Source organism: Panthera leo, chromosome D4 (assembly GCF_018350215.1).
Source record: "Panthera leo isolate Ple1 chromosome D4, P.leo_Ple1_pat1.1, whole genome shotgun sequence".
In the NCBI taxonomy this organism is placed as follows: domain Eukaryota; kingdom Metazoa; phylum Chordata; class Mammalia; order Carnivora; family Felidae; genus Panthera; species Panthera leo.
This window is the reverse complement of record NC_056691.1, coordinates 30,979,148-31,123,326: the sequence shown is the minus strand read 5'-3', so window position 1 is coordinate 31,123,326 and position 144,179 is coordinate 30,979,148. Positions and strand designations below refer to the sequence as shown.

Below are 144,179 nucleotides of genomic sequence, written 5' to 3'. Positions count from 1 at the left end.
TATTCTTTCCTGCTTTGTCAAAGATTAGTTGACCATATAGTTGTAGATCCATTTCTGGATATTCTGTTCTGTTCCATTGATCAATGTGTCTGTTTTTGTGCCAGTATCATACTGTCTTGATGACTACAGCTTTGTAATATAGCTTGAAAACCAGAATCATGATGCCTCCAGTTTTGTTTTTCTTTTTCAAGATTACTTTGGCTATTTGGGATCTTTCGTGGTTCCATACAAATTTTAGGGTTGTTGGTTCTAGCTCTGCAAAAAATGCTCGTGGTATTTTGATAGGGATTGCACTGAAAGTGTAGATTGCTTTGGGTAGTATAGACATTTTAACAATGTTTATTCTTCCAATCCATGAGCATGGAATTCTTTTCCATTTCCTTGTGTCTTCTTCAGTTTCTTTCATCAGTGTTCTTTAGTTTTCAGAGTGCAGATATTTTACCTCTTTGGTTAGGTTTATTCCTAAGTATCTTATTTTTTTGGTGCAATTGTGAATGGTATCAAGTCCTTGATTTCTTTTTCTACTACTTCATTATTGGTGTATAGAAATGCAACAAATATTTGCTTGTTGATTTTATATCCTGCAAGTTTGCTGAATGCATGTATCGGTTCTAGCAATTTTTTGGTGGAGTCTTTTGGATTTTCTACATAGAATAACAAAATAGTGAAAGAGTCTGCAGATAGTGAAAGTTTGACTTCATCCTCACCGATTTTGATGCTTCTTATTTCTTTCTGTTGTCTGAATGCTGAGGCTAGGACTTCCAATACTATGTTAAATAGTAACCTTGTCTTATTCCTGACCATAGGAGAAGGGCTCTCAGTTTTTCCTTATGAGGAAAATCCACTTATTGAGGATGATATTAACTGTGGGCCTTTCACATATGGCCTTTATCATGTTGAGGTATCTCTATCTCTACTTTGTTGAGGGTTTTTATCAAGAATGATGCTGTATTTCATTAAATCCTTTTTCTGCATCTATTAAGAGAATCATATGGTTCTTATCCTTTCTTTTACAATTTTTTTTAATGTTTATTTATTTTTGAGAGAGAAAGAGTGCAAGCAAGCAGGGGAGTGGCAGAGAGAGAGGAGACAGAGAATCCAAAGCAGGCTCCAGGCTCCAAGCTGTCAGCACAGAGCCCCATCTGGGGCTCAAACTCATGAACCATGAGATCATGACCCCAGCCAAAGTCAGACACTTAACCAACTGAGCCACCCAGGCACCCCTATCCTTTCTTTTATTAATGAGGTGTATCATATTGATTGATTTGTGAATATTGAACCAGCCCTGCAGCCCAGGAGTAAATCCCACTTGATCATGGTGAATAATCCTTCTAATGTACTGTTGAACTCAATTTGCTAGTATTATTGAGAGTTTTTGCATCCATGTTCATGAAGGATATTGACCTGTAATTCTCCTTTTTAGTGGGATCTTTGGATTTGGAATCAAGGTAATGTTGGCTTTGTAGAATGACTTTGAAAGTTTTTCTTCCATTTATATTTTTTGGAACAGTTTGAGAAGAATAGGCTAAAAGTTCTTCATTTGTTTTTATGTCCCTGTTAATCTAAGAAACATTATGAGGAAGATCTCTGGAAAGATGATGGAGTAGGAGGATCTATAGCTCACCTCATCCCATGGACATGCTGAGATAACAGCTACACCTGTGGAACTGACTTTGAAAATGACCCAAAGACTGACAGAACAGACTTTCCACAGTTAACCATAGGGAAAAAGCCACATTGGAAAGGATAAGAGAGACAGAAACAAGGTTGAAAACCAAGCCTCCAACAATACTAACCACAAATAGAAGGGACACCACAAGCACAGAAAAGTGAGAGGATCAGACCCCACACCAGGCACTCCATGCACAGGAGACCTGCACTGAGCAGATAAGTCTCTATAACTTTTAGCTTTGAAAGCCACTGGAGCTTAACTTTGTGAGTCTCTATAATCATTGATGGAAGCCGAGCTATCCCAGCCTGATGGCAAGGCCCAGGCTGTGGACGGATTGATGACTGCAAGGCAGCCCACCAACAGTGAAGCTTCTTGTACTCCCGCTTGTAGGTAATTTGGCCTTAATAAGAGTACCTGGGGTATTGGGGTATTGTCTGTTGGGGAATTGCCCGTGACAGGCCCCCTGAGAAAAGAACCATTAGGAAAGAAAATAAGGTTCCACAAGAAATTGTGCAGCCCTACATTTAGCCCTTACCATCCCCTATGGAGACTCCTCTACTTACAGGAAGGACAGCCTCATACATTTGTCAGCAAAGGAGGCCAATAAAGGAGAGACATATGGATTTGAAAGCCTCACTCCGGCGACTAAGGAGTGTATCTACAGGCACAAGTCACTCTAACCCTTAGGCCCACTTGGCCCCCAGGAGGTATTCCAGATGATGATGACTGAACCTAGTCGGTTAAGGTACAGAATGGTTCATTAGTTCCTAGCTGCATTGTCTCTCTGAGAATGTATGAGGCATGGGTTTCTAAGGCTTTTATGGCCCCTTCTTGGCACCTTGGACCGAGGCAAACACATTGTTCTTCTGGCTTCAAGTGGTTCGGGAAAAACAACTAGGAGGTCATGTCCCTGTAACTGTTCCACTTGAGGTGTTGAAAGATAGATGACCTTTCATGAAAACAGCAAAGCAAATGCTTTATAGATTATAGATAAACATAGATGCATAATGGAATAATGTAAGAAATTAATCAATAATCAAAAGGTATGAGGGAACATTACGAGAAAATTGCCATGTTACTTCTTAAAGGTTGATTACACATAGGAACATTTTCAAAATTAGGTAATGTTAGAAAAACATAGATGACGTATGCTATGAGGAAATCACTAGCAAATACAATGCCACATTTGCTACAATAAATTGGCCAGTTCAACACACTGCTGTTGTCTGTGTCCATTTTTATTTTTTGTTTTTATTTTAGTTTTGTTTTATTTTCACTTTTTCGCCAACGCCGTGCATCCTTCGGGAACCCCTGGTTGCTGGAGCTGGTCTCTGGCAAATCATCAGGGCTTCACTCCAAGCACTTTCAAAATCAGGGGGCTTAGCTCCAGGAAGACCAGTGGACAATAGGAAACTGAGTCCCCTTCCTTAAAGAGCCAGCATAACAAATAAGCCAGCTAAGACACAGCACAGAGGCGGTAGTTTGAAAATTAGCTGGGGTATATATAAAGACTCATGTACTAATCTCAGAGTGTGTGCTGGAAAGGCAAGGATCTTTAAGAGACTATTCCAAAAACAAAAGTGCTAACAGGCACCATTTCTCTTCCCCACCCCAGGCTACATAGTTGGACTTGTGGACCCAGTGTGAACACTCTCCAACCATGTTGCCAGTACTGCATACCTCACCCCCACATTCTCCTAAAGATCCACCCCACTCAAAAGGCATCAGTCCAAAGCAGTTTCTGCCCTGATACATCCTGCAAGTAACCTCAACAGGGACTAGTACCACTCCAAAATGACTTCTGCCCTGGGGAGAAGGGATGATAACCATACACAAAAGTGTACCTACAGTCCCAGCAACCAAAACTTATAGCTGATAGTGCAGAGAGCTTCCTGTCCATCAGTGCAACTGTAGCCCCAGCTGGCAGACTGATGGCAGTCATCTGGTCTGACTGCCAGCCTAACCCACCAACAAAAATCTCTCAGGAGGCAGTGCAGGGAGAGTGCCCTGAAGTTTGGCATGATGTCACCCTGGCAGATGGGCTGAGGGCAGGCATCTGGTTTGACTGCTGACACCACCCAACTATAAGCCCACACAGCTGTGAACAGGTCCCTTAGCGGTGCAGGGACCAAACCCTGCCCCATGCACCAGCCAACAGAACTGAAAGCAAACACAGCTCAGCAATAATAGTAAGGTGCACACAGCCCACATAGGAAACACCCATGGAGTACCTGGTTCTGGTTACCAGGGAGCACCACAGTACAAAGCACCATGGAACCTCTTCTTCATATAACCACTATTTGCAGGATCAGGAGACATAGCTGATCTTCCTAAAATATAAAAACAAACACAGAGAGTTAGGCAAAATGAGGAGACAGGAGAATGTGTTCCAAATGAGAGAACAGGATGAAACAGCATAAAAGCTAAATAGAATAAACAATATGCCTAATAAAGAATTTAAAGTAATGGTCATAAATATACTCAATGGACTTCAGAAAAGAGCACAAGATCTCACTGAGACCCTCAACAAAGAGATAGAAAATATTTTAAAACACCAGCTGGAAATGAACTCAATAACTGAAATTTCAAAAAATACATAATAAGGAATCAATAGCAGATTAGAGGATGAGGAGGAATGGATCAGTGATCTGGAAGAAAATTAATCAAAAGCAACCAAGCTGAACAGCAAAAGTAAAAAAAACAAAAAAACAAAAAAAACAACTTTTTCTTCATACAAAATGAGGATGATCCCATGAAGTTGTTGGTAACTACTTGGCCCAGCCTCTGAACTGTAAATACATGGATATGATCCTAAATATAATTCCACAGGCTTTGAACACTCAACTGCATGGTAGACCAATCCTGGTCTCAGGCTTGTCACTAAAAGTGGTCATGAAACACTAATCCAAATAGGCATGCCAATGTTTTCACAACTGACAATAGAATACAGTTCACTGAAGGAACTTGCAGATTGATTCTGACCTGGATGATTGCTGATCAAACAACAACAACAAAGGCATTATCTTGAGGTTTTTTGTTATGTTTTTTTTTATTAAAAAAAATTTTTTTAACGTTTATTTTTTTTTGAGACAGAGACAGAGCATGAACGAGGGAGGGTCAGAGAGAGGGAGACACAGAATCCGAAACAGGCTCTAGGCTCTGAGCTGTCAGCACAGAGCCTGATGCAGGGCTCGAACTCACGGACCATGAAATCATGACCTGAGCCGAACGCTTAACCGACTGAGCCACCCAGGCGCCCCTCTTGAGGTTTTAAACAAGACCCAGATTCTCATAAAATAATATCTAAAATATCCAGGGTACAAGTAAGAATAAGTCAGCATTTAAAGAATGAGGAAAATCTCCATTAAAATTTTTTTAAAAAGCAGGGGGTGCTGCCTGGGTGGCTCAGTCGGTTAAGCGTCCGACTTCTGCTCAGGTCATGATCTCAGAGTTCACAAGCATTGGGCTCTGTGCTGACTGCTCAGAGCCTGGAGCTTTCTTTGGATTCTGTATCTCCCCCTCTCTCTGACCCTCCCCTGCTCACACTCTGTCTTTCTCTCCCTCAAAATAAATAAACATTAAAAATATTTTTTAAAAAATAAAAAAATAAATAAAGAATGAGGAAAATCTCAGTGTGCAAGGAAAAAAAGAAAAAGACAATGACAGATACCAACCATGAAATAACACAGATATTGGACTTTAAAGCAGCTATTATGACTTTTATTCCTTTATTTCTAACTTATTTATTTACTCATGTACTTATTACTATTTTATTATTAACTTATTAACTATTGTACTATTTATTTCAAGCACCTATTACAACCCAAGTAAGGACAAATATTCTTGAAATGAAAAGAAAGATAGAAAGTATCCACACAAAATAAAAAGATAAAGAGCAACATGGAAATTTTGTAACTAAAACAACCATCACTGAAATAAAAATGCCACAGGATGGGCCCATAGCAGAACAGAGATGACAAAGGATAGAGTCAATGGATCTGAAGGTAGATCAATACAAATTATCCTATATGAACAACAGAGAAAAGGAATTATTAAATGAACAGAACTTCAGGGACCTTTGAACAATACAAAAATATCTAACATTCACATCAGTGGAATACTACAAGGAGAAAAGCACAAGCATGGAGCAGGAAAAAAAAAATTTGAAGAAATAATAAATGAAAACTTCCAAATGTGTCAAAAAAACATAAACTTACAGATCCAGTAAGCTTAGCAAACCCCAAACAAGATAAGAAAAAGTAATAAATAAATAAATAAATAAATAAATAAATAGGCTTAGATAACAAAATTGTTGAAAACTAAAGACCAATAAAAATAAAAATTCCCTGAAGGAGTCAGAGAATCCCCAAGGTACAGACCAACTCCCATGGACCCAGACTTCAGGCTAACTCTCATGTTAAGCCAGCGCCCATAACCCAGCCTTCAGGTTGGCTCCTGTGCACCAAGGCTTCCAGTCTGCTCCAGCTCCACAAAACCAAATACCAGGCCCACACAGTAATCTCTGGCACCTGGTTAGCCTCCACTGACCCAACATCCAAGCAACACATGCTGACCAGATCCTAGGCCTATCATGCGGACTCAAGTACCAAATCCACTTCAGTAAGCCCAGACACCAGACAAGCCCTCATGAACCCAAGCACCAGGACTACCCCCACCTGAGGATTCCAGCAGCAAGCCAACTTCAGATATGACCAGATGACTCACCCAGAATCTCTGAATAAACCAACTGGCAAAGGCCCTTCCTTACCAAAGCTAGTCTATAAAGATTGACAGAGAGGCCTTCTTCTTCAAATGCACAGATACCAGCACAAGGCCATTAGGACCATTAATAATCAAGGAAACATGAAAAAACTAAGGAAAATTAATAAAGCTCTAATGACTGATTCCAAAATTAAATGGAGATCTATGAAATATCTGACAAAGAACTCAGAATAATCCTCTTAAATTCCATAAACTACAAGAAAACACAGCTAGACAACTAAAGATTAGTTGATTAAGGAAATAATGCATAAACAAAATGAGAGGTTCAACAAAAAAATACAAACAATTATAAAACTAAACAAAAACCTTAGAGTTAAAGAATACCATGATTTATCTTCAAAGGCATTCAACCAAGCAGAAGAGAGAATTAGTAAATTAGATGTCAACTATTTGAGATTATCCAGAGGAAAGAGAGAAAGAGAAAGAAAAAGAAAGGAAGGAAGGAAGGCAATAAGGGAGGAAGAAAAGAAAAAAAGAAAGGAAAGGAAAGGAAAGGAAAGGAAAGGAAAGGAAAGGAAAAGAATTTTATGTACTACCAGGAAAAGAGAGGAACGGAGGGAAGAAATCTTATTTAAATAAATAATAGCTGAGAACTTCTCAAACCTGGGGGGAGATCTGGACAACCAAGTTAATGAAGCTACTAGGTCACCTCAAAGTTTCAATCCAAAATGATCTTCTCCAAGACAAAAATCAAAGACAATTTTAAAAATATCATGAGAAAAAAAAGTATCCATCTATAAGAGAACTTCCATAGCTTCAGGGAATTTCTCAACAGAAATCTTGCAGGCCAGTAGAGCATGGGATGATATATTCAAAGTGTTGAAAGAAAAACTGCCAACCAAGAATGCTTTATCCACAAAAATTGTCCTTCAGAAATGAAGTAATGTTAAAAATTTTTCCAAACAAACAAAAGCTGAGGGAGCTTAGCCTTAGGAGAAATGCTAAAAGAAGATCTTCAAGCTGAAATGAAAGGATACTAATTAGCAACATGAAAACATATGAAAATGTAGAATACACTGATAAAATTAAGCATATAGACGGATTCAGAATACTCTAATACTATCAGATGGTATGTGTTAACCACTGGTCTAGTATAAATATTAAAGAAAAAAAGTATTAAAAATAGCTATAGCCACAATAATTGGTTAATAGATACACAGTATAAAAAGATGTAACTGTGATGTTAAAAACATAAAATATGTAAGGAGGGGGTAAAAGGTTAGAGTTTTTAATACAATCAAAGTTATGTTGTTCATCTTCTAAAAATATACTGTTGTATCAATAAGATATTGCAAGTATGCCTCAGCATAACCACAAAACAAAAACCTATGTAGATAAACAGAAGATAAAAACAAGGGAATCAAAGTTTGCAACTACAGAAAACCATCAGTTCACAAAGGAAGACAGTAAAGGGGAAAGAAAGAGAAAAAAAGGCACTACAAAACAGCCAGAAGACAATTAATAAGATGTCAATAGTAAGTCCTTACCTATCAATCAATACTTTAAATGTAAATGGATTAAATTCTCCAATAAAAAGGCAGAGTGGCTGAATGGATAAAATAAAACAAAACTCAACTATATGCTATTTTCAAGAGACTCACTTCAGCTTCAAAGACACACAAAGTGTGTCTCAAAGTGAAAGGAGGGCAAAGTGAAAGGAGGGCAAAAGATATTTCATCCAAATGGAAACCAAAAAAGACCAGCAGTAGCTATACTTATATCAAACAATACAGACTTTATTTTTATTTATTTATTTATTTATTTATTTATTTAACTTTTTTAATGCTTATTTATTTTTTGAGAGAAGAGACAGAAAAGAGCAAGCATGAGTGGGGGTGGAACAGAGAGAGAGGGAGACAGAGAGAGAGAGAGAGAGAGAGAGAGAGAGAATGCCAAGCAGGTTCCACGCTGTCAGCACAGAGCCCAGTGCAGTGCTCAAACCCATGAACTATGAGATCATGACCTGAGCTGAAATCGAGTTGGGTGCTCAACTGACTGAGCCACCCAGGCATCCCAAAAAATGCAGACTTTGATTGAAAAGTTTTAACAAGAAATTTAAAAGTTCATTACATAATGATAAAGGGATCAATTCCCTTTATCCTCAAGAAGATATAACCATAGTAGATATATATGCACCCAACATTGTAACATTTAAATATATTAGGAAAATTCTAGCAGATCTGAAGGGAGTAATAGACAACATTATAGTAAGTAAGGGACTTCAATGCCCCACTTTCAGCAATGGATAGATCATCCAGATAAAAAATCAATAAGGAAACATCACTTGAAATATACTTTAGAACATATGGGTCTAAGAGATATATACAGAACATTCCACTCAATAGCAACAGAATACACATTCTTCTCAAGCCCACATGGAACATTCTCCAGTATAGGTCATATATGTTAGGTCACAAAACCATTTTCAGCATATTATAAAAAGATTGCAAAGATAGTAATTATCTCTTCTCTTTTTTTAAGTTTATTTATTTATTTGTGTGGGGGAGAGGCAGACAGAGGGGGAGAGAGAGAATCCCAAGCAGGCTTTGAGCTGTCAGTGCAGAAAAAAATGGAAAATACATAAATATGTAGAAATTAAACAACACACTCCTAAACAGCCAATGGGTCAAACATGAAATCAGAAGAGAAATAAAAAATATCTTGAGACAAACAAAAATGGAAACACAATATACCAAAACTACTGTGATGCAGCAAAAGCATTTCCAGAAGGGAAATTTATTGCAGTAAGTCCCAACATTAAGAAAAAATAAAGTTCTCACATAAGCCATCTAACTTTATACCTCAAGAAACTAGAAAAATAAAACAAAATAAGCCCCAAATAAGCAATGGCAGGAGATAGCAAACATCAGAGCAGAAATATATCAAATAGAGAATAGAAAAACAATGAAAAGAACAATGAAACAAGGTTATTTTTTGAAAAGATAAATAGACATTTAGCTAGACTTACCAAGAAAAAAAAGAGAACTCAAATAAATAAAATTACTTGTGAAAGAGAGACTTTACAATGATACTACAGAAATACAAATGATCATAAGAGACTGCTATGAACAATTATATGCCAGCAAATTGGACAAATTTAGAAAAAATGAATAAATTCCTAGAAACATACAATATACTAAAACTGAATTATGAAAAAATAGAAAATTTGAACGGACCAATAATGAGTAATGAATTAAACCAATAATCAAAAAGTTCTCAACAAAGAAAAGCCCAGGACTGAACATTTACCAAATTCTACCAAACATTTAAAAAATAATTAACTTTCAGGGGTGCCTGGATGGCTCAGTTGGTTTAACCATGTGACTCTTGATCTCAGCTCAGGTCATGATCTCATGGTTCATGAGTTTGAGCCCTGTCTGCCTGCCTCTCTCTCTCTCTCTCCCTCTCTCTCTCAAAATAAATAAAGTTAAAAAAAAAAAGAATTAATTCCAATCCTTCTCAACTATTCCAAATGACTGAAGAGAAGGAAACACTCCCAAATTCATATTATAAGCCCAGCATTACCGTAATACCAAAGCCAGATAAGAATACCTCAAGGAAAAAAAAAAAAAAAAAAAACTACACGCCAATACCCCTGATGAATACAAATGCAAAAATTCTGGACAAAGCACTAGCAAACCAGACTCCTGAGTGCATTCGAGGATCATATACCATGATCAAGTGGGATTTATTCCTGAGATGCAAGGATGGTTCAACACCCACAAATCAATATGTGTGATACACCACATTAATAAAATGAAAGATAAAAATCATATGACCATCTCAACAGATGCAAAAAAAGCATTTGAAAAAATTCAATATTCTTTCATGATTACAAATACTCTCAAGAAACAGTAGAGAATGAACATGCATCAAACATAATAAAGATTATACATGACAGCTAACACCACACTCAATGGTGAAAAATTAAAAGCTTTCTATCTATGATCAAGAAACAGATGGGGCACCTGGGTGGCTCTGTCTGTTGAGCGCCCAACTTTTGTACAGGTCATGAGTTCAAGCCCCACGTCAGGTTCTGTGCTGACAGATCAGAGCCTAGAGACTGCTTTGAGTTCTGTGTCTCCCTCTCTCTCTGCCCCTCCCCTGCTCATGCTCTCTCTCTCTCTCTCTCTCTCTCTCTCTAAAACAAACATTAAAAAATAAATTAAAAAAAAGAAACAGACAAAGATGCCCACTGTTACCACTCCTATTCAACATAGTATTGGAAGTGCCAACCAGAGAAATTAGGCAAAAAAAGAATTAAAAGTCATCTAACTTGCAATGTACAAAGTAAAATTATCTGTTTACTGATAACATGATATAGAAAATCCTAGATATTCCACGAAAAATTATTAGACCTAATAAATGAATTCAGTAAAGTTCCAGGATACATCAAAATACAAAAACCAGTTATGTTTCCATATACTAACAATGAACTATCTAGAAGGAAAAAAACATTTTTAAACCATTTTCATTTACACTAGCAACAAAAATACTTAGGAATAAATTTTACCTGAAAGTGAAACCAAAAACTGTAGGAAAATGATGAAAGAAATTAAAGAAGACATAAATAAATGGAAAGGTATCTCACATTCACGGAGTGGTAGAATTAATATTCTTAAATGTCCATACCACCCAAAGCCATCTATAGATTAAATGTAATCCTTATCAAAATTCTAATGGTGTTGTCACATAAGTAGAAAAAAATTCTGAAATTCATATGGAACCACAAAAGACCCAAAACTGCAAAAGCAATCTTAAAAAAGAACAAAGGTGAAAATGTCACACTTCCTGATTTCAGACTTTATTACCAAGCTATAACAATCAAAACAGTATGTTACTAACATAAAAATAGACACTTAAGCCAGTGGAACAGAAGTGAGAGCCCAGTAATAAACTCATGCATATATAGTCAACTAATACATACATAAGTATGTGTTTATGTATATAGGTATCTATGTATGTATGTGTATGTGTATATAATGGAAGACCATTCAGCCATTAAGAAAAAGGAAATTCTGCCATTTGTGACAACAGTCTATTTTTTCCTGCCTTTTCTTCCTACAGATACCTTATACTCCAATCTCCCCACCCTTTAAACACACAATGTGCTTCCAATTCTGTCACTGTGTCAGTGGTCCCCAAGACCACTCCCAGATTCTATAATTTGCTATGAATACACAGGACTCAGCATACAATATACTCATTTATTTATTACAGTGAAAGGATACAAAACACAATCATCAAGACCAAATTCTGGAGGAAACTAGGCACAAACTTCCAAGAGGCCCCAGTGGAGTACACAGGATCCACTAATTCACACAGCAATAAATGTGACAGCATGTGTGAAATGTTTTTTACCAGGAAAACTCATTAGAGATTCAGTGTCCAAGATTTGTACTGGGAGCTGGTACTCTCTGCCTAACACATACCAAAATTCCAGATTCTCAGAAAGAAAGTAGGTATTCAGCATAAACCATATTGTTTGCACACTCTAGGCATGATGAGCCATTCCTACCATTTAGGAAAAGTTTCATATTAATGCAGAGAACTGTTTACCAGTTCATTCCCCAGACACTAGCCAAGCACCAGCCTTGTCAGCCTTCCTAAGGAGGGCAGTCTCAACACTACTTCATTAATTCTGCACACTCACCTTTGTATATACTGTTTCCACAGCTTGAATGGTCTTTCCAATCTTCAAGATTTATCTCAAATACCACATTTTCCATCAAACTTTTCTTTTTCTCCTAACAGGAAATAACTCTTTCCCCCTTCAATCCCAATGGCATTTGAACATCGCTCACAGTAATGCCTCACTTTATTTTGTACAATAGTTATTATTTTCATTCCTGGTGTCTTTCCACGATAGCAGAGTATAATATGACTTTATGGGGCCCAAAGACCAGGTTCTCTGCGATGATTTCCTAGGTGAACTCTAGTTATGGGGAGTTGATGGGTAGCTTCTCTCTTTCTGGGTTTGAATTCTAATTTCATGTAAAGCCATGTAATCTTGGTCATATTTCTTAGCTTCTCTGAACCCCAGTTATCTCACTTGAAAATATGTTAGAATTATGCAAAATACTGTATGAAAAATATAGCTTGGAAATAGTCGCCCAATAATTCCCTTCTCTCTCCTTTCTACTTTAGAAGGTCACTAGGCACACAGATTGTTCTTCTAATTTTGAATTTATCTTCTTGCAATTCAGCAGTGTCAACCACGTCCCATCTTGTCACCATTTCCCTCTGCTGCTATGCAATCAACTCACATTTGTTGAGATGGGTATCAGAGATCAGGAATATTGGAGAAAGTTTATCTGATCAGCCCAGCCTGAAAGCTTTCAAAGCTAAATTGCAAAGATATGAAATACCTCCAGATTCTACAAAGTATATTCAACAAACCAGAAATGATGAGGTGAAGACCGGTGGATGTTGGCACAGCCACAGAGGCATCAGAGAAATGGTGCAGGCTGAGGTCCAGCCTAATGGATGAAGGGAGATTTGGGTAAGTAAACCAGACCAAAGAGGACTCTAGGCAAGGGAACTTACAGAAGCAAAGACCTGTAGGGGTGAAATAACCTATGATCTGTGAGGATTAAAAAAAAAAATCTGTTGGTTAGAACAGATAGTTTGTGATGAAGGGCTATGAACAAAATTTGAGTAGATGATTTGAGGACAAATGCCCAAAGGGAAAAGAAACATTTTCTTCCATTAAACACATTAAATATTAAATAATTTTATTCAAGTGCATCTTCCTGTAACAATCGAATTTTAAAAGTAATTGTGTGCAAATGAGCACAAGGGATCTTTTGGGGATGATGAAAATATTCCAAAACTATTGTTATGATAATTTAATTACACACTTAAACCAGGTAAATTTTATGATATGTAAATTACCACAGTAAAGCTGGGGGTTATTTTTTAAAACAGATAATTGGACAAAAGAGTACATGTAGTTATTAGCTCTGATTGTCAATTCATGCTAGGTCTATGATGATTTCTTATAATCTCAGTTGCTCAAAGTAGACCCTGGATCCATATTTACTGAGTGAATAAATGTTTTATAGAGTGCCAACTAAATATTTATTTTCTTCCTCATCTGTTTTATACTTAGGCCATTGAGGAAAATTTCCTTTTTAAATATGACTTTTAAATTCCTGTTAAAATTTTTGGAAAAATGATTTTGTAAAAAAAATATTATTTTCTGAGAAAAGAGCTTTAAAGGTATAGTCATGGCATCTATCTTCGCCGTATCTCAGAGAAGGGCTGACATCTGAACTAACAGGCAGGTGTATCTAGGCAAGGAAACTATCAAAAATCTTCCAGCCCAACCATGATGTTCTTACTCATGGGAGAAAGGAAGTAAGAAAACATAAGAAGAAACTATACTGAAATAATTACTGTATGCAAGATAACAAGCCCCATGAGAAAAAAAATCACAAAACCCTTATTTAAAAAATAAAATGTATCCTCCCAGACTAGCAACGAATTGCAGGGCTTGCCAAGTTCAGATACCATATAAGAGCACAGTGCTGGGCTGTCATCTAGTGGCTGAATTGCAAATGGTAGATACGAATGTTAAGAAATTGAAACTGAATATTTCTTACCAGAATCTACTCTAGAATACACTGGTCTTAAATCACTTTGTTTCTTTATGCATTGCAGATCCTCTCATGATTGCTGGTTATTTTTCTAGTGCTACAAACCCTGCAGGTCAACTATCCAAATAAACTAAGTTTATCTTTGTCAGGGTCTTATAGTCCTTTTTTAAAAAATGTTTTTGTTTGAGTATAGTTGACACACAGTATTACATTAGTTTCAGGTATACAATTTAGTGATTTGACAAGTTTATAAATTATGCTATGTTCATCACAAGTGTGGCTACCATCTGTTCCATTGCATTGTTATTACAATATCGTTTGCTGTATTATGCTGTACCTTTTATTCCTGTGACTTATTCATTGCATAAATGGAAGCCTATATCTCCCCCTCCCCTTCACCCATCTTGCCCAATCCCTCACCACCCTCCCCTCTGGCAGCTATCATTTTGTTCTCTGTATATACAATTGTAATTCTGCTTTTTGTTTGTTTATTCCTTTGTTTGTTTTTCAGATTCCACTTATGAGTGGAATCATATGGTATTTATCTTTCTTAGTCTGACTTATTTCACTTAGCATAATACCCTCTAGGTCCATCCATGTTGTCACAAATGGCATGATTTTTTCTTTTTTATGGCTGCATAATATTGTATCTTCTTTATCCATTCATTTATTTATGGATACTTGAATTGTTTTCATATCTTGACTATTATAAATAATGCTGCAATAAACATAGGGGTGTATATATCTTTTGGGATTAGTATTTTTGTTTTTTGTGGGTAAATGCCCAATAGTGGAATTATTAGATCATATAGTATTTCTATTTTTAATTTTTTTTTAATTTTTTAAATTTACATCCAAGTTAGTTAGCATATAGTGCAACAATGATTTCAGGGGTAGATTCCTTAAAGCCCCTTACCTTTTTAGCCCATCCCCTCTCCCACAATCCCTCCAGTAAACCTCTGTTTCTGCTCCATATTTAAGAGTTTCTTATGTTTTGTACCCCTCCCTGTATTTATATTATTTTTGCTTCCCATCTATTTTTAATTTTTTGAGGAACCTCCATACTATTTTCCACAGTCGCTGCACCAGTTTACATTCTCACTAACAGTGCATGAGGGGTCTTTTTTCTCCACATCCTTGCCAACATTTGTTATTTCTTGTTGTTGTTTAAGTTTCTTTTTTTATTTTGAGAGACAGAGAGAGAGAGCACAAGTGGGAAAGGGGCAGAAAGAGAGAGAATCCCAAGCAGGCTCTGCACCACCAGTGCAGAGGCCTGGTGCAGGACTCAAACTCATGAACCATGAGATCATGACCTGAGCCAAAGTCAGACACTTAACCAACCCAGCCACCCAAGCGCCCCTTCCTTGTCATTTTGATTTCAGATCTTCTTTTCCGCCTTGCTTTATCTTCACACACTGACACCCTATCTCCTGATCCTTCCATGCAGCAAACGCTGCCCTCCTCCACCCATTAATCCCACACATATTTGTCCCCTTATATGCCCATAGTTCAACCCTAGCTTAGTGAGGTGTTCAGAGGAAAGCCTGCAGACCACAACAAAGTGGGTGTGGCTGCTGGTTATAAGTTAATTGTGCCAGTTAATCAAATAAATCCCTAATCAGAAGTTGACACACAATGACAAAGTGAAGAATTTCAGGGGAAATATTCAGAGGCAACAATTACTTCTAAGAGCTCCTTCAAGCCTGGCTCTGCCCCAAGAGTGTGTTTAAGGAGAGATAGGAGGGGAAGTCAAACCTTCCTTTTCAACTTTGAAAAATAGGCCCACAGAAGCATATACCCACACTCAGTGCAGAGGCAAAGTCCATTCTCACCATAACAGCCCAGAGGTTGAACAAGGTAGGAGCAGGTCATTGACATCCATGAAAGATCTAAAATCTAGGTGAGATCCAGGACAGCCATCCTGTGACACAACAGACCTCATTATTATTTTTTTTGTTTGTTTCTGCTCTTCCTCTAACAGCCCTCATCCCCTCAGTTCTTCTAAACAATAGAAATTATATCATCAGCCCAGAGGATTAGCCTGCATATCATGGCCTGTCAATCATGCATGTAGAGTCTTGTTCTGACCAAATAGCCTACACCAGGAACAAGCCAAACATTTCATTTCTTTCCCTTTTTGTTGTTGTTCTAAGTGCACATTCCTAAGGCAGAGGAATGAGCAATAACAAACATGTCTGAGAGACAAATTTATGGTTGACTCAGTAGCATAGTATTATATTGGCAAAAGGAATGAAATGCACAGATAATCCAAAATTTTAGAATTGTAAGAAACTCTAGAAATCTAGACTCTAGATGAAAGAGTCTAGAGAAATGAGACTCTCTCAGGGAAGAATCAACCCAAAGAGTTTAACTGACCCAAAGTCACACAACAGTGTCAGGGACCACAGCAAAACTGGGGCCAGAGCTCTGGCTCCACCACAGTCTTCATTTCAGTAGATACATGTGTGCTTTTAGCCAACCCTACCTGTTCTTTATAGGAAAATATTATATCTAAAATTATCTTAATAGGGAAATTTCTTTTCCAATTTGGTATATTGTTAATAGAAACATACTTGACACAGCCACTTCCATTATATTCTCTCATGATCTAACATTCTGAGTACTTTCAGGCGAACTGTGTGCAGCAATCACTGCTCTGAATATTAAAATGTAAATGTACATGCATTTTTGCATCAAAGTTGAGCTTCAGATCTGTGTTTTTCCACAAAGTTCTACTTTAAGCAGACTGACTTAGATGAATGTATAAAAATAGAAGTGTCTATTAAATGGCCTCAATTGTAATAGCTTTATTTTTTATAAGTGTATTACTTGAAATCATATGAAATGGCTATTGTTTCTGGCCAGTAATAATAATAATGGAATATTGGCAGATTTAAAGTTTCAACCTAATACATTGGGTAAAGAGTAAAAATTTAGAGAATTTATCTTGTGAAAGAATTGTTTACATTGGCTTAACATTTTTTAGCAGAATTTTTTTGCTTTTATTCACAAAATTTTGCTCTTATTCTGGTATTCAGGAAGTTCTACAGGTGTTACCAGAATACAAGAGTTTTATTTTGGCAGAAAATAAGATACAATATAAATAGTTCCAAATAATCTATACATATTCTTTTTTTTTCTTCCAAAGGAAAATAATGTCTTAAAGAGATTATACAATTGTCTTACCATCACTTTGAGGCAAACATCAACAAATTAAGGAGATGAGAGAAGAAATCTATTATTATATCACAAGTCAAATGATACCAAATGTAGTTCCAGTTGAGTCTGCTGACCCTGTCAAGTTGGTGTTAGTTTTTACCTATTTATTCTTATAAAAGTCATGGCTCTTCTACTTTTTCAACCTTTCTGCAATCTGACTGGGATACTCATAATACCTAATGTAAATCCAAGAGAAAAAGTTCTAAAATTCTTACAATGAAAAGAGGCAAAAATATATCCATATATGTTCTTTGGGTAAGTCTAGCATTTTCTGTTCCATGTTCTAGATAAAAAACATGGGCAGTTTCTTTTCATACAAGTGTGCATGTAACTATGTGCATACAATTCATTAAATTTTTTCATCATTCTGTCAAAGAGATAATTATTTCATGGGCATCCATCCATACCAAAATATGACTTAAAGGTTTATGGATTTGGATGTAGTGACATGGAAGGTAGTCTGTGATATGAGTAAAAACTCAAGCTGCAGAAAATACATGTATTATGATACCATTTTTATAAAACAAAGACTGCACATAACCAAAAACATATATAGGTGTATAATGAAAAATGTTAGCGTCCAACTCTGAGTGTGGAACTGGGGGGTCATGACTTAAAATACTTTGAAGTATTGCTTGCATTTTTTAAATGGGCACATATTCTTTTTATGTTTAAGTTCATATGTTTCCATGTTTCAGTTCCATGGCCTTGAATACTTCTCTGTTCTCTGGACTGATGAAATTCTGTACATCTCAGAAGAGCCGAGTCAAATGTCTCCTTAATGTCTCATCAGTAAAAAGCAATTGCTTCTTGCACTGATTTGGTAGCACCATGTATTCATTTACCTCTATTCTGACATTTAATGAAAGCAGCTGTTAGATTTTAATTTTGATATCTCTGCATCCCCTGTCCTTAGCACACTGCCTTGTCTTTAGTAGAGCTTAATAGATATTAAATGAAAGTTTACATGAATAGTAGGTAGCCGGATGAAATTCAAATTCAATTCATTTAGACTGTCAGACAATTATTAGGCACTGGCCTGTGACACCTGCCATACTACATGCTCCCTGGGGGTACAATAATAAAAAATGCTATCCCTGCCCTGCAGAGACTCAAGATTTATCTAGGGAGATGATCACAACAGACTATTGCGACACATTTTAAAGACCTATGATAGAGGTGAGCACATATTTGGGCAGCTAGGCCAGAAAGATGAGAAAAGATGGGGCACCTGGGTGGCTCAGTTGGTTGAGCGTCCGGACGACTTTGGCTCAGGTCATGATCTCGCGGTCCAAGAGTTCGAGCCCCGCATCGGGCTCTGCGCTGACAGCTCAGAGCCTGGAGCCTGCTTCAGATTCTGTGTCTCCCTCTCTCCCTGCCCCTCCCCTGTTCATGCTCTGTCTCTCTCTGTCTCAAAAATAAATAAAAACATTTAAAAAAATTTTTCTTAAATAATAAAAAAAAAGAAAGATGAGGAAAGAGAAAGGTTTGAGAGGGAAGAAATGAAACTGAAACTATATCACAAAAGGTAAGCAGAAGTTCAACAAAGGAAGATGAGGTAAGAAAAGCATTCTAGGCAGAAAAAGCCTGAGAACACACATTCATTCCAAGGGCTCACTGCCCTGGCTGCAATGAAGGGACCTGCTGGGGAATTGGTTTGAGCCAGGATCAGAGAGGCAGGAGGGATCAAATCAAGGTGAGCCTCGTTTGTCACTCTATAGAGTCTGGATGTGATGCTGTTATCAGTGAAGAGGGTGTGATATGCATAATTTACAAATTATGGAAAGCATATTTGACCCCAAACCATTACCTATGTTTGCTGTTATTGGATAGTATTGTACAAGGAAAAAGAAACAATCTGTATTAATAAACATGATTTTTCTCTTAAACCTGTGAACATGTTTGCTTCATCACCAATAAGCACATGTTTATATAAACTGCTTCCAAAACAAATGTAAGCATATGGCTACCTGGCTCTTAAAAGATAAGTACCTGCTATCGATTTAAATTGTAAATAACCTTAACATTTTAAACATGTTTATGTAAAATATAATTTATTAGTAATATTTCTTGTTTATACACTGGTTTACAAGGAGAATGAAGATACCAAATGGAATGATGTAAACTTTAAACAATAGAGTAGGGTATGTTAAAAAATAATTGGGTTCCATTACTACCTCGACATAATAAAAGTCATATATGAAAAACACAAAGCAAACATAATACCCAATGGTGAAAGATGAAACTTTTCCTTCAAGGTCAGAAACAATGAAAGAATACCCACTTTCCCTACTTACATTCAATATATTACTGGAATATGGCAAGGAAAAGAAATACATACAAGAAATACATACAAAAGAAAGGCATACAAATTGGAAAGGAAAAATTATCTGTTTGAAGAGGATATGCTCTTAGAAGTAGAAATCCTAAGAATGAAAAATAACTATTAGAACTAATAAATGAATACAGCAAAGTAGGAACATATAAAATCAATATACAAAGATCACTTGCATTTCTATACACCAAAATAAAAAATATTTAAAATAAATTTAGAAAATAATTCCATTTAGGGGTGCCTGGGTGGCTCAGTCAGTTGAGCATCCAACTTCGGCTCAGGTCATATTCTCACAGTTTGTGAGTTCTAGGCTTGTGTCAGGCTCTGTGCTGACAGCTCAGAGCCTGGAGCCTGCTTCAGATTCTGTGTCTCCCTCTCTCTCTGCCCCTCCCCTGCTCACACTCTGTCTCTCTACCTCTCCCAAAAATAAAATAAAAACATTAAATAAATAATTCCATTTATAATAGCATTTTAAAAAATTAAAAACTTGGCCAAGGATATGGTAAAAACTACAAATGATTGCCGAAATTAAAAAAGATATAAATAAATGGAAAGACATACCCCATTTACAGATTGGAAGCCCCAATATTGTTAAGATGTCAACACAATCTAATAGGTCTACAGATTCAGTGTAACCTGTATCAAATTCCTAGTGGCAATTTTGGGGGAGCAGAAGGGAAAATCCTCCTAAAGTTCATATGGAATCTCGGGGAATCCCAAATAACCATAACAATCTTAAAAGAACAAAGTTGGTGGTCTCGCATTAGATCTCAAACTAACTATAAATCTACAATAATCAAAACAGTGTGATATTGGCATAAAGACAAACATATAGGTCACTGGAATAAAATAAAGAGCCCAGAAATAAACCCTCACATATATGATCAATATTTTTTTATATGGGCATCAAGACCATTTAATGGGGAAAAACAAACAGTCTTTTCAACAAATGGTCTGGGAAAACTGGATATACCCATATGAAAGAATGAAGTTGGACCCTTATATAATATGATATACACAAACTAATTCAAATGAATCAAAGACCCAGGCATAAAATTTATAGTTTGAAAACTGTTCAATGAAAACATAGAGTAAAATTTTCATAACACTATATTTAGCAATGATTTCTTTGCTATAATACCAAAGACACAGGAAACAAAAGAAAAACAAATTGAACTTCACCAAAATTAAAAACTTTTCTTCATTAAAAAAAAAATTATCACCAGAGTAACACAAAACCCATCAAGTGGGAGAAAATATTTGGAAATCATATATCTGATACAGAATTTATATCCAAAATATATAGACAGCTTCTAAAACTCAACAACAACAACAACAAAACAACTTAATTAAAAAATGGGTAAGACCAGGGGCACTTGGATGGCTCAGTTGGTTAAGTGTCTGACTTAGGCTCAGGTCATGATCTCATGGTTCATGGGTTTGAGCCCCACATTGGGCTCTGCGCTGACAGCTCAGAGCCTGGAGCCTGCTTCAGATTCTGTCTCTCTCTCTCTCTCTCTCTCTCTCTCTCTCTCTCTCCTTCAAGGATAAATAAACATTAATTTTTAAAAAATGGGTAAGACTTGAATAAACATTTCTCCAATGACAAAAGGTCAATAAGCATATGAAAAGATGTTGAACACCACTCATCAAAACCACATTGAAAAACCACATCACACCCATTACAATGGCTACTATCAAAAAAACAGAAAATAACAAATCATGGTGAAGATGTGTAAAAATTGGAATCCTTGTGCACTATTGGTGAGAATGTAAATGGTACAGCCATTATGGAAAACGGTTCCTCAAGAAATTAAAAATAGAAATACCATATGATCCAGCATTCCCACTTCTGGATATATATCCAAAATAATTAAAAGCAAGATCTCAAAAGAGATATTTACACACCCATGTTCACTGTAGCATTATTCACAATAGCCAAGAGGAGAAAGCAACTCAAATGGTCATTGATGGACAAACATTTTTTAAAAATGTATATACATACAATGGAATATTATTTGACCTTAAAAAAAGAAGAAAATTCTGTTACATGCTACAACATGGATAAACTTTGAGGACATTATATTAAGTGAAATATGCCATTCACAAAAAGACAAATACTGTGTGATTCCACGTATATGAATTATATAAAGCTGTCAACTTCATAGAAACAAAAATTAGAATGTTGGTGGCTAAGGACTGGGGTAGGGAGAAATAAAGAGTTGTTCAATGATTATAGAATTTCAGTTTTATAAAATGAAAAAGTTCTGGAGATCTGTTGAACAACAATGTGAATACATTAATATTACTAATATGTACACTTCGAATGGTTTAAATGGTAAATCCTGTTATCTTTTTTTAATACAATTTAAAAAAATAAAGGAAGGTTATTGTGAAACATACTAGAACATGGGTGAACCCTGAGGATCTTACACTGAATGAAATAAGTGAAATAAGCCAGTCACAAATGGCAAATATTGTATGATTCCACGTATATGAAGTACCTGAAGTAGTCAAATTCATAGATACAGAAACTAGAAGGTGATTGCTGGGAGCTAGGGAAGAAGAGGGTATTTTTTTCAACAGCTATAGAGTTTTAGTTTTTCAAGATGAAAAGAGTTCTGAGCATGGATGGTAATGATGGTTATACAACAACATGAATATACTTAATACCACTTCGCTTTATGCTTAAAAATTGCTAAGATGGTAAATTTATGTTATGCATATCTTACTATAATAAAAAATTGGGAGGGAAAAGGTACAACAAGACCATGCCCACTATGCAGTATGACATTTCATAGCATCATATTATTTTCTTTTGCTCTTTACTATAACATAAAATGCCTTTAAAATAATCTTTTGTTTAGTATGTCTGGCAGAAACACAAGAGCTTTACAATGAACAATCTCTCCCTCCCTCTCTCTCTCTGTCTGTCTGTCTGTCTCTCTCTCTCTCTCACACACACACACACACACACACACACAAACACAAACGACTGAGATACTATTTAACATAAGGCATTCAGTGTAAAGGATAATGAGGAGGGGATGAGGTGTTTGTTTATATTTCCAAGGTAGAACTTACATAATTTGCTGATGATTTTTAAAGTCAGGATAATTTCAATTAACTATTTAAAGTTTGCTAATTATTTCTTCTACAATCTTAAATCTTCTGTTGAACCCATCTGCTAAATTTCATGTCACTTATTTTACTTTTCATCTTAAACTTTCTTTAGGTATTTTTATACGTCTATTTCTCTATTGAAAATCCATATTTGTTGAATCTTTGTCATATTATTTTCCTGTAATTCTTTAAACATGCTTTCCTTTTATCATTTTTAAAATATTTTTTATTGAGGTGAAATTTACATAACATAAAATTAACCATTCTAAAGTGAACAATTCAGTGTCACCTATTAGTATATTCACAAAATTGTGCAACCACAACTTCTATCTAATTCCAAAACATTTTCATCACCACCCAAGGAAACCCTGTTTGGAAAAAAAAAAAAAAAGGAAATCCTGTACACATTAAACAATTGATGATGACTCTCCTCTACCCCTAGTCCCTGGGAACTGCCAATCTGTTTTCTGTCTCTATGGATTTACCTATTCTGGATCTTACTCTGGTCCAAAAGTTTGTGTCTCTCCAAAATTCATATGTTGAAGTCCTAACCCCCAAAGATGATGGTATTAGGAGGTGGGCTCTTTGGAATTCCTAGCCCCCTCCTCTATGTGAGAACACAGAGAGAAGGCACAATCTATGAACCAGGAAATGGGCCTTCACCAGCCACCTCACTGAATCTGCTGGTGCCATGATCTTGGACTTCCCAGATTTCAGAGCTGTGAGAAATTAATTTCTGTTTTTTATAAGCTATCTAGTCTGTGGTATTTTGATTTAACAGCCTGATTGGACTAAGATAAGTGGCATCATAAAATACGTGAGCTTTCTGGGTCTGGCTTATTTTATTTAGCAGAATGTTTTCAAGGTTCATCCACATTGCACCATGTATCAGTACTCTACTTTTCTAAGGCTGAATAATATTCCATTGTACCAATATACCATGATTTCTTTATCTACAAATCAGTTGGTAGACATTTGGGTTGTTTCCACCTTTGGCTATTGCAAATAATGCTGCTATCAACATGTGTGTACATGTATTTGTTGGAGTGTGTGCTTTTAATTCTTTTGGGTATGTACCTACAAGTAGAATTCTATGTTTAACTTTTTGACCAACCACCAAACTGTTCTCCACAGCAACTGCACCATTTTACATTCCCACAATGTACAAGATGTCTTCCAATTTCTCCACATCCTCACCATCACTTGTTATTTTCCATTTTTTTATTAGTGCCATTCTAATAAGTGTGAAATGGGATCTCACTGTGGTTTTGATGTGTATTTCCCTAATGGCAACTGATGAACATCTTTCCATGCACTTATGGGTCATTTATATATCTTCTTTGGAAAAATTTATTTAAGTCCTTAGTCCATTTTTAAATGGCTTGTTTGTCTTTTAGTTGTTGAGTTGTAAGACTTCTTTATATATTCTGAATATTAAACCCGTATCAGATAAATTATTTTGCCAACATTTTCTCCCATTCAGTGGGGGTCTGTGGTTTTCTTGTTTGGGCTGCTCCTATTACCTACTTCCAGTACAGCAGAAGGAACTGTTGCCTTCCCAAGGGATATGGTGAAGTCAGGATCCAGTCAGGAGAAGGAAACCACACAGTAACTTGAACAGGAAAAAATATAAAGAATTCTTAGCTATAAGAAAATATTGGAGTAATAATGTATTGGCTAATAAAAAATAAAGATAACTTTAAAAATATCAGAACATACAAGGAGCAACTATTACCCTTAGGACTGAGACAGAGCACCTAATGAAGACCTCTTTCCCAGGCCTCAGGCTGAGATCCAGACTCTGTTGGAGAGAGCACAGCTATAACTTTTTAAATGGCTGAGAAGTTGTAGTGGTGTCATACTCATGGAATATGCTGGAAAAAGAAATCTGCCCTCTCGAATTTTCAAAAAAATTGCCATCTAAAGAGTTCATGGAGAGGCATCTCCCTGGAAGTACCCACTACAAATCTACAGGGGAAGCTACTGGCTGCTAGGTCCTACTGTCACTGTATACCACAGGACCTGGATGCTGGATGCCAGAGAAGCCACACACACTGCAGAACTCTGGCACTGTGGAAAATGGATGCATTGCAGGAGTGGATGCTGGAGAAGCCACAAGTGTTTTAGGAGCTGCGCACCAGTGGCCTGCCAACTAAGCAGGAGGAGACTGGAAGAAAAACCTCTTCTTCCTGTAATGTGTCTCTGGCCCCCTTTATTGGCAAAGCTTAAACATCATGCCAAATAGCAAAGGAAAACTTTTAAAGGGCCCATATCTATTTTTACAGATCACACAATACAGAATGAATTTGGAATGAAGAGGTAATACATTGATAATGTATGGGGCCAGCCATAAAACCCAGCAAATTTTCTGGTAGAAGGAGCAGACATGATTTTGTGCTGAAAGCAAAACCCCACACAGACAGATTTGTCAGTAAAAGTAGAAAAATTTACATGGAAAAAAAAAGAGAAAACCCATAGCTCTACTAGCCTGATGGGGCAAATGGTGAAACAGAAATTTCATGGAAATATTCTGGAAATGAGGGAGTTATAGGAGGGCCACATCCATGAACACATTTGCTTGGGGAGAGCCAAAAGAGCTGAATATAAAGTAAAAGTCAATGCAGATTTGGGAACTGGCTGAACTTTGAATATACTCCTTAAACTACAGACAAACCATGAGCACAGGGTCGGAGCCTGATGAGCTTATGGTATAAAACCACAACTTTTACCCAAATCACTGGCTGGCGACTGAGTCAGTTACCTATACAAATTCAAGTACGCCACACCAAAAGATAAAAATAAAACTTTAAAAGATGAATAGAGGCATCAGCAGCCACACATTGCCAGGCAAATAGATCCTGTAGTTTAAGTCCAAGCTAAAGAGAAATAAAAGCAAAAATCAGGAGAAAAGTGAAAATACAGAAGTACTATGAAATATTATCTAAATTATTCAGCTTTCAACAACAAAATTGTAAGACATGAAAAGAAACAGGGAAGTATACCTCAAACTAAGGGGTAAAAAGCAATCAACAGAAATGACACTGAGTGGATTCAAATGTTGAATTTAGCAAACAATGACTTCAAAAAACTTTTATAATATGCTCAAAGAATTAAAGGATCATTCGTTAAAATGGCAGAGTAGGTAGCTCCAAGGGCCTGTCGTTCCGTGAAAACACTAAAATACCAAGAAAAAAAACTGTCAGAGTCAACTTTATCAGAACTCTGAAAAACAATAAGAGGTTTACAAGCAACCCAGAAAAAAATTGCTGAATCAAGAAAAAGGCAAATTAAAAACAGTAGGAAAGGTCTGTGGCCCTTTTACCTGCCCTTGTTCCACCCCCTTCCCTGGCTCAGTGACAATTGTAAAGACCATGATCCCAGTGAGTAACTCTGGACTTTGGTTATGGGGGCCAGAGCAGACTTTATTCTCAAAGTAATCTGTCTGGGGGCAACCTGAAGGGCTGTTGAAAGGTACTTGTCTCTCTTTTACCTAACTCAGAACTCTCTCAGGATGGCAAAGTTGTGGGCAATCCTTGAGAATGTTGTAAGGCAAATGAATAAACAGCAGCTGCCTGGGGATGCAGTAGAGGCAAAAATAGAGTGCTGAAAACCTGAGAAGAAAATCTGGGGAGTTTCTTTGGGAAATTAGGACATTGAAAAGTGCCAGTATATACCTGGGGGATTTAGAAAGCTACTAGCAGGCATGGGACATGATACATGCTCAGAAAAAGACCTGAAAACATCCTAAGTTTTTACCTCTAGCTAAACATTAGGCTCAAGCAGGAAGTAAAGAAGAAGGCAGCGTTGCAAATGGCCTAGCTAAGCACTGCAGGAAAATCCCAGCATAGAGCCAATCTGCAAAGACTGGGAATGACTCTCTCTCTGTCTCTCTCTCATCACTTACCTCTCTTTATATCTACCTACTTCCTGGTGTCCAAGAAAACCTGTCCAAACACTAGCTGAACATAAGCTAAAGGAATAGAGACTTCAGAAACCAAACATGACAAAGAACATAGACTTCACCAAAACAGTTTAGAAAAGTCATTAAGCAAACAGCTACAGCCTAAGGCAAGCAACAAAAACAAATTCTGAAGAGGGAGAACAATCAGATTTCTGGTGTCACCAAGTTATAATATCCAAAATGCCTAAGTTTCAACAAAAAAGTATAAAGCATGCAAAGAAACACTAGCAATGAACAACCTGAAGAAGAAATTTAAATAGCATCCACAAGTATAAAACACCTAGTAACAAATTTAACCATGTAGCTCACGTGAAAGACTTATACCCTAAGAACTACAACATGATGCTAAAAGAAATTACAGAAGACACAAATAAATGAAAAATACACATTGTGCTCATGGATTGAAAGATATAATTATTTATTTATTTGTTTATTTATTTATTTATAGAAAGAGCATGTGACACACATACATGTGGGGGAAGGGGCAGAGAAAGAGGGAGAGAGAATCCCAAGCAGGCTCTGTGCTCTCAACACAGAGCCCAGCATGGGGGCTTGATCTCACAAACCATGAGATCATGACCTGAGCTGAAATTAAGAGTCGGATGCTTAACTGACTAAGCCACCCAGGCACCTGAAAAGATCTAATATTAATAACATGGTAATATTAGCCAAAGTGATCTACAGATTCAGTGCAATATTTATCAAAACCTCAATGGCCTTTTGTTTTCCTTTCTCAGAAATGGAAAACTTGATCTCAAATTCACAGAAGTCTAATGGGTCCCAAGTAGCCAAAACACTCTTGAAAAAGAACAAAGTTGGCGAACTTAACCTTCTTGATTTCAAAACTTACTACAAAGCTACAGTAAACAAAACAGTGCATACTAGATAAAGATACACATATATCAGACCAATAGAATAGACTGGAGAGTCTAGAAATAAACCCATATGTGTGACCAATTAATTTTTGGCAAGGATGTTAAGACCTTTCAATGAGGAAAGAATATTCTCTTCAACAAATGGTACTGGGAAAAGTGAATATCCATATGGAAAAAAATGAAGTTGAGTCCTTACTTCACACCATAGGCAAAATTTAACTCAAAATGGGTCAATGGTTTAAAATAATAGCTAAGACACCTGTTGGAATGAGCACTGGGTGTCGTATAGAAACTAAATTGACAATAAATTTCATATTAAAAAAAAATAAAAAGAAAATAATAGCTAAGATCATAAAACTTTTAAAGAAAACATAGGGTAAATCATCCTGATCTTGGATTCAGCATTGGATTCTTAAATATGGTACCAAAAGCATGAGCAACAAGAGAGCAAATTAGGTAAATGGTGCTTCATCAAAATTAAAAATGTTTATGCATCAAAAGACACCATCAACAGAGTAAAAAGAACTTGCTCAAAAATATATTTCTAAGGGTGTCTGGGTGGCTCAGTCGGTTAAGTATCCACCTCTTGATTTCAGCTCAGGTCATGATCTTACCATTCATGAGATAGAGCCCCACAGTGGGGAGTCTGCTTAAGATTCTCTCCCTCTCCCTCAACCTCTCCCTCTACTACTACTCCACTTGCACATGCTCTCTCTCTCTCTCTCTCCCAACAAATAAACATATATGTATATGTATACATATATATATATGTATAGCTATTGATGACAATAAAAATAATCAGATTGAATATAATAAACCTCTGTGTATATGTCTCTATGTTCAACATGATTAGCCTGTTGAGGGATTCAACAAAGACTTGAATAAGTGGAGACACCATATTGTTCTTCTCAGAAAGATGTCATTTCTCACCAATTAATTCATATTAATTTAATAGATTGCTAAGCTGAATCTCAACACAATTATTTTATAGGTTGAATGCTAAAACTTATTCTAAAGTTTATCTTGATAGATAGTATGAGAGAATAGCCAGGAAAAATTCTGAAAATAAATAAATGGTTCAATGATAAACAGACAAATCAAGGGAACAGAATAGAGTCCACAAATAGATCCAAGTCCATATGGACTTTAATACATACAAAAGTGGGTTTTCAAATTAATTTAAAAAATAATAATGGATTATTAAATAAATTATGGTACACTCTATCAACATTAATTTGGGAGGAAAAATCTGTATCACTCTTTCAATTCTTATTCCAAAATAAGTTAAATGCATACAAAGATTTAAAGAAAACACATAAAATATTAGAAGAGACAATGGGTAAATATTTATATATCTAGAATTTGGATAGCATGATAATAATGAAAAAGAAAAAGACTTTGTAAAAACTTAACACTTTCCCTGGCCAACCACAACCATAATAAGAAGTTTTAAGTAATTACCAAAGACAATGCCCAACACAGACTGCAGAACACTTGGAACACATATGAGGAAGAGCTCATTTATAAAGTGTTTTACCCATCAAAGAGAAAAATTATACAAACACAATAAAAATGTGAATATACAAAATAAATTCTTCTCACCTCTGTAATAATATCCAGTGTTGGAAAGTGTGTGCGGAAACAACATAAACTGGCAATCTCTGGAAGACTATGTGTTAACATCTTTCAAATTTTTACATGGGTACACATTTCAATGGAAAAATTCTATATTTTTGGCATCTGCACAGCAGAAGTCACACAAATATGCAAAGACATATGGACAAAGATATTCACTGCACATAATTTATGATAATGGTAACTGGAAAGAAATTAAATACCAAAAAAGTATTTAAATAAATACAATACACCTGCATAGAATAATATGCAACTAGGAAAAAGACCAAGATATGGTCATCCACAAAGCATGACCAGACAACTGGACCACAAAACAATGTTAACTATAAAAATAAGTGAATAAGCAAACATAGAGGTTTTAAAAAAAAAAAAAACAAAACAAAACAACTTGTGTTTATTTTTGTCTGCACTGAATAAAGTCCAGTTAACATGGGTTATGTTTGGAAAGTGGAGTTGAGAGTGAGAGGAAATTTCCTTTATCCCACTGCGCATTGAATTTTGATCAATTGCACATACATTTGTAACTTTTAAATAAATGTTTAAACAAAGAAGTGTTTAAGGAATAACAGGTTTATTTAACAGACTTGTTCAGCATAGAACTTAAGGAGGATGAAAAAAAAAAACAATTTGCAAAGTGTTGGTGCTCAGGACAAGACACCCAAGATAATGCTATTGTGAAATATTGATTATTTAAAATTAAAATTACTTAAGAAACAGCCAGTGCAAGAATGAATGACACTCTGACCCTGCTTTGTCTCCAGAAAGCAGGATAAATCTCCCAAGTGAAGGCACCCTCCCACCCTCCTGGCCACAGAAGATAGAAAGACATTCTTATCACCAAAGATAGGGCATTCAAAACCAGGAAGTCTATATACACAAATTCTGCCTGGATTCCTCACTAATTTAATACCCAAACCTGTTTGTCTTGTCAATTCCTCACAAATTTATTATTTATTTTTCTAAAAAGTATAAAAGCTGCTTATCTCGGTCACCTCTTAGGTCCCATAGCTATGAAACTTCTAGATGTATGGAATTAATTTTTTTTCCTCCTGTTAATCTTTTGGCAATTTAATTAGATCAGCCAAAAGAACTCAAGAAGTAGAGGAATTTCCCCCTCCCCACAAAAGCTTACTCTTAATTTTCTAAGACAACATAAAAACGAAGAACAACCTGTTTGCATGAAATGAATAAACACTTGGTGGATCGACACTTTATTAAACTGTCTCTACTACTGCATTTACCTTCTGCATTAAAGGTTCATGGTTTTGCGTTTTCTGCCTTTCCCCAAGGAAGCCACATGATACCAAATAAGGTCCATTTTTGCAAAATACGGAAAATTCAGTCCGCTTAACAGAGCACATCCACGACGGACACAGAGGACTCGGTTCCCAGCCTGATAGACCGAGTCCGCTTCACAGTGGCCGGGGAACAGCCGCGGAGGCACACCAACCCCACTCCCCACCCCCGCGCCCAGGTCTGCACGAGAGCCTGCCGCACCGCTGGGGAACTCTACCAGTCCCAGCAGAGCGAGGTAGCAAGACGCGCCCGGGAGCTCCGATCTGAACACAAGTCCAGTCCCCCACCCCCACCCCCGACGCCCCCGCCTTCCCCTGACCTCTCCCGTCCCCTGGCGTGCACTCCCTTCGCCCCGGCTCCCACCCTCTCCCCCGCCCGCGTCCCTCACTCCTGACCTTGCGGGAGGCGGAGGTGGCTGAACGGGCCCTTCCAGACCTGACGCTTGGGCGCTGAGCGAGGCTTGGGGCGGGTACCCAAGTGCAGTTTTCTAGAAAAGCTGCTGAGTATTAAAGCTTTACGCTTGTGTTCACAAAGATTGCACTAACTTCTTGATGACTATTCACTTCTTCCTCCGATTTGAATAGGATCCATTTTTTAAAAATCTGCCCTTGTCATAGAAGTAATAATTAATGTAAAATAATATTAATATTGAGCAAGAACATGTTCAATATGTGTAATGAATAAAAAACAAAAGATGTTCCTATAATATGCCCATCTCTGAAAGATGCACGATTATATAATAACCATGTTCTAACTTTCTTTGTATTTTCACGTATTACTTCTGTGTTTTTGAAAAGCTATCTTGCTTTTTTTTTTCTTTTCCGAGGTAAAGATGTTGGGTCACAGATGGTATTATTTTATCATAATGCTGTTCTATGTTCTACCCTTATTTCTACATTTCACACCTTTATTCCCAAGAAATGTGTCCCTTGGCTTCTTTTGACGGTTTTGAGTTTAAATGGCACACTAGTAGAGGAAATTGTATTTTTGAAGTTTTATTTCAAAGAAAATTTTGTACTACAAAATTTTTCAAACAAAATTAAAACAGGGAAACAAGCATACATATATATTTTCTCATTTTATAAGATTTTAAAACTTTGTTCTGTTTTATGTGCCTAATTGTTTGAGAATTGTAAAATTACAGGTTTCACTCCTAAATACTTCAGTTGGCATAACTCTTAAAAATAAGCAAATTTTCCTACATAACCTAACATTATTTTCATAATTAATAAGAATGATAAAAATAAAATGAAGTAAACATTGTTGCATCACCTAAAATAGAAGGACTTTGAGGAAATGGGATCTATGCAAGCCTCCTGTCTCGAGTCTCAGAAGAATGATGAATTTGGCTTGTAAAATTGCAAAAATCCTGAATGAATATCAGCAGCATGCAAGAATGGATTTAAATGTACTTTGCGCCTAGCACTAATCTTACCAACCAGTTATATACAAAAAAGTGTTACTGGAATCTTGCCAGTATCAACCATTAAAAAAAAAAAACAAAAAAACTTATGTAATGTGCCTAAAATTCCTCCTTTGCCTTTAAAAACTGTAAGTCCCTCAGAACACAATTGAAGTTTCTGCCTGAATTTTTATCTCCCCAATTGCAATTCCTAAGACCCCAAATAAGCACTTTCTTTTACAGCTTTGCTTTATTGTTTTACAGCCTTGTCTTTTCTTATTTGGCAAAAGATAACTGTAATTTTCCTTAATATCTCCAATGTCCAGACTATATTCAAGTTTCACAGACATCTTCTAAACTTTTTTTTGTTTATGTATTTATTTTGAGAGTGGGGGAAGGGTCAGGGAGAGAGGGAGAGAGAATCCTAAGCAGGCTCCATACTGTGCTTGTAGGAGGCAACCATGAGATCATGACCTGAATGGAAACCAAGAGTCAGTTGCCTAACCGACTGAGCCACCCAGGTGCCCCTCAAATGTTTTTAAAATGCAGAAAAGCCATAGAAATCACCTCAACCTCAGGGGATGAGGTTTGAATGTAGGAGTAGTAGCCTTGAATCCCATTGACTCAAGTACATACTTCTGGGACCATTCTCTTTGGCTTCTTTTGCATTTGTGCATCCCTCATTCCACCTCCCTCTTCTGGTATTCACTGGCAGGGCATCTCTGAGCTTTGCTGTGTTTGCTCCTGTGCCGGGTGAGCACCAGGAGGTACCCCTAGGACCTTTTGGGGTCTGCAGCAAGGGGAATGACCCCAGCCCTTTCAGCTCTGTCTGGACACAAGTGGATCCAGACTCTTCCTCTGGAGCAGATGTCCTTGAGGGCTGGATGTGTGGACCCTGTGCTTGAATTCCACCTCTGTCACCTTTAAGCCAGGTGACAAATCCACAATGACAGAAGGAACCTGGGTAAGTCTTATCTGAAATTTCTTATCTGGGTTTCTTATCTGAAAATGAGGACATTTATAATGACTGTCTCTTCACTATTAGAGGAATGTCACCTGAAAACCACATAGCCAAGTATCTTCACTAAGAATAGTGATAACTGCTATTGTTTTTGTTGAGTGGTTATTAGATCTCACAACTATTTTGTGAGGTAGGTATAATTATCTGCATTTTTAAAAATTAGTGTATTATTTATTTTTTTTTATTAAATTATTTTTAATGCTTATTTATTTTTGAGACAGAGACAGAGTGTGAGTGGGGGAGGTGCAGAGAGAGAGGGAGACACAGAATCTGAAGCAGGCTCCAGGTGCCCCCAAAATAATGCACTATTTAAAAAACGAACTGTGGGGACCCTGGGTGGCTCAATCGGTTGAGTGACTGACTGACTTTGGCTCAGCTCATGATCTCAAAGTTCATGGGTAGGGCTCTGTGCTGACAGCTCAGAGCCTGGAGTCTGCTTAGGATTCTGTGTCTCCCTCTCTCTCTCTGCCCCTCCCCTGCTTGCACTCTGTCTCTCTCTCTCTCTCTCTGTCTCAAAAATAAATAAACATAAAAAAAAAAAAAAAAACCACTGAGGTCCAGATTGGTGAAATTATATGCTTAGGTCACAAGCTAGCCAGTGATAAAGCTTACATTCAGAGAGTAATGTCTTTTACACCCAGTCTCATAACTCTTCCTTATATCACAGCATCCAGAAGACTCAACTGTCCCTAAATCCCCAGCGGTAAAATTCTAAGTAAATATGGCTGGGATCTCACCATGTGACAAATATATTTTCAGATTTCTAATGTCACTTCAGATCCCTTCGTCCTATCCTGGTCCCTTCTGCTCTGCAGGCAGTTTATGTTTTAAGTCTGATATTCCAGGAGAGTCAGGCTTGTGATCCTAAAATTAATTTGATTCCAAGGCCCAGGTCCCAGCTCCCTTGGAACAAAGCCACTCTTGTAGGAAACCCGGGACCTCTGATAACAAGAACACCATTTTGACCTCAGATCTCTCTTCAAAGCTTCAGAGCAGAGGCAGAAGAGCCCAGAAGGGAGCAGACACTAGATTTTCATGGCCAGAAGCAGCTGTTGATCCCCCTACCCAAAATGAGCCAATTTTGGTGATGATGCCACCTCCATAAGTCACCACACAGTGTGCCAGTGAGCAGACTTGGACCTCCCTTGAGATGAGTGAGGTGAGCAGGGATGGCCCAGGGACAAGCTGCTTAGGAAAGGCCACTTCACTGGGAAGCTTGTGAGGGTGGGGTCTTAGGGTAAGAAATAACCAGGCAAAGGGAAGAAATTCTGTCTTCACTAACCCCTGAAAGGCCCCTAGTCCCTCCTTTCTCCACTCTTTATAAATGCTGTGCTGCACTCACGCATGTATACTAGTGACTTTATCCTGACCTCACAGAATCCCAGAATGATAGTTCATGAAGGATTTCCTTAGTCATCTCTATCTCATTTAAAAGCTTTAAAGAAATTGGGCCTCAAAACATCAGTGAATTGTCCAGGGACACGTACTTTGTTTGTGACAAAGCGAGGAGGTAAAAACAGTGCTCTTCTTTCCCTTTTCACAGGTAAGTCACCAAAAACATCACAAGAGCCTTTTGAGAAACTTCAACCAATTTAAAAGTTTAAAAAAAACCCTTAGGGGGCACCTGGGTGGCTCAGTCGATTGAGCGTCCGACTTCGGCTCAGGTCATGATCTCGCGGTCTGTGAGTTCGAGCCCCGCGTCGGGCTCTGTGCTGACAGCTCAGAGCCTGGAGCCTGTTTCAGATTCTGTGTCTCCCTCTTTCTCTGACCGTCCCCTGTTCATGCTCTCTCTCTCTCTGTCTCAAAAATAAATAAAATGTTAAAAAAAAAATTTTTTTTTTAAATAATAAAAAAGAAAAAAAACCCTTAGCTTAAAGCACCCATATCAATTTTAATGAAAGAGTAAGTAGCCTCCCACCAGTTGCTATTTTCATAGATTTGGTGTTAATCATGGATATGCATTGAGTTATATTGAATACTTTTCTGTATCTATTGCATTAAAGGTTTAGCTTATCTTTTCATGTACTTTAATTTTAATAATTCTCTGTTTCTTAGTTTTTCTATTAATCATAAGAACACATTAATTATTAAGTCAATAGAAAAAGAGTTTTTCCCCAACCAATGAAACGCTACGGGTTTAAGTTCCCTTGATCACTTCACATCCACACATGGACGAGGGGTGCCATCTTTACATGGTTCCTTCCCATGGTTTTTCAAGTTCCAAAGGGCCTTTTCCTATGGGGCAACTGCCCCCCAGAAGGGGTGCTGAGACTTGGGGAGGTGAATGTATCAGTTGCAAGACAGGCCAGATCTCATGGTACCCTCCTCTTTCTGTCTCCTCAGCTGGACCACAGTTCTCTACACTCTCTCGAGACTCAGAAAAAGAACACATCTCAGGTGAGCCTTAAACTTTGTATTTTAATGGACTTATGAAGTTTGAAGGATCCATGTAGTAAATGGAAAAGTAAGAATAGAAATAGATCAAGTAAACACTGAGGGGAAAATATACACAATTTCCCCCATTAACTCTGATGTTTGCTGTTGGCTCTTGGTAGCTAGCCTTTGCCAGGCTACCTAGGTTCCCTCCAGTTTGCTTATATTTCAACTTAGTCATAAATGTGCAATGAGTTACACTGAGTGCTTTTTCTGTATCTGTTGATGGAAAAGCATAATCTTCTTTCATTAAGATATGTATCTATAAAGGTATTTATAGCACGTGGGAACAGCCCTCTGCTTAACACTCTGACACTACACTAGGTATACACCATTTGCCAAGTAACATCTTTTTTTATTAAGAAAGAACTGTTTGTAAGGAATGTGTAGAAGCATATGGAAATGGCCCTGTGCTTAACTCATTGAATTTACACTGTGTAGAAACCTTCTTTCAAGTAATTCTATTACGATATAAATGTTTATAAATGTGTGTGTAGATGCAAATGGAAATAGCTATATGCTTAATTCATTGAAAGTATATCATGTGTAAACCTTCTTTCAAGTAGTATCTCCTGTCATTAAGGTACAAGGGTTTGTAAAAGCATGTGTAGAAGCATATGGGACACACTGTATGCTTTAGTCATGGACACTACACTGTGTATAAATCATCTTTCAAGTAACAAACATCTTGTTTCATTAAAATATAAGTGTTTTTAAAGTTAAGTATAGAAGTATATGGGAATAGCCATATGCTTACCTCTTTGAAACTACACTACATATAATGCATCTTTCAACTGACCTCTTCATTAAGACATTGTTTGCAAACGTGTGTATAGAAGCTAATGGAAATAGCTATATGCTTAACTCATTAAAAGTACATTGTGTTTTAAAAAATGAAGGAAAGGTATAATGTATTTTCTTTATAAATATTGTGAACATATGATAGATTTTCTAACATAAACTTATTCTGAATCACTGCATAGACCTTACTAGCAATCAAGTGTGATATATATGTATATGTGTATGTATATGTATATGTGTATTTATATATATATACACTGTGGAGATCTTTTCCCTAATACTATTTTTGGAATTTGTATTTCTATATCACAAGTTAGTTCATCCTATAATTTTCTAATATGTCTGCCCAATTACAGTATCATGCTTTTAGGCTCATAAAAGGAACTGGGATACATTTCCCTGCTCTTTCTCTACTTTGTTTTTTCTAATAATTTATATGAGACTTTTTGGAGACTTTTCTGAAACTCACTTACAATGAGGGTCTTGTGGGGGCTACAATATCTATCACACAAAAGTGAAGATTTTGATTATTGAACTACTTTATTAAGTGATCATGGGTTTATCTTTCATTTCTACATTTTAATATTTGTCATTAGTTTCATAAAAATTATAGTTTTATGTTTTAATGTGTTTTCTTAACCCAGTTTATAGTATTCTCATGATTTTAAAGTTATTTTCTGTGTTATATCAGCAATTCCTATTTGCGTTATTTTTGAAATTTCATTTTAATGCAGAGACTGTTAATTAAAAAGAACAAAATATGTTCTAGTTGGCCTAATGAAAAATCCAGAATTTCCGTATTTGTGCATGGTCTTGGAATTTTCTGCCAGCAGCATTGTCTAACTGCTGAAAGTAGAGAGGACTCACACTCACCATTTTAGTGCTTTGCAACTCCACCCCCAGCTGTCAGCATTTTTGTTCTATTTTGCATAAATAGCCTATTCATAAGGTTATAAAATCTAAAAAGGCATTGCAGTTTGAAAGGTCCACAAGACCACCTACAAGTTCAACCATTTGCTAGGACTTACGAACTCAGAAAAGTCATTATACTCAAGGGTATGGTTTTTTACACAAAAAAAGATACAGAATAAAATCAACAAACAAAAGACATACATAGTGCAGAATCCAGATCTGAACTTTCAGTTGTCCTTTCCTAGTGGAGTCATGTGGACACTGTATACTTCCAGCAACAATGTGTGGCAACACACATGAAATATTGCTAGCCAGGAAGCCCACTCAAACCTTGATGTCCAGAGATTTAATTGACAATTAGTCACAGAGGCATGGCTGACCTTTGTCTTCAGAGGTCAAACTGATACTGCATGACCCAAGGCCTGCATCATAAATTACATTGTTAGCATAGACTATGGCATATAACACAGTCCTTTAGGCAAAGAGACTCTTATCAGGCAGGATATCCCCAGGGCTTAGAGAGTACCTCTCAGGAGCTGGACAAGAGCCAAACCTTTCTTTGGACAGGGTGGATCCCCTACTGCAAAAGTATACATTAAAAAATCCCACGGCCATCCCTGTCTTCATCTATCCCAGTGTCCTCTGCCTGCTGTAAGAAACCACTTTTGTTCTAAGTTTTTTGTATAACCTTTCAATTTTTAATTATGAAAAGGCAAGCAAAGATGGTTATGCTTATCCTAATTTTTAGCCAACAATTTGTATTCTATATATCCTGTTCCATTCCTTGCTTTTTTTAACATAATATATTCTAGACACTATTCCTATCAGCACTTAGTGAAATTTTTTTTCTTTCTGAAGCTGCATTATATTCCATTTTATGAAAGTACTATTGATATTTCTTTTCAATGTATTTCTTAGTATTCTAGACACTTAATATATAGATAGATAGATAGATAGATAGATAGATATACAGATATACATATATATATGTAGATATATATATGTATATCTATATATATCTATATATATCTATATCTATATCTATGTCTATATCTATATCTATATATATAATTCCATATATGTGTGTCCAAGGCTAGGGGAAAGGGAATTATAGGTTAAATGCTAGAAGTGGGGTTACCTGGTCAGAGGTAAATGCATTTTTAATTTTGATAAATATCGCACTATTGTCTTCCATAGAGATTGTAACATTTTGCATGCAAAGTATTTGTTCATTCATCATTCATTTAATTGAACATTTACTATGCACCAGGCACTGTTCTAGTCACTGGTAAGACAGTAGTGAACACAATAGACAAAAATTTTTCCTCATGTAACATACATTCCAGTGACTAAAAAAACAGATAATAAACTTTTAAAAGTACATCATAGTTGTCACAGACTTTTAGTCTGGAGTTCTCTCTTGTCTAGCAAGAGAGCAGACAAAGAATTAAGTGTGAGAGAGGCTAATGTCTGGGATGAGACAAAAGCCCTGAGTAAGGGTCCTTCCTCCATTTTTATTAGGGTCAGAAGGCTTACAAACATGATGAACGTGCAGAAAGAGACAAGAAACAGTGAACATTAACTCATGTGTGTGAGACAAAAGGTGGGTTTTGAAGATATGCGGTGTTAAGAGGTTTGGGTCAATAGAAAACAAAATCGGGGCACCTGGGTGGCTCAGTCGGTTAGGCATCTGACTTCAGCTCCGGCCATGATCTCAGGCACAGAGCCTGGAGCCTGCTTCGGATTCTGTGTATTCCTGTCTCTCTGCCCCTCCCCCGCTCACACTCTGTTTCTCTGTCTCTCTCAAAAATAAATAATAAACATTAAAAATTTCTTAGAAAAGAAAAGAAAGAAAAAAAAAAAGAAAAGAAAAGAGAAAAGAAAAGAAAAAAGAAAAGAAAAGAAAAGAAAAGGAGAACAAAATCCCGGCACCAGGCAGATGGTTATCTTAGCTAGCCTAGAGGATAAGACGGACACAGCATGCTACCTCAGGGTCAACAAGGCACTTTAATTTTACTCATTAGCTCTGCTCAGAGTAATTTTACCCTGCTGGCCATCTATAGCCCTGTTTACCTGTTTACCTATTCTGGACCTTCTGTCCTGTGAAAGCAGCTTTCTGCTTTTATACTATGTTGGGGTACTTCCGCCCTGTTTACTTAATCTTGGGTGCTTTCATCCTAAGTCTTGTTAACCCATTGGTGCAAGCTCAGGGAATTCCTAAACTTATTCCCCACACATAGTATGTCAGAAGTTGAAGAATTGCTGTGGGAAAAAATTAAGCAGCAGAAGTTGCATGGATGGGGGTTAGAAGGACAGATTATAATTTTAAATAAATAGGCTTCCATGAGAAGGTATTTGAGAGAAACTTTAAGGAAAAGTAAGTAGTAAGCCACTGAGGTATCTAGAGAATGTTTTATCCTGAGAAAGTAATTAGTGCAAATGTCCTGAGACAGTAATGCTGGAGGGGTTCCAAGACATCAGGCAGTCCAGTGTGACTGGAGGTGAATGAGTAACAGGAGAGTAACAGATGAAGAGGGTGGGTTATGTGGGGCCTCAAAGGCCATTGCAAGGAATCTGTCTCCTGCTGGAGCAAAACGTCAAACCAGCCATTGTGAAGGATTCCCCCAGACCCTAAGAGCATGGCTCAAGTGCAGGTGGTATGTTGTAGAACAAACTCCCAGGAAAGAGGTGTAAGGATACAAAGATTAAGACAGGAAAGAGGGAAAGCTAGTCTAAGAGTGTTCACAGTGATCACAGTGGGTCATGGGCTCACTTTCTGTGGGAACACTCCAAGGAAGCACAGGGGATGCCTCTCAGAGGGTTCCTCCCTGGGAAAGGAGGTGGAGCATTTTGTCCCCTGGTTTTTGTTCTTAGTTGAGGGCTGTTCCTAGGTGCACTCAGCCCCCTGCACTCACTGCTGCATTAATCAATACTAGTTCCTTCGGGCTGGTAAACTTACAGAGTAGAATCAGTTACTACTTTTTAATGGCTAATGTCTCCTAAATTTTTGTCTTCATCTTAGACATCCCTTGTGAGCTCCAGAATTATATAAAGTGAAGTGGATAATTCCACCACTTTGTTCATAGATATTTTGAGTACAGTATGAGCACGAATGCCTCACTATGACCCTCTGCCCAATGCCATTCTCCTGTTCTTGCAATCTCAGTTTATGGCATTATTAGCACCCACCCAACTGCTCATGCATCTTTTCTCTGTAGATACCCAAGAAATTAATGACTGGGTTTTGTTTTTCTCTCTTATAGATTTGGTTTCCTTTGCTTCATCCCCATTACTTTGCCTTACGATAGCTGGTCATCCTTTAAGCTGATTTTTTTCTGTTTTAAGATATTCTTCAGGGGCGCCTGGGTGACTCAGTCGGTTGGGCGGCCGACTTCGGCTCAGGTCATGATCTCGCGGTCCGTGAGTTCGAGCCCCGCGTCGGGCTCTGTGCTGACAGCTCAGAGACTGGAGCCTGTTTCAGATTCTGTGTCTCCCTCTCGCTGACCCTCCCCTGTTCATGCTCTGTCTCTCTCTGTCTCAAAAATAAATAAAACGTTAAAAAAAATTTAAAAAAAAAGATATTCTTCACTCCTGTTCTAGAGCATTGTTTCTGAAAGACAAATCTGGTCATACATAATACTCCCGGGGTTTACATGTATCTCTCGGTTGGTTCCCCATTACCCTGGCAGAGAATCTGAATGGGGTAAATGTCCTCTAGAGGAAAACAGGAAACCTATTTATAATTTTATCTTAAAAAAAAATAAAGCACTAAGCTTCATTAGTGTATTAGTTTTCTGTTGCTGCCTTAACAGAACCACAAATTTAGTGGCTTAAAACAACATAAAGTCATTATCTTAGAGGTCTGAGGGTCAGAAGTCTCATACAAGCCTCTCCCGGCTAAAATCAAAGTGCCAGCAGATCTGCATTTCTTTCTGGAGTCTGTAGAGGAGAATCTGTTCCTTTGCATTTTCATTGTTTCCAGAGGCCACCTCCTATTCCTTGCATGATGTGCACCTTCCAACATCTTCCGAGCAAGCAGTGTCACATTCCCTGAGCCATCTTTTGTTGTCAGACCCAGCTCTGACCAAAGCTAGGAAATGTTCTGTTTTTAAGGATGCATGTGATTAGGATGTGCATACCCAGATAATTTAGGATAATATCCTCATTTCAAAGTACTTAAACATTTTTAAAAATGTTTATTTATTTATTTTTGAGAGAGAGGCAGAGTGAGTGAGTGAAGGAGGGGGAGAGAGAGGGAGACAGAGAATCCAAAGCAGGCTCAATGCAGGGCTCGAACTCACAAACTGTGAGATAATGATCTGAGCCAGTCAGACACTTAACCAACTGAACCACCCAGGAACCCCCTCAAAGTACTTAACCTTAATCAAATCTGTAAAGTCCCATTTGCCATGGAAGGTATATATTCACAGGTAGGCCACAAACATCTTTAGGGCATTATTATTCTATGTACCAAAATCAGTATTTTATTAACTGGAATTATACGTATATAATATAAATAAATACAAATTAATTAAGGAATGAGAAAAATATTTGTACAGTGTATGAGTGCTTCAAAATATAAGACAAAGGGCCATAATAATCATCTTTAACAACAGTCAACCGTTGTAACAACTATTACAGGCAGCAGTGTCCTACAAGGACATGACTACAGAGTTTACCCAGGAGGACTGGAAGCAGCTGGACCCTGCTCAGAGGACCAGTATAGAAATGTGATGCTGGAGAACTACAGCCACTGTCCCAGTGGCAAGCACACCTTACCATGTGACTTCCTCAAGAATGTATCTATTTGTTCTTTTTTAATATTAATCGCATTTGTAGAAGTATATTTAACAGCAATTTTTATTGTCCAGTTCACTGAATTTTGAGAAATAAATGCAGTTGATTTCTACCACCAAAATCATAGTGTCCTTGTAACCCTTGCTGTCATTCCCATCCTTCTTCTATTCCCGCCCCTCAGGGCCCTAGCAGCCACTAAAAACCACTCTTCTGCTTTCTATCATAATTGTTTGGACTTTTTTACAATTATATATAATGGAATGATACAGTGTATACTCTCCTTTGGTTTATTTCACTTGGCATAATGCTTTTATAAGGCATGTTGATTGTATATCAGTAGCTTATTCTTTTTATTCCTGAGTCATATTCATTTGTGTACATATACCACAATCTGTTATCCACTTCACAATTGATATATATTTAGGGGTTTTTTTCCAATTTGTGGTCATTATGAATAAAACTTATGAATGTTTGAGTGCAAACCTTTGTGTGAACATGTCATTTCTTATGTGTAAATACTGAAGAGTTGACTTCCTGGGACCTTTTTTTTAGGTTTACTTATTTATTTTGAGAGAGACAGAGACATCACAAGTGGGAGAGGGGGAGGGAGAGAGACAGAGAGAAAGACAGTGAGAGAGAGAGAGAGAGAGAGAGAGAGAGAGAGAGAGAGAGAGAGAATCCCAAGCAGGCTCCATGCTACCAGCGCTGAGACTAGCTACAAGGCTAGAACCCACAAAGCTGCAAGACCCTGACCTGAGCCAAAACCAAGAGTCAGACACTTAACTGACTGAGCCACCTAGGCGCCCCCAAACTTCCTGGGTCTTAAGGTAAGTGTATAAGTAACTTTACTAAAAATCGTCGGTGTTTCCAAGGGGCTATGCCATTTCTTATGCCTATTAACAATGTATGAGAGTCCTAGTTTCTCTGCACCCTTACTAACATTTGGTATTCTAAGTCTTACTATCTTCACCACTCTGTTGGGTGTCTAATTGCAGGTTCTTAGGTTTTAATTTGCATTTCCCTAATAACTAATGAGGCTGTACATGCTTTTTGTGCCCTATTGCAGAGATCTCTGTCTAATGTAGAGTCACTAAGTGCAGTTTGGGAGGCCCCTGCACAAATCACTAGAACAACTCACAGAACTCAGAAAAGCCATTGTACTCATAGTTACGGTTTATTATAGCAAACAGATGCAGACTAAAATCCACAAAGAAAAGAGATACGAGGTATACCTCACTTCCTATTCCAGTGAAGTCATGTGGGAAGTACTCTTTGTCCCCAGCAACAATGTATGGCAGGGCATGCAGAGTATTGCCAACCAGGGAAACTCAACCCAAGCTTTGCTGTCCCAGGTTTTTATAGGGGGTCATAATATGGGCATAGCTGACCACCTGCTTGACAAACCTCAGTCTCCAGCCCCTCCAGAGGTCAGGTGATACCATGTGAACCAAGCCCCACCCACCATAAATCAGATAAACAAAATCTGATCAACTAGGGCATCCCAAGAGCCTAGGGCTTACCTCTCCGGGATCTGGACAAGGGCCAGAACTTTCTCTGGGTAAAGTGAATCCTCTACTGCATACTAAGGTTTTTCTCCTGTTTTCTTTGAAAATTTCATAATTTTAGGTTTAATATGAGGTTTATGATCCATTGCCAGGTAATTTTTCTATAAGATATAAAACTGGAATTGGAGTTCATTTTTCACATTTTGCTATCCAATTGTATCAACAATAATTGATTGCACAGATTATTCTTTCCCCATTGAACTGCCTTGACACCTTTGTCAAAAAAATTAATTGACCATAAAGTGTATGAGGCTGTTTCTGGACTCTATTTTGTTTCATTGATCTATATGTCTATCTTAATGCTAATACTACACTCTTAATTAATGTAGCTTATAATACATTTTAAAATCAGGAAGGCTAAGTCCTCCAACATTGTTCTTTTAAGAACTGTTTTGGAACATATGGATTCTTTGTGTTCCCATATAAATTTTAGAATTATTTGCCATTATCTTCAAAAACCCTCCTGGGATTCTGATTGGGATTGCCTTAAATCTGTGCTCAATTTGGGAATGACTCACATCTTAATAATACCGAGTCATTATGTTCCATGAAATGATGTATTTTATTTTGATCTCCTTTTATGATTCCCTGTGATTTAGGACTTTTCTTTATCTTTGAAATATTTTATAGTTTTCACTGTACCTGTCTGTGTTGGTTTCCTAGTACTCCCATAACAAAATACCACGGACTGAGAGGCTTAACCAACAGAAATTACTTTCTTACAGTTCTGAAGGCTAGCTGTCTAAGATCAAGGTATCATTTGGTTTTTCCAGAGGTTTCTTTCCTTGGCTTACAGATAGCCACCATCTGCCTGTGTCTCCATATGATCTTTTCTCTGTACCCACATCTTTGTTGTCTTCAGATATGTCTAATTTTCTCTTATAATGACAAAATCCAAATTGGATGAGGGTCCACCCTAATAGCCTCATTTTAACTTAATGACCTCTTTATACACAGTCACATTCTTAGGTACTGGGGATAGGGCTTCAACATAAGAATTGAGGAGGGACACAATTCAGTCCATCACACTATTTACACATATGATGTGAAGTCTATTCTTTGTATCTTTATGATGTTTTTAAATTTTGATTTCCAGTTGTTTATTGGAAGTGTCTAGAAATATAATTGATCTATGTATATTTTTCTTCAATGAACTGGTTAGGACTTCCAATAACATTGAATACAAGTTGTGAAGGGGCATCTGGGTGGCTCAGTTGGTTAAGTGACCAACTTTGGCTCAGGTCATGATCTCGTGGTTCGTGGATTTAAGCCCCACATCTAGCTCTGTGTTGACAGCTCAGAGCCTGGACCCTGCTTCAGATTCTGTGTTTCCCTCTCTAACTCTCCTCTGCTCATGCTCTCTCTTTCTCTCTCTCTCAAAAATAAATAAACATTAAAAAAAAAATGTTGTGAGAGGAGGCATCCTTGCTTTGTTCCTCATCTTAGAGGGAAGCTTTTGATCTTTCAGCACAAAATACAATGTTCCTTATAGGTTTTTCACAGTTGTCTTTTGTCAGGTTGAGGAATTTGTTCTTCTCATACTTGGCTCAGATTTTTTTCTTTTTTATATTGTCAATGGGCACTGAATGTTATTAAAAGCTTTTTCTTTATCTTCTGAGATGATTGTATGTTTTTTCTTTTTGATATTATGAATTACATTGATTTTATTATAATAGTTTGAGGTATGTTGTATAGCAGAGAATTCATCCATTTTTAAGTGTATAATTCAGAATTTTTTAGTGTATTCACAGAATTTTACAATCACTTCCATTAATTTTAGCACATTTTCATCACCCAAAAAAAGCCTTGTACCCTTTAACTGTTACACACACACACACACACACACACACACACACACACACAGTTGTTCCCATTCCTCCCAGCCCTGGACAACAACTAATCTATTTTGTGCTTATAGATTTGCCTGTCCTGAACATTTCAGATAAATGAAATCTTACAAAATATGGTCTTTTGTATCTGGCTTCATTTATTTAACATGTGTTGAAGGTAGATCTAGATTATGGAATCTATCAGTGCTTACTTTATTTTTATTGACAAATAATGTTTCATTATATGGATAAACTATATTGTATCTATTCATTCATCAGTTGATGGACACTTAGATTGTTTCTGCTTTTTGGCTATTATGAATAATGCTGCTATGAACATTCATGTATACATTTTTGTATAGACATATTTTCATTTCTTTTGGGTATATACCTAGGAATGGAATCATATGTAACTTTGTGGTGACATTTATGTTTAACCTTTTGAGCAATAGCCAGACTCTTTTTCAGAGGAGCTAGACCACTTTACCTTCCAACCAGAGATGCATAAGCGTTTCAATATCTACACATCTTCACCAACACTTATTTCCTATGTTTTTATTGTGGCCATTTGAGGTGGATGTGAAAAGGTATCTATTATGGTTTTGATTTGCATTTCCATAGTGACTAATAATGTTGACCATCCTTTCATGTGCTTATTGGCCATTTATGTATATTCTTTGGAGACATGTCTATGCAGATCCTTTGCCTATTTTTTAATCAAGTTACTTGTCTTTTTATCATTGCATTAAAAATTTATTTTTTGGGGCCCCTGGGGGGCTCAGTTGGTTAAGCGTCCGACTTCAGCTCAGGTCCTGATCTCACAGTCCGTGAGTTTGAGCCCCGCGTCGGGCTCTGTGCTGACAGCTCAGAGCATGGAGCCTGCTTTGGATTCTGTGTCTCCCTCTCTCTCTGCCCCTCCCCTGCTCATGCTCTGTCTCCTTCTGTGTCAAAAATAAATAAAACATTTAAAAAAAATTATTTTTTTAGGTTTCCTTGAATTTTTATTTTATTTTTATTTTTTAAAATTTATTCACCAAATTCAAGTTAGTTAACATACATGTAGTATTGGTTTCAGGTGTAGAACCCTTACATATAACACCCAGTGCTCATCCCAGCAAGTGGCCTCCTTAATTCCCATCACCCATTTAGCCCATTGTCCCACCCATCTCCCCTCCAGCAACCCTCAGTTTGTTCTTATGGTTTCTTATGGAGCCTCTTATGGTTTGCCTCCCTCTGTTTTCATCTTATTTTTCCTTCTCTTCCCCTACGTTCATCTGTTGTTTCTTAAATTCCACATATGAGTGAAATCTTATGGTGTTTGTTTTTCTCTGACTTATTTTGCTGAGCATAATACACTCTAGTTCCATCCACGCTGTTGCAAATGGCAAAATTTCATTCAGGGGCACCTGGGTGGCTCAGTTGGTTGAGCGTCCAACTCCTGGTTTAGCCTCAAGCCATGATCTCTGGGTCGTGGTGAGCCCTTGAGCCCTGCACCAAGCCTTGCACTGAGCATGGAGCTTATTTAACATTATCTCTCAGGTCACCTGGGTGGCTCAGTGTCTAACTTCAGCTCAAGTCATGATCTCACTGCTCATGATTTCGAGCCCCGCATGGGGCTCTGTGCTGACAGCTCCCAGTTGGGAAACTGAAACCTGCTTCACATTTTGTGTCTGTCTCTCTGCCCCTCCCCTTGCCAAATATAAATAAACATTAAAAAAATTTTTTTTCTCCTTCTTTCAAAAAAAAAAAAAAACACTAAAAGTTCCTTTGTAGGGGTGCCTGGTTGGCTCAGTTGGTAGAGCATGCAACTCTTAATCTCAGGGTCATGAGTTCAAGCTCTATTTTGGGCATTGAGCCTACTTAGAATTAAAAATAATAATAAAATAAAGAATAAAATAAAATTTCTTTATATATTCTAGTGGTCAGAAGTGGAAGTCCTCATGCAGTGTCTTTTTTAAAACCCAGTACACATAGATGTTTCCAGATTTAATGTTATTTAGGCTTATGATTCAGGGGTTTAAGGATATTGATAATTTTGAGCATCAGAATATTTTTTTTTACTATCCCCAAAAGGGATCACATAAAGCTGGACCTTCTTTAACATTCAGAAATATTGAAACCTATGCAATTGACCAAAAATTTACATTATTTGCCTTTTACAGGGTATCATTTCACAAACCTAAAAGTGATCTTCAAGTTAGAGAAAAGAAAAAATCCATGGTTATTACATGGATTATTACAGGAAGAATTTCTAAGCAGAAGATCCTCAGATGAGTTACTGAGTACTAACAGATGGTATCTAAGGGAAATTAGATGCAAAGTAGACAGAGATGAGCATCTTCACAACCTTTATCTTTGGAAAAATTGAAAACTAGATCCAAAAAAACAGTGGAAGGGAAAGAGTGTGACATAAGGGATGCAATATAAGCATGTTCATTTTTTCATCTTTATAACTGGGAGCCCAGTTATCTCATTTATAGCTGACAAATTAAATAATGCAGTTATATTTAATAGAAAAAAAAAACTAAGGTTATAAAAGCAATTAAAATTTGTATAAAATATAGAGGTGGGGGAAGATGACGGCACAGTAAGAGGATCCTAGGCTTGCCTTGACCCATGAATACAACTAGATAAATACCAAATCATCCTAAATATCCCAGAAATCGATCTGAAGACTAGCAGAAAACTCCACAACTAAAGGGAGAGAAGAGGCCACATCAACGAAGGTAGGAAGTACAGAGACTGGGCTTGGGAGAGAAACAGTTCTTGGCAGCTGTGCTGGGGAGGGTGTCATGGTCATGGAGAAGTATAAGAGACATACTAGCACACATGGGAGCACACGGGGAAAACAGACCCCCGTAGTAATTGGCTGACAGAGTGAGAGGGCCTGAATTTCATGAGTTCTTGCAACCAGTGGGACTTAAAGCCTAGAGTTTTAAAGGTCAGCATGCTCTGAGAGAACACAGAGGACATTGGAGCTGCTCATGAAGACAAGGGAGGGCAAACATCCTACAGACATACAGTGTGAAATAGTGATCAGAAGAGCAACTGGGGCACACAGTGGGGAGGTTAATTGCTCATCTTAGAGCATGTCCCACAGAGGCAGCGTTCATGGTTCATGGAGAGACCCTCCAGAAATAAAGGAACTAGCCATTCCTCTCCCTTGCTCCTCAGCATAAGCACAGGGCCACCTGCAGGAACCAGTCACTTCCTAATTGCTTACACCAAGCCCTGCTTTCCAGTGCTTTGGTGGAACCATCATTCCCAGTCATGCTTGTCTCAATCACAGCATAGGAGACCTCTTCACCAAAGACCAGACTAAACCCCTCCAAATGCTGCATCTTCCAACCTGGGAATTTTGTGAGGCCTTGCTTCCAATGGCAGAGGTGACAGATCTCATTTCACAAGCAGACCAGAGCACACGCAGTTGAAAGGTACCACATTCAGGCCAGGGACAAAACACTGCCCAGAACAGGTAAAGACAGCCTCTGCAGATGACTGGCCTAAAGGATAAAACAGCCAGAACACAACAGCAAAGTGCATGCAACATGAATTGGAGACATTCCCAGAAGTTCCAGGCCCTGGGGAACAGAGGACACTACACGGCAGGACTCTACAGGACAAATAAGATAAATGAGAAGACAGAGGGCCAGAGATCTAAGCAAAACACATATAAGTACATGCCTGGTGGAGAATTTAAAGCAATGATAATAAGAATACCCACTGGACTTGAGAAAAGAGTGGAGTACATCAGTGAGACTATCAATACAAAAATAAGAAAAACATAGCATAGCAGGGATAAAGGGTTAGTAAACAAAATGAGAAATATGCTTGATGGCATGAATAGCAGGCTGGAAGAAAAAGATGAATAAATCAATGACCTAGAAGACAGAGCAACAGAAAGTAATAAGGTGAACAAAAGAGAAAAAAAATTTTTCTTGAAAAACAAGAATAGACTTAGGGAACTCAGTGACTCCATCGAATGTAATAACATTTGTATTGTAGGAATCCCAGAAGAAGGAGAGAGAGAAAAGGAGGCAGAGAGTTTATTTTAAGAAATAATACCTGGGGAACCTGGGTGGCTCAATCTGTTAAGTGTCCAACATGAGCTCAGCTCATGCATGATCTGGCAGTTGAAGCCCCATATTGGGCTCTGAGCTGTCAGCACAGAGCTGACATACTCTGACATAAGAGTCTGACATGGAGTCTGCTTCAGATTCTGTGTCTCCCTCTCTCTGTCCCTCTCCTGCTCACTCTGTCTCTCTCTCTCTCTCTCTCTCTCTCTCAAAAATAAATAAACATTAAGAAAAAAGAGAAATGAATAATACCTGAAAACTTCCCTAATCTAGGAAAAGAAACAGATATCCAGATCCAGGAGGCCCAGAGAAACCCTAACAAAATTGACAAAAGCAGATTCATACTAACTTATATTGTAATTAAAATGTAAAAATCTAGTGATAAAGAAAAAATTTTTAAAGAAATACAAAAGAAAACAGTTACAAACAAAAGAAACTCCATAAGTCTACCAGCAGATTTTACAGCAGAAATTTTCCAAGCCAGAAGGGAGTGACATGATATATTCAAAGTGCTCAATGAGAAAAACCTGTTAGCCAAGTATACTCTATCCAGCAAAGCTATCATTCAGAATAGAAGGAGACATACAGAGTTTCTCAGTAAAACAAAAACTGAAAGAATTCATGACCACTAAGCACCCTACAAGAAATATTAAAAGGGACTCTTAGTAGAAAGGTAAGACCATAAGCAAGAGTATAAAAAAAAACACAAAAGAAGTAAAAATAAGTATACTTGTAAAAATCAGTAAAGGTATTCACAAAATAAAAGGATGTAGAATATACCATATACCTAAAATCTGGAGAAGAGAGGGGTAAAGAATGAGTTCAAGCTTAAGTTCAATCAATATAGGCTACTATATGCAGAAAATGTTAAATACAAACCTAATGGTAACCACAAATTAAAAAAACACTAATAAATATGCAAAGAAGAAATAAATCTAAATATATCACTAAAAAAACCCAGCAAACCATGGAAGAGAAAAAGACAAGAAAGGATCAGAGAAAATCTTCAGAAACAACCACAAAACAAGTAGCAAATGGCAATAAGTCCATGTCTATAAATAATTACTTTGAATGTAAAAGGACTAAATGCTACAATCAAAAGACAAAGAGTATCAGAATGGATAAAAAACCAAAACCTATCTATATGCTACCTACAAGAGACTCATTGCAAACCTAAAGACACCTACAAATTGAAATTGAGAGGATCTATTACCATCTATCATGCTAATGGATGTCAAAAGAAAGCTGGATTACCAATACTTGTATCAGACAAAATAAACTTTAAAACAAAGACTGTAACAAGAGACAAAGAAGGACACTACATAATTTAAAGGAGACACCTAACAAGAAGATATAACAATTTTAAATATTTGTGCACCCAACATGAAAGCACCCAAATATTTAAAAGAGTTTATAACAAACATAAAGGAACTAATCAATAATAATACAATAATAGTAGGGGACTTTAAAACCCAACTTACATCAATGGACACATCATCTAAACAGAAAATCAATAAGGAAGCAATATCTTTGAATGACACACTGGACCAGATGGATGTAAGAGATACATTAAAGCATTCCATCCTAACACAACATAATACACATTCTTTGCAAGTGCACATGAAACGTTCTCCAGAATAGATCACATATCAGCCCAAAAAACAAGCCTCAACAAATACAAAAGGATCAAAATCATACCATGCAACCTCTCTGATGACAATGCTATGAAACTAGAAGTCAACCACAAGAAGAAAATATGGAAAGACCACAACTACATGGAGGTGAAATAACATGTTACTAAACAATGACTGGGTCACCCAGAAAATAAAAGAAAAAATATTTTAAGTATATGCAAACAAAAATGAAAACACAATGGTTCAAAATCTTTGGGATGTAGCAAAGTGGTTTGAAGACAGAAGCTTATAGCAATACAGGTCTACATCAAAAAGCAAGAAAATTCTCAAATACACAACCTACCCTTACACCTAAAGGAGTTACAAAAAGAACAACAAACAAAACCTAAAACCAGCAGAAGAAAGGACATAATAAAAATTACAACAGAAATAAATGCTATAGAAACTAAAAAACAATAGAACAGATCAATGAAACCAGGAGCTGGTTCTTTAAAAAAATTAATAAACCTCTAGAGAGATTTATAAAAAAGAAAAGAGAAAGGACCCAAATATATAAAATCACAAATAAAAGGTGGTGGGGGTTGAGGGAGGGGCAGACTCAAAGCCAATTTCCAATGAACTAAAGTCTTACCAGCTGGGAGGTCTTGTAGCAAATGCAAAAGGAATCGTCCTCCAGCCTTGTAGGCCTCAGACCTCCTAAGGATACCTGAACCTCTAACACCCAACCTGGGGTGTGTTGGTTAGGTGTTCATGTGCTAATCTGTCCTACTATGTGCATGGCATTAAGAAGTCAAATGGCCTCTGTTAGTCTCTGAGATTAGATGGTCCACTGAGGGAGTCTTCTGGTGACAGAGTCTTTAACGTGTTTTTTATTAGCCCATTCACCCTTGCAATTAAGCCTGCAGCAGTGGGGCTGTATGGCAGGTGGAAAGTCCATAATATGTCCCAGGCCTCTGTGCATTCTTGGACTTCATGGCTGGTAAAATGTGTACCTCAATCTGAGTCAGCATTCCCTACATATTCTCTAGTCCTGTGGTAGTGTCCACAAAGATTAGTGCATACTTGGGCCCTTCTGATACCGGCAAACAGCCTATGTAATCTATTTGCCATCAAGAAACAGGGCATATAGTCCACCCAATATGACCCGAGGTATAGCACAATGGCTCTCATCTGAGGTGGCACTGGAGGTACTACTTGTCAGCAGCTTGTAGATCAGAATATTTTAAAGGCAAATATAATCTCTTTACTATTTCCTAAGTAGTTTTGGGATCTCGGTGTCCTGATTTATCATGGACCCATTTTGCTACATCAGACAGAGTCAGCATTTCCTCCAGCAGAAGGGTGTGTGCCTGAGCTAGAGTGGCTGCTTCATAATTGCCGGGTAGTATGGATGGGGAGTACGCAGACATGTGCCATACTTGGACAGCTGCATCCAGTTTAGTGCATACTTCCCCAATACCTTTCCATAGTTCTGCTCCCCACAAGGGAATATTTAATACAGACCAGACTTTTCTATGCCATTGTGGCATCCATGTTGTTAATCCTTTCCACTCTTCCCAGCTATCAGTGGTCAAATCAATGGGCATGGTTTCATGTGTCAACACAATTAATATTGCTCTTAATTCTGTGCACCAGACTACTTTTAGTTCCTTCTTCAAACCAAAGTACATCATAGTCCAGGAAGACAGCAGAGGAAGACCAAGTAGGGGAGTTTCCCAGGCAACTGCCATAAGTGCACCACTACCCCTTTCTTTACTTGAGTGAGGGGAGGCACAAAGTCAATGACTGGAAGTTGGGTGGGGTCAACCTAAGTGACCAGCCCTAGTAACAAGTGCAGTTCATGAGATGGGGGGTACGGTGGGGGGGGGGGGGAGGGGGAGGATTGTAAGTGCTCCACTGCTGTAGATAAGTGTGCCATTTGTGTAAGTTGTTTACGTGAGCACCAGCAATCTTAGGTTTGCTGAACATGTATTTAACCTGTACTCTTACTGAGAAGGAGGTTCATACTGTCACAGGCAGGTGGCTGTCAGTCCTTCCATCTGTTGCAGGGCAAGATAAACAGCTAATAATTGTTTCCGGGGGGAGGTGAGGTCTATGCCTGGTTTCTCTTCCATAATTAAGGCCACAATTCTAATGGGATTCATTTCCATTTTGTCATTGCCACAGACCACAGCCAAACCTTTCTGGATATGAACTCACATCTAATACACAATTCACATCTATCATCAATACCTATAGGGCCTGTACTCATCTTACTGCCATTTTTGCCTTTTAGAAAGCCTCTTGTTGGTTAACACCCCAATCCCATCAGCTTCCTTTCTTAAGTAAGGTATACAAAAGTCTAAAGATCTGCCTAGATGAGGACTAAAAAGTCTCCAGTGATCCAATAAGCCAACAAAAGCCTGTAATTCCTTTACTGGTTCAGGGATTGGGAAGGCTTGTATTTTATCAGTGACTGCCTCTGGCACCACTTTTGTCTTACCTGCCCAGATGACACCCAGGACACTTGTCCTGCCCTTGGATCTGGTCAGTATTTACTTCTCATCCTTGTGACTTCAAGCGCACCTGTAATGACGCAGCTGCTTGAGACAGGGAGGATTAATCTTCACAAGTTAACATTACATCATCCATATAGTGATAAAGCGCCATCTCCTCTGGCAATACCCAGTTTTCCTCTGGCTACCATCCTATGACAAATTGCAGGACTATGGAGGCACTCTTGGGGCAATGCCTGAAAGAACTATCGTCTCCTATTGCATGTAAAGGTGAACTGGTCTTGGGATTCAAGTTCTAATGGAATGCTGACGAGGGGGTTAGATAGGTCCAGTACATAATGATATGTCTTAATAGATGCTGTGATTTTTTTTTCTAACAATAAGGCTATATTAGGCACCATGGCATGGCTACATGGAGTAACTTTACTGAGTTCCCTATAATCTATTGTCATTCACCAGGTTCCATTAGATTTCTTTATAGGCCGAAGTGGACAATTTTTTTTAACTTTTATTTAATAACATTTTTTTTTTTTTTTTTTTAGAGAGAGAGAGAAAGTTCTTGAAAGGTGGAGAGGGACAGGGAGAGAGAGAATCTTAAGCAGGCTCCACACTGAGCATGGGGCTTGATCCCACAACCCTGGGATCATGACCTGAGCTGAAATCAAGAGTCAGATGCCCAACCCACTGAGCCACCCAAGTACCTCCAAAATGGATTAGTGAATGGGATTGTTCAGTAGGCCTTATTACACCCACCTTTTCTAACTCTCTAATATTGGCAGTGATTTCTTTATGCCCCCCAGGTAACTTATATTGTTTTATAGTTATTACTTTCCAGGGAACTGGCAGCTGTATAGGTTCTCATTTTGCAGGACCCACATAATGGGTTTCACTACTAAACTTGTCTGTAGTTGTAGTTTGATTCAGATCTTGTATAGATGTTTATCTATACCCAAAATATATTCTGGAATAGGGGAAATATGCACTAAAACAATAGCAAGGAGGAAGACTGACAGTCTGTAGATAAAGATTAGTTTCTCTGACCTTGATAATTTGTCTCCCATAAATATCAATTGCCTTTATTTCTCCCTGAAATATTGAAGGGCTTCCATAGATAAGTGTGCATTGAGCTCCAGTGTGTATTAAAGGTAGTACAGTCTGTTAGTGGAAGACTAATAAATGGTTAATGCAAAATGGGGCCTCCAGTCACCTCCTCTTGCACACACTAGAGGGCAATGTTGGTCTAACCCCTAGTCTTTAGGGGTAGGGGTATCCGCCCTGAAATTCCTCCACTAGTGGAAGTGCATTTGGTGACATATCTGGCTTTTTTGAGTCTTCCTTCCAGGAAGTAAACTGCTTTCTCTTAGGCTTAGCAAGACCAAACTGGGTTGTTTGCTATATTTTCTTCTGGGATCCCAGATAATATTAGATCTTGCCACAATTGCTTATAAGAGACCTTGATGGGCCCCTTTCTGCCATTTTATGGTGGGCAAGATCCTTTGTTTTTCCATTTCAACCCATCTGTTTCCTTTATCATGGATTCTTTTGAGGTCACATTAAGTCAACAACCATAGCACTTACTATAGCAATGGGCTGATTAACCATAGGGGAAGAGACAGATACTGAAGTTCCATTCCATACCCCTGTGGCTGACTCTAAGATATGGTCTTTCATATCAGAGGAATATAATTCATCTGGGCCTCTAAAATGTTGGGCGTAAATGGTATGTTTGATTCCAAATTCACATACAATTTCTTTATAGTTCTTCCATAGAGGTCTAGCACAACAGAGCTGGAGAAACATTCCCCTCATTAGGCTAAGTCATCTTAATGCTACCATTTATCCAATCAACCAAATTAGCTAAGCACCTGCAATTCTCACCCATGCAGGCGGCACAAACCTTTGTTGCAGCGTGAGTTGTGCAGTAGCTGACCAAGTGGCCAAATCTCCCCACATGGCAGTAGCTGACCAGCTTGAGATTTCTCCCACAGACAACAGGTTTTTTTCACATGGCCTTTTTTACCCATGCTTGTTTCATTTTCCATCTCTTGGCTGGCTCAATAATTGTTAGAAGGTTGAAGAGGGTCAGGAAAGTATCCTACAGACTGAGAAGGCACTTTAAGACTGAAAAACAAAAGTAAGCCACTATATGACTATTTACACAGAGTTTTATTCAGGGCAACTTACTGACAGAGGGGATCAGGTGGAAGGACAATACAGACAGCATACAGCCATTCTTTACCCCCATTCTCTACCAAAACTGGACCTTAATCCCAAACTTTTCTAGAATGATGGTGCGGTCACAGGGAAATTATCTAAAGTGGTGTCATAATGAGGATCTCTACTCATTATCTAAGTGGGGCATTCATGTACCACTCATCTCTACTATTTACCTAAAGTGGAGCCTACTGTGTGACACTTTAGGGAAGACCAGAACAAGCCCTTCCATATTCTGGTCAGGGCATACAGTAACCTCCATGGGGCCTGGAATACATAATGTGGAGAAGGTCTTTGCATGGGCATAAACAAGATGGAGGGCCAAAGATGGAGTCAGTGTTATCAGCACTCCTACAGTAGGATAATTAAATAGACCCATGGAATAATAAAGAGCACAAAAACAAATATGCCTTAATCAGTTTTTTCCTGAGAAAGTATGGCAGAATGCATGGGAGAGCTATTCATATGAAAAATGACACTGTACCCATGCAATTTTCCATATAACATATGTCAATTTGGGGGGATTAAAGGCTGGCTCATATAAAGCAAAACTATAAATATTTTTGAACATAATATAGGAGATATAACCTTTATTACTCTGGATAGGGAAAGATTTGACACTAGAAAACACTAACTATACAAGAAAAGATTGATAAACTTAACTATATTAAAGTTCAGAATTGTAGACATCTAAAGACACCATAGAAAGAGAAAGAAGATTAGGTACAGAATAGCAGAATCTATTTTAGTACACGGAACCAAGACAGGACTAGTATCCAGATTATATAAAGCACTTCTACAAATCTTTGAAGAAGAAGGAAAGCAACCTAGCAGAAAAATGGGCAAACGACTTAATTAGGAACTTTTACAAAGAGGAAATCTGCGTGCCCAGTAAACATGGAGAAAGATATTTAACCTCATCAGTTATGGGAGAAATACAAAATGAAACTGCACCATGGTACCACTACAAATTTATAAAATTGGCATAAATTAAGAGTCTGACAATATCAGGAGTGGATGAGGACATGAAGTATCAGACTTCATCCACTGCTAGTGGAGTTAACTAATATGATTGCTTTTGAAATCAGTGGGCATTCTGTAGTAAATTAAAGATATATATACCTGTGGTAAACAGCAGTCTTAGTTCTAAAATTTTTCAATTACTTGGTAGAGCGATTAAGATTGCTAATCAATGACCTTAAAATAGGGAGATTATCCTGGATTATCCAAATGGGTCCAAGGTAATAACACGGGCATTTAAAAGTGGAAGAAGAAAGCAGAAGAGTCAGAAAGATGCCAAAGGGAAGTGGAGAGATTTGAAGCCTGGAGGGACTTGATCACCATTGCTGACTTGAAAAACAGAGAAAGGGAGCCATAAGCCAAAAAAATGTGGGTATCCTCTATGAACTGACTGACAGTGAACAGAAAAGAAAACTTTAGTCCTCCAACCACTAGAAATTGAATTCTTTTAAACAACAGAAATAAGCAAGGAAAGAGATTGGCCCCCAAGTATCTCCAGAAAGGAATACATCTGTGGCAGCACCTTGATTTTAGCCTAGTGAGAGCAGTGCTGTACTTCTGACCTGCAGAGCTGTAAAATAAGAAGTTTGTGTTGTTGAAGCCACTATGTTTGTGTTAGTTTGTAGATAACCTCACAGCCAGGCTATTCTGCTCCTGACATAGTCTATGGAGTATCATTGTAGCAAAGGGAATGGACCAACTTATTGCTACAAACAAGATCATGGATAAATCTCGCCATGTTAAGCAAAATAACCAAGACAAACATGATTATAATAAACTGTAATTCAATTCATATAAAGCAACTTATAAAACCAAGCTGTATTTTTGTAGGCATATATACGTGGGTTGTAAAACTTAAAGAAAAGGTAGGAAGTGATTACAAAATTCATGAAAGATGGGACCCGGAAGCATGAAAAACTTGTGCTCAAGAAAGTCACAAATCTAATCACTTTATATTTCTTCACCTGGATGGTGATCCCTTAAATGTCCATTTTATGCTACTTGGTAACCTGCACAGAGTAGTCTTTGCACATTTGTTAGGTTTCATGTTTGTAAAAAGGCAAAATGAGATAAACCAATGAATGGGAGATGTCATCTGTTACAGGTACAACCCACACATGGTTTGCTTTTATAAAAGACAAAGAGGGGCGCCTGGGTGGCGCAGTCGGTTAAACGTCCAACTTCAGCCAGGTCACGATCTCGCGGTCCGTGAGTTCGAGCCCCGCGTCAGGCTCTGGGCTGATGGCTCGGAGCCTGGAGCCTGTTTCCGATTCTGTGTCTCCCTCTCTCTCTGCCCCTCCCCAGTTCATGCTCTGTCTCTCTCTGTCCCAAAAATAAATAAAAAATGTTGAAAAAAAAAATTTAAAAAAAAAAATAAATAAATAAATAAATAAAAGACAAAGAATTCAGACCTCATTTTCTCAGTATTGCCTTCTATGACCACTCTATTTAAAATCCCTCACTTCAGTCTACTTTTCCCTTCCTTGTATTTATTCTCTGAAACATTCATCACCTCTTACTACCCCTGAAATCATGTATTTCAGAATTTTCAATTATCTGCCAAAATTGAAAATTTTCTGTGGCACCACTTCTCTCCCACATAACTGTTCTGCTTCATTTGATGGTGCTTATCATGCTTCTTAAAATCCATCCAATTTGGGGTTAGACATGCTTGCCTAAATGCTTATTCTAATCTAGTCTGCCTTGTTTAAAGTTGTATTTCAGTGCCTAGAACAAAATAAAGTGCCCAATAGGGTGTGGTAGGCTGAAGAATATCCCCAAGAGTTACCCAGGTTCTAATCCCTGGAAACTGTGAATATTACTTTATCTAGCAAAAGAGACTTTGCAGCTGTGATTAGGTTTAAAATCTTGAAATAAAGAGATTATTCTAGATTATCCAGGTGAGCCCTAAATGCAAGTGCATACATATATTCCACTGCCAGTTTCCTTTTTAAATAATTGTTTCTAAAGAATCAGAATGCAGGCATTATGCATTTGGTATTACTTTATTGTTGGAAAACTGGACCAGAAACCAGAGTCAAATAAAATAATACATAATAATATGTATATAAGCTACATTCCAAAAGAAAAATGTTAAATTTCACACAGTGTTTCCAATTTTCTTATTTTTAAAAGATTGTCAACTTGATAACCTTTTCAAGAAGTGTCCAGAAAATTAGGACAAATGTTTGTAGGAAATTTCATTTACCAACGACAACACATTGAGAAGGCAAGCCTACAGTAAGTACATTGAGAGTTCCCAAAGGGGAGAAATCCTATAAATGTAATGAATGCTCACGTTCAGTATGACTAAAATTTTCAGCCATAAATCAAGCTTCACAAATTATCAGAGTATTCACACAGGGGAGAAACCTTACAAATATAAAGAATGTAAGAAAACTTTTAGAGATAAATCAACCCTCATATACATCATAGAACACACACGCAAGGGAAACCTTAAAAATATAATGAATGTGGAAAAACTTTCAGCCACAAATCAAGCCTCAGAGATTATCAGAAAAATCCACACAGGGGAGAAATTCTATGAATGAAATAAATGTGGGGAAGCTTTCAGCATAACAACAGGTCTAAGAACTCATTTAAAAAACTTTATGAACGCAATGGATGTAGGAAATTTTTCAGTCAGAAGTCATACTTAAGAGAATACAAGAAGACTAACACAGGGGATTAAGCATATGACTGAAATCATTAGGTCAGAAATCAAGCTTCAAAAGGTATCAGATACACACATAGACACACACCTATGGGTGGATGAGTGTGAGAAAGATTTCAGCCAGAGGTCTGGGCTAGAAAATCGAAGAAGTTACACACAGAAGCAATCTTATGAACTTAATGTACATAGAAAAATCTTCTATAAGAAATCACTATATATCAGATAACTTACATAGAAGATAAAATCTTGAAATCTACTGTGGATGGGTGATTTTTAAGCCAGAGCACAATCCTCATTGGGTATCTGAGCCTTCTCCCAGGAAAGGTCCCTTGAAGGCAATGGGAAAGGAAATAATTCTGTATGAACTCAATCCTCAACAAACTGACACTGTGAAGAAAGTTGTAGTAATCTACAAACTTTCTGACAGTGACTAAACTTTGTTGAACACCACATAAATCACACAATGAAGGAAAGTAATAAATATGTTGGCTAAAAGCCAATTTGTAGTATAAAAGAAATACATAGATGGGAGAGACCTCATAGTATATCAAAACACAGGAAAGAATACAACATTTCAATATCTAGAGAGAAGACTTTATCAATAAATTATTTCTCTTTTTTTATTATTTTTTTAATGTTTATTTTTGAGAGAGAGACAGAGACACAGCGCTAGCAGGGGAAGGGCAGAGAGAGAGAGGGAGACACAGAATCCAAAGCAGGCTCCACGCTCTTAGCTGTCAGCACAGAGCCCAACACAGGGCTCGAACTCATGGACCACAAGATCATGACCTGAGCTGAAGTTCGGACACTTAACTGACTGAGCCACCCAGGCGCCCCAAGAAATTATTTTCCAATGAAAGATCACTAAAATGTAAATGTTTTGGATGTATGAAAGTTCTCAACAAACCTTCAGACTTTATTATCTATCAGTGATTGTACTGGGGGGGAAACTATAAATTTGTGAAAAATAAGTAAAAGGCTTTATCTAAAATTGTTCGTTCAGAACTCTTGTTTCATGTGTAATATAAAAACATTCAATATACAACAAAACATTCATAGATATTCACTAGAACAGGCAACTTCAAAAGGCCAGAAAAAAGTTGCATAATTAGAACTGCATCAGATAAAATGTGAATATTCTCTGGTTCCTCAGCATTTGTGAGGACATACATGTGTACATGCCACTTAGTTATTTGTTGTTTATATATTAGAATCCAACATCATTGTAGAAATTTAAAACTTTTACCTTCTTATTATTGTAACAAAACTATGACTTTCTACATATACATTAATGACAAATTACCCTTATGGAAAATACTTGAAAATGTCAACCATATCATGTCCTATTGTCGTCTGACATGTCTATATAGGGAAAGTTAGTGTTGCTCAGCTGTCTCTTCTACAAAGACAATGTCTTCTATATAGTACAAGCAGTGCATTTAGTATAAACAGTATTGATATAAAATATTAAAAAGTTGCACAATTATTGAAAGAACAAGCCTTATTAATTTTTAGAGCAGCTGTGAACAGTGATGTTCAGTAAGACAAAATATCCCTATCTTCCATATTTGATATGAAACCAGTGAGGTGCTTATAAATGTGGGATTGTGTAAATCTTAATTCTCTGTAGCCCCTGCAGTTTCTGTGTTTGTACTTAGTTATATAGTGACCTCTGTGAGTTTCTTTCTGGTGTTGACATGACACAGTAGTTGAGAACCTGTACTTGGAACCACAATACCTATACTGAGTTCCCAGATCCCTGTGAAACATTGAGTAGGTTATGTAAACTTGGTATCTTAGTTTTCTTAGCTGCAAAATGGAGACATCACATCATCAGATCATTAGGAGGCTTAAAGAAGTTAATCTAGCTAAATTAAATGGAAGAACACATAGCATGTGGCTACAGTTATGCACATGTTAAGTATTGTCACTGTCACTACCATCATCATCATGGCCAATATTTCTTCAATTTACTTGAAAAAAAAAAAGGAGATGTTTTAATAGATTTAATTGAATAGATATCTACAAATCATTCCCTCCTTCTTCCTCACTGCTGAGCACACTCCCTCAAAGATAATAAGAATAAGCCCTTATTTTGAACTAAGTGTGGAAATTCACCTTCCTTATATCTGTTGCATAGTGTTTCTCCACTTTTTTTCTCATTATTACTTCCCCCATGGAGGCCTTTTAGATTTTTTTTTCCTAATTGTCCTATCCCAATAATAAGATCAGGTCAAAGATGTGTTGTATATCTATTTATGTACTGTATATTTATGCTTTATACATAAAATGTAAGATTTTTTAAATCCCCACCCTACCTCCCTTACCCCAAAACCAATTTTCTGACTCCTTGACAATACAATTCCTGTTGGGAATACTTGGTTTAGAGTGATTATGACTCAGTTATCTCCAGAGAAACCTCTAAGAATGTAGGGGTTTCTTCAATGATTATATAAGTTATTCATAATATTACTGTGTAAAATAAGCATTTCTGTTTCATAGCTGCTGTTCCAGCACAAGAGGTTTCCTTAGTGAACTTACATGGTGTCAAGTTCCATGTAAAAGATATACAACACATTAAATTGAGTTATCCTTTACACTGTATGTTATGGCTTTTTTGATGGGGCATGAGTAGGCATCAACAGATATTTTCTTTGGGTGAATAGTTAGTTGTCCTTATACCATTAAATTATTCCATACCATTCCCACTGACTTGGAATACTTTATTTCTTATGATGAATTATCAGCTGTAGTGGTATAACAAATGTCTGCTAAGTACTTCCCCACTGTCTGCTAATAATAGATCCTGCAACAGGGCAGCAGACAACCCAGATGGGCCAAAAATCATATCTCATCCTTCTGCTTCCTCATTAATTCCAGACAAGGAATTTAATCCAAGATGTGCCAATGAGCATCCCCCTTGGACTTCTGAAATGAAATAGGAGGAAATAAAGTTTTATGTAGTGAGAAGCAGATACACCAGGCAGTGTTTGACTCCCTGAGGACTGCAACATCCATGGTCTTTCTGTGGTTTTCTTATATAGCCAATGAACTCTGATAACTTATATATACCTTGATCCATTTCTGAGTTATTTTTTCTCTCTGATTAAAAAAAATATATGATTTATAGAAAAGTTGGAAGAATACAAAGTATGACTTTCACCTTGACTTCCCAAAATGTTTACATTTTACTACATTTGCTTTACGCACACTCCCATAGAGAGATGAATGGATGAATAAATGGAGTTTATAAGTTTTCCTGAAATGTTGAAGTGCAAGTGGCAGACAGGAGGCCCCTTAAATACTTCAGTGTGTATAACCTAAAAACAATTAATTTTCTTAAATAATCCCAGCACATTTCTCAAAATCAAAATTGATATTAGTAAAATAGTATTATTATGTAATCTATAAACATTATTCACATTTTACCAGTTCTTTTAATAATGTCCTTTACAGAAAAAAAAATAAATCTAAGATTATGCATTGCATTCTGTAGTCATGTATCTAGTCTTCCTTCAACAGTCCCTCAGCCTTTCTTTGTATTTCACAACACTGGTATATTTGAAGAGGTCAGAATGTGTTCTGCTGAATGCTGTTCAGTTTAGCTTTGTCAGATATTCCTTTGTGACTAGATTTAGGCTATGCCCCTCTGGGAGCAATGCCACAGAGTGCTGCTGGGTTTTCTCTACTGGTGAAGGTATGTGCCATCAGTTAAATTACTGGTGATATTAATTGATTAATTTTTTTTTAATGTTTAATGTTTATTTATTTTTTGAGACAGAGACAGAGCAGGAGCGGGGCAGGGGCACACAGAGGGGGAGACACAGAATCCGAAGCAGGCTCCAGGCTGTGAGCTGTCAGCCCAGAGCCTGATGCGGGGCTCGAACTCACAAACCGTGAGATCATGACCTGAGCCGAAGTTGGACGCCCAACCGACTGAGCCACCCAGGTGCCCCACTGGTGATATTAACTTAGAACATGTTGTTAAAGGGGTATCTTCTAAGATTCTCCACAATGAAGTTACCCTTTTATTCTTTGTATTAATAAATAGGAGGAGAGAATTTTAGGCTAAATATGTCCTCTTACTTCTCAAACATTCACCCATTAGTTTTAGCATTTATTTATGATCCCTGCTGAAATCAATTTTGATAATTGCCAAAAAGTGATCTTTTTTTAAAGATTTTTTAAAAATGTTTATTTATTTTTGAGAGAGAGAGTACACATGCATAAGAGAGAGGGAGGGGCAGAGAGAGAGGGAGACAGAGGATCTGAAGCAGGCTCTGCACTGTCAGAGCAGAGCTGACTTAGGGCTCGAAGCCACAAACCACAAGATCATGACTTAAACTGAATTCAGACATTTAATTGATGGAGCCACCCAGGCACCCCAAAAATGATTTTTTTTAATTCCATCATTCCTTCTGCATTTATGATGACAGGAAAGTTTTCTTCCCCATTTCTTTATTTATATATGTCTCTATAAAAATATATATATATATATTTATATATATATGTATATATATATATTAATATATATATAAATATATATATATGTAGGCTTAGAGAATTTTTACTTTATTTATTTACTTTTAAATTTTTTAAAGTTTATTTATTTATTTTGAGAGACAGAGAGCGCAGAAGCGGGGCAAGTTCACAGAGAAGGAGAGACAGAATCCCAAGCAGACTCTGCAACATCAGTGCAGAGCCCAATGTGGAGCTCGAACCCACAAACCGTGAGATCATGACCTGACCCAAGATCAAGAATCGGAGGCTAAACCGACTGCGCCACCCAGGTGCCCTTTACTTTATTTAATAAGTTATAATCTTTGGAGCATCTGGGTGGCGCAGTCGGTTGGGCACCCAACTTCGGCTCAGGTCATGACCTCATGATTCGTGAGGTCCAGCCCGGTGGGCTCTGTGCTGACAGCTCAGAGTCTGAAACCTGCTTCAGTTTCTGTGGCTCCCTCTCTCTCTGCCCCTCCCCCACTCATGTTCTGTCTCTCTTTCTCTCTCAAAAATAAACATTAAAAAAAAAATCTCCCAACAAATAAAAGTCCTGGGCCTGGGCCAGATAGCTTTCCAGGGACATTCTACCAGACATTTAAAGAAGAGTTAATACCTCTTCATCTCAAACTGTTCCAAAAAATAGAAATGGAAATCTTTCAGATTCATTCTATGAAGTCAGCATTACCTTGATTTCAAAACCAGATAAAGACCCCACTAAAAAGGAAAGAATTACTGGCCAATATCCCTGATAAGTCTGTATGTAAAAATTATCAACAAGATACTAGCATATCAAATTCAACAGTACATTAAAAGAATTATTCACTATGATCAATTGGAATTTATTCCTGGGCTACAGGGCTGGTTCAATATGCACAAATAAATCAACATAATATACCACATTAATAAAAGAAAAGGTAAAAACCATATGATACTTTCAATAGATGCAGAAAAAGCATTTGACAAATACAGCATGCTTTCTCGATAACAATCCTTAAGAAAGTAGGGATAGAAGGAACATACCTCAACATCATAAAGGCCATATATGAAAGACCCACTGCTAAAATCATCCTCAATGGGGAAAAACTGAGAGCTTTCCCCTTAAGGTCAGGAACATGACAGGGATACCCATTCTTACCACTCTTATTTAACTTAGTACTGGAAGTCCTAGTCCCAGCCATCAGACAACAAAAAGAAATAAAGATGTACAAAGTGACAAGGAAGAAGTCAAGCTTTCACTCTTCACAGATGACATGATACTTTATGTGAAAACCTCAAAGACTCCACCAAAAACTGCTGGAACTGATACATGAATTCAGCAAAGTCACAGGATATAAAATCAGCATACAAAAATCGGTTGCATTTCTATATGTCAATAATGAAGCAACAAAAAGAGAAATTAAGGTATCAATCCCATTTACAATTGCACCAAAAACCATAAGATACCTAGGAATAAACCTAACCAAAGATGTAAAAGATCTATACATTGGAAACTATAGAAAACTTATGAAAGAAATTGAAGAAGACACAGAGAAATGGAAAAACATTCCATGCTCATGGATTGGAAGAAGAAATATTGTTAAAATGTTGACACTACCCAAAGCAATCTACATATTCAATGCAATCCCTGTCAAAATAACACCAGCATTCTTCACAGAGCTAGAACAAACAATTTTAAAATGTGTTTGGAACCAGAGAAAATGCCAAATAGCCAAAGTAAGGTTGAAAAAGAAAACCAAAGCTGGAGGCATCACAATTCTGGACTTCAAGCTGTATTACAAAGCTATAATCATCAAGACAGTATGGTACTGGCACAAAAACAGACACACAGATCAAGGAACAGAATAGAAAATCCAGAAATGGACCCACAAATGTATGGCCAACTAATCTTCGACAAGGCAGGAAAGAATATCCAATGGAAAAGAGACATTCTCTTCAGCCAATGGTTCTGGGAAAACTGGACAGTGACATGCTAAAAATGAAACTGGACCACTTTCCTACCCCATACACAAAAATACATTCAAAATGGGTGAAAGACCTAAATGTGAGACAGGAAATCATCAAAAGACTAGAGGAGAAGACAGGCAGCAACCTCTTCGACACAGGCCACAGCAAATTCTTACTAGACATATCTCTGGAGACAAAAAAAAAAATAAAAGCAAAAACGAACTATTGAGAACTTATCAAGATATAAAGCTTCTGCACAGCAAAGGAGAAATAATCAGCCAAACTAAAACCAACCAACAGAATGAAGGAAGATATTTGCAAATGACATATAGGATAAAGGGTTAGTAACCAAAAGCAATAAAGAACTTATCAAACTCAACACCCAAAAAAACAAGTAATCCAGTGAAGAAATGGGCAGAAGGCATGAATAGACACTTTTCCAAAAAAGACATCCAGATAGCTAACAGACACATGAAAAGATGCTCAACAGGAGCACTTGGGTGGCTCAGTCTGTTAAGTGTCTGACTTTGGTTCAGGTCATGATCTCACGATTTGTGGGTTTGAGCCCCGTCGGGCTCTGTGCTGAGAGCTCAGAGCCTGCAGCCTGCTTCAGATTCTGTCTCTGGCTCTCTCTGCCCCTCCCCCGCTTGTGTTCTCTCTGTCTCTAAAATAAATAAACATTGAAAATTAAAAAAAAAAAAAAAGATGCTCAACATCACATCATCAGAGAAATACAAATCAAAGCCACAATTACATGCCACCTCACACCTGTCAGAATGGCTAAAATTAGCAATGCAGGAAGCAACATATGCTGGTGAGGATGTGGAGAAAGGGAACCCTTTTGCAGTGCTGGTGGGAATGGAGACTGGTGTAGCCACTCTGGAAAACAGTAGGGTAGTTCTTCAAAAAATTAGAAATAGAACTACCCTACGGCCCAGCAATTACACTGCTAGGCATTTATCCAAAGGATACAAAAATGCTGATTCGAAGGGGCACATGCACCCCAATGTTTATAGCAGCGCTATCAACAATAGCAAAAGTATGGAAAAAGCCCAAATGTCCATCAACTGATGAATAGATAAGGAAGATGTGGTTTATATATATACAATGGAATACTACTTGGCAATCAAAAGAATGAAATTTTGCCATTTGCAACAGCGTGGATGGAACTAGAGTGTATTATGCTCAGCACAATAAGTCAGAGAAAGACAAATGTCATATGGTTTCACTCATATGTGGAATTTGAGAAACACAACAGATGAATATAGGGGAAGGGAAGGAAAAATAAGGTAAAAACAGAGGGGGAGGCAAACCATAAGAAGATAAGGAAAAAGAAAAGAATAAAAAAAGTCTTATCCAAAAGAAAAAGAGAGAGAGAGAGAGAGAGAAGAAGAAGAAATAAAAAAGACAAACAAGAAACTATGAGCCTGACTCCAAGAGAAAAAAAAGAAGAAAGAAGAAGAAGAAGAAGAAACAGAAGAAGAAGAAGAAGGAGGAGGAGGAGGAGGAGGAGGAGGAAAGTAAGCTTGGTCCTATTTCCACCAGAACTGCATGTGGCACTTGAAAGCATTCAATTTTCAATATACATGGTTCATGTGGGGTGGTTGCCATGATGGTTTTCTGGAGTAGAGGTTCGCTGTGCTGGCTCAGAGGAGTCTTGCCCTAGTAAATAAGCAGTTGCCAGGCACAGGGGGGTGGGGCTTGGTGTCAGTGGGTCTTGCCTGCATGGAGGGCCACTATACTGCTCTCTAAAGTCTCACTGTATTGGTGTTTAGGGGAAAACACCCAATCTGTCCTCCCCAGAGTGGGGATCTCACACCCTCCTCTGTCCACAACTCCTGAACTTAGTGGGGGCAAGTAAGCTCACCCTGCGCCACAACTCTCCTGCATTTTTCTTTGGCGCTCAGCTGGGATTCAAAATCCAAAGTGTTAAAGGAGCCTGCACTGCATGGATCCACCCCCCTCCTCCACAGTAGAGCCTCTCCATGCTGTATGAAGTCCTCTGTCCCCGAGAAACAGTCTCACGCCTGCACAGTGCACGGAATCTATGATGTAGCACTGCTAAAAGCATCAAAGGTTATATGCCTCCTTCCTCTGCTGATGAAAGGCCTTTTGCTGGCACCTGCAGGGTCTTTTGACCTTGGGAGGCAATAAACCCTCTTCCAAAAGTACTCTAGGAAGAGGACTGTTTCCCAGTGCACCCCGGAGATCACTACACCAGGCTATGCACTCAGGGGCCAGCTCCCTCCTTCTCAGGAGATCATACCACAGCCCCCTCCAGAGAAAGTTGCACACTTCCAAAAACTCAGAGTTTGAGCACCAAATACTGCTTGCAAAAAAAAGTCTGTGACACTCAGTACTTTTCACTCCCCAGTCCATGGTCCAGAGAGGTTTTCCTCTGGTGCGAATTCGATGCCACACTCTCTCAACCTCTCTCTCTCCCTTTCATCTCTCCACAGAAAGGGTTCTCTCTCCTCCATGGCACTACAGTTATTCTCTCACACAATTCACTTCCTTGCACCTTACACCTGCCACGCTGTCTCCCTCCAACCGTGGAGATCCTTCTGCCACTCCACAGATAGATTTCCTGGGCATTCCAAGTGATATGACCTCAATATAGCTGTGTTTGAGGGACAAGAAAAGCCCAGGGTCCCCTACTTCTCCACCATCTTAACTCCTCCCCCCAAAACTTTTCAATGATCTGTGAACATTACAGAATTTCATATATTTCTCAAAAAAAAAAAAAACAAAAACAAAACAAAAAAAAAAAAAAAAAACAGGTTTAGAGCAAGACCTCTGTGTCAGATTTCCAGATCACCCCCAGGCTTGATGATTCACTTGAAGGACTCACAGGACCCAGAAATTGTTATACCACATAATTAATGTTTATTATAGCAAAAGACACAGAGGAAAATCAGCAAAGGGAAAAGGCACATGGAAAAAAGTCCAGAGGAATCTAGTCACAAGCTTCTGAACATTCTCTCCAAGTGGACTTGCATAGAACAGGCTTAATTCCTCCTGCACTGATATATGACAACAGGTGCAGAGTGTTGCCAACCAGCGTAGCTTATTCACGACAGAGCTCAGGTGAGGGGCCGGTCACATATATACCCTCTGCCTACTATATACTAAAATTCCAGATCCCCAGCAAGAAAGGACGTGTTTAGCATATACCACATTGTTTGTACAAAGTTTAGGCAAAATGAGCCACACTTATCAGTTAGAGTTTATGAGAGCTGATGCAAAATCCAAGTTCTAAGATACCAATCAAGGGCCGTCCTTGCGAGCAGGCCTTTCTAAGGATGATATCCCAGGCCTGCTATGGTAATTCTTTTCAGTAAAGTCCATCCCTTGGCCCTTGGCCAAACCGTCTTTATAGCAAAATAATTATCAGTAGGACTCCGTGCAGCAGGGTGAGATCACTTATTATTATTGATCTCAGTTATGCCCCTTGAGGTTTAACACAAATCCCATTAGTTATAAAGCTCTATCTTAGAAAGGCATGTGGCTTCCTCCACAAGTTTCTGTATGAATCTTTTTTATGTGACCTAAGGCACGAGTTCAGGCACAGAATCATCCTGGCTATAGGTTGAAGCTAATCTAAATGGCTGCCAGCTGAGGCAGTGTCATAAATGCCTCTCAGGGCGTACTTTAACTGTTAGTGCAACCCAAGCAGGCCACATGTGGGCCCCAGGTTAACAGAACACTCAGTGGGTCCCCACTGAGGCCTCCAGCCCCAGGATTTTCAGTTCAGTTGGAAAAATTTAGTCGAGTCCTTGGTTTTAGAGGGACTGCAAGAAGGCACTCAGTTACAGTTTTGTTTAGCTGTGACACCAGCTCACCCACCCCCTGAGTGTGTTTTGCACTAAAAGTCCAAGAGCTGGGGCCACCCAAGCTGTCCCATAGCCAGCACTGTTGGATGTGATCTAGCTTCCTCAGTCTGACTCAGAACTTTCTCAGCAGTTTGGAAAGGCAGCACAACTAGTTTCCTTGTTTCCTTCCGGAGAAGGGGAAAGCTTCCAGAACAGTTTTGAAAAACAAAGGTCATTAATGCTGCCCCCAGCTCCACTGACATCCAGATTTTGGTTTTGGTTTTTCTCACTGTTGCAAAATCAATGTGTCCTTTTCAGCAATCATAAATTTATGTTTTTTAATCATCCCTTACTCTTATCCAGACATTTCATCAAGAAGAGTTGTATGCAAAAGTAATAAATGTATTTTCACAGGAAAAATATTTTTATACAACTCGAATAGAAAGACAGGTCGTGTCCAGGAATCCATCAGGAGAAAATCTTGAATTTTTAAAAATTTCAAAGTGGGTTTTCATAACCTCCCACCCCTTCCATCCTGATGATATATCCAGTAAACACCTCGAAAAAATTGATCCTTTTTGAGGGATTGCTGCACTTAATGATCTGTTTGCTGTACTAAAGTGTGTGTACTAGGAGAAAAACAAGGAAAATTGGGTCAGCTTAACAGTACTGCTGCTGATCCACAAAGCCAAATATAATCATCAACAGGGAGCTGCCCCTGAGAGGGGGTCAAGAGTCCACTCCACCAGGAGTAGGCAGAAAGTTCACAGTCCCTGCAATGCATCCTCCACAAACTTATACGTAGTTCTTGGAAGAAATCAAAGGTTGGAATGCAATTCATTTTGTGTCAGAAATATAAAGCCGATCAGCAGCCTGATTCCAAATGGTCCAAGTAGGGAACAAGCCCTTTCCTGTAGACACTTGCATGTGACCCAGGCAGTCCAGACAGCGTCCATGGTGTTTTCCGTTTGTGGCCCCACACAGGGTGTTCTGAATCTGCAACGATCCCTCAGCCTGAGAGATGTCTGCTTTTCATCCAGCACACTTTGTGCTGAGGCTGAAATAGCCCACAGCGGATGGTTTCAAGTTTCAGTTTACAGTCAGGCTCAGGCAATTAGAATCTGTGAGTTAGAATTCCAGGAAAAACCCATCAGCTTTTGTTCTGCAGCAGCAAAAAAAAACCCTGCACAGATAGCAGCTGGGTTCTAAATCCAAGTGACAACTAAGGCTTTCCTAAACCCTGTTAATCTTGTTTTCTTAGAATCCAAACTGATCCATTCAAAGATATGCACAAAGGCCAGAAAATTATCAGCCTCTATCAGAGGTCTGATTTTGTAAGAGCTCCTTAGCAAGTAAAAACTGCTTTTTTTTTTTAATTCTAAAAATACATCTCCATTTAGAGACTATCTCTCTCTTTTTTTTTTTTTTTTAATGTTTATTTATTTTTGAGAGACAGAGCATGAGCAGGAGGGACAAAGAAAGAGAGGGCAACACAGAATCCGAAGCAGGCTCCAGGCTCTGAGCTATCAGCACAGAGCCCGAAGTGGGGCTCGAACTCACAAGCCATGAGATCATGACCTGAGCCAAAGTCAGGTGCTTAATGGACTGAGCCACCCAGGTGCCCCAAGACTACCTCTCTTTTCAGGTTACTTTCCCTCTTTTCTTTATAGCACATACCACACATGGTACACAAAAATTAAACCAAAATGGATCATAAAAACATTATCCTAAGTGAAAGAACCCAGAGACAAAGGGCCAAATTTATATTTAATTTGTATAAAATATCCAGAGTAGGCAAATTCTATGTAGACAGAAAGTAGATTAGTGGTTATCACTAGGTGGGATGAGGTGTGGCAGCTAACAGGTACTGCGTTTCTTTGGGGAAGAATAAAAATGTTCTTGATGGTCCCACAACTTTTTTGCATATAATAAAAACTGAATTGCACACTATGGTATGTGAATACTCAATTTTTAAATACTTAGTACTTTAAAAAAGTTCTCAAGGCAGTGTTTTTAAGTAGAGAAAATTAGGAAGTAATCTCCAGATAGGAAACTTGTAATAAATTTTGCCAGGTTAACATGACAGCATATTTTTCAGATGTTAAAATTACGTTTAAAAAGACCTTTTGTACAACACTAAAGGTGCAATTCATTTTTTAAAAAAGGACTTGATAAGCCGGACTTCATTAATTAAATATGTCTTCTCTATATCAAGAGAATGAGAAGACAAGCCACAGACTGGGAGAAAATATTTGTAAAAGACATACCTGATAGAGGACAGTTTTCCAAAATATACAAAGAACTTAACAATAAGGAAACTAACAACTCAATTAAAAAATGGGCCAGGGCGCTTGGGTGGCTCAGTCCATTAAGCACCCGACTTCGGCTCAGGTCACGATATCGCAGTTCGTGAGTTCAAGCCCCATGTCAGGCCTGGAGCCTGCCTCGGATTCTGTTTCCCTCTCTCTCCGCCCCTCCCCTGCTCACTCGCTCTCTCTCTCTCTCTGTCAAAAATAAATAAACATTAAAAAAAAAAAAAATGGGCCACTAAGACCTTAACAGAGACCTCAACAAAGAAGATATACAGATGGCAAGTAAGCATATCAAAAGACACTCTACATCATATGTCACGGAAACGCAATTAAAGCAACAATGAGATACCACTGTACATCCATTAGAATGGCCAAAATTCATAATATTGACACCATCAAAAACTAGTGAAGATGCGGAGCAATAGGAACTCTCATTCATTGTGATGTCACCAGCTAGAACCCAAGATCTGACCTTTATTGCCCACCTGCTTGTACTCACCCACCCTTGTTCCACATTTTTCCCTAAGCTCTTTCCAGTTTATCTCTCAACTCAGGCAGATGCAAAGTGAAACCACCCCTCCAGCGATAGCCACTGCTCTGACAAGACCTCCAGCCAGACCAGACCACTGAGACCAGTTTGAGCTTAACCCCTGACTCACATCTGCACAGATGGATGATGGAGTGACTTCTAGAATGAGTGACAACTACTTTTACTTCCTTATAATACTAAAATCTCCACCTAAGGAGGAGCACAAGCCTCATATACATAACATACAATGTGTGTATAGGAATGTTTCCTTAAAATGCATGCACAACCTTATGCCCACCTCTACACACAACAAGACTTCTCTATCTAAATATTCATCCCATCCCTGAATAAAAAGAACGTATCCATCCTTGCTTGAGCCGTTATGGCTTTGGAAGCCATTCCTGTGATCTCCTTATTTGCTGCAAATTAAGTTTTCTTTGTGTAACAACTCAGCCTAGTGCAGTTTCTGACTCACCAAGGAGCGAACTCATGTTGGCTCAGTTACACTGGTAGGAATACAAACTGGTACAGACACTTTGAAAGACAATTTGGCAGTTTTTGACAAAACTAAATATATTCTTACCATAGAATCTGGCAATTGAGTTGTTTGGCATTTACACAATAATTTGAAAACTTATGTCCACACAAAAACCTGCACATGGACACTTATGGCAGTTTTATTCATAATGCCAAAACTTGGAAGCAACCAAGATGTTATTTAGTAGGCAAATGAATAAGTTGTGGTACATCTAGACAATGGAATATTATTCAGCACTAAAAATAAATGAGCTATCAAGCCATGGAAAGACATGGAGGAATCTTAAATTCCTATTACTAAGTGAAAAAAAAAAAAATCTAAAAAGGCTCTGGAAGTGTATGATCTCAACTATGTGACATTCTGGAAAAGACAAAACTATGGAGACAGTAAAAAAGATCAGTGGTTGCCAGGGGGTTGGAGGAAGAGAGGGATGAATAAATAGAGCACAGAGGAATTTTAAGTCAGTGAAACTATTCTGTATGATACTACAATGGTAAATACATGTCATTACCTTTTTTTCAAAACCCATAGAATATACAACACCAAGAATGAACCTTAAGGTAAACTATGGACTTTGGCTGATAATGATGTATCAATGTAGGGCCATGGATTGTAACAAAAGTACCACACTGGTGCAGGATGTTGATAGCGGGGAAGGCTTACATGTGTGGGGGTGGGGTTATATGGGAACTCTATAACTTCTGCTCAACTTTGTGGTAAACCTAAAACTGCTCTAAAAAATAAAGTGTGATCAGCGTATATTGTCCTTTTTATGTATTTCTGGATTCCACTTACTAATATCTCACTGAGGATTCCTGTATATATTCGCAAGGAATTTTGGTGAATTAATGAATTGATGATTTAATGATTTGGTGATTTTAGTTTTATTTTCTTGAAATATCTTTGTCTGGGTTTGTTATTAGGATAATGCTGGCCTCCTAAGTGAATAAAATATACAACCATATAAAGGAGTAGCATGTAGCAATGAAAAGGAGCTACTAATACACATAACGGTATTGATAAATCTTAAAAGATCATGTTGAGTGAAAAAGGCCAGACACAAGTGAGTACAACTCTGTAAGTCTGATTATACAAAAATTCTAGTAAAGATGAATCTAATCTAGAAGGATAGAAAACAGATTAGCAGTTGCCTGGGGGTAGAGGTGGGAATTGACTAGGTAGGGAAACAGGGGACATTTTAGGATGATGGAAAGGTCTAAATATAGATCGTGGTGGTGATTACACAGCTGTATAAATTTTCAAAACTCATCCAAGTATATGGAAAATTATATACATTATGGTATGTAAATTATACATTGACTGATTTAAAAAATGATATAGGGGGGCGCCTGGGTGGCGCAGTCGGTTAAGCGTCCGACTTCAGCCAGGTCACGATCTCGCGGTCCGTGAGTTCGAGCCCCGCGTCAGGCTCTGGGCTGATGGCTCGGAGCCTGGAGCCTGTTTCCGATTCTGTGTCTCCCTCTCTCTCTGCCCCTCCCCCGTTCATGCTCTGTCTCTCTCTGTCCCAAAAATAAATAAAAAAAAAAATGTTGGAAAAAAAAAAAAAAATTAAAAAATGATATAGGCGAGTCATTTTGTGGGGAGATATTCAATTCTGAACTAACCAATGAACTAACCAAATTGCTTGGTTATTATTCCCTGCCCCTTCCAGATGGCTACTTGATCTTGGGCAAGTCATGTTTCATCCAAAAAACTCAGTTTATTCCTCTGTGAAATGGTAATGATTACTATTAACCACATTCTTTTAAGGAATATGTTCTGAGGTCATCTACACCAATCACTGAAAACAATGCCTGACATAGAGTAAGTGATCAGAAAGTAAGAATTCTCACTGTTACCTATTTTATTAGTGTTATTAAAAATCAGAGTAATGATCTGTCTTCTTTAAAGGAGTTTGACATAACATCATAGCTCATATAAAAGAAGAGGGTAAAGTTAGGGCTAAAAAAAGATACTCTCGAAGGTGACAACTGTGCAGGAGGTCCTCATGCCATGGGAACATCAGTTTTTTTAGAGTACTCTTTACCTGATGATACTCATTCCTGAAATCTTGAAACATTAGGCTTTATGTATTTCTGTCAACAGGCTGACATGATTCACCTCAAAATACTTTCAACAGATATAGTTCTCTGGAAACTTATTTTCCATAAAGGTAAGAAAAGCTCCCTCTCTATAGGGCACTGTTCCCCTGGAAACTTTTAGACACCACAGGGAGCCGGGTGGGCCATAAGTCAGTCCTGGGTTCTCTGTGATAGTCTGTGGTAACAACTACAAACCAGATTAAAAGATTTTAGAGGGAAAATGCACTTGAGGGTAGTGCTTATATCAATCACACACATACATCTTAAATGCCCTAACCTGTAATGGAGGTGATTTTGTTTCCTGTGGTTCCATTTAACCCATGAATTTTGTCCAGCATTCTCTTGGGCTAGTGGAATGACAGTACAGTGCCCTCTCTGTTGAAAGAAAATTCAGTGACTGGTCACTGCTTTGGCTCTGACTCACTGTCAAAAGTTGTAAAACTTCATGACTTTAGTAGTTACCTATTGCTACATAACAAATTACCACAAACCTAGCGGCTCAAAACACACATTCCTTATCTCACAGTTTTTCCCGGAAGGAGTCTAGACACAGCTAAGCAGTTCCTCTGCTCCAGGGTCCCCCCTAAGGCTGTAATTCTGTTGTCTGACAGGCTTGGCCAGGAAAGAATTCGCTTTCATGCTCACATGGTTGTTGGCAGAATCTCAGTTCCACAAGGGCTGAGGGGACTTGGGGCTTCTGTTCCTGGTGACTGTTGACCTGAGGCTGCCCTTAGCTCCCTGCCAAATGGGGGTGTGAAATTTCTCAGTCCTGTGCAATGTAGGAGAGGGCATGTGCACAGATAGCACCTGAGAGCTTTATAGAGGTAATCCTGGGGAAGGAAGCACTGGCTGTCTAAGTGTGAAACTATCTATCTAAATGGAACAAAATCGGTACTGAGAGGGCAAACTCATTATCTACTGATAAATACTTCTTTGCCTAAAATAACTATTTTGCCTTAATTTTTTAATTATTGCTTATTTCCCCAACTGTTGGATGTGGACCGCCCATCTTTGTGAATGAAAATGTGTAAGGCCTTCCTATAACTGTAATTCTGTCCCAGCTAAGGCCCTGCATTTCTCATTTGTTTTAATTTCAAAGGAATACATTGAAAAAAATATATAATACGTCAAAATACAAAATAATATAAAAAGAATCTCCTAATCCTCCTATCATTACTAGAGATAGTTTGCTACCTATTTTCATGGACCAGAGTTTCTCAACCTCACTATTCACTTTTTGAGTCAGTTAATTTTTTGTTGTAGGAACCGCCCTATGCACTGTAAGGTGTTTAGTAGCATCCTGGCCTCTACCTACTAGATGCCAGTAGCACCCTTCCTCAGTCATGAAATTCAAAAACATTTGCAGACATTGTCAAATGTCCCCTGGGAGGGCAGGGCAAATCTCTTCAGGATGAGTACCACTGTTCCAGATTTTATGCATATACCTACATCTACATGTCAAAGTACACACACACACACACACACACACACACACACACACACACAGTTATCTTATTTTGTTTTTTTAATAGAATCATATTGTGAAGTGTTCTAAAGTTTGTTTTTTGCACTTAGAGTTATATCATATCCTTGATACATTTCTATTACACACAGATATAGTTCTTTCTTTTATTTATTTTTTTAAAGTTTATTATTTATTTTTGAGAGAGAGAGAGAGAGAGAGAGAGAGAGAGAGAGACAGAGCAGGAGTGGGGAGGGACAGAGAAAGAGGGAGATACAGAATCTGAAGCAGGCTCCAGGCTCTGAGCTGTCAGCACAGAGTCCAATGTGAGGCTCAAACTCACAAACTGTGAGATCGTGATCTGAGCAAAAGTCAGATACTTAACTGAGCCACCCGGGCATCCCCCGTTCCTTCTTTTAAACCATCATTTGTAGGGGCACCTGGGTGGCTCAGTCAGTTAAGCGTCTGACTTCGGCTCAAGTCATAATCTCATGGTACATGAGTTCAAGCCCCACTGCACTGACAACGTGGAGCCTGCTTGGGATTCTCTCTCTCTCTCTCTCTCTCTCTCTCTCTCTCTCTCTCTCTCTCTCCTCCCCCACTCTCTCTCTCTCAAGATAAATAAATAAAACCTTTAAAAAAATTTTTAAATAAACCATCATATGTAACCATAATTAAATACTTCCCTACTGATGAACATTTAGTTTATTTGCAGGTTTTTTGTGTTTTGTTGTTTCCGTTTTTTTGGGGGGGGGGGCTTTTTTGCTATTACAAACTGTGCTACAATTAAAGTCTTTGAAAATGTTAAATATGTAATCTCCATATTTATGTGACTATTTTGTAGGATAAAAGTGGATTTGCTAAGGCAAATAGTATGTACATTTTTAAAATTATAAACATTTCCATTTTTTTGGTGAAAAATTGCATCAATTACCAGCAAATTTCCATTTCTCCACACTCTCCCCAACCCTAAATATCATCAATCTTTTTACTTTTGCAAAACCGAAAGGTTAAAAATAGAAAGATAGTTTATTTCAATTTGCCCTTCTTTGATTATGAGAGGGTAATCATCCTCTGCTATTTTTGTCTCCTTTTGCTCATACTCAGAACAAGACAGGCCATGATGTGGAATCCATGGTGGGAACAGGGTTTACCCTCTAATTCCTTGACTCAGAATGTTTTCATCAGAGTAGCAAAAGCAAGGAGACATCAATGTCATCTAAGATAGCTGCAAATTGAAATGTTTTGGAGGACCCTGCAGGAAAATGCAAATAAATGCTGAAGGGGAATCAGTAGAGTTTGGTGAGGGTTTTGATAACTGGAGAGTGGTGACGTTTTCACATTTGTAAAGTGTTAATGATTATTCAAACTGAATAACACCTGTCTATGAGCCAGATTCGGCCAGGAATTTGCAACCCCTGATCTAAAATGATGAGCCTGATTGTCCAAAGAAATACATCTAAGTACTAGATTTTGGCTTCTGTAGAAAAAAAAAAAAAAAAAAAATCCCTTATGTTCAAAATTCTAATATTTAACTACACTTTTTGTTTTACATTTTAAGTTAAGGTTATGACTTAATTTTTGTTCAAAAATTAAGAAAAAACTTAATTTTTTAGAAAACATGAGTACTTTTTTTTTTGGCCTCACCTACACGCATAAAAGATTAACTGAAACTAATTATGAATTTGCCAGGAAGCAAGTATTAGGAATTTGCTTCTTTAGTATTTATCTATGTTTTTATAGATACATTCCAATTAAAAGAATTCTTGGGGCGCCTAGGTGGCTCAGTTGGTTAAGCTTTCAACTTAAGCTCAGGTCATGATCTCACGGTCTGTGAGTTTGAGGTCCACATCGGGCTCTGTGCTGACAGCTCAGAGCCTGGAGCCTGCTTCGGGTTCTGTATCTCCCTCTCTCTCTCTGTCCCTCCCTGACTCATGCTCTGTCTGTCTCTCTCTCACACAAATAAATAAACATTAAAAACTTTTTTTAAAATACACTGGATGGAATGAATGGTAGACTAGAGACTGAAGTGCTAATACTCATATGAATTAGTTTATTTATTTTTATTAGCTGATTCAAACTTCTTGCTTCATCTTTTTGTTTGATTGCCAACTCATGCGGGAGCCAGGTTTTGGTCGACCCTGCACCAAAGGAAACAGCAGTATCTCTTTAAGGTTTGCTTACAGAGTCAATGTCATTCAAAAGTTCTTCTCTCTCCCAAGATGCCTTTTTGGCTCTGACTAGAAATAGTAACACTGGCAGGCAAAATGTTTTGTGTTGCTCTGAGGTATGAAACATTACCTGTTCGGTGAAGCAACATTACATAACTGCTGTGCCAGGCCTCTTCCACCAAATGATTCATCAGTTTCATGGAGTCATTTGTCAACATCATTATCCTGATCACTACCAATTAGCATTTGTAGAGCATCCACACAGAGATGACACTATACTTGGTGCTTGACAGATTACAAGGAAGACAAAGAGTACAATTTATAAAGTATACTGTTGGAACTGTGCATCTGAATATGAAACATAACACAAACATACCTGTAAGTCCAAGCCTACCTGGGTCACAGATAGTGGAATAAACTCATTGAAACTCACCACTGAGCTTCACAGTAGCTATTTGTGTTGCATCAGAGGACGGAGCATATGGTCCTTTCACAGGAAAGATCTGGAGAAAGGTTCCCAGTCTCCTTGGGGATCCCAGAATCAGACTAAAGATTTGGGAGGGCTTTTGCTGAAAAGTTGAAATCTCCAGAATCCTTTTACAATGCCTCTGGCCAGTGAGTGACCACCAAGTCTCTAAAGATTTGGGGAATTTGAAGATTCCAAAGAAGATTCAGTAGGTAAGCCATGGGAATTTCAAAGAGCTCTACAAAAAACTCTGGAACACAAACACACTTGAAATTATCAGAGGAGAACTGTTGTACAAACGTTTTCAGTTAATAGCTTTAATTAGAGACAAAGTAGGCACTAGAGTTGAACCAAGACTATTTTTCACCATTGTCACCATTCTCATTTTAAATTATCCTTGCTGCTTGTATATCCTCTTGTGCTAGATAGAGACAAAATAAAAAAGCAGAAGAACAAAATCTAGTAGTGCCTATCTGAGAAGCTCACTGAAAGCTTACTAGGGGAGTAAACAGGGTAACCCCAATTGACAAGCAGGTTGTATGCCCTTAGTGGGTGTCCAATGGGATGTTTGGCAAACAAGATGCATTTTCCCCAGGGACTGAGTGCTTGGTGCTTAGGCACCGAGGCTGGTACAGGATAGCTCACTTGCCAGGAAGTGTATCTGAAGTCACCCAACAGAAGTCACCCACACAATGTCACCCAACAGACCCTAACCCCTATGGGCTACATGATCTCTCTGGGAAGCTGGGCACACAACCGTCCCAGTGCAGTTGGTCAAGGCTTGCCCTTCTTCTAGCTGCCCAGAGTGGGACCGTGGGAGATGTGGGTTCTTCCCAGCACCCCAACAAGATGGGGCAACCTGGGAAAGAGGAGAGATAGGGGTGGCATCCAGGTGGCCTCTGGGGCTGGAGTGACCTTGTCTATCCCAGTGGATTTCCCATCACCCTTTGCTCTCCCAGCCCCACAGAACTGCACAGGGTTCCCTTTACACTAAGGATTTCGAAGTGGCCACTTGGGAGAATGCCCTGCCCTGTGAAGGTTTCCTGAGTGTTTGTGGTGGGTAATGAAGCAGAAGGGGATAAGAGGACAGTCCCTCTCCCACTCCTTGGTACATCCTAGTGCACAGGACTAAAAGGAGGCTTGGCTGCAAGTTCAAACAAATCCAGGTTTTGGTCATGCAGGGTCTCTGGTCCTAGGGCTGGGAGCACAGGTTCAGGGACCACAAGCAGGGCTGGGCTGTCCCTCTGCAGCCAGGAACCACCCACTCCAAGATGGATGCCAAGGAGCAGGGGTATAAGCAGGTGCTCTGTGCTCTCCTTTTCCTCCCAAGACCCCGCTTCCCCACTGGGCACTGTGAGAAACAGGCCAGCCTTTGCATGTCCTCAGCAAGCTGGCAGGTGGAAAGGAGACAGCGCCTCCAGGGGGCAGACAGAGAAAGAATGGCAAGCATCAGTGGCCATCAGTTTCAAGTGGGCCATTTGGTAGGAGAAAACACTCAAGCAGTTTTAGAAAAAATAAACTTCCAAATTATTCACTGAGTTTTTAAAAATATACTTCTATACATTTATAAGGAAAAGATCAATGACCCAATAGAAAATGGGCAAAGGACATAAACAGTTTTTTCAGAAAAAATACAAATAACAATATGAAATTATAACAAAATGCACTGATAATCAAAGATATAAATCTCAAAAGCATTGTGCTAAGTGAAAAAAGCCAGACACAAAAGAATACAGACTGTATGAGTCCATTTATATGAAATTCCAATAAAGGCAAAGCTATAGTGGCAGAAAGCAGTGAATGCCAAGCACCGAGCTTGGGGGAGGGGATGGATGGCAAGGGCAGGAAAGGAACTTTGTGGGATGATGTGGTGGTTATACTACTGGGTTCATTTGTTAAAAGTCGTCCATCTGTTCACTTAAAATTGACAAAATCTGGGGTGCCTGGATGGCTCAGTCAGTTGAGTGTCTAACTCTCAGTTTCAGCTCAGGTCATGATCTCACAATTTCAAGGTTCAAGCCCCACATCAGGCTATGTGCTGACAGTGCAGAGCCTGCTTGGGATTCTCTCTCTCTCCCTCTCTCTCTGCCCTTCCCCCACTCACACGTTTCTGTCTCTCTCAAAATAAAAAAATAAACTTTAAAAAATGTTTTTAATTAACAAATTTTACTGTTTATAAATGATATCTTAAAGCCGACATTAAAAAAAATATTTTAAAGCCTAATTATGGATATAAAGCAAACTCATAATTCTAGACTTTTTTGCCTTGAAATAGTCTTTAGAGACCATCTGGTATAACTTCTTCCCTTTATGTCAAATAAGTGAGGAAATGAAGGTCCGCAGAGAGATTATGTCGCTTATTCAAAATGATACATCCTGCTGGTTGTGGAACCACATCCCATCACCCAGTCTTTTCAGATTTATCTCTATCCTGCCATCCTCCCCCAGCACATTTAAACTGTAATTGTATCATGACATCACACAATTCATAGGTACCCATAAAATACCTTTCAGCTATATAGTACTTTTCATTTTTAACACACCATCATTGTGTCCAACCAGAGAGGCAGAACCAGTAAGAGGTAAATATAGTAAGTTTTATTGGAAGGAATTAGTTCATGTGATTACGGGGCTGGTTAGGCAAGTCCAAAATCTGTGGGGCAGACCATCAGGGAAAACATGCTAGAACTCTCAGGCACAACTAAGTCCACAGATGGGATATCTTTTTTCTTAAGAAGGACTCAGCTCTGCTCTTAAGATCTTGCATCTGGACCAACCAGACTATCTAGGGTAATCTCCCTCACTTAAAGTCAACTGATATGAACTTTCTTCAGCATAGCAATATCTAGATTAGTGTTCAGTTGAATAGCTGGGGACTAGAGCCTAAACTGGCACATAAAACTGACCATCACATTCATGTAATAGATAAAAACAATATTACCACCTCCATTTTTCTACTATGGGAATGGAAGCACAGAATGTTTGAATCATTTGCCTAAGGGCACACAGCTATCTCACATTTTGTGGTGTTTTTTGTTTTTAAGTGTGTATTTATTTATTTTGGGGGGGGGGGCAGAGAGAGAGACACAGAGAGAGAATCCCAAGAAGGTAATGCACCATCAGCATAGAACCCCACATGGGGCTCGAACTCACACACCATGATACCACAACCTGAGCCGAAATCAACAGTGGGACACTTAACTGGCTGAGCCACCCAGGCACCCCTCATATTTCGTTTTTCAATTGTAAAATGGTTAGCAATTCTTACCTCACATGATTGTTGTGAGGAATAAATTAAATCACTTCCAACTGTGTATGTAAAGTCTCTGCACACTGAGTTCTCAATGTTGTAAAACAGCAATTAGATGACATTTTGCTTATAAATGAGATGGTTTACAAATTCTGAGGAAATGGAAATTTTCATTTGCTACAGGAGGGAATACACATTGGAATCACTTTTTTCAGCAAGTAGTTCCATTTTCAGAAGTTAGTTTTTGGTTTTTGGGGTTTTGGGGTTTTTTTGTTTGTTTGTTTTTTTGAGAGAGAAAGAGGGAGGGAGAGCACATGTCCACGCAAGCAGGGGAGGGAGAGAGAGAATCTTAAGCAGGGTCCACGCCCAGCCTGGAGCCCTACTTGGGATTCGGTTCAATCTCATGATACTGAGATCAAGACCTGAGCCGAAATCAAGAGTCAGACACTTCACTGACTGAGTCACACAGGCGCCCCCAGAAGTTAGTTTTATAATATTTACACACATCTATACAGATACATGTGCGAGGATATTCATTGCAGTAGTGTCTGTAAATGAAAGAAACAAATTCTAAATGCTCATAAATAAGAGAAAAGGAGAGTGTTTAGGTCATTATAGTATGGGTGAACACTGGAATGCTCTATGTGTTATCAAGGTAAGGTATCTATGCTATAGTATTAAATCTAAAATAGAAGAGTTTGTATTATTTGATGCCATAGACATTTTGCCAATTGCTTTGGTGGTGGACAGGAGATGGATTTTGTGCCCATTCTGTTCAGGTGAACATTTTGCCTCCTGAGAAAGAACTCTAAGGTAGTGACAGTGTTTTGGTTAAAACTTCAAAGGCTGCACCAAATGCTACTGACTGACTGTCCTCTCAGATCAGAATATCAGCTCTTGTTTTCTCTGTGTACACAGGAGGACCTACAAAGGTTAATAGTGAGGTCACCAGAGGGAGTCTTTGGGAGGGCAGCCTTAGGGTCAATGGTGCAATGAGGTGACTCCTTCAAAACTGAGACCAGGCAGCAGGTCACAGTCAAATGAGCTAGAGCTGAACCAGGTGACAAACAATGGATCCTATGGTTAGGGCAGAAATACCTGAATCAACCAGACACATCTGATCCATGATAGAGGGCACTGTGTAGCCTTGGTTGCAATGTCTTTTATTTCATGTTGTTCAGAACTCTTTTTCCTGATGAGATCTGGAGAAGAGGAGGCTGCTATATTTTCTTAGTCTCCCTCTATCAAGAGGATGGGATGATTACATGGGAACCTCACTACTTGGGGTCCCACAAAATGAGAAACTGCCAAGACTTTTAGGTCAATGGCAAAGAAAGAAAGCACAAGTCCACATATTACCCAACAGGAATATTTGCTTCATACCTACTACTTCATTGGATGTAAGCTCCTCCATCACAGGGAATATATCAGTGTTTGTGCATCCTTGATTCCTCAGAACAGGACCTGACATAAAGGGACTCCATAAAGATTCATAGAGTGAATGCCAAAACATCATTTCCTGAATCCAGCCATCGTACTGTCATCCCAAGCTACCCTGCCCTTCCCATTCCAACACCTTATACAGTACCCTAGGAGGAAGAGAGTGCAGGTCATTTGCAAAGGAAGAAATAGAGAGGACACCCAATCTCACAGGCCTGGCTAGAGAGCTAGCAGTAAGGGCAAGGGCCAGTCTTTCATGTCACTCTTGGCTCAGGCCTGGCGCTCTCAGCCAATGCTGAGCCTCAATTCCTCAAGACCTTCATCTCACACCTACCACTTTTCTTCAAATAAAATATATTTTACAATTCTATCGTTGTTCTTAGAGGATTTCAAATGCATTCATAAGTCCAAGTGAATCCCTGGAGGGGAGAGCTTCCAAGGACAAGGATCATCCGGAGGATCTCCTCTGACAGAGGATCATCCAGAATAGGAAGGATGCCAGCTCCCATGGTTTTATGATTCCCTGACTCAAGTTACAAACTTCTCTAATGCTTTACAAGAGGATTCTAGATATGTAAGAATGGCCAAAGCTATAAGCACGATCAGTATACAATATCTCAATAAGAATAGTTTTTGCTGCAATTGGATTGAATGTTACTTCTCAAAGATATTGCAATTTGTAAAGCAGAAATTCTATAAATGGCTGCTTATATCAACACTCATATTATCTCATTTAGTTTTTAATACAACCTCATGATGTCATTAGTATTATCCACATTTTATAATAGGTGAAACCAAGGCTTGGAGAGGGTAAATTATTTGTGCAAGGTTTATGCCTATCAAAGGTAAGATTGGAGTTATCTGCAGTACAAAGACAGGGCAATCAGGTAGTAAATTGTGTCCAGAAGTACTGGAAATTGTTGCTTTTATTGGTCTGTCATTTTTCCATTGACTGTTTTAATACAGATATGGTTGTAACATCAAAAGGTTTTAAAATAGAAGCTCTGGGATATTCTTTATTTTTAGTTATTAAAGTTTAGTATTTCCAGCAAACATCCTTATTTATCAGCTCTCTCCTCTACCTCAACCAAAATAATAAAGAAAAAAACATTAATGGTTTTTCATTGCTTTTCCAAATCCAAAAAGATAAAACAGAAATGAAATTCAGTTAATTCCACAACTTTCTCCCCTTTCATAAATTGGGCAAAATGACCAAATCATCCGTTTTTAGATGTCAAGTCCCCATTGTGCTTACAGAAAGGTTTCATTGCCTGTTAAGTGCAATGTCTAGATCTTCTAAGTTCTCAATAGGGGGAAATGCAACAATATTACACCAAATGACTTTATTATTATTCTCATATTCTTGGAAATCAATAAACAATTAATATGATTCTTCCCTTCATGCTTATTTTTACCATTTCTCTCATGCACCCCAAACTACTTATTTTTCTCCTCAGTGTCCCACTAGGTTTCACCAAGGAAAGAAACAGCAGAAAAGGGTCTCCACTCCCCAGGATCAGGCAGGCCATGGTAGCCACTTGGCTACATCACAAGAAGTCACCCACAGGGACCTCTTGCACTACCCTGGTGGACTCCAACAGAGTTCTAGAATCCACCCTAAGGATGGAGTGTTGAGGCCTTAAGAGACTTTTGATGGCCAGTTTCTGTCTTGGGAACTCTCTAAGGATTGAGGTAGTTCTAAGCTCCTTGTGGCATTTCTAAGCATCTCAAGGACAGTGAGGAGGATCTAGGATTCTGTGTCCTGGGAGCAAGAGAAGTTTCCTAAGTACACCTAAGACCCACTAAACTCTGGGTCAAGTGCAATAGTCCCCAGGGAGCTAAGCCAAATTGGCAACAATTCTTCTCTTGGCCCACAGATTGCCATTTTGCAGTGATATTTACATTTGCAGTGATATCTATCACACTCTGGGGACATCAACTATAAAACAAAGTCTCTGTCCCTTGAGACACTTTTGTTGGGGAGACAAGACGTGTAACTTAGTTTTGCTTGTCCTCCTGATATAACTAAAACACTTTCTCATGTCATTCAAATTTTCATTTAGTTCCATTTCCCTCTTTGAACTTGGAGGAAAAACTCTTCTTTTACCACTTCCCAATTTTTTTTCAGTCAAATTCCACTTACTTTCCACAGTCATGCAAACCATCACTTGACACATCAAGTGTCACTTCTACACTGAGCCCATGGAAATGTACAAACTAGGCAAATGCAAGAGGGTACTGTGAAAAGGAGTGAGTGGATTTATAAAACACACATGCCATATCCACAATGTAGATGCTAATTCGCTTTGGAATGGCCACCTTGTGTGATCTTGCTCCCTGGATGAGAAACCTGGGATGATGGGCAAGGAAACATTCAATCAGTCAGGACACCAGACTCCAAGCCTTACAATTCAAAGTGCATGGGAGCTACAACCTGAGGAGACTTGTGCATTCTGCAATGTGCCTGATTTATCCTCCTAGAGTGGAAGAACACCATCTGGGCACAGGATTCTATTAATAATAAAATGCATTTAAAAGGAGTAGTTGTAAAAAATAATAATAAAATAAAATAAAGAAAATAACATAACATAACATAACAACATAACATAACATAACATAACATAACATAACATAACATAACATAACATAACATAACATAAGTAGTTGTTAGGGTGTCTGGGTGGCTCAGTCGTTTAAGCATCCGGCTCTTGATTTTGGCTCAGTACACGATCTCACAGTTCATGGGATCGAAACTCATGTTGGGCTCTGTGCTGACAGCTTGGAGCTGGCTTAGGATTCTCTCTCTCACTCTCTCTCTGCCCCTCCCCTGCTTGTGCTCGCTCGCTCTCTCTCGAAATAAATAAATTTTTAAAAAAGAAGCAGTAGTGCTTTGTTGAATCAGAACCATCTATTCTATACTGAACTCTTACATGCTATTTCATCTGACCATGTTAGCAGCAATCTTGAAGAAAAATCAGATTCCTTATTCAAAGGGTTAGTTCTCAAAAATGAAATCTGGGTTCTTCAGTGGATGCTATGGATTTGAGGATAAAGTTTAGATGTACTTGAGACCATAGTTATAGGTCTGCTTTGAGGACAATGAAATCAAGATAGGGAGGCAGCAATCATTGGGTGGTAGGTGGTTGATAAGCAAGGGCAGAGAGGGAACACAAGACAAAAGAGAAAATAAACATAAACCACCAGAGTGGAGTCAGTGACTCAGCAAAATTACCAAAGCTTCTGGTTTTGGTTTTTGGTTTTTGACAGGATCATATAGGGAATTGGGGATGCTTGATTGTATAGTTTTATTTCCTTTTTATGGTCTCAAATCTTTTTTAAAGAAAGCTTTATGTATGTGTTTTTAGGATTGGTGAATGAATGAACCTCACTTTTTTAATACCTGAGCTTCCCAAAACCATGAGTCATCAGCATTGTCATCAGAAGTAGGCTTAAAATCTGCTAATGAATTGACCATAGCTAAGGTACAGTTTTTGTCTCCAAGAAATGATCAAGCAAGGAAACACCTAGGAGGCACAGGGCAAAACACCTTCCTGGAAGTTGGTGGAGCAGGAAGATGTGGGGGCCCAGCCCAATAAGGGCAGCAATGCCTTCTGCATGGCTCACCTGTCTCCCCTCCTCTCAGCCTGATGCAAGGTAAGCCTACATTGAAGTCCAAGTGGAGAGCCTGGCCCTGGGGAGCTTTAGCACTGTATCTCGCTATGGCCTTGGTGTGCACATTTCATTTCTCTTGCTGCATCTGGAACCCAGAGTCCAGTTTGCCAAATAGGTAATGGGGACTGGGGCTTAGGGAGGAGGGCAAAGTCCCCAAAGCCCAGCTTCCTTTTCTAAGCCCTGGTGACCTAAAGTACATTTAAGTTCTTTCTTCACTCCAGAGAGGAACCCACGCCACCCTTGATTTTGTATACCCCCTGCCATGACCATCCCCATCTATAAAATGGGGTGTACAATAGCACCTATCTCCTCAGGCAGGGGTTCTCAGAGTGGGTCCCCTAACCAGTAGCATCAGCATTGCTTGGGAACTTGTTAGAAAAGCAAATTCTCAAACCCCACTGCAGACTCACTGCATCAGAAACTCGGGGGTTGGAGGTCACCAATCAGTTCTCACAAGCCCCCAGGTAATTCAGATGGTCTCTCAAGTTTGAGAACTGCTATAACAGGGTTGTTGTGACGAGTAAATGATGGAGAAGCTAGAAGATGCTCGGTATGATGCCTGGCACCTAAGTGTTATCTAGCTGTTAGTATCCTCATCGTGGTTACCATCATCATTATCATCATCACAATCATCATCATCGCAAGACCTTTCTAATAATGCTTTAATTTCCAGGAGTAATGAGTCCTCTCATATGAAGATGCTTTTCCTGTGGAACAAACCCCTGGCACATGCATGTGCAAGCTGACTCTTAACAGTACAGAGGTCTTTTCTGTCTTGACCACTTACCATAATGATGTAGGGTGTCAGGGGGAAAAATGCAAGAATGTACATTTGTAAGGAAAGACTTTATTAATGGGGACAATTGCCATAGGAATATGCTCAAAGTCTAAAACCAGAAATGTCTTCAGGAAGGGATGGATAAGCAATGCTTTTATATGCAGAGACCCTGAAATGATGGGTGGCTGTGGAACGAGTAAGGAGGGATGGGGCAAGGAAGAGGTAATAAAAACTGTGTGGGAGTCTTGAAATTTAAAAAGCTATGTCAAACATTGATTGCACTAACAGTCAAGGCAGGAAATGTCTGTAGTCAGGGACATCAGCAAAGTTACAGAGTGGGAAGTTCGCATAGAGTTTAGGGCCTGATTGTCCTAGTCAAGTAAGCCTAAAGATGTTAAACACAAGTTGTGATCAGCCTTGTCAAGAAAATTAGTATGTATGTATGTATGTATGTATGTACTTATTTATTTATTTTTAGAGAGACAGCACAAGCTGGGGAGAGGGGCAAAGGAAGAGAGAGAGAGAATCTTAAGCAGTCTTCATGCTCAGCACAGAGCCTAAAGTGGGGCTTGATCCCACAACTCTGGTATCATGACTTGAGCCAAAATCAAAAGCTGAATGCCCAACTGATGTGGCAACTGAGCCACCAAGCACCCCAAGAAATTAGTTTTTATTTATGCCATGTTGCAGTTGACTAAATAATGGTCCCCCAAAGACATCAGATCTTAATTCTTGGAACCCATCAATGCTACCTCACATGGCAAAGAGTTTGCAAATGTGATTAAGGATTTGGGGAGGGATATCCTGGATTATCTGGATGAGCTCTAAATGTAATCACAAGGGTTCTTATAAGAGGGAAGGGGAGGGAAATTTGACACAGACAAAAGAGGAGAAAGCAATGTGACCACAGAGGCAGAGATTGGGGTGATGTGCCACAAACCAAGGAGTGACTAAAGCCACCAAAAGCTGGAAGAGAAGAACATGTTTTCCCTAAAGCCTCAAGAGGAAGCACAGCTCTATGATACCTGGTTTTCAGCCCAAGTGATACTGATTTTGGACTTCTGTCCTCCACTAACTGTGAGAGAACAAATTCCTATTGTTTTAAGCCACGAAGTTTGTGGGAATTTGTTACAGAAGCTGTAAGAAACTAATACATCTTGTTTCATGAAAAGACTCTTCAGATTTGAGGAAGAGATCCTCTGGGAGCCAAAGGAGAGTTTGTGGATTATAGTTTTGGCAATAGGGAAAATCCCACAAGCCAGCTCTTTTGGTACCTACTGGACCAAGAAGTTTCGCCATGTTATTTAAATGATAGTAGGCTATGCTCATATGTTGTAAAATCAAGATTACTGTAGTTAGGGGAACCTGGGTGGCTCAATCAGTTAAGCGTCTGATTCTTGGCTTCTGCTCATGTCATGATCTCAAGGTTCGTGAGATCAAGCCCCGTGACAGGCTGCATGCCGAGAGTGGAGCCTGCTTAGGATTCTCTCTCTCCCTCTCTCTCTCTCTCTCTCTCTCTCTCTCTCTCTCTCCCCCTCCCCCACTCACGTGTGTGTTCTCTCTCAAAATAAATAAATAAACTTAAAGAAAAGATTACTGTAGTTAATCTCAGATTTTAAAATGGAAAGGCTGAGTTTCAGTAAAGCTGTTAGTGAAGTTACATGTAGAACGTATCTAAGTAAATGCATAAACTACACCAGAAGACAATGAGCACCAACTAAGAGTTTAATTAATTCTTGTTAATTGATTTATTTAACAAATTGGCTGACTGTTTAACCTTATAGGAAAAGCAAGGTTATAGTAGCTCAAAAAAATAATTTCATAAGTCGCTTCATATAAACATCCAATCATAAACAGGCTTTTTTCCATAAAATTATTAATTATAATAAACCACTTTACAAATTAACAGTTGCCTGTTACGTAATGTGTTTAAAAGTAAGTCTTGGCTCATTGAAATTTAAACAAATTGGAGAGGTTGTTATTTTGGGGAGAGGTGTTAAGTGGCCTCAGGGTCTTGAATACCCTCACATTGGATTTATTTATTCCTCTATGGTTTAAAACTTCCAGAGATGAGGTATAGAATTATACCTTGTTTTACCAGTGAGCAAAAGAAATCTGGACATGCACATGAGAATATACTTTCACAGAGAATGAATTTTAAATAGGAATTGGAAAATTCTGCCAACTGAATTTTATTAAAGGCAGAGCTAAGTCTTGGTTGCTTGACTAAAATGTAACTATTTTAATACTAGTACTCATCTAAGTTATTTGGCAAAGGAATAGCAATAGAATATGAAGAAAAAGAACACAATGGTTAGTAATACACATTCCTGCGATACTTTATTTTACAGATTATGTATATGTAGATGTCATGAGTTGGAGCAATAATATCTTCTACTCTCTTGGTTAAAAGATTTTCTCCTATATTTCTCCTAAATATATACATTTTTTATTTAAGTTTAGGTTTTGAGCATATTTGCTAGAGAGACGATTTCCCCTACAATGTGAGGTTGTATCACATTCCAAGAAACAAAGGTGATGTCATTCTTTGGAGCAGCACCTGCCAGGCAGCCTCCCATTCAGGCTATTGCCTAAGGTGCAGGAGGAAGTCAAGCAGTAGCAGGTTTTTCCACCTGTGCAATCCTTTGGAGCTGTGACCCCCAAGGCAACTGTAAAACCCACGTGTTAGAATAATTTAGATCTCTTGTGATAGACTGAGTAAACAAGCAAACAAAGGCCAAACTTTACATGACAAAGAACTCTAACCCACAAAAGAAACTTCTCCAGCAACCATTTTGGAATAGTCAGGCCTTACTTGCTCAATGGCTATCAATCTATTTTTGCCTCCACTTCCAACCCAGGACAAACCAAAAAAATCCAAATATTCTCCCCAAACCAACCACATAAGATGTTCCATTTCTAGTTATTCCTTTTCCGGCTTCCTCTTACAGAAGTCTCCCTGTTTTGTCCTTGTAAAGCTTTTCCTCACCCTGGCTTCTTTTGAATGGTCTCCTTTTTGTAGCAAGTTATCATGTGGGTGGTCTTCCTTTACTTCCACATGTGGATGCTTGTGTTGACCACCATGATTAATTTTTTTTTTTTAAGCATAAAACAAAATGAAAGTTCAGCCATATGCAATACACTTTTGTAACCATGTGAGAACTTTGGACTCCCAGCTGTGTGCAAGAGGAAAACGATTCTACTTCAAAGGATATAAAATGAAATCTTCAATAAGTTGACTTTTAGAAATACTTGTCTGATTGTGTTTCTATCAAAGTTATCAATTTAATTTTAACTAAGTACAAATCGACATGCACTATGACTCCATAAAACATATAGATAGATCTATAGATCTATAGATAGATCTATACCTATATATAGATAGATCTATCTATATATATCTATATACATATCTATCTATCTATATAGATATAGATATAGAAAGAGAGAGAGAGAGGAAGGAGTTATGGGGAAAAGGACAAGGGTGTTCATTTTCTAAAATATGTTTTCTTGGGGCACCAGGGGGGGTCAGTCAGCTAAGTGTCTGACTTCTGCTCAGGTCATGATCTCACTGTGAGATAAAGGCCCGCAACCAGCTCTGTGCTGACAGCTCAGAGTGTAGAGCCTGCTTCAGATTCTGTGACTCCCTTTCTCTCTGCCCCTCCCCCACTTGTGCTCTAAAAATAAATAAAAATTTAAAAAAAAATTTAATATATTTTCTACAATAAATATGCTCCTTCTGCAATTAAAAAAGAAACTCTTAGAAACATTTCTGATTTCCTTAAATCTCTATATACAGTTAACCCTTGACAGGGTTTGAAATGTGTTCACTTACACCCAAATTTCTTTTGATTAATACATTACAGTACTATAAATGTATTTTCTCTTCCTTGTGATTTTCTTAGTAACATTTTCTTTTTTCTAGCTTACTATAAGAATACATAATATATAACACATACAACATACAATATATGTGTTAGTCAACTTTCATAATACTGGTAAGGCTTCTGGTAACCGGCAGCTAATTAGTAGCTAAGGTTTTGGCTGTTGAAAAGTTATAATGCAGATTTTCACCTGCAAGGGGAGTTGTTGCCCCTAACAACCATGGTGTTCAAGAGTCTGTATATATACACACACATATACACACACACACACAAATATATTTATATCTATTTGTTCTCCAACGGAAACACTTCTTCAAAGTGCATAACCACGTTAAGTGTTACTAAAGTATGTATATTGCTTATATCTCAAGAGAAGCACTTTGGATACTGAGTAAGACCTAACAATCAATCCCTAATGCAGAGTTTAAGTAAATAAGTTTCCACCCTTCTCAACCACTTTTCCCCTTTTTATGAAACCATTTTTTTTTTCCTGTAAGTAATTCCTTTCTATTGGTTTTGTGAATGGCTCGAGAGGTAAGGGAGCGGGGGGGGGGGGGGGGGGGGGGCGGGAACAGAAGAGAAGCATTACGAAATGGCCATACCTCTGTACACCCATCCAGTCCATCCCCTTTCCTTCCAAGGACTAGGTCTTGCCCACTGCGTCCCATATTTTGGGGATTTCCAGTCCGCTCCAGATTCTTCCAAAACCCAGAGGCATCCCATCCTGAAACACTGATAACAAATCTGTCTGTGGGCTCTGCATCCTCCACCCGCCCCATTTTTGCCTGGAATAAACAGGAACCACTGGACTAGAATATCCCGTTCTCAGTCCTCCGAGAGATTTTAACCAAAAACTTCAGCACCTAAGGACCCGCAAAGCGACGCGCTAGGGGCTCCAGTACGACCACCCGCCGATCTCATGAATTCGGGGTAGTAAGTTGATCCGGGTCCCCAGTGAGGTGCCTCACCCCCTCCTCAGCGATGTCCGGAGCGCACAGACGCAGGGCCCAGCAGTCCTGGGACAAGTTGAGACTGAGCCGCGTCACGCTCTGGGAGTCCCAAGCCTGGAGGCCCCGCCCACAGGCCGGCGCAGCCAATCGCGGCGCGAGCAGACCGTAAGTAAGGGCGGGTCGGGCGTGCAGAATTCCCGAGGCCTTAAAGGCTGAGTCAGGAGCAGCTGGGCCACAATCCCCGGCCTCGGCGATCTGGGAAGGGTTGTGTGTGTCTGTGGAGTGCGCCTGCGCAGCTGTGGACGCCGTAGGTCAGCTTCTTGGTCTGGGGACCGGTACTGGAGGAGGGGATTCACCCCAGGGCACGGGCAAGTGTCGGGCGCGACCCGCGGGAATAAAAACATCTGCTTGCCTGGAGTTGGTGAGGCTGAGCCGACGCTGCCTGTATCCTGTAAGCCTTGAAGATGGGAAGTGGGGGCAGGGCGGTTCGGGGAACCCAGGGCGACACTGAGACCACGGAGAGGTCCTAGGCTGTGCAGGAGTCGGTCCGTCTCAGGGCCGTTGCGGGCACAGGTCTGGCAGCCGGGCCCCCACGGGACTGGGCCTGGCCAGGAGGTACAGGGCAGGCTGACCTCCGCAAGGGCTGCGGGGCCCGGCGCTCCCTCTACCTGGGTCTGTGAACATCGTCTGGAAGCTGAGGGAGGCGAGCGGGGCGGAGAGCCTTCGGCCTGGCCCCGCCTGCAGTGTCCCTTTGGGCCAGGCCCGAGAAGGTTCTCTGAACTCCGGGAGATCGTGGCCCTGTCCCGGTCGGGAACTGGGGCTCTGGATGCCCTCGTGCCTCGTAATTTCTTCCTCAGTTTGGGGGTAGTTAATGGCGGTGCTGGCGGCAGAGACCAAATGTGGGGACAGCAGAGCACTGGTGCAATCCTGCCCACCTTCTGGGAAGGTCTTTCAGAAAGCTTTCAATTCAAGAAGCATGTCTCACCCCTTGCTGTATATTTGTCAAAAGAAAGATGTGAGGTGGCTACCTAACCCCTGGGGATCCCTGTCCCTACTTGGGATCAGGTGTTCTGATAAATAAGATTTCCTGGGTCACCTCGGTATTTTCAGTAAAGAACTTGGACCAACAGCTTCTTAGTTGCCTTAAGATTCTGAAACTCTGATCAAAACCTAAATTATCATTGCACAATTACAATGAAGTCTGTTTCAATTCCTATAGCACTTGTCAGCCTGTTTTTAATTTTGATGGTTGAATCATATACCTCCAAGTCCTTGGCCTGTTTTTCTCCACCCACATCCTTAGCCTTCTTCCAGGAACCTGTAAATATTTGCGAAGGCACTTTAAATGTTTTTACTCTACAACATCTCAGGAGAAAATAGGATGGCTTTTTTAAAGGATTGGTCTCATCAAATACTGACCTCATTTTCCTTTCTAGGTTTTTGAAACATGAATCCTTCACTCTTCCTGACTGCCCTTTGCTTGGGAATAGCCTCAGCTGCTTCAAAATTCGATCAGAGTTTAAATGCACAATGGTACGAGTGGAAGGCAACACACAAGAGATTATATGGCATGGTAGGTAACATATGAAACTGTCCAAAGGGACCCCCAAAGAGAAAGAGTCCCTTGCCGTTGGGAGTTTATAGCCAGAGAGTAGCATGTAGAAGTCAGCTTTCACCAAGGCAATAACTTCATGGCACCCATTATTGAGCACAATATGGGGCATAATTCCTGTTGTGTGGTTGCTAGAGAACAGCTCCCAGAAATATAAGCCATCCTGGGCGATGGCTTTTTTCCCTGTCTGCAAATCCACTAGGTGAAGATGGGCTGGTTTTAAGTAGGAATAAAGATGGTAAGTTATATATTTGCCTCTAGAATGAAGAAGGATGGAGGAGAGCAGTGTGGGAGAAGAATATAAAAATGATTGAACTGCATAACCGAGAATATAGCCAAGGGAAACATGGCTTCACAATGGCAATGAATGCTTTTGGTGACATGGTGAGTGTCAGCGTGGATTGCTGTGCTTTTTGTGCTTCCTGTCCTCTGTACTTTATCAAAATAACCTCTTGCCTTTTCAACATTTTACTTACTTTTCCTTAAAGACCAATGAAGAATTCAGGCAGGTGATGAATGGCTTTCAAAACCAGAAGCACAAGAAAGGGAAAGTGTTCCAAGAACCTGTATTTGCTGAGATCCCCAAATCTGTGGATTGGAGAGAGAAAGGCTATGTAACTCCTGTGAAGAATCAGGTATGATAATATTTAGCAGATCTCCTTCCAAGAATAAAGCCAAAAAGGAATTAGTGTCCTTGCTTTGGTAGACAGTGGAGTTTGTTTGTTTTGTTTTGTTTTGTTTTAAGAATATTCGGGTATATGGGTTATTGTGAATCTTTGTATTTATCTTATAAACTGATAACTTTTTTATTTTCAGGGTCAGTGTGGTTCTTGTTGGGCTTTTAGTGCAACTGGTGCTCTTGAAGGACAGATGTTCCAGAAAACTGGCAAACTTGTTTCATTGAGTGAGCAGAACCTGGTGGACTGCTCTCAGCCTCAAGGCAATGAGGGCTGCAATGGTGGCCTAATGGATAATGCCTTCCAGTATGTTAAGGACAACGGAGGCCTGGACACAGAGGAGTCTTATCCGTATCTTGGAAGGGTAAATGGAGCTCCTTATCTTGTTATTCCAGCTCAGCTTTTGAAAGCTGAACATTTTCAAAGATAACAGACACTTTACTCAGCATTCACATTTTAGATGCAAACTGACAGAACTGTCACTATAAATTATCAGCCTTAGCACACGTTCTCTGATTAGATGGTTAGCACATAGCTGTCCTTAATTCTGTGTAACTTGGAGGCTTTTTATACACCATTCTGCACATAATTTCTGCATAGTGAAAAATTTCTTATGGACAAGTAGGCCTAAGGGGTTTCACTGAAGATAACATCTGCTAAGTTTTCAATTTCAAATCAGAAACATTTGGCTATTAACTCACAACAAAGCTGACTTGGAAATCATTAAGCTGCAAACTGCTGAGTCTTGAGGTCCTAGAACTGGAGGTGTGGATGGTAGTGATCAAGTTTCTTTCCCATTTACCTTTAAAAGGACTCAGAGCCCTGTAACTACAAGCCTGAGTGTTCTGCTGCCAATGACACCGGCTTTGTGGACATCCCTCAGTGGGAGAAGGCCCTGATGAAGGCAGTGGCAACTGTGGGGCCCATCTCTGTTGCTATTGATGCAGGCCATCAGTCGTTCCAGTTCTATAAATCAGGTAGGTGTTTGTATTTTTATTATAGAAGTTCAGGCAGGCAAAATTGGAAAACACAACCATAATTGTTTGGTGTTAGGTTTGGAGTCCTGCTTTCCAAGACTAGAATTTTGAGTGTGTGCATTTAATATAGTGATGTTTCCATTTGACATATTTTAGACATTTTCTCATGACAAGCTCTCCTTAAGTGTTTTTAAATGGCTGTGTAATTTTGCAAATACAAATAATTGATGTAAGTATTCTCCAGTTGTTGGACCTTTTTTCCAAATAATGTTTACTATTGAACTGTAAAGAACCCTGTGGCTCAAGTGTTATTTTATAATGTGCTGTTTCCTTAGTTGGCATTTTAGAAGTAGAAAGGATTATGCTAAGTAATATTAGTAGAAGTAGCTAAATCGTCTTAGCCTTGATAACTAGATCTTATTATTGGAAATCCTTTTCGAATAGAAAATATTTTGGGTTTAGTGGAATTTTGTTGATTTCTAGTGAGTTGAGTTTATTAGTTACCATAACTATTTTTGGTAAATATTTAAGCTTTATATGTAATTTACTAATGGCATTTCATTGAATTTTGAGATGTCTCTTAACCGTGGTAGATAGGGTGAGTTACTGTCATGTGTCAATTGAAGCTTCTCACCCCAAATTTTACTCCTCTAGGCATTTATTATGATCCAGACTGCAGCAGCGAAAACCTGGATCATGGTGTTCTTGTAGTTGGCTATGGCTTTGAAGAAACGGATTCAAGTAAAAAATTTTGGATTGTCAAGAACAGGTATAAAACTCCAAATGTTATATATTAAATTGAAAAGGGAGTGCTTGTTTGGAATCAGTATTTGATTTCAAATCCAAAACTCATTTTGAAATCCCAGAACTTAGAGTGAACACTCTTGACATTTTTTATAAGGGTAAAATGTACTGATGTTTGATTACAGGATTCTGTAGCAAGCTTGTTGGACTTATTATTACATATTTATAACATTGCATTTCCAAATTTTGAAAACTTTATTCAGAAACACATCTGGCCCCAAGAGTTTAGATAAAGGATTTTGCACCTGTAAGGTTAAAGGCTGGTTTCCTTTTTTGTGTCCAGTTTTTCAACAAGGTATACTGAGCAGAAACAACTGCTGACTCTTTTAACTCTGAAGGATTTTCTAAGAGTCCAGTGGGCTCTGTATGTCCTTCCTGTTACCATTTGTTGCCCTGCCATTTTATTCTACTTCCCAATTCCCAGAGGCTTTGAGGTCATCTGGATCCATTTTCACTGCTAAAGTTCTTTGAGAGGGGGTATAAGATAGCCTGCAGAAACAAACTGCTACATTGGAATCCTAGCCCTGCCTCAGTTTCCTATCTTAAAAAGTTAAGGACCTGTGGGAATTGATATACTTACCAATATATGTAATAGCACTTAGAATAGTGCTTGATAGCACCTGATATGTGGAAAGCCCTATTTTAAGTATTAGCTATTACTAATGAAGCTAATATGTACTTGATACTTTGTATAAAACAAAAAACTTCTTCTTTTTTTCAGTTGGGGTCCAGAATGGGGCTGGAGTGGCTATGTAAAAATGGCCAAAGACCAGAACAACCACTGTGGAATTGCTACGGCAGCCAGCTATCCCACTGTGTAAGCTGGTGGATGGGGTATCAGAGGACTTAAGGACAGCATATCTGGAGGAATTTTTATCTTAAAACTGACCAAACCCTTATGTAACATAAGACACTTGAATCATTGAAGATCCAAGTTGTGATTTGAATTCTGTGACATTTTTATAAGGGTAAAACTTTACCACTACCTTAATTGCTGTTATAAATAGCTTTATAATGTTGAAGACTCATTACTTAATTCTAAGACTTTTGAATTTTCATTTTTTCAAAGGATATATAAAACTTTACCTTTTAAAATAAATTTTAACTCAACATGTAGAGGTGGAACTTCTCTGTTTTCAATGCATTAACTTTTTGTGTAGTTATAAAATCTAATTGGGCTATAAAGATATAACTGGATATGCCAGTGGTGCATTAGAAGGATGCTGGGTGGTTCTCAAGATTTTCTAATTAACAAATATGCAGATTTTATGTCAGCTGCCTATTGGCTGTGTTGACCCAACCCTGAATCTAGCAAAACATAACAATCTGGAAGGGCAAAGGTAAATTGTTTTAATAATTTAACAATTCACTCTTTAGGAAAGTGAGAAGACATTAAGATCTTAGGTTTTAGACACTAGAAAAGGAGATCCTCTTCCTTTGACTCAAGATGGTTAAAACCTAGTAAGGTTATGGGAAAAAAGTCTCAGAGCCAGTTACTGAAGCATCTCCTTGAATTGCTGGTAAAGACCATGTGACTACTTTGCAGTTGAATAAGGACCAGATTCTGGATTACCAAGTCTTTTATCTTTGTTCTGCCAAGTCTCTGATGGCTTTCACATAACTCTTCTAGGAAAAGCCTCATTTGTTGCCTAGTGTTAGTAAAAGTATATTTAATGTCTATGATGAACAAGTCTCTCATGTTTGATAGTAACTGGAAAAATGTGTTAAAGATCCACAAGAGATGAGTGTAGACTACAAAAATAGGCTTCTGGCCTAGGAAGATCACTGGGTCAAAATTGGGGGCTTAGCTAGCTACGTAATCTCTGAATTAAAACTAAACTTGGAAGGGAAAAAAACAGCCTAAGCATATGGTTGTACAGGTAGTAAATACAAATAAGACAATATATTTGTATATTTAAAAGATGGAAAGAAAATATGCCAAACTTTTGGGTGGGTTATGGATGATTATTTTCTTTAACCTGTTCCACAGAAGACATGTATTTTTATTAGTAGGGGGAAAATTGTGAAAATATACCTACATTCTGCAGGCCAAAGAAGCAGGTATACGTGTGTTTAAAAATCTCATGCTCCCAATCAATAAGAAAACACAAGGACTAAGCTGGTGAAATATTTAATATAGCCATACTCAATTATGAAGGGAATGAGAGATCGAGGACAACTAGAACCTTATAGCCCACAAAACCTTCAATAATTTTTGTCCATACATCAATATAATGTACCATTTTCAATCTGAGTTTTCTCTAAGAAAGGATTCCTTCATCTTGCTTTGCAACAGCAGGCTAACTCAGTGGTGTCCACAGAATCCTGGAACAACTCAAGACTCTAAGGAAACATCTGGGTGCTAAACTGAAGGGAAGCATGATGGCTTTGTATTTTAAAAAGTTTCAAGTCTGTCAAAGCAGAGGACACCTCAGATGTCTAAAGTATTTGTTTTTGTAACTTCCAAAGACCTTTATATTTTAAGTTGTGAAAAGTTCCAAACCACATCTATCATCTAAAAGAATTTCAAAGGAGCCAATAGACTTGAAATAAAGAGAGCTGGAAACAAATGTTATCACTACAAAATCTAATCTGAAGAACAGGCTACCAGTATTTCCTATAGTCCAGACATCCAAATAGTTACTTATCCTAGTTAATATTTCAGAGGAAGTAAGGAAAAGTGAGACAATTTGGCAAGTTATGAGGGAGGAATTGGCTTACGTGGATTTGTAGCTATAACACATGGACATCTTGTTAGGGGAGAGAATGGTCTCAGTATAGTAGTCCCTCCTTAATTGCAGTTTTGCTTTCCATGGTTTTAGTCAACCACAGTCCAGAAGCAAATGATCCTCCTTTTGACAGGTGAGTAGGAGGTCAATAGTAGACTGATGCTATATCACAGCGCCTGTCATTCACGTCACTTCATCTCATCACATATTTTATATATATGTGTATATATATATATATATATATATATATATATATATATGATCACCTCTCACATCACAAGAAGGATGAGTATGTACAATAAGATATTTTGACAGAGACCACATTCACATAACTTATTACAATATACTATAATTCCATTTTCATGTTGATTTTATCCTATGCCTAATTTACAAATTAAATTTTATCATATATGTATAGGAAAAAACAGTGCAGTTGATCCTTGAATAACGTGGGGCCTAGGGGTGCCAACCCTATCCCCATCTCATGCAGTTGAAAATCTGTATAACTTTTGAATTCCCGAAGTCTCTTTTTGACTCCCCAAACCTTAACTAATAGCTTACTGTTGGCCAGAAACTTTACCAATAATACAATTAACATGTATTTTAGATGTTATACGTATTATCTACAGTATTTTTACAGTAGAGAAAAATGTTAAGAAAATCATTAGGAAAATAGATTTACATTACTGTAAAAGAATCCACATGTAAGTGGGCCTACATGCACAGGATAAGCCGTATGCTTAAACCATTGATACCACATTGCATATATATAACTTCAGATAACATTTTTGAGATATAAGTCTGTAAACTTATATGTAGAAGCATATTGGAATATTCCTGTGCTTAACTCACTGAAAGTACACTTCGTACAATGTATCTTTCAAGTGACATTTTCATTAAAATACAAGGGTTTGTAAACTCTTGTGTAGAAGCATGAGAGTAGCATCATGTTTAACTGATTAAAACGATACTGTATAAAAAAAGAAGTGGGCCTACACAATTCAAACCTGTGTTGTTCAAAGGTCAAACGAGTGTGAGTTTGGTACTATCTGCAGTTTCAGGCATCCACTGGGAGGCTGGGAATGTATTACCCACAAATAAGGGGAAACTACTGTAATTAGAAAACTCATTTTTTGCACTTAATTTTCATCACCATCTCCAAGGTATACTTACAAAATCTTAAGCAAGTATAGACTTCCCTATTTCTGTTAGTGATTTATGATTGATGAAAGTTACAGTTAAGTTACAGTTAAGACCACATTTATATGTTTTGCCTATAAAATTTGAAATTGGCTGTTTCCTAAACTCAGTTACCTTTTGGCTGATATAAAAATCTAAAACAAAAAACTTGTGGGAGTTTAAAGAAGCAAGTATTAGTGTATATATACATGTTTACATACATATATATGTATGTATGTGTGTTTATCTCCCATCACTTTACAGAAATTCAGAAATGTTCATGGTCATCACTATTTTTAAATAACTTAATAAGAAACTATTACCAAGAGCTGCTCCATGGTCTCTTTTCTCAGTACTACATATTAAAACTTTTGTAGTTAATATATTTCCTCATTCAACTGTGCTGTCGGTTCTGGGGTATAGAACAAAGGTAGTCACAGTCTGTCTCTTGTGGAGCTCACATTCTCATGTTGCTGAGCCCATGCATAACCTCCATCTTTTACCGTAGCCACCATTCATGAGCCCATTTGCAATGACAGGAGTGGCTGAGGAAAGAATGACTGGTAGTCACAGAACAGGTCATTTTATTCACTTGATTTACTGAGGTTACCTTTGGTGAGCATTTGCATGGGACGAAAATATAGTCATGCTTTTTGCCCATTCAGAGAGCTCTATTCACACACCTCTTCTCTAGGTCTCTTTGTCAGCAATTTTCCAACCAGGTTTCTTCCAAGACCCTGATAATCCAGCCAAACCATGGTTACAGCTCATGAATTAGTATATAATAGCACTTCTGGCCATTTTTCCTTCCAAGCAAAATGAACAACCAGATGTTCAACATTCTGCTCACGGGGAGGATTTCCCTTCACCACTGCCCTTTAGGGATGTCCCCAAAAGGGGTCATAGTGTGCTACAGTTGTCCACTTCAGTTAGTGTCTGCATATCACATAGAACCATCTATAAACCAGCCCAAGCTTTCTCTTCCTCAATCAACTGATTTTAGAGAATGCCCTGTGAGACCATAGGTTGAGGCTGGGAGCGAGAAGGCAGGAGTGGGGGCCATGAGCATTTGGCCCCTTCCTAATGTAACTTCTGCTTTGAGGGCCTGCTTAGACCCAATCCCATATATACCACTTCTACTTAATGATGGAGTGCTGCAATGCACATTTGGCTTTGTGGCTTGGTGGGTCAGATAATACACAGTTCATGATGAGCAGCTCATGAAATTGGTGGCCCATTTTTAAGCATTTATTCTCTAATACCCAGTAGCCAAGCTAAAAGCTGTTTTTCGGAAGGAGAATAGTTATCTGCAGAGGATAGCGTGACTTCACTCCCCAAATCCTTAAGGGTCTGCATTACTATTTGTCTATTGGAGCCTATCAGTGGCTCCAAACAGCATTTCTACTACTGACACTTCAAGCGTCATTGAATCTACTGAATCATATGGTCCAAGGGGCCCAGCAGCTTGCATAGATAGCAGCCTGGACCTGTTGCAGCCTTATCTTGTTCTCAGCCCCACTCAAAATTTAACAGTGTTTTTGGGTTACTCAGTAAATGGACCAGAGTAGCATACTCAAATGAGGAATGTGTTGCCTTCAAAATCCAAAGAGGCTCACTAAGCATTCTCTTTTTTGGTTATAGTGGAGCCAGATGCAACAATTTATGCTTCATCTTAGAAGGGATATCTTGACATGCTCAACATCACTGAACACCTAGAAATTTTACTGAGATGGGAAGCCCTTAAGTTTTTGTAGGATTTATTTCCCACCCTCTGACATGCAGATGTCTTACCAATAAGACCAGTAAGTCTAAAATAGTTCCTACTTCCTGCTCACTAGTTCTATTTAGCATAATGTCATCAATGTAATGGACCACTATGATGTGAGGAAAAAAGATAATCAAGATCCCTGAGAACTAAATTATGATGTACAGCTGGAGAGCTGATATGCCCCTAAGGTGAAGGTGTATTGTTGGCCTTGCCAACTGAAAACAAACTGCTTCTGGTGGTCTTTACTCATAGGTGTGGAGGGGAAAAAAGCATTTACCAGATCAATACCTGCATACCAGGTAGTAAGGGATACGTTAATTTGCTGAAGCTATGTAACCAGATCTGGAATAGCAATTGGAGTTAAGTTTATGGTTAGTTTATGATAATTCACGGGTTAAGTTTATGATAATTCACTGTCATTCTTCAAGATCCGTGTGTTTTTTTCACAGGCCAAATAGATGAGTTGAATGAGGTGAAAATCACGATCCCTGAATCTTTCAAGTCCTTGATGGTGGCCCTAATTTCTGAAATCCCTCCAGAAATGTGTCACTGCTTTTGGCTTACTATTTTGCAAGGTAGAAGCAGTTCTGGTGAATTCCACTTGGTCTTTCCTACTATAATACCCCTAACTCCACAGATCTGGGAACCAGTGTGGGAATTCTGCCCGTTGCTGAGAATGTCAATTCCATTTATCCATTCTGGAACTGGGGGGAAAAAAACTATACTGAACCCACTGAGATGGACCTGAGCAAAAACTCCATTGATCACCCTTTCTCCATAAACCCCTACTCTGATGTGTGAGGTTTGGGTCTCCTAGAATTAGTGTCAGTTCAGAGGCAGTATTGAGTAGTTCCCAAAATGTCTGATTGTCTTATTTTTTTCCAAAACATATCACCTTTATAAAAGGCTATCAGCCTCTTTGGAACAGCCTGGGAGAAAAAATGAACAGTAAAAAGAGTATAAACAGAATAAAAATCAACAGTATAGTGGGGACACAGTTTCCCTTTCAGTTAAGGGTTTGGAGTCTGTAAACTGTCTCAAGTTCTGGAATTAATTGAGGGGCTGTAACTCTTTTTTTTTTTTCAAGTTAGACTTCTGCTGTTCAAGTTAGACCTAGAACTCATCTGCTTTTACAGATGATATAAGAATTTAGTAGACTGCCCACCTGCTTCTCTTCTAGGGACACTATTATCAGCTAGCCAGTGCCATAGGTCCTTGCAAGTCAGACTGTTCTAACTACTGCAGCAACTCTGCTGTCCACTTTGGTAACCATGTCCACTGTGGTGTGTTCCAGTTGGGTGGGGGCCAGTGGCACTGGCAGTGAAAGAATTCACCCGAGCCAGAACAAAGGAGATAGAAATTTATTGAACACACTGCAGTGGAGCACTGGGCAGGACAGCAAAGGAGAAACTATCTGCCACAGTGGTGAGGGACTATAGTTATAGAGTGGAGTGAGGAAACATGGGAACTTATGGAATTTTCCCTTTTTTGGTACCTGTGCCTGGTTGTAAGTAGCTCATTGGTCAGTTAGGGCCTATGACTAGGTCGAGGTGGGTCACTCAGTGAGTCTGTTTACGTCCACTCGGTAGTCACTGTGGGCCCTTTTGTCTTGCTCAAGTTTCTATTGCTCAAGCACGTCACCTAAAAGTGGCCTCTACATCCACCTTATCTTTGGTGATTAAGTGCCACCATTTGGCTCCTGCCACCCAGGATCCACTTACCCCATTGCATTTAAGAATCTCAATTCAGTGGCAGCATTTTCCACTGTAATTTCTAATCTGTTGAGAAGAGTGACCACAGAGCTTTTCAAAGATACTAGGATTTCCCTCACAAATTTATTTCTTACAGTCATAGTGGAAGAAGTTGTGTCCTCTATACCCTTCTGTGGTGAGTGAGCATTGTTACATGACAAATCCACTCTAACATTTGAAACTCCCAAACCTTTGGATACCTTTTCTTCTACAATATACCAAAAGCATCTAGACTACATTTAGTGTAGGTGTAGGAGAGCAGACTGATTCTTTGGCCTTCCATCTTGTTCCTGTCCCTGCAATGATCTCCCTCAGGGATACTTGTTCCAGGTCCTTGGAGGTTTATGTATCCCCTAACCAGAATGCAAGAAGGCTTAATCTGATCATCCCTAAGGTTGTTTAGATAACTAGTAGAGATAATATCGTTTCTTCCCTTCCCCCACTCTGGTGCACAGATGATCTGTTAAATGTTAAACAGTTTGACCCTACAATGGCCTCTGCATACCCCCTTGCTCTATAAAATCTGTGGATTAAGCTCCAGACCTTGCAGACAACAGCTGCAAAGCACCTGGATCGTCATCCACCCAATCCCCATATCAGTAAAACTGTGTGTAAATGGTATGGAGTGGCTTACTTCATTTTTTGGTTTCAAAGTATCTCAAAGGATACCTTACTGTTCCTCTTCGATCTTCTAACAATTGGTGAGCTAAGCTAGAGACCTAAAACAAAACAAGCAGAGATAAAGGGGCTCTGTCAGGGGAAAGCCCATAGTCCGTGGGGGAAATCCCATTGTCGGTGGGGGAAATCCCAAGCTGGCCAGCCACTGTCATGTGGGAAGACTCAGCTAGGTTTTTTGAGCATTTTGGAGCAGTGCATGAATAGGGGGATACCCTGAAATGGCCCAAAGGATTGTTAGATATCCTATCTAGAATGGTAGGGAAAAGGGAAGGGAAAGTGAACAAGCTATTGTGGCAGTAGCTTGGCCAGAGATATGTGCATTATGAGACACTGCAGAATTATAAGTAAGGAGAGAATTAGAACAGACTAGAGAAGCATTGACTTTGGAAAAGGATGTACAAGCCACATCTAATATGGATATCTTGTCCACAAGAATACAACAGCAGGAGAAATGCTTAGGAAGTATGACATGTACAATGGCAAAGATGCATGGGTGCAGGCTACCATACACTAAAGTGAGAATTATTATATTTCAAGAGAATTGGGACCCTAAAGCTTAGGATCCCTGGAATAATGACTCCGCTTATGGGGAGGATATTATAATAGACAAGGAAAATGACTTACAGTCATACCCTTTGATTCAAACAAAGACCCAGGCCCCTCATGAGCCTTGAGATAACCAAGAATAAATTCCAACAAGTCAGAAAATGACTATGAGGTGAATTAGTGGAGCTAATGAGGCATTTTAAGCAAAAAGGCCAAGAAGGGATGCATCTTGTATGTTACAACTGTGGAATATTGGGACAGATGGTATTGTGTTAGAGGGTCTGAGATGTCAAAAATGGCCTCAGTCACTGCTCAACCTGCCTTGGAACAAAGGTTATATACCATGCCGCAGGCATGGGTAAGTGCTTAGCTAATTTGATTGATTTGATAAACTCTAGCATTAAAATGACCTGGCCTACAAAGTATGGACAAAGCCCAAATGTCCATTGATGAATGAATGGATAAAGAAGATGTGAGATATATATATATATATATATATATATATATATATATATATATATACAGTGGAGTATTACTCGGAAGTCAAAAAGAATGAAATCTTGCCATTCACAACTACGTGGATGGAACTAGAGCGAAATTATGCTAAGCGAAATTAGTCAGTCAGAGAAAGACAAATATATGACTTCACTCATATGAGGACTTTAAGATACAAAACAGATGAACATCAGGGAAGGGAAGCAAAAATAATATAAAAACAGGGAGCGGGACAAAACATAACAGACTCTTTAAATATGGAGAACAAACAGGGTTACTGGAGGGGTTGTGGGAGGGGGATGGGCTAAATGGGTAAGGGGCATTAAGGAATCTACTCCTGAAATCATTGTTTGCACTATATGCTAACTTGGATGTAAATGAAAAAAAAAAAAAGATGACTTGGCCTAATGAAGGGGATTTTTCCCTACCCTCCATTACACTGGACCTCTATGGAAGAACTACAAGAAATTATATGAGAACTGGGAATGAAACATGCCATTTACATTCAGCATTTTAGAGGACCAAATAATTATTTTCCTCTTATATGAAAGACCATGCCTCAGGGGCATGTTATGAGACTTTAGCATCTGTCCTTGCACCTATGGTTAATCAGTCCATTGCTACAGTAGTGGCTATGGTGGCTGACTTACATGAAACCAAAAGAATCTGGCATAGGGGAAATAGATGGGTTGAAAAATGGAAAAACAAAGGATCCTGCCAATAATAAAATGGCAGAAAGGGGGTCCATCAGAGTCTCTAGTAAACAACTAGATTTACTAGTTGTAAACTCTAATATTATCTAGGACCCTAAGAGGAAATATAGACAAGCAATCCAATGGTTCCTGCTAAGCCTATGGAAGGCATTGACTAGAGGAAAGCAGTTTATTCCCTTGAAAGAAGGCTCAAAAAAGCCAGATGTGTTCCTGAGTGCCCCTCTGCTAACAAGCGAATTTAGAGTATGGGTACTCCTTACTCCTAGAGATTAGAAGTTAGATCAACATTGCCCTCTGGTGAGTACAATAGGGGTGACCAGAGGCCCCATGTTGAATTAATCATTTATTAGTTTCACACTAACAGACAGACTGTACTAGCTCTAATGTACACTGGAGCTGAATGCACACTAATCTATGGAAACTCCTTGATATCTCAGGGAGAAATAGAAGCAATTGATACTATGGGAGACAAATTATCAAGGTCAGACAAACTAGTCTCTACCTACAGATTGGCAGGCTCCCACCCTGCTGTTTTCTAGTGCATGTATCACCCATTCTTCAGTATGTTTTGGGTGTAGATGTTTTACAGGATCTAGATCTAACTACCATGACAGGCAAATTCAAGTTGCACATTGGAGTCGTAAAACCCATCACTGTGGGTTCTGCAAAATGGGAATCTATACAGCTGCCAGTTCCTCTGAAGAGTATTAAGCATAAAACAATATAAAGTACGGGGGGTGGGGAGCATAACAAGTTTACTGCCACCATTAAAGAATTAGGAAAGGCAGAGGTAATCAGGCCTGCTCAAAGCCCATCCAATAGTCTAGTTTGGCCTGTAAAGAAATCTAGGGGCGCCTGGATGGCTCAGTCGGTTAAGTGTCCAACTTTGGCTCAGGTCATGATCTCATGGTTCATGGGTTCGAGCCCCACATTGGGCTCTGTGCTGACAGCTCACAGCCTGCAGCCTACGTCAGATTCTGTCTCTGGCTCTTTCTGCCCCTCCCCAGCTTGTGCTCTCTCTGTCTCTAAAATAAACATTAAAAAAAAAAAAAAAAAGAAATCTAATTGGACCTGGTGAATGACAATAGATTATAGGGAACTCAGTAAAGTTACTCCATGCAGCCATGCCATGTTGCCTAATATAGCCTCATTGTTAGAAAAAAAAAAAAAATCACAGCATCCATTAAGACATATCATTACGTACTAGACCTATCTAACCCCCTCGTCAGCATTCTATTAGAATTTGAATCCCAAGGCCAGTTCACCTTTACATGCAACAGGAGACAATGGCTCTTCCAGGCATTGCCCCAAGAGTGCCTCCATAGTCCCGCAATTTGTCATAGGATGGTAGCCAGAGATCTGGAAAACTGGGTATTGCCAGAGGAGATGGTGCTTTATCACTACATAGATGATGTAATGTTAAGTTGTGATGATTTATCCTCCCTGTCTCAAGCAGCTGCGTCATTACAGGTGCACTTGAAGTCACAAGGATGGGAAGTAAATACTGACCAGATCCTTCCTGGGTGTCATCTGGGCAGTGTCCTGGGTGTCATCTGGGCAGGTAAGACAAAAGTGGTGCCAGAGGCAGTCACTGATAAAATACAAGCCTTCCCAATCCCTGAACCAGTAAAGGAATTACAGGCTTTTGTTGGTTTATTGGATTACTGGAGACCTTCTTGTCCCCATCTAACCCAGATATTAAGACCTTTCCATGCCTTGCTTAAGAAGGGAAACTGATGGGATCAGGAGGCTTTCTTACAGGCAAAAATTGTAGTAAATATGTTGCTTAGGGTCTTAGGGTATCCCATTTTGTAACTATGAGTTGGAATTCCCTTCTGGTGTGATAAGGAAGCTCAAAATTTTTCTTCCTTACTTTATTTTTTCTGCTCATCCCTTAGTAAAGAAATGGCTAAGTACAATTCCTCAAGCAGATTATTACTTAAGCACTCTTTAAAACCAGCCTTGGGGGGCGCCTGGGTGGCTTAGTCGGTTGAGCGTCCGACTTCAGCTCAGGTCACGATCTTGCGGTCCGTGAGTTCGAGCCCCGCGTCAGGCTGTGGGCTGGAGCCTGCTTCCGATTCTGTGTCTCCCTCTCTCTCTGCCCCTCCCCCGTTCATGCTCTGTCTCTCTCTGTCTCAAAAATAAATAAATGTTAAAAAAAATTAAAAAAAAAAAACAGCCTTGGGAGAAGGGGTTCTCCTTAAAAATGTTCAAAAATCAGTGGATGGAAAATTGTGAGTTCCTAAATTGTTTTCTTGGCCAACCATGTCATTTTGTAACCAAAGTTTTACTTGAGACACTTAAATTAATCCACATGACTTTGAAAAGAATAAACCCAATAAAACAAAAATAAAATAAAATAAAGTAAAATAAATAAAATAAAACTCTCAGGTTGTTTTGTGAGTCATTTTCTCGAAGTCAGTAGATCTTACAGCAGAAGAAGCACATAGTAATGCCTGTGAAATATACATCTCAGGTAAAAAAGCAAGTTGTAGATCAGTATGAATAATTTGTTACAATTTTTTTAAAATACAGAGACAAGGGCATGTGGGTGGCTCAGTCAGTTAAGCATCGGACTTTCGCTCAGGTCATGATCTCACAGTTCGTGAGATCCAGCTCTGCTTCCGGTGAGCTCAAGCCCCGCTTCAGGTGAGCCCCGCTTCTGTCCCTCTCTCCCTCTCTCTCTGCCCCTCATTCACATGAGCCCTCTCAAAAAAAAAAAAAAAAAAAAAAAAAAAAAAGCACAGAGAGACATACACATTTTTGTATGTATTTTTAAAAGTCTTCTAAAGTTATAAACCAGGTATGCTTCCTGGAGCATAAAAAGAGATACTTTCTCTTTCTGCTGTATTATTCCAATTAAAAAAAAATAATATACATTCTTCTCATGAGGTAACAGATTCAGAAGTATACAGTTCAATTTAAAAAACGTAAGAATTGGTAAAGGAAAAGGAGGAGGAGAAAGAGGGGAAAACAGACTGTCTTTAGATAGGTTAAATCAAGGCAAGTCTCCTATTTGGAGGATTTATCTTTCCGAGATTTGCACTGTCATTGCTCAGCCAGTCCATTCACACAACATTCACATGAGGAACTGCCACTGGCCAGTCATTAGCCATGCAGTCTCAATAACACAGAACTTCTCTGAGAGGCGTGGGCTGTTGGCTCAAAGTCATTGGGCTCAGCCCAAGGGGCTAGAGAGGGATTTTGCTAAGAGCCAAAGAGAAGTGGACAATAAGGGAATATACCAAGAGACAATTCTGATTAGACTGCTTTAGTGAATTTCAGAATACATATTCTCTTTACTTCCACCTGCATCCCATATCCCAACATTGGGACAGAAGTGTCCTTTCCTCAGCTTTCTGTACCCTCTCCTCTTCCTCCACATCCAGGAACAGCACTAGATTGCTAATCACACAACACTCAGAGGGAGGGCCAATATAGGTAGAAGCAAAAAAACAAATCCTCACTTGTGGATTCTCTATTCTGCTTTTAAAAATTATATCAGGGGCGCCTGGGTGGCTCAGTCTGTTAAACATCCAACTTCAGCTCAGGTCATGATCTCACAGTCTGTGAGTTCAAGCCCCGCATCCGGCTCTGTGCTGACAGCTCAGAGCCTGGAGCCTGCTTCAGATTATGTGTCTGCCTCTCTCTCTGGCCCTCCCCTGCTCATGCTCTGTCTCTCTCTGTCTTAAAAATAAATAAAAACATTTTAAAAAATTATATCAGAGCAGGACACCTGGGTGGCTCAGTCAATTAAGTGTCTACTCTTGCTTTTGGATCAGGTCATGATCTCAGAGTTCTTGGATTCAAGCCCTGCCTCAGGCTCTACACTGACATTGTGGAACCTGCTTGGGATTCTCTTCCTCTCCCCCCCACTCCCTTTTTCTCTGCCCTTCCCCCACTCGTTCATGCGCGCGCGCTTGCGCGTGCGCGCGAGCTCGCTCTCTCTCTCTCTCTCTCTCTCTCTCTCTCAAATAAATAAACTTTAAAAAATTATATCAGATCCTGTCAATCGATGCAGAAAAGGCCTTTGACAAAATCCAGCACCCTTTCTTAATAAAAACCCTTGAGAAAGTCGGGATAGAAGGAACATACTTAAAGATCATAAAGGCCATTTATGAAAAGCCCACAGCTAACATCATCCTCAACGGGGAAAAACTGAGAGCTTTTTCCCTGAGATCAGGAACACGACAGGGATGCCCACTGTCACCGCTGCTCTTTAATATAGTGCTGGAAGTTCTAGCATCAGCAATCAGACAACAAAAGGAAATCAAAGGCATCAAAATTGGCAAAGATGAAGTCAAGCTTTCGCTTTTTGCAGATGACATGATATTATACATGGAAAATCCGATAGACTCCACCAAAAGTCTGCTAGAACTGATACATGAATTCAGCAAAGTTGCAGGATACAAAATCAATGTGCAGAAATCAGTTGCATTCTTATACACTAACAATGAAGCAACAGAAAGACAAATGAAGAAACTGATCCCATTCACAATTGCACCAAGAAGCATAAAATACCTAGGAATAAATCTAACCAAAGATGTAAAAGATCTGTATGCTGAAAACTATAGAAAGCTTATGCAGGTAATTGAAGAAGATATAAAGAAATGGAAAGACATTCCCTGCTCATGGATTGGAAGAATAAATATTGTCAAAATGTCAATACTACCCAAAGCTATCTACACATTCAATGCAATCCCAATCAAAATTGCACCAGCATTCTTCTCGAAACTAGAACAAGCAATCCTAAAATTCATATGGAACCACAAAAGGCCCCGAATAGCCAAAGTCATTTTGAAGAAGAAGACCAAAGCAGGAGGCATCACAATCCCAGACTTTAGCCTCTACTACAAAGCTGTCATCATCAAGACAGCATGGTATTGGCATAAAAACAGACACATAGACCAATGGAATAGAATAGAAACCCCAGAACTAGACCCACAAACGTATGGCCAACTCATCTTTGACAAAGCAGGAAAGAACATCCAATGGAAAAAAGACAGTCTCTTTAACAAATGGTGCTGGGAGAACTGGACAGCAACATGCAGAAGGTTGAAACTAGACCACTTTCTCACACCATTCACAATAATAAACTCAAAATGGATAAAGGACCTGAATGTGAGACAGGAAACTATCAAAACCTTAGAGGAGAAAGCAGGAAAAGACCTCTCTGACCTCAGCCGTAGCAATCTCTTACTCGGCACATCCCCAAAGGCAAGGGAATTAAAAGCAAAAGTGAATTACTGGGACCTTATGAAGATAAAAAGCTTCTGCACAGCAAAGGAAACAACCAACAAAACTAAAAGGCAACCAACGGAATGGGAAAAGATATTTGCAAATGACACATCGGACAAAGGGCTAGTATCCAAAATCTATAAAGAGCTCATCAAACTCCACACCCGAAAAACAAATAACCCAGTGAAGAAATGGGCAGAAAACATGAATAGACACTTCTCTAAAGAAGACATCTGGATGGCCAACAGGCACATGAAAAGATGTTCAACGTCGCTCCTTATCAGGGAAATACAAATCAAAACCACACTCAGATATCACCTCACGCCAGTCAGAGTGGCCAAAATGAAGAAATCAGGAGACTATAGATGCTGGCGAGGATGTGGAGAAACGGGAACCCTCTTGCACTGTTGGTGGGAATGCAAATTGGTGCAGCCGCTCTGGAAAGCAGTGTGGAGGTTCCTCAGAAAATTAAAAATAGACCTACCCTATGACCCAGCAATAGCACTGCTAGGAATTTATCCAAGGGATACAGGAGTACTGATGCATAGGGGCACCTGTACCCCAATGTTTATAGCGGCACTCTCAACAATAGCCAAATTATGGAAAGAGCCTAAATGTCCATCAACTGATGAATGGATAAAGAAACTGTGGTTTATATACACAATGGAATACTACGTGGCAATGAGAAAAAATGAAATATGGCCTTTTGTAGCAACATGGATGGAACTGGAGAGTGTGATGCTAAGTGAAATAAGCCATACAGAGAAAGACAGATACCATATGGTTTCACTCTTATGTGGATCCTGAGAAACATAACAGAAACCCATGGGGGAGGGGAAGGAAAAAAAAAAAAAAAAAAAAAAAAAAGAGGTTAGAGTGGGAGAGAGCCAAAGCATTAGAGACTGTTAAAAAACTGAGAACAAACTGAGGGTTGATGGGGGGGGGTGGGAGGGAGGGCAGGGTGGGAGGGAGGACAGGGTGGGTGATGGGTATTGAGGAGGGCACCTTTTGGGATGAGCACTGGGTGTTGTATGGAAACCAATTTGACAGTAAATTTCATATATTAAAAAATAAAAAAATAAAAAAATAAAAAAATAAAAAAAAAAAAATTATATCAGAGCATTTCACAGGGAAGGTCATGAAGGAACTTCCAAAGTGATGATAATATTCTGTATCTTAATAAGAATTTGGGTTATATAGGTGTATGCATTTGTTAAAACTCAAAGATTTGTGCAGTTCAGGGGCGCCTGGGTGGTTCAGTTGGTTGAACATCCAACTATTAATTTCAGCTCAGGTAGTGATCTCAAAGTCATGGAATTGAGCCTATGTCAGGTTCTGTACTGGGCGTGGTGCCTGCTTGAGATTCTCTATCTCCCTCTCTTTCTGCCCCTCCCCCACTTGTGCTCCCCCTACTTTTTCTCTCTCTCTCAAAAAAAAAAAAAGATTCGTGCAGTTCCTTACATGTAAATTTTACATAAAAAGAAAAATATTGTAAACAAATATTGACTGCTCATCCATGATATGCATACTAAATCAGAGGAAGCACTAATGTCTGCAGGTTGTATTTTTTCATTTTGGTGATAAAATATGCATAATATAAAATTCATCATTTTAACCACGTACAATTCAGTGGCATTAAGTATATCCACAATGTTGTACACACATCACCACTTTTCGCTTCCAGAACTTTCTTATCATCCCAATCAGGAGCTCTGTACCCATTAAACAATAACTCCCCATCCTCCCCTCCTCCCAGCCCCTGGTAATCTCTACTACTTTCTGTCTCCGTAAGTGTGCCTATTCTAAGTACCTCATATAAGTTAAATCATACAATATTTATCCTTTTGTGTCTGGTTTATTTCACTTAGCATGGTGTTTTCAAGGTTCATCCATATTTCACATGTATCACAATTTTATTACTCTTAAAGACTGAACAAAATTCTGTTGGATGTATATACCATATTTTATCCATTCAGGTGTTGATAGACATTGGGATTGTGTCCACCTGTTGGCTACTGAAGAATGCTGCTATGAACATTGTTATACAAGTATCTGAGTGGAATTGTGGGATCAAATGGTAATCCTGTATTTAACTTTTTAAGGAACTGCCTGCCAAGCTGTTTTCCACAGCAGCTATCATTTTACATTCACACCAGCAATATGACCTGGATTTAAAAAAAACTAAACCATGGTACCCAAATAGTGTTAGTTACTGTCAATTTTCACTTGGTTTCTGGTGGCAAAAAGCCAGGCTTTATCCTCGACCTGATCTCCCTCATTGACCTTTATCAGATATTTAAACAAACACAGTGGCAGCCCTGATAAGACACTTGACAGAATTTCTTACACACACACACACACACACACACACACACACACACCCATCCTACCCCACTAAACCACCCTAAACACACGTAAAATACAAATAAAAACTATGTTTCCTATGGAAATGCAGCTCCAAAACAAATCTGAGCCACCAGCACCTCCTATGAGAATATGATTGTCCAAGTGACACAATTTTCAGGGATGGTCTATTAAACAAGATTCTTGGCTGAAGTGACAGAAATCATTTTTTTTTATTTTTTAATGTTTATTTATTTTTGAGAGACAGAGAGAGAGACAGAGCATGAGTGGGGAAGGGACAGAGAGCAAGGGAGACACAGAATCCAAAGCAGGCTCAAGACTGAGCTGTCAGCACAGAGCACAATGGGGGCTAGAACTCATGAACCATGAGATCATGACCTGAGCCAAAGCCTGACAACTAACCAAGTGAGCCACCCAGGCACCACAAACAGAAATCAGTTTTAAACTTGCTTACACAAGAAGAGGACTTCTTGGCTGCAGACATGCCTGGATCCAGGGCTCAACAAATGTCACAAGCACCCCACTGTTTCCCACCATGTGCGGGATCTTCTACCTCCACATTGGACACACCCCAGTCAGGCTATCACTCTGATTCTCTTTGGAGGAAAGTGTTTTTCCCAGTTGTGGGCAGGGCTGGTGTCACTAGGCCCTGCCTGGGTCACATGCCTTCAACAGGATTTGGAAGGTGGTCCACCCAACTAAACCAAATGGATTGCTTTTGGAAAAGCAGTGCTTCTACAGGAAAACCAGGGCATCATCACTCAGTAGGCAAAAAAGATATATGCCCATGATAGAGACTGTATACTCTAAATAAAAGAATCAAGATTGAAAAGAATAAAGAGAAAAAAAAAAGGATTTCTAAACCCTAGAAAGACTGAATCCAGTAGAATGAAATTCATTGTGCAAAAAGTTCTACATTGAGATTAAATGTTGGTATATGTTAAAATTTAAGAATGTGTGTATATATAACAATTATAGGATGAGGGAAAAGTGGTTTAATAGTACCCCTAAAATTAATTTTTGGTACCAATAATTTTGAAATGACTAAGAACATGATTTGGGTACCCCAGAAGATTGCATAATGGAATTTAAGGGTAGAACAAAGAAGACAGTGATGTTAATTTCATGATGTCACGTCTAGAATATTGTGTTCAGGCCTGGCAGCCACCTTTTAAGAGGGATGCCAGTAATCATCCAGAGAAGGATGAGTATCTACCTAGGAATGGCATGTTTCTGGTGAAGTGACGTGAAGTGCTTATTGCTGTGGAAGTGTAATCCAGAAAGAAGACTGTACGATGGATAACATAGAGAGAATTCCTGCTTTAAATAAAAAGGTTGGTGTCTTCAAATTGGCAGACCATGTATGTCTTGTGGGCCTCCTATAAAACCCATGGCTGCATAAGTCAGGCTGCAAACCTTGAGTGATTTTCTGGAACAGTCCTAGAAAAGGATCTTGAGGATCAGAAGCTTCTGGGATTTCTAGTACCACATGTGTTTGTTTGTTTGTTTGTTTGTTTGTTTGTTTGTTTGTTTGTTTGGACAGCAACAATCCTGGGCAAGCTATGAAGTATCTATGGCCCCCAAGGATTTCAGGGGGTCTGGGAGTCATGGCAGTTGGTTTTGCTGGTCGGCTCCATGCACCACTGAGGCTGTCAAGCAGTGCTTCCCACACACAGGTATCTTCTGCATGGTCTCTGAGAGCAAGAATGGCCCCAGCACCTGTAGGAATGCAAGGCAGCTGTACTGCAGACACAGGGTATGACTTTAAACTCTTGACCACACTCAAGCATGTATTCAGTAAGCTTAGGCACTTCACACTGGCTCAATAAAGATTTACCAAAGGAAGGAGTGCTCTAACAACATTTCTAACAAACACACTGGTTATTTGTTTTCATATTATACAATATATTTTGCATGGGGGAAAAAATGAATACAATTTTTAAAAATTTATTACTATTGGTTCTATCAATTGCTGACAATGACTATTGGAAGACACCAACTATTGTGAATTTCTGTTTCTCCTTTCAGCTCTGTGGGATTTGTTTTGTGTATTTTGAGGCTATGTTGTTGGTGTGTACACATTTGGGTTTATTATGTCTTCCTGGTGAATTGATCCTCTTATCATTATGTAATGTCCCTCTTTGTCTCCAGTAATATTCTTTACCCTGAAGTCTACTTTATCTGATATTGCTAGAACCCTTCTTGTTTAAATTAACAATTTTTTCCTTTTACTTCTAATCTACCCATGAACTTGTATTTGAAGTGAGTTTCTTGTAAAACAGTTTACTGTTAGATCATGTTTGTTGTTAATCCACTTTGCCAATCTTTCTTTTTTTTAAATCCAGTAGAGTTAACATACAGTGTTATAATGATTTCAGGTGTACAATATGGTGATTCAGCAGTTCTGTACATTACTCAGTGCTCATCAAGATAAGTGTACTCTTAATCCCCTTCTTCTATTTCAGCTATCCTCCACTCACCTCTCCTCTGGTAATCATCAGTTTGTTCTCAATAGTTATGAGTCTGTTTTCTTGTTTGTCTCTTTTTTTTTCTTTATTTATTTGTTCTGTTTCTTAAGTTCCACATATGAATGAAATCATATGGTATTTGTCTTTTTCTGACTAACTTATTTCACTTAGCATTATACTATCTATATCCACCCATGTCATTGCAAATGGCAATATTTTATTTTTTATGGCTGAATAATATTCCAATACTCAGTAATGTACAGAACTGTTGAAGTGTCTGTTGGCCATTTGTATATTTTTGGAAAAGTATCTTTTCATGTCTTCTGCCCATTTCTTCACTGCATTATTTGTTTTTTGGGTGTTGAGTTTGATAAGTTCTTTATAGATTTTGGATACTAACCACTTATCAGATATGTCATTTGCAAATATCTTCTCCCATTCAGTAGGTTTTCTTTTAGTTTTGTTTATTTCCTTTGCTGTGCAGAGGTTTTTATTTTGATGTAATCCCAATAGTTTATTTTTGCTTTTATTTCCCTTGTGTCAGGAGACATATCTAGAAATATATTGCTATTGCCAATGTCAAAGAAATTACTACCTCTACACTCTCCTAGGATTTTATGGTTTCAGGTCTCACATTTAGGCCCTTATCCATTTTCAGTTTATTTTTTTGTATGGTGTAAGAAAGTGGTTCTGTTTCATTCTTTTGCATGTAGCTGTCCAGTTATCCCAACACTATTTGTTAGACTATTTTCCCATTGCATATTCTTGCTTCCTCTATCAAAGATTAATTAACCATATAATCATGGGTTTATTTCTGGGCTCTTTATTCTGTTCTATTGATCTATGTGTCTAGTTTTGTACCAGTACCATACTGTTGTGATTACTACAGCTTTGCAGTACTGTTACCCGCTACTGGAATTCCTCAGTTCTTTCTACTTGAAGGAAAGGATTCAGTCAAGAGACCTGATAAAGAGCTAAAGTGGCAAAGTTTTTATTTAGCAAAAAGCAACAGTACACTGCAGCAACAGAGGAGTGGGCTGACCTGAGGATGGGTGGCCACATGCTGTTTTTCATTGTGTTCTTTTATGGGGATTTATTTGGTCTCCTCCCGCCCATCTTGTTATTGTCACTCCACACTTGGACCCACTTTGGTTCCCTCCCTTCAAACCTCTTACACAAATTTGTGTTAGTCATCTCCCCATGATGGCCTAAGCACAACTCACTGGGGGCACCCAAACCGCAATGCAAATATTATAAAGCTTTGGAGTTACTAGCGAACAAGGTCTTTCTTAAGTGTTCATGCTCCAAAGTTGGGGAAGTCCCTGTAACCCATATCTTCTGTTTATCAGTTGGTGCCAAATCAGAAAAGGTGTTTGTCTAAGGGAGATGGGGCAGTCTCTGGTTGGAGACTGGGTGGTCCTTTTTCCCCACCTGCTCATGTCTATCTAACTGCCTACTCTAACAATATAATTTGAAATCTGGGATTGCAATCCCTCCAGTTTTGTTCTTTTCCAACATTGCTTTGGCTATTTGGGGTCTTTTGTGGTTCCATACCAATTTTAGGATTATTTATTCTAGTTCTGCAAAATAATACTGCTGGTATTTTGATAGGGATTGCATTAAATCTGTAGATTGCATTGAGTAGTATGGACATTTTAACAATATTTGTTCTTCCAATCCATGAGCATATAATATCTTTCCATTTGTTTTGGTTATCTTCAATTTTCTTCATCAATGTTGTATACTTTTCAAAGTACAGGCCTTTCACTGTGGTTAAGTTTATTCCTATGTATTTTATTCTTTTTGGTGCAATTGTAAATGGAATTGTTTTCTTATTTTCCTCTCTGCTATTTCATTATTACTGTATAGAAATGTAATGGATTTCTGTACATTGATTTTGTGTCCTGAGACTTTATTGAATTCATCTATTAGTTCTAGTAATGTTTTGGTGGAATTTTTAGGATTTTTGATGTATAGTATCATGTCATTTGCAAATAGTGAAAGTTTTATTCTTCTTTACCAATTAGGATGCCTTTTATTTCTTTTTCTTGTCTGAAGTACAACTTGCTGTGGCTAGGGATCTCAGTACCACGTTGAATAAAAGTAGTGAGATTGGACATTCTTGTCTTGTTCCTGACCTTAGGGGAAAAGCTCTCAGTTTTTCACTATTGAGTATGATGTTCACTGTGAGTTTTTTATATATGGCTTTTGTTATGTTGAGGTATGTTAGCCCTAAACCTACTTTGTTGAGGGTTTTTTGTGATAATGAATATTATACTTTGTCAAATACATTTTCTGAATCTTGAAATGATTATGTGGTTTTTATCCTTTCTCTTCCTGATGTGATGTATCATATTGATTAATTTGCAAATATTGAACCACGCTTGCATTTTGGAACTAAATCCCACTTGATCATGATGAATGATTTTTTAAACGTGTTGTTGGATTCAGTTTGCTAATATTTTGTTGAAGATTTTTGCATCTATGTCCATCGGAGATTTTGGCCAGTAGTACTCTTTTTTTGTAGAGTCTTTATCTGGTTTTGGTATTCTGGTAATGTTGGCCTCATCGAATGAATTTGGAAGCTTTCCTTCCTCTTATATTTTTTTGGAATAGTTTAAGGAAACTAGGTATTAGTTCTTCTTTAAAGGTCTGGTAGAATTCACCAGAATTCTCTAGCTGTAAAGCCATATGGCCCTGGACTTTGGTTTAATAGGAGTTTTTTAATTGCTGATACAATTCCATTGCTGGTAATGGGTGACTTAAAATTTTCTACTTCTTCCTTATTCAGTTTTGGCAAGTTATATATTTCCAGGAATTTATCCATGTCTTCTAGGTTATCCAATTTTTTAGCATATAATTTTTCTTAAAACTCTCTCATAAGCCTTTGTATTTCTGTAGTGTTAGTTGTTATTTCTTCTCTTTTATTTCTGTTTTGTTTATTGGAGTCCTCTATTTTTTTTTATGAATCTGGCTAAAGATTTATCAATGTTGTTGAACTTTTCAAAGAACCAACTCCTGCTTTCATTGATCTGTTCCATTGTTTTATTAGTTTCTATTTAATTTATTTCTTCTGTAATCTTTATTATTTCTTTCCTTCTACTAGTTTGGGGATTTGTTCATTTTTCTCTATCTCCTTTAGATGTAAGATTTGGATGTTTATTTGAGATTTTTCTTTCTTCTGGAAGTAGACCTATATTACTAGAAACTTGCCTCTTAGAACCTTTTGTTGCATCTCAAACATTTTAGATCATTGTGTTTTCATTTTTGTCTCTATGTGTTTTTTGATTTCCTCTTTGACTTCTAGGTTGAGCTATTCATTGTTTAGTAGCATGTTATTTAAGGTCCATGTATTTATGCTCTTTCCAGATCTTTCCTTGTGGTTCATTTGTAGTTTCATAGCATTGTGGTCAGAAAAGATGCATGGTATAACTTCAATATTTTTTAATATTGAGACTTATTTTGGGGCCTAATATGTGATCTATCCTGGAGATTTTTCCATGTGCACTTGAAAAGAATGTGTACTCTTCTTTTTAAGGATAGAATGTTCCAAACATATCTGTCAGATCCATCTAGTCCGATGTGTCATTCAAAGCCAAATGTTTCCTTGTTGGTTTTCTGTTTAGACGATCTATCCATTGATGTAAGAGGTGTGTTACATCCCCTACTATTATTGTATCACTATCAATTACTTCCTCTATGTTATTAGCTTTATGTATTTGGGTGCTTCCATGATGGTTGCATGAGTATTTACAATGATTATATCTCCTTGTTAGATCATTCTCTTTATGATTGTATGGTATCTTCATCTTTTGTTACAGTTTTTGTTTAAAAGTCTATTTTGTCTAGGGGGCCCTGGGAGGCTCGTCAGTTAAGCATCCGACTTTGGCTCAGGTCATGATCTCACAGCCCGCAAGTTCAAGCCCTGTGTTGGGCTCTGTGCTGACAGCTCAGAGCCTGGAACCTGTTTCAGATTCTGTGTCTCCCTCTCTCTCTGCTCCTCCCCCACTCGCTCTCTCTCTCAAAAAGAAATAAACATTAAAAAAAATTTTTTAAGTCTATTTTGTTTCATATAAGTATCGCTACCTAGGCTTTCTTTTGACATCCACTTGCATGATAAATGTTTCTCCATTACTTCACTTTCAATCTGCATGTGTCTTTAGGTCTGAAATGAGTCTCTTGTAGGCAGCATATAGATGGGTCTTGCTTTTTTATCCATTCTGTCACCCTATGTCTTTTGATAGGGACATTTAGCCCATTTACATTCAAAGTAATTAGTTATAGGTATGTATTTATTGCCATTTTGCTACTTACTTTATGATTGTTTTTGTAGTTATTCTCTGTTCCTTTCTTCACTCATTCTCTTCTCTCACAGTTTGCTGGCTTTTTTTAGTGTATACTGGGATTTATTACTCTTTATTTTAGAAATGTCTATGACTGGGCTTTGAGTTGTGCTTAAAATTAGGTTTATATATAACATCTTCTGCATAGAGCAGTCTATATTAAGTTGATGGTCACTTAAAGTTCAAACCCATTCTTTACTCCTCTTCTGCCCACATTTTAAGTATATGGTATCATACTTTACATCCTTTTATTTTGTGAGTCCTTTGACTGATTTTTACAGATATATTCATTTTTAGGGGTGCTTGGGTGGCTCAGTCGGTTAAGCCTCTGACTTCAGCTCAGGTCATGATCTCATGGTTCATGGGTTCAAGCACCGTGTCAGGCTATGTACTGGGACAACTCAGAGGCTGGAGCCTACTTTGGATTCCGTGTCTCCCTCTCTCTCGGACCCTTCCCTGCTCACTCTCTTTCTCTCTCTCAAAAATAAACATTAAAAAAGTAGATACACTTATTTTTACTGCTTTTGTCCTTTCTACATTTCTTTTTTCTTAACATTTTCCCATTTATTTGCTGCTTTCTCTCTTCCCTCCCTCCATTCTTGATCCACCAATTTTTTTTCTTTAAATTTTTACTTAAATCTAGTAAGTTAATGTATAGCATAATTTGTTTTCAGGAATAGAATTTACTGATTCACCACTTACATAAAACACCTAGTGCTCAGCACGACAGGTGCCCTCCTTAGTACCCATTACCCATTTTCCTCCATCAATCCTCAGTTTGTTCTCTGTTGTTAAAAGTCTCTTATGGTTTGTTTCCTTCTACTCTTTTTCTCCCTCTTCCCATATGTTTCTCTGTTTTGTTTCTTAAATTCCAAAAGAGTGAAATCTATGGTATTTGTGTTTCTCTGACTGACTTATTTTGCTTAGCGTAATACACTCTAGCTCCATCCACGTCATTACAAATGGTAATATTTCATTCTTTTTGATGGCTTAATAATAGTCCTTCATATATATAGATAGATATACATGTTAATATAGATAGATATAGATATCACATTTTCTTTATCCATTCATCAACTGATGGCCATTTGGGCTCTTCCCATAGTTTGGCTACTGTTGATAATGCTGCTATAAACATCGGGGTGAATGTATCTCTTTGAATATCTTTTTTTGTATCCTTTGGGTAAATACCTAGTAGTACAATTGCTAGATTGTAGGGTACTGCTATTTTTAACTTTTTGAGGAAAATTCATACTGTTTTCCAGAGTGGCTGCACCAGTTTGCATTCTCACCAACAGTGCAAAAGTGTTCCCCTTTCTCCACATCCTCACCAACACCTATTGTTTCTTGTGTAGGGTTAAAATTAGCCCTTCTGACAGGTGTGAAGTGGTATCTCATAGTTTTGATTTGTATTTTCCTGATGATGAGTGATGTTTAGCATTTTTCCATGTGTCTGTAGTCATCTGGATATCTTCTTTGGAAAAGTGTCTCTTCCTTCTTCACTGGATTATTTGTTTTGGGGGGTGAGTTTGACAAATTCTTTATAGATTTTGAATACTAACCCTTTATCAGATAAATCATTTGCAAATATCTTCTCCCATTCCATAGGCAGCCTTTTACTTTTATTGATTGTTTTCTTTGCTGTGCAGAAACTTTTTATCTTGATGAAGTCCCAACAGTTCATGTTTGCTTTTGTTTCCCTTGCCTCCAGTGACATGCCTAATAAGAAGTTGCTGTGGCTGAGATCAAAGAGTTTGCTGCCTATGTTCTCCTCTAGGATTTTGATGGTTTCCTGTCTCACATTTAGGTCTTTCATCCATTTTGAGTTTATTTTTGTGTATGATGTAAGAAACTGGTCCAGTTTCATTCTTCTGCATGTCGCTGCCTATGTTTTCCCCATTGAGGATGGTGTTAACTGTGGGTCTTTTGTACATGACCTTTATGATGTTAAGGTATGTTCCATCTATCCCTACTTTCTTGAGGTTTTTTATTAAGAAAGGATGCTATATTTTGTCAAATGCTTTTTCGGCATCCATTGAGAGAATCATATCGTTCTTGCCCTTTCTTTTATTAATGTGGTGCATCAAGTTGATTGATTTGTGAGTATTGAACAAGCCCTACAGCCCAGGAATCAATCCCACTTGATCATCATGAATAATTCTTTTAATGTACTGTTGAATTTTATTTGCTAGTATCTTGTTGAGAATTTTTGCATCCATGTTCATTAGGGATATTGGCCTATAATTCTCCTTTTTAGTGGTATTTTTGTCTGGTTTTGGAATCAAGGTGATGCTGGCCTCATGGAATGAGTTTGGAAATTTTCGCTCTATTTCTATTTTTTAGAACAGTTTGAGAAGAATAGATATTAACTCTTCTTTAAATGTCTGGTAGAATTCCCCTGGGAAGCCATCTGGCCCTGGACTTTTGTTTGTTAGATTTTTTATTACTATTTCAATTTCTTTGCTGGCTATGGGTCTGTTCAAATTTTCTATTTCTTCCTGTTTCAGTTTTGTCAGTTTATAGGTTTCTAGAAATTTGTCCATTTCTTCCTGATTGCCCAGATTGTTGGCATACAATTTTTCATAATATTCTCTTATAATTGTTTGTATTTCCTTGGAGTTGGTTGTGATGTCTCTCATTCATGTCTGAGTTTATTTATTTGGGCCCTTTCTTTTTTCTTCTTGTTTAGTCCAGCTAGGGGGTTATCAATTTTATTAACTCTTTCAAAGAACGAGCTCTTAGTCTCATTGATCTGTTCTACTGGTTTTGTTGCTGTTGTTGTTGCTGCTGCTTCTATATCACTTATTTCTGCTCTAGTCTTTATTATTTCTCTTTTCTTGCTAGCTTTAGGCTTTATTTGCTATTCCTCTTCTAGTTCCTTTAGGTGTAAGATTATGTTGTGTATTTAAGACTTTTCTTGATTTTGTTTGTTGTTTTCTTTGTTTTGTTTTGTTTTGTTTTTTGAGAGAGAGAGCACAAGAGCAGTGAGGGTCAAAAGGAGAAGGAGAGAGAGAATCTCAAGCAGCCTCCACGCTCAGCATGGAGCCTGATACAGGGCTTGAGTTCACAACCATGAGATCATGACCTGAGCCTAAATCAAGAGTTGAACACTCAACCAACTGAGCCAACCAAGTGTCCCTGTTTTTCTTTTCTTTTCTTTTCTTTTCTTTCTTTCTTTCTTTCTTTCTTTCTTTCTTTCTTTCTTTTCTTTCTTTTTTTTTTTTTTTAGAGAGAGAGGAGGAGACCACTCTTGTTTCTTGAGGTAGGCCTGTATTGCAATATACTTCCCTCTTAGGACTGCCTTTCCTGCATCTCAAAGGTTTTGGACAGTCAAGTTTCCATTTTCCTTTGCTTCCATGTACTTTTTTATTTCCTCTTTAATTTCCTCATTATTTATTAGGATGTTCTTCAACCTCCAATTATTTGTGGTTTTTCCAAATTATTTCTTGTAGTTGACTTTAAGTTTCATAGTTTTGTGGTCTGAAAATATGCAGGATATGATCTTGATATTTTTTTTACTTGTTGAGGGCTGCTTTGTGACCCAGTATGCGATCTATTCTGGAGAATGTTCCATGTGCACTCAAGAAGAATGTGTATTCTGCTGCTTTAGGATGAAGTGTTCTCAGTATATCGGTTAAATCCAGTCCAGTGTATCACTCGAAACCATTGTTTCCTTGTTGATTTTCTGCTTAGATGATCTGTCCATTGTTGTAAGTGGGATATTAAAGTCTTCTACTTATTGTATTATTCTCAATGAGTTTCTTCATTTTTGTGATTAATTTATTTATATTTTTGGGTGGTTCCAAGTTCGGGGAATAAAATTTACAATTGTTAGATCTTCTTGATGGATATGATATGGTGCCCTTAATTATGATATAATCCCCTTCTTCATCTCTTGTTACAGTCTTTGGTTTAAAATCTAGTTTGTCCGGGTCACCTGGGTGGTTCAGTTTGTTAAGGAACAGACTCTTGGTTTTGGCTCAGGTCATCATCTCACAGTTCATGGGTTCGAGCCCCACATCTGGCTCTTTGGTGACAGTGCAGAGCACCTGCTTAGGATTCTCTCTGTCTTTCCCTCTCTGTCTGCCCCTCCCCTGCTCTCTCTCTCTCTTCTCAAAATAAATAAATAAACGTAAAAAATAAAATCTAGTTTGTCTAATATAAGTATGGCTGCTCTGCATTTCTTTTGGTGTCCATTACCATGATAGATGTTTTTTCGTTCCCTCACTTTTAATATGTTGATGTCTTGATGTCTAAAATGAGTCTCCTGTACTCTTAAAAACTGAAAACAAACTGAGGTTGATGGGGGGTGGGAGGGAGGGGAGGGGAGGTGATGGGCATCGAAGAGGGCATCTTTTGGGATGAGCACTGGGTGTTGTATGGAAACTAATTTGACAATAAATTTCATATAATAAAAAAAATCAATTGTATGTTATCTGTATATTATACATAGATAATTCCAGTACAATTAACATACAGTGTTATATTAGTTTCAGGTGTACAATATAGTGATTCAACAATTCTATATTCAGTGCTCATCATGATAAGTGTACTCTTAATCCCCTTCACCTATTTCACCCATACCCCACCCACATCCCCTCTGGTTACCATCAGTTTGTTCTCAATGGTTAAGAGTCTGTTTTTTGGTTTGGACCTTTCTCTTTGTTTGCTTATTTTGTTACTTAAATTCCACATGTGAGTGAAATCAGATGATATTTGTCTTTCTCTGACTGATTTATTTCACTTGGCTTATACCTTCTAGATCCATCCATGTTTTTGCAAATGGTAAAATTCCATTCTTTTTTATGGGTGAGAAATACTCTATTGGAGATATATATATATATATATATATATATATATATGCCATCTTCTCTATCCATTCATGTATCAATGGACACTTGAGCTACTTCCATATTTTGGCTATTGTAAATAATGCTGCATTAAACAAACATAAGGGTACTTATATCTTTTAAGTTAGTGTTTTTGTATTCTTGGGGTGAATACCCATAGTGGAACTGCTGGAATCACATGGTGGTTCTGTTTTTGATTTTTTGAGGATTCTTTACGCTGTTTTCCATGGTGGCTGCGCCAGTCTGTGTTCCCACCAACAGTGGCCAAGGGTTCCTTTTCCTCCACATCTTCACCAGCATGTATTGTTTCCTGTGTTTTTGATTTTAGCATGGCCCATACTCTTAGCTAATCTGCCTTCTACTTTTCCCAGTATCCAGATATTGACCAGCACTTAACAGATGCTCAGTAAAGTCTTGTTGACTGAAATGTTAAAAAAATAAAAAATAAAATAAAAAAATAAAATGAGTCTCCTGTAGGCAGCATATAGATGGGTCTTGTTTTCTTTTTTTATCCATTCTGATACCCTATGTGTTTTGAATCGATCATTTAGTACATTTACATTCAGGGTGATTATTGAAAGATATGAGTTTAGTTCCATTGTGTTACCTATAAAGTTGGTGTTTCTGGTGATGTTCTCTGTTCCTTCCTAGACTTTGTTGCTTTTGTTTTGTCCACACACACTCAAATGTCCCCCTCAATATTTCTTGCAGGGCTGGTTTAGTGGTCATGAATTCCTTTAGTTTTTGTTTGTCTGGGAAAGTCTTTATCTCTCCTTCTATTCTAATGACAGTCTTGCTGGATAGAGTATCCTTGGCTGCATATTTTTCCCATTCAGCATACTAAATATATCCTGCCAGTCCATTCTGGCCTGCTGAGTTTCTTTGGACAGACTTGCTGTGAACTGACCTGTCTTCCCTTATGGGTTAAGGACTTTTTTCCCTTGCCCTTTTCAGGATTTTTTCCTTGTTTGTGTATTTTGTGAATGTCATTATGATGTGCCTTAGTGATGGCTGGCTTTTGTTAAATTTAATGGGAATTCCCTGTGCTTCCTGTATTTTGATGTTTGTGTCCTTCTCCAGATTAGGGAAGTTTTGAGCTATAATTTGCTCACATAAACCTTCTACTCCTTTTTCTCTCTCTTCATCTTCCTACAATATGAATGTCATTCCATTTTAATAAGTCACTGAGTTTCCTAAGTCTACCTTCGTGATCCAATATCTTTGTTTTCCTCTTCTTTTTAGCATCACTATTTTCCATAATTTTATCTTCTATATCTCTAATTCATTTCTTTGTTTCCTTCCTCCTTACTGTCAATATGTCCATTAGGCTTTGCATCTCAGTTATAGCATCTTGATTTCAGCCTGACTAGAGTTTAGCTCTTTTATCACTGCAGTAAGAGATTCTCTAGTGTCTTACATGCTTTTTTGAAGCCCATCTAGAATTCTTATAATTGTTGTTTTAAATTCTAATTCAGACATCTCACTTATATCTGTATTGATTAGATACCTGGCTGTCATCTCTTCATGTTCTTTCTTTTGGGGTAAATTCCTCTACCTTGTCATTTTAGAGGAAATAATAATAATAAAATTAAATTTAAAAAATTAAAACATCAAATAAAAGAAATAGGTCCTAGGTGTGTTTTGGTCTGCTTGTTAAGAGAAGCTTGATAGAAAGAAGAAAAAAAGAGAAAAGAAAGAGAAAAAATTAAAAATAAATAAATAAAATAAAGTAAATAGAATAAAAATTTGCTCTTTCTGTATCCGAGAAAAAAAAAAAAAAAGAGGCAAAAACAAACAAAAACCCCAAAGGAAGCTAGATCCAGTTTACCCTAGAGCTGAAACTTTGCCGTACCCTATGAGCAGCAGACATAGTATGTGGAAGGGATTTTGCTGATCTTCTGGGGGAGGAGCCTGCTGCTCTAATTCTCAGGCTGACTTGCCCTAGTGGAAATGTGCCTTGAGAGTGCAGATGGTGTGACTTGATGTAACACCTCCATTCTCCACTTGGTGGCAGTTTATTTAGCTCACTGAGGTCCATCAGTGCTGGTGGGCTAATGGTGAAAATGGCTTCACCCCACTCTCTAGTCTGGAGTGGGATGTTCACACCTTCACAGACTCATGATTAATCACCCCTCCTGTGTCCCCAACTTCAGTCAGCTCCCCACATTCACCCTATCTGTTCCAAGCTGTCCACCTGTCAGGCAGTGCCACCCTCTTGAGTTTTATCTCAGGCATGGCTATGCTTCAAAACTCCACACTTCAGAGAACTCCACAGCTCAGATTTGCTCAAATTCTCTGGGGGAGGGTCTCACCATGCTGTGGCCAGTACCAGCTTCTCCCAGAAGATGGTTGTATGACCACTTGCCTCAGAGTTTATGGTAAATTGCAACACAGAGCCAGTGCCAGGTTTTGCTGCCCTTAGCTGGCATCTCTGTTCCTATACCAGTAAATGACACAGATCCATGGTGCCCACAGGGTCTTTTGCCCACAGAGAGGCCTTATTGCCTCTACCAAATACCTTCTAAGCAGGGGAACCACTCCTTCCTACATGACCCAATGGATTTGATTTTCAGGCCCCACCACCTGCTACCAGGGTCCCACCCTGACTCCTTGTTGGAGCACCACCAGGCACTGAGCTCCAAAACTTCAGACCCTGTGCTCCATTGTTTATAAAAACCTGACAGTATTGAACCCTCTCCTTTTTCCCCCATCAATGGTTTTGGGAAACAGATTTTTTCACTCTTTCTCTCTTTCTCTGTAGCTACTGTCAGAGGGAGTGCTTTTCTTGTGGGAACCTGACTTGCTGCTCTCTGTCCCCTTCTCTCTTCTCTCTATGAAAAGGGTTCCCTCCCCCTCTGTAGCACCTCTGCTCTTCTCTCCCCCAACTCACCTGTTCACACCACATACCTTTCCCTTTCTCTGCCTCAAATTTTGCAGATTGTTGTCTTAATCCTCACATCGATTTTCTAGGTATTCAAAATTGGTTTTGTGTTGATATAGCTGTGTTGAGGGACACAACAAGCCCAGGGTCCCCTTACTTTCCCTCAATCTTAACTCCTCCTCCTCTCACCTGTTCACTTTGATTGCTTTCCATTATTAGGTCCTCCAGGTCACTTATCTGGTCTTCTGCTTTCTCCATTCTATTATGTATTGCATGTAGAGTAGTGTATTTTTAATTTGTTACTGCGTTCTTTATCTCTGATTGGTTCTTTTTTATGTTTTCTATCTCTTTGTTAAGGGTCTTACTGAGGTCTTCCACTGTTTTCTCAAGTCCAGTGAGTATCTTTATGACCATTACTTGGAATTCTCTATCAGGCATATTACTTATCTCCATTTTGTTTAGGTCTTTTGCTATGATTTTGTCTTGTTCTCTCATTTGGGACACATTCCTCTGTCTCTTCATCTTGCCTGTTTCTATTTGCATGTGCTAGGAAAGTCCGCTATGTCTCCTACTCTTGAAAATAATGGCTTTATGAAGAAGATGTCCTGGAGTGCCCTGAAGTGCAGCGTCCCCTAGTTGCCAGAACCTGGCATTTCACCTGTGTCTCCTATGTGTGTTGTAGCACTCTGCTCTTGTGGCTGGGTTGCTTTTGCCTTCACTACAGTCATCTGCTATGACTCTTCACTTGTTGTGGGCAGGTTTTGGTCCCTGTGTCATTAGTGGACCAGTCTGGGGCCACCTTTGGCTTGAGTTGAGTCAGACCAGGTGTTTGCCAGGGATGAAGGAGCCTCGCACTGTGCTTGTCTCCTGAGAAGTTTTTATTGGTGGGCAGGGCCTGAAGTCAGACCAAATGTCTGCCCCCAGACTACTGCTTAAGCTGAAGTCTTATTGTTGTGTGTGGTTATCTTTCTCTCTTCTCAAAGCAAACGTCACTTTGGAGGCTGGCCCCTCTAGAGGCTACTACACATTGCTTGTGGTACCACTGTGGATTGACTCCAGCCAAGACCATATTAGAGGGGACAGATTCACTTAAATGGGGGATGGGAGGGGAGATGGACATGGAGGAAGGGCTGCACACTCAGTGGTAGTAAGGTTTATGCAGGTCTGCTGTGGAAGGAGACCTGGAGCTGAAGTCTGGCTGAAGGGGTGTGTCTGCAAGGGAACATGGGGCAGGGTGCACTGTTAGCAAATGAAGTAATGTCAGTACTGCACTGGTTCTTGCAGATGGCTGTGTATTTATGTTGGGGAGCAGGGAAGGAAAATGGTGCCTGCCAGCTACTTTGTTCTGGAAGTCTCCCAATTATCCCTACCCCTCCAGCACACTCTGAGATGAGTAAAGAAATCTCCCTACCATATGTTCCAGGCATTTTTCCAACTGCTGCTTCTAGGCTCTCTCTCCATGGGGTCTTTGTTGTGCTGTCTCTTTAAGGGCAGAGACTCAGTTTCCTCACCCTCCCACCTCTCCCAGGGCCAAGCCCACTGATTTTTAAAGTTCCAAGTTTTAAATCCCACTGATTGTAAGAAATCAGGAAATTCATCTTTCTCATATGGGCTCCGTGGTGTGGGCAACTGTTTCTCTCACTTCTCCGTGTCTTCAGTGTTCCTCCCTCCTGGGGACAGTCTCATCACTCATTTAGCTCCAGGCTGTGTCTCCGCCCTTCCTTCCCTCTTCCATGCAAACTCTTCTCTATATTTAGCTGTGGAGAGTATGCTCTGCCAGTCTTCAGGTTATTTTCTGGGTTATTTACACAGATGTGAATGTTATCTAGTTGTATTCATGGGACAAGGTGAGCTTAGGATCCTCCTACTCTGAGATCTTTCCCAGATGTTGTCTCTGTCTTTTAATTAGTGTATTTAGACTATTTACATTTAACACAATTCTGATATGTTAGGGTTGATGTCTGCCATTTTATTATTTGCTTCTGTTTGTTTCATATGTTTATTGTTCCCATTTCACTTTTCTTACCTTCTGATGGGTTATTTGAACATTTATTAGGATTCTACCTTGAGTTACTTAAGGTATTCTGAATATATAGCTTCATGTAACTTTCTTAGCCATTGCTTTAGGTGTTTCAATATATATGTAACTTATTACACTGTACTAATATTGATGTTTACCCTTTCTAGTGAAGTATAGAAACCTTACTTCCAACTAGGTCCCTTTACCCTCCCTACTTTTTTTAATTAATTTTATTTTTTTTTAATTTACATACAAATTAGTTAGTATATAGTGCAACAATGATTTCAGGGGTAGACTCCTTAATGCTCCTTACCCATTTAGCCCATCCCCCCTCCCACAACCCCTCCAGCAACCCTCTGTTTGTTCTCCATATTTAAGAGTCTCTTATGTTTTTGTCCCCCTCCCTGTTTTTATAATATTCTTGCTTCCCTTCCCTTATATTCATCTGTTTTGTATCTTAAAGGCCTCATATGAGTAAAATCATATGATATTTGCCTTTCTCTGACTGACTAATTTCACTTAGCATAATACCCTCTAGTTCCATCCACATAGTTATGAATGGCAAGATTTCATTCTTTTTGATTGCTGAGTAATACTCCATTATATATATATACCACCTCTTCTTTATCCATTCATCCATCGATGGACATTTGGTCTATTTCCATACTTTGGCTACTGTTGATAGTGCTGCTATAAACATGGGGGTGCATGTGCCCTTTTGAAACAGCATCCCTGTATTCCTTGGATAAATACCTAGGAGTGCAATTGCTGGGTCGTACAGTAGTTCTATTTTCAATTTTTTGAGAAACCTCCATACTGTTCCCCAGGGTGGCTGCACAGTTTGCATTCCCACCAGCAATGCAAAAGAGATCCTCTTTCTCCGCATCCTTGCCAACATCTGATGTTGCCTGAGTTGTTAATGTTAGCCATTCTGACAGGTGTGAGGTGGTATCTCATTGTGGTTTTGATTTCTATTTCCCTAATGATGAGTGATGTTGAGCATTTTTTCATGTGTCAGTTGGCCATCTGGATGTCTTCCTTGGAGGAGTGTCTATTCATGTCTTTTGCCCATTTCTTCACTGGATTATTTGTTTTTTGGGTGTTGAGTTTGCTAAGTTCTTTATAGATTTTGGATACTAACCCTTTCTCTGATATGTCATTGCAAATATCTTCTCCCATTCTGTCGGTTGCCTTTTAGTTTTGCTGATGGTTTCCTTCGCTGTGCAGAAGATTTTTATTTTGATGAGGTCCCAGTAATTCATTTTTGCTTTTGTTTCCTTTGCCTCCGGAGACGTGTTGAGTAAGAAGTTGCTGTGGCCAAGATCAAAGAGGTTTTTGCCTGCTTTCTTCTCTAGGATTTTGATGGCTTCCTGTCTTACATTGAGGTCTTTCATCCACTTTGAGTTTATTTTTGTGTATGATGTAAGAAAGTGGTCCAGGTTCATTCGTCTGCATGTCGCTGTCCAGTTTTCCCAGCACTACTTGCTGAAGAGACTGTCTTTATTCCATTGGATATTCTTTCCTGCTTTGTCAAAGATTAGGTGCCCATACGTTTGTGGGTCCATTTCTGGGTTCTCTATTCTGTTCCATTGATCTGAGTGCCTGTTCTTCTGCCAGTACCATACTGTCTTGATGATTACAGCTTTGTAGTATAGCTTGAAGTCCTGGATTGTGATGCCTCCTGCTTTGGTTTTCTTTTTCAAGATTGCTTTCAAGATTCAGGGTCTTTTCTGGTTCCATACAAATTTTAGGATTATTTTTTCTAGCTCTGGGAAGAATGCTGGTGTTATTTTGATAGGGATTGCATTGAATATGTAGATTGCTTTTACCCTCCCCACTTTTTAAACATAATTGTCATCTTTCCTACTTACATTTCAAACACCCCATGAAATGGTATTATAACTTGCTCTTGCTTCAACAATCAAATATGATATAAAAAACTCATAAAATTTTTAATAATCTTGTGTATTTACCCCTATTTTTACCTATTTTGATGTTCTTTCCTTTCTAAATGTCTAAGCCTTTCTTTTGGAGAACTTTCTTCAGCCATTTTTTAAAGAGTAGGTTTGCTACCCTTAAAATTCTCTTTGGTTTACTTCATCTGATAGTGTTGTGATTTTTACCTTCATTCTTGGAGGATATTTTCACAAGACATAGAGTTCTGGTTTGAAGTTTTTTCCTTCAGTACTTTCTTTGTACACAGGATTACAGATGAGAAATATGCTGTTATTCAAATTGTTGTTCCCCTATGAGTAATGTGCTGTTTCTCTCTGGATGTTTTCAAGATTTTTTCTCTTAGTATTCAGACATTTAATGATGATGTATCTTGGCATGGATTTCTATGAATTTATCCTGTTTTATCCTGAATTATCCTGATTATTTACCTTCTTGAATCAGTAGATTTGTCTTTTTCCAAACTTGAGAAGTTTCAGACATTATTTTTTTAAATACTTTTTCAGTCCCACTCCCTCTTCTCTCTTTCTGGGTTTCTGTTAACACCAATGTTAGCCCTTTTTTGCCCTAAGGGTCCTTGTCCCTGAGAAGCCGTCTTTTTTTTTTCCCCCTGTCACTCACATTGGGTAAATGCTATTGATCTGTCTTCAAATTTTCTGAATCTATCCTCTGTTATGTCTACTCTACTATTTAACTTATACAGCAAATTTTTCATTTTGGTTATTATATTTTTTGGTTCTCTGATTTGCATTTGCTGTCTTTTTATAATTTGTATTTCTTTCATTAGATTTTCTATATTTCATTTGTTTCAAAAAAGTTTATAGTTGCTTGCTGAAACATTATGATGCCTTCTTAAAAACCCTGTCAGATAATTCTAGTATCTAATTTATCTTGATGCTGGTGTCTGTTCATTGTCTTTTTCTCACTCCTGTTGTAATTGCTATGATAAGTGGTTTTTTTTTTTACTAAATCCTAGATATTTTTTCTCTTATATTAGACTGTGGATCCTATTTCATCTTTTTAGCAGGTATAATGCAAGGACTAGGTGAGTCAAGGCTAGCAAGGGCTAGCTTCCTATCAGGCTCCTCCAAACTTTCCTGACCAAAATTGGGCACTATCACACTGCTTTATTACAGATGGGTAGGGTGAAATTTCAAGTCCCTCTTTACCTCACTGTCACCTTCCTGGCAAAAGTGCACTGACTCATACTACCTGCAGTCTCTGAGCGGGGTTGTATGAGCATCTCACTATTTGTCTCCACTGCCTCCAAGGCGGGAAAGTGGGGTGAGTTGACCACTTTGTTGCTGTGGGTAGGGGTGGAGGGTCAGCTCTTCACTGGACCCCCTGGCATGAGGGGAAGGGAGAAGCAGCTTGTCAACTACCCCTCCTTGCACCACTCTATTCTGCCTTGTAAATACCAGGAAAGGCGGAAGGTCAGCTCCCCAATGGGCCTTGATGACAGGGCAGGAGAGTGGAAGCCTAGTTGTAACTAGTTCTGCCTTGTACTGTCTTGTGAAGTTTCATTGCCACTGTGTGGAACCTCAACTCAATACTTGATCCCATTAATACCATCATGAGGTAGGGGGAGATCAGACCTATCTACTTCCAGATAAGTATGGAATCCTAGCCCCTTCAATACTACGTTCTCTCTTGTGTGTAGAGTTGAAAAATATTGTGGCTTTGCCTTCTGAGATGTCCTGTCTTTATTCTCCTCCCTCACATTAGTCTAGACCTTCTCTTTCCATCATCTCTGTTGTCCCTGTCCTGCTTGATTTTAATGCCACTATAAGCAATTTCTTCTCAGTGTGGCGCCTTGTCCTAAAAGGAAACCCTGGAAAGTCAATTTAGAGTTCATAGAGGTTATACTGCTCTATCCCTTTTGATCCATCTCAACACAGGCATGTGGTACTGGAGACAACAAACCTCCTTTTATAGCTCTTGTTCTCCAACTCTCTCCCATCTCATTGCTTTCCTTGTTTCTTCCTACATAGTAGGCAGGGGCGTTGTCTCCACAACCTATATTTTGGGATTTGTGGGGATATCTTTTCATCTTTTTATTTTATAAATTTGTTTCTGATGTCTAATGTTTATTTATTTTTGAGAGAGAGAGACAGAGCACAAGACTGGGGGTTCAGAGAGAGGAGACACAGAATCTGAGCTGTCAGCACAGAGCCCGATGTGGGGCTTGAACTCATGAACCACAAGATCATGACCTGAGCTGAAGTCAGATGCTTAACCAACTGAGCTACCCAGGCACCCTTCTGATGTTTAATATTTAGTCTTGTTTTGACATCTAGTTGCTTTACCTTTTTTTATGTGGCAATTCAGAGTAACTAAACAACTTTGCTGCTCTGTTGTCATATTACCAGAATCCTGTCCCTCCTTCCATTCTTCATCTGCTATAGTCCATTCTTTCCTGAACAACCAGTTTGGTGTTCTCTCTGAATTGTTCATTCATGGGTGAAATGGCATTACATTACATGGGTGAAATGGTGTTCATAGGTTACCCAAACAGAAAAGAGAATTCTCATATTGAGTCAATGACTGATTTATGCCCTCCATCTAAGTTCAGTCATAACAATTGCAGTAAAGGAAAAACTTCAGCTAGTTTTTTGGGACATCAAGCACATAAACTGAGATGTGATTTTTGAATTTAAAATTTCTATAATGGCATTGACATTTCACAATTACACATAATAAAAATAAATATGTATGCAATTAAAACAATCATATAAAACTCTAGCCACAGGACCAAAAGATTGATTCTTTCTTACTGATGTTTTTGTGAATTTTTTTAGAGCCTTGGTGAGTCCATAGTTTACAAGGAATAGAGATTAAAATAAGTAATGAAAATCATCTTTTAAAATGAAACGGGAATATGTTCATCGAGGAAGTAATATAATCTCTGTAATTGAGAATTAAAGGATAATTCAAAATCCTTGATTAAAAGAAGCCTATCCTTCTTTAAGAAATGCCCAATTTTCTATTGGTGCTCAAGCTTAAACAGAATTTATTATGTGAAATTTGCATAAGAGAATAATGAAAAAAGTACTGGGCAAAGGCTACTAATATGGCTTTATTATAAATAATAATGGATGAATATGCCCAAATTCCACATAAGCAAGGCTGCTTCCCTGTGATAACTCCATAGTAGTGTGTGTGTGTGTGTGTGTGTGTGTGTATTTTTTTAATGTTTATTTATTTTTGAGAGAGAGAGAGAGAGAGGGGAAAGGCCAGAGAGAAAGGGAGACACAGAATCCAAAGCAGGCTCCAGGCTCCGAGCTGTCAGCATAGAGCCTGACACAGGACTCGAACTCATGAGCCACAAGATCACGACCTGAGCCAAAGTCAGACGCTTAACTGACTGAACCACCCAGGTGCCCCAGTAGTTTTTATTTTTAAAAACTAAAATCTAATCACCTTTCTCGTAGCCTTTAAAATCACTTTCTTCACATAAATATAGAATCTTAAAACACAAACTGACTTAACTCTTTAGGTCCTTTTTTGTTGAACCTATTTTTCAGTCACCTCAATCTATGTAAATTTCAAACCACTGGCTAATGAAATTCTGAACACTCTTAACATGAATACGATTTTTCTTATTATTTTTAGATCTCTGATAATTATTGTCAGAATAAGTAAATGTTTATATTAGAAAAGAAAAGTCTCAAATCAAAAATCTAAGCTTCCACCACAAGGAAATAGAAAAAGAAGGAAGTAGAAAAAGTTTTGGTTTTTTGAAAAGATAAAATTGTTAAACTTCTAGCAAGACTGACAAATATAAAAGGGAGATGAAGTTTTCAAACATCAAGAATAAAAGAGGAATTCTAACTACAGAACCTACAAACATTAAAAGGAAATTAGGTGAACAATACAAACAAGCCTATATGTAGGAAGTCAACAACTTACACAAAATTGCCAAATTCCTTGAAAACCACAAACACAAAACTCATCCAAGATGAAATAGATCATTTAAGTAGTCTTACATTAAATAGACTGAATATGTAGTTAAAAATGGAAATCTCTAGACACAATTGTCTTCACTGGTAAATATACCAAACATTTAAAGATGAAATAATGTGTAGAATCTAGTCAAGTTCACAGAAGCAGAGAATAAGAATTATGGTTGCCAGGGGCTGGGAGGAGAGGGAGATGGAAAGGTGTTGGTCAAGGGGTACAAACTTTCAGTTATGCAAGAGGAATACGTTCAGGAGATCTAATGTACAGCAATATGACTACAGCTAATAAAACTGTACTGTGTACTTAAAATTTGCTATGAGAGTAAATTTTAAGTGTTCTCACCACAAGTAGGAAGAAAGAAAGAAAGAAAGAAAGAAGAAAGGAAGAAAGAAAAAGAGAAAATGGTAATTATGTGAGATGATAGATATGTTAGTTCACTTGATTGTGATGATTATTTTACAATGCATATGTATACTCAGAGCTGGGATGGGGGAGATGAAATAACACCAATTCAATACAAACTCTCCCAGAAAACAAAAGTGGAGGGAATGCTTCCCAGCTCATATAAGGCCAATATCAAAGTCAAACAAAGACAGTAAAAAAGAAAACTACAGTCCAATTTTCCTTATGAACATAACACAAGTTTTCAACAAAACATATCCATTAATATATAAAAAGAAAGATATACTACAACCAGGTATACTTTATACTGTAAGCGCAAAACTGGCTCAATATATGAAAATCAATCAGTGTAATCTATCATTTTGACAGGCTAAAGAAAAACCATATGCTCAAATCAGTTGATGAGAAAATCATTTGACCAAATCCAACATCCATTCATAATAAAACTCCCAGCAAACTAGAATTAAAAGGAAATTTCCTCAATCTGATAAAAAACCACAAAATTACTAATGCTAACAGCATACTTAATGGCTGGAGTCTTGATGCTTTTCCCCCTAAAATTAAGACCCAGGTAAAAGTCTCTACTTTCCCTAAAACAATTTATATAGTACTAGAAGTCCTGACCATTTCAATAATGCAAGAAAACAAAACAAAACAAAACTGGAAGATTAGAAAGGAAGAACAAAACCTATCCTTATTTGTAGATTGCAGGATTCTCTACATAGAAAATCCCAAGGAAGTCTACCAAAAATTCCAGAAGTATCAAGTGAGTTTAGTAAGATCACTGAATACAAAGTAAACACATAAATATCAATCATACTTCTACATATTAGCAAAAAAAAAAAAAATTGGAAATGAAAATTAGAAATGTGGTACTATTTAAAATTGCTCTAAAAAATTAAAACAAATTTAACAAAACATGTGCAGGATGTATATGGCAAATAATTCAAAATGCTGATTAAAATATCAAAGGCCTAAATAAATGGAGAGTCTTGCCATGTTCATAGATTGGAAGACTCAATATAGCTCAGGCTCCCAGGATTTTGGAGTAAAGTATGCCTTTACTTCAATGATAACTATCCTCCATTTGAAAACCAGCTTCTGATTTGCTACTGGGTTCCCCATAGAGACTAAACTCCCTAAACATGGGATAGCAAGTGACTATGTGACTCAAAATATCTATCATGAGCATGATAATCTATTTCACTGAATCAAAGTATTGGATGTATGAAAGACTATTCCTTTGTTAAATGGAATGGTAATTACAAGACCAGAAGATACAAGCAAACTGTATAAGCAAGTGGTGCACACTCACATGGTACTAACTCCTACTACCTTAACACCTGATCCTTCATGCTCCTTAGAGCCCCATGGGAAGTCCACTATAAACATTTGACATTTCCAGAGGAGGAAAAACACCCTCCTTGGGTTATAGATGTGTCTGCAAGGTGTGGTGACATCATCTGGAAGTGAATGGCTGCTGCATTACAGCCCCACTCAGAGTTAACCCTGAAAGACTCTGGTAAAGAAAAATTCTCCCTATGGACAGAGTTTTGAGAGGTATATTTGATTTTTCATTTTGTATGGAAGGAGACATTTGTTATTTTTTTTATTTGAAACACTTCACGAATTTGCTTGTCATCCTTGCTCAGAGGCCATGCTAATTTTCTCTGTATCGTTCCAATTTTAGTATATCTGCTGCTGCAGCTAGCACAGAAGGAGACATGTTAAGAGTCATATTGATTCGTGACCAATGGCTCAGTGAGTTGATTGGTATTCCAGGGCTAAGAAGAAATATAACTGGAAAATTAACAAGGAGCTCTGGAGGAGAGACTATGTGGATGCGCTTCTAAGAATTGCACAGCGTAGGGGAATGTTAATTCTCATTAGGGGATAAGACATGAGAGGGTGGAAAGCAAATGAAGTTTGGATGTTTATACCTTTGGCTCCTTATGCTGAGACTTGAGTTGGCCACAATGTTTCTATTAGTAAGGTCACAGCTCCCTTAGGTGCACTCTTTTCTGCCAGGTTGTAGTTAATACTTCCTGCCTCCATAGCAGTTCTTGTGGTGATAATGGCTCCCTACTGTCACTAGTCACAGGTAATTCATCAACCCTGCCCGTGTTTTTTATTAGATCTCCTTAAGTATGCCATTGTTTCTTAATTGACCACAGCAACCCTGATCATAAACTACACAGGAGTGGAAATTTTTATTGCCTATTATCCCAGTATCTAGAATGATGTCTGTCACACTGCAGGTTTTCAATAAATGTTTGTTGAGTTAATATGTGTTTTGTCCACGTTCCTTCCATTAAAACATGAATAGCAATTTCTTAAACATCATTAATAATAAGTTTTCAAAAATGCATGGTATCTGGTATTAAAATAGATGTGAGGAAACAGTGTAAACTGTTATAACCTTTCTGAAGACTATTTGCATTTATCAAATATTTAACAGGTACACATTTTAACTGGGTAAGTCTATCATTTGGACATTTGTGCCAAAGAAATAATCACATATATATACAAAAGATGTAGGGACAATGATGTTTGCTATGTATTATTTATAATAGTGAAACTTGGAGACAAGCTGAACATCAATCACAAAGATTGATTGAATAAACCTGATACGCCCTTACAATACAGAAAAGAATGATAGTTCTACAAAGCCTGACCAAATAACCAGATCAGAAGATAACTTTAAGTGTAAAAACAAGTTGTAAATAAATAGTAACCATTTCCTTTGAAAAATGCATTGTTAGCTTTAGCATAAAGTCTAGAGCTAAGCTTCAGTTCATATTGGTTTTATTTGGAAAATGAGATGGAAAGAAGGGAGCTTCCATTAGCCCATCATCACTGCTATATTTTGATCAAATTGAGCATGTATTTACATTTTTAAAAGAAACACTTAAATATATTTATATTTAAAAGATAAGAGCAACTCAAGTGTTTAAAAAGTAAGTCTTGCTCAGCACAGAACTTAAGGGCAATAAAATATCAAATTGTAAAGCCTATTACAAAACAAATGGGGTGAAACTGTCACATTTAGCTTTCTCATTTACAAGTGCAAGGTTTTTGTCCAGAAAGCTGCAAGAAGGGTATTTCACTATTAAAGAACCAATTACGGCGTTTATGGAAAATAACGCCTTTTGACCCTCCTAAAAACAAACAAAAAAAACACATTATCAGGGTCCATTTTTGCAAAGATAGAAAACTCAGTCTGATTAAGGGGACATATCCACGACCCTCGGGAATTGTCCAACAGAGAACACTCTTTTCCCATCAGGAGTAAACCCAGATTCTTCTCACGTTGGCCCGGGACGTGGCGATGGGAGGAGGAGCTAGACGGGAAAACATCCCCGGACTCCACCCGCTGGGAGGAAAGACGCGCCAGCACACGCACCGCCCGGGACGCCCCGGAAGAGCTAGAACTGAGGCCCACCCTACCCCCCCGGCCACCTCTAGACTCCGCGGAACTAGGCGGCAGGGCAAGGCGAGAAAGCGGCGGCGGCTGGGCTGGGGAGCCCCTGAAAGAGCGCGTCACCACCTGCTGAGCTCCGCCCACCACCCGCTCCGCAAGTCTAGAGCCTCCGAGTCCACACACCCCTCAGCGGGCTTGGGAGAGGCTAAGAACGGCGCGCCCCAGGGGCGGGGTTCTAAGGGGGGGAGGGAGAAACGAGAGTTTCCTAGAAAGAGTAAAGCTTTCCGCGTGTGTTCATATAGATTGCAACTAACTTGTTGATGACTGTATACCTTTTCCCCCCCATCTTATAAGTAGGGTCCAGTTTTAAAAAAATCATTGTCATAGGGGCGCCTGAGTGGCTGAGTCGGTTAGGTGTGGGACTCCTGATCTCAGTTCAGGTCTTCGTCTCAGGGTCGTGAGTTCAAGCCCGCAGTTTTGCTCGGCGCTGGGCGTGAAGCCAACTTAAAAAAAAAGAAAGAAAGGAAGGAAGAACGAGAGAAACAGTAAAAAAGATGTTCTTATAATATTATGACTGTGTGGCCATAATTTGTTTTTTTTAAAAATCAACAAAATGCGCATTATAAGGTTTAAGCAGGATCTTCTCCGGCAAATGTGTGATTTGCTTGATAACCATTTTATTATTTTCCATTGTGTGTTCTTTCGTATATTATGTCTTCTTGAAATTTGCTTTTTTTTTTTCTCCTTTCCTGGGATAAACTCTATTGGTCACACTTTCTTTTATACTACTGTTGTTGTGCGCCATATTCAAGTGTCTGTATTTACATTTCTCAACCTTATTCTCAACAGATATTTGTATCTTTACTTCTCTGAGCAGCTTGCTTTTAAAAGGTACATTGATGGAGAGAGAATCCCTATTTTTTCTTTGTATTACAAAAATTTGAAAAAGATAAGTAGAAAATGGTAAAATGAACATATATAGCCAGCCATGCCATTGATTTAAGAAACCTTACTTAAACTTTTGCCATATTTGCTGTTAGTTTTTGCTGAAATTTCGTAAAGCGAATTAACAAAGTTAATTTCAGTGCTAAGTGCGGCGCTATGCATACCTTTATAAAATCAATACATTTTCCAATATAATTCCACTTAACAGTTAACTGTAATGTTCCTTAATATTCCTTATTGCCAGTCCACATTCAAATTTCTCAAATTGTTCCCGACGTCCTTGGCGATAGTTGCTTTTCCGTTTGGGGTTTGATGGGGGACCACACATTGCATTTCGCTTTAATGTTCAAATTTAACCTCTACACCTGGAGGCTCTGAGCGATCCTGGGTAGGAGACACTATCAAAGACATTTTCCAACCGTCTAATAAGAAACTGCAAAGTAACGTCAAGGCGTGGAGGTTTATGGCAAATGTGATCTTGAATCTGGCTGGCTCATCGTGCAAGTCTGTGCACGAACCGTCTGTGCCACACCCCCGCGCGTGCAGGCCCTGCTCTGCCTTCCTGCTTCTGCACTCCCTGCCCTGGTGGGGAGGTGCTGCCTAGGCCTTGGTTGTACATATCTGGAATGGAAGGCGGGGGTGGAGACTCTGTGCTGCCTGGAAACACTGAGTAGAGTGGGCTTGTGACCCAGACTGCGGGAGCAGGAAGTCTTAAGGACCATCCCCCTCACTCCTACCCCCACCCTTGGGCTCAACCTCCAGGTCAGGCTTCCGGATGCAGTTGAGACTGAGCCCACGTCAGGAACAGGTGTTCGGTGCACGCTGGGATCTGCGGGAATCGGTGCCCGGCCCCACCTGCAGCACAAACAGAGAAAAGCCCCTGTTGATGGCAGGAAGGTAAAAAGTATTTATATTGTAGACTGTGAGCGTGCCAAAGAGCACCAGAGGTGGGTCTGCGGTGGTACCCAAGCTCTGGAGCCAGAAAGACCGAGGTTGGGGGGGGGGGGGGAGGGGTAAATTCCAGCTGTCACCTGTAAGCAGGGACTAGAAAAGGAACCTGGATAAGAAGTATCTCAACTGACAATGAAAGTATTAATAACTGTCTCATGGCGTTGTTTTGAAACGTAAGTCTAAGTTGTAAATCAAATAGGCTGGTTCAGGGTACTAAGCCCTGAGTAAGTGACAACTGTTGTTTTATATTTAGAAGACATTTTGTTCCTTTTAATTGGGTAGTTTATGTAAACCTCACAACCATTCTAACCATTCTGTGAGATGGGTATAATCATTTGCATTAAAAATAACAACCAAGGCTCAGGTTGGTGGAGTGAATGTGCCCAGGTCAGAAGGTAGCAGGGAGGGAGTTTGGATTCAAGGGCAGGTGTGCTTTACTTCTAACCTCAGGCTTTGTGTAAATGTAACACCTGCCTAAAAACAGCACTGCAGCCTTCAGAGCACTTAGCAGAGTGACCTGTCCCTAAATCCCCAGAGATATAATGGGAAGTGAATGTAAGATAGAATCTACCATGCCTCAAATGTGTTCTAGGATTTCTGGTGTCTCCTCAGATCCCTTGAGTCAGACAGCCTTCTAGCCCCCGATGCACTGGCAGTCTGTATTTTCAGTCTGAGATTATAGTGAATTCCAAGAGGCTCCACTTTGTGGCCTTAAAATTAGTTCCTCGGGCTCAGGAGCTGGGGCTCCTAGGAAATTCATTTTAGAGCAAAGCAGCTTTTAAGAAGCAGGAAGCAAGGGACTCTGGTAATAAGAATCTTCCCTGGAAGAGAGCACCCCTTCACCTTAGACTTCAATCCAGAATTTCAGAGTAGAGACAGGAGAACCCACAAAGGTCTGCACAGCCAGAAGCATTTCTTGATCCCCCTGTCAAGAATGAGAGAGACTGGAATGCAAGCTGGTGCAGCCACTCTGGAAAACAGTATGGAGGTTCCTCAAAAAATTAAAAATACCCTACGACCTAGCAATTGCACTACTAGGCATTTATCCAAGGGATACAGGTGTGATGTTTCTAAGGGACATATGCACGCCCATGTTTATAACAGCACTATCAACAATAGCCAAAGTATGGAAAGAGCCCAAATGTCCCTCGGATGAATGAATAAAGAAGAGGCGGTATATATATATACAATGGAGTATTACTTGGCAATCAAAAAGAATGAAATCTTGCCATTTGCAACTACATGGATGGAACTGGAGGGTAGTACGCTAAG

The 144,179-nt window shown here is 38.7% G+C and overlaps 1 protein-coding gene, 1 long non-coding RNA gene and 2 pseudogenes across 3 annotated transcripts; 1 reads left to right on the top strand and 3 right to left on the bottom strand.

Annotated features, from left to right (window-relative positions):
• Window positions 1–78,662: 78,662 nt before the first annotated feature.
• Window positions 78,663–93,246, bottom strand: LOC122205404. The gene is made up of 3 exons (XR_006196036.1): window positions 93,201–93,246; window positions 79,176–79,376; window positions 78,663–78,712 (listed from the first exon to the last, which is right to left on the bottom strand). It is a non-coding gene; the product is annotated as an uncharacterized LOC122205404 (long non-coding RNA).
• Window positions 93,247–93,380: 134 nt separating this feature from the next.
• Window positions 93,381–98,368, top strand: LOC122205403 (procathepsin L). 2 transcript variants are annotated; one of them, XM_042913767.1, is made up of 8 exons: window positions 93,381–93,633; window positions 94,619–94,755; window positions 95,056–95,178; window positions 95,283–95,429; window positions 95,611–95,835; window positions 96,283–96,448; window positions 97,103–97,217; window positions 97,974–98,368. In XM_042913767.1, exons 2-8 carry the CDS (start codon window positions 94,630–94,632, stop codon window positions 98,071–98,073), a joined length of 1,002 nt encoding a protein of 333 aa, XP_042769701.1. In that variant the 5' UTR covers window positions 93,381–93,633; window positions 94,619–94,629; the 3' UTR covers window positions 98,074–98,368. The 2 variants fall into 2 exon arrangements, with proteins under 2 accessions (XP_042769701.1, XP_042769702.1); XM_042913768.1 differs by having other exon boundaries at window positions 93,382–93,493.
• Window positions 98,369–102,269: 3,901 nt separating this feature from the next.
• On the bottom strand, window positions 102,270–108,434 carry LOC122204541 (annotated as a pseudogene).
• A 30,763-nt stretch (window positions 108,435–139,197) lies between these two features.
• Window positions 139,198–139,297, bottom strand: LOC122205780 (annotated as a pseudogene).
• Window positions 139,298–144,179: the final 4,882 nt, after the last annotated feature.

What these genes read in the sequence shown, in the direction of transcription:
- LOC122205403 (XM_042913767.1), top strand. Translation starts at nt 94,630, where the DNA reads ATGAATCCTTCACTCTTCCTGACTGCCCTTTGCTTGGGAATAGCCTCA. An exon ending in TAACTCCTGTGAAGAATCAG is followed by an intron (nt 95,430 to 95,610) that starts GTATGATAATAT and finishes TTTTATTTTCAG; the next exon opens with GGTCAGTGTGGTTCTTGTTG. An exon ending in TTTTGGATTGTCAAGAACAG is followed by an intron (nt 97,218 to 97,973) that starts GTATAAAACTCC and finishes TCTTTTTTTCAG; the next exon opens with TTGGGGTCCAGAATGGGGCT.